At 40.2% G+C, this 144,179-nt stretch overlaps 4 protein-coding genes across 5 annotated transcripts; 1 reads left to right on the top strand and 3 right to left on the bottom strand.

The window, feature by feature from the left end:
- Window positions 1–12,289: 12,289 nt before the first annotated feature.
- On the bottom strand, window positions 12,290–51,192 carry LOC114556004 (coiled-coil domain-containing protein 60). Of its 2 annotated transcripts, XM_028578815.1 has the most exons (14): window positions 50,832–51,192; window positions 47,157–47,234; window positions 46,716–46,792; window positions 37,165–37,335; window positions 35,695–35,829; window positions 31,756–31,860; window positions 29,330–29,417; window positions 26,384–26,588; window positions 20,136–20,199; window positions 16,557–16,691; window positions 16,041–16,187; window positions 15,608–15,797; window positions 13,392–13,497; window positions 12,290–12,644 (listed from the first exon to the last, which is right to left on the bottom strand). In XM_028578815.1, the coding sequence occupies exons 1-14, from the start codon at window positions 51,063–51,065 to the stop codon at window positions 12,616–12,618; spliced, it is 1,764 nt and encodes a 587-aa protein (XP_028434616.1). In that variant the 5' UTR covers window positions 51,066–51,192; the 3' UTR covers window positions 12,290–12,615. The 2 variants fall into 2 exon arrangements, with proteins under 2 accessions (XP_028434616.1, XP_028434615.1); XM_028578814.1 differs by lacking the exon at window positions 12,290–12,644 and having other exon boundaries at window positions 13,133–13,497.
- Window positions 51,193–55,817: 4,625 nt separating this feature from the next.
- Window positions 55,818–58,292, top strand: LOC114556263 (heat shock protein 67B1). Its single transcript, XM_028579174.1, has 4 exons — window positions 55,818–56,184; window positions 56,566–56,629; window positions 56,880–57,000; window positions 57,762–58,292. The coding sequence occupies exons 1-4, from the start codon at window positions 55,818–55,820 to the stop codon at window positions 58,290–58,292; spliced, it is 1,083 nt and encodes a 360-aa protein (XP_028434975.1).
- An 850-nt stretch (window positions 58,293–59,142) lies between these two features.
- On the bottom strand, window positions 59,143–69,138 carry hspb8 (heat shock protein b8). The gene is made up of 3 exons (XM_028578494.1): window positions 68,417–69,138; window positions 65,183–65,246; window positions 59,143–60,442 (listed from the first exon to the last, which is right to left on the bottom strand). Exons 1-3 carry the CDS (start codon window positions 68,841–68,843, stop codon window positions 60,268–60,270), a joined length of 666 nt encoding a protein of 221 aa, XP_028434295.1. The 5' UTR covers window positions 68,844–69,138; the 3' UTR covers window positions 59,143–60,267.
- A 2,481-nt stretch (window positions 69,139–71,619) lies between these two features.
- Window positions 71,620–135,301, bottom strand: srrm4 (serine/arginine repetitive matrix 4). Its single transcript, XM_028579173.1, has 13 exons — window positions 135,099–135,301; window positions 94,348–94,482; window positions 85,550–85,633; window positions 85,335–85,415; window positions 85,212–85,238; window positions 84,872–84,913; window positions 83,062–83,145; window positions 81,505–81,670; window positions 76,430–76,746; window positions 76,049–76,243; window positions 73,916–74,017; window positions 73,638–73,793; window positions 71,620–72,308 (listed from the first exon to the last, which is right to left on the bottom strand). The coding sequence occupies exons 1-13, from the start codon at window positions 135,299–135,301 to the stop codon at window positions 72,050–72,052; spliced, it is 1,851 nt and encodes a 616-aa protein (XP_028434974.1). The 3' UTR covers window positions 71,620–72,049.
- Window positions 135,302–144,179: the final 8,878 nt, after the last annotated feature.

Below are 144,179 nucleotides of genomic sequence, written 5' to 3'. Positions count from 1 at the left end.
GGGCGTTATATGTCATACATACACACATACATGGGTTGGTCTGAATGAAATAAACCCAGAAATTTAAAAATGACCTTGCTTCGTAAATAATATAATAAATATAATAACTAATAAAAATATATAGAATTCAGACTATGGACTCCTGTGTTTACACTGTATTTAAAGCCATGTAAAAGGGTTTGTTCATAGACTGTATATTACCATTTGTACAGTCTATGGTTTTGTTGCATGTCCTTAGTCTTACCCCTACAAATAGGCACACACACACTTTCCTTTGTAGCCTATATGGAGAGTACATACATGAACATTGCTTATTTGTGACACTCACATAGCAACAGTACAGTAATCCTAATTAGCAAGGAACCATATTTCAATTACATCTCAAACATGCAAGAAATTTCCTCCTGCTCATACGCTGACTTCTGTTGTCACTCACTTTTGTTGTCCCTTATGTATTTGTGTTGCGGCTTTTGCATTTGTGTTGTGGCTTTTGCGTTTGTGTTGTGGCTTTTGCGTTTGTGTTGTGGCTTTTGCGTTTGTGTTGTGGCTTTTGCGTTTGTGTTGCAGCTTTTGCGTTTGTGTTGTAGCTTTTGCGTTTGTGTTGCGGCTTTTGCGTTTGTGTTGCGGCTTTTGCGTTTGTGTTTCGGCTTTTGCGTTTGTGTTGTGGCTTTTGCATTTGTGTTGTAGCTTTTGCGTTTGTGTTGTCGCTTTTGAGTTTGTGTTGAACCGTCTCGGCCACCGTACATACTAGTTTCAACATCTTTCCAATGTATCTAGGCTGTTTAAAAAATATTTTAAATCAAATTTGACTTTTTTTCTTGTGTGATATGTCTCAGGAGTAAATTTAATTCCTGCATAGCTTGGTACTTGACTGTTTGTTTGACTGCAATTGTTCTTGCTTAGATAGTTGATTGGAAATGATTGGACTAAGCAATACATTATAAAAGGTAAATGACAGACACATTGAAAATAACTGTTAGCTGCAGCCCTAATGGAAACATGTTCTAACCACTGGTATATCTCTGCTTACACAGACGCTTCATAAAAAGCATGTATTGTCTTACAATTTAAATCACATCACTAATGGAATCAGTTTTACCCCCATACGTGGTAGTGATATCAGGAGTTTTAACTATGCAAATGATTGTTAATTAGATTGTTGAATGTTTACCGTGCTCTTTAGTTTAGTATGAGGAATCAAAGGTTGAAGGTATTAGGAGTATTTTCACAAAACAGGTTCATTAATCTTATTTCAAACTCTCTAATATGAGCAATCAACATGCATAACTCAATTATACAAAGCACAATATTTTCACAGTTATCTGTACAACTCTCCTATCCTCATTTGTGAAATGATTTCACATGTGTGCAGACACAGTGTTTATATGCCCAATCTTTCTTGTGCCAGCGCAACCTTGCTTTTCTGAGGAGGCCTGCTTGTATTACCCTTCTAATGTAACCGGGAGTCTAACCTGAGACAGTTTGATTCTTTACTTCCCATCAGAAAGAGGTCAGTGTAAGTATCGTTGGTGTTTTGGCCTGGTGTAAAGAGAATAGGCTGAGTGGGGAACACACCTTTCCCCTCAGGTCGTTATTCTAATTACAATGAGGTTTCATTCTGTGTGTCAAAGGAGATAGTTGCCCTTTTTACGTTCCCAAGGCTGTGATTGGTATGACCCACCCATTGTACGAGCCCCTGTTGTTGTATGAGCTGATTAAATCAGCTTTCTTTAGATGCAACACTTGATGTAATTGATCTGAACTCTGCAGGGCCTGGCTGCCTGTCTCTGTTAGATGTAGCTCCTCTTCACTGCTTACAAAGCTTTTTATTACTGCTATCACCCATTATGTTTCACAGCAGCTATTCTCGTACATGACGGCAAATTATCTGGAAGGGATTTGTTGTGATATGCTTAAGACGTGTATAATGTGTAGTGTGCAGTGCAGAGTGATACACGAATAACACAGAAGTTGATATGTAATGCCTGTACTGCTGGGACATGAAAGTAAATGTTCAGTTCTACTCTACTCTAACAGTCTGCAGTGTTTGTGTGATTGAAGTAGAAACAAAAAAGGCAACTCAGCTATTTCATTCTAATTTGACTTCCATTTTGTTATTGTGGTAGGTTGAAGGAAACCACAACAGCCTTTGACGTAGATATGCCTCAGCTACTCTGAAGAAGTGTGGTGAGAAATGTACCGTTTCCTGTCTCGTAGGTGCAAACCACAGCAGAGACTAAATCAGCCTTACAGCTGTGGAGCTGAAACTGAAAAATATCTGCTGAAGCATTTCTTTTGATTTCAGGCTGTAGATTCTGGTATATTTAGGGACAATGGACTCATTTCTGTTTCAACTCGGTGCATATGTGAGCCAGTTACAGTTTTTTTTTCACCCACTGGTAAGATAAAATACATTTTGATTAAAAATGATCAGCTTGCTAAGTTAAGAGATACATATCTGTACCCTTTAGGAGTCTTCTGCATTAGATTAAAACAGCCTACAGTAAATCCTTATAATCCCATTTAGGGAAACTCCCTTCCTGCTAATCCAAGATTCCTGCCACAATTCTGATCAAATGCTAAAATAAAGCAATCTTTTTCTTTTTTTTATTATCACTGGAAATTTTGAAGAGGATTCCCCTTCAAAGCACCCATAAGATTTCCTTTCATCTGTTTTAAAACTCAAGACAGAACCAATATTCAAATCATTAAATAAACTGAAGCTCATTTTGGGATATGAATCTGGGTGGTTGCTGTACCAATATCGTGAACTTCAATATTTATATTCATTCTCCAAAATTGCTAAAGGAGTTATTTAAGCAAAAAAGTGACAAACTGTTTAATAGGGCTGGGCAATATATCAATATTATATCGACATCGATATATGAGACTAGATATCGTCTTAAGTTTTGGATATCGTAATATGGTGCTATGATACAAGTGTTGACTTTTTCTGGTTTTAGAGGCTGCATTACAGTAAAGTGATGTGGTTTTCTGAACTTACCAGACTGTTGTAGCTGTTGTGTTATTTGCCTTTACCCACTCAGTCATTATAGCCACATTATTGATGATATATTCATCTAAAATCTTGTGTAAATTGTTTGTGAAAGCACCAAAACTCAACCCTACAATATCGCCGCAATATCGACATCGATGTACGTGGTCAAAAATATTGTGATATTTGATTTTCTCCATATCGCCCGGCACTATTTCAACTTCATCTGTGGACAATAAATAGTGTAGTTTGGATCTTGCCAGTGGCCACAGTTGGCTTGTTTGACTGACAACATTTTTAAGCATGTGATTCAGGACATCCCAGATGAGGTCAAAAGCACAGGGGCGCAATTAAACTGGAGCTTGCCCATGCCCTGACAGCAGGGGTACAACGATGACATGAAGATCATGTGAGCTCCAAATGTTTTTCAATAAAATCAAACCGTTTCTATTGCAGAGAAGGGGCAAAAAAAAAATGCAAATTTAAATAGTACAATGACCTATCAAACTGCAACAATAAACCAATGAATAACAAGGGCACTGGGAAAACCAGATTGCACTGCAGCCTACAACAAACATGGCTCAGATTTGAAATCCTAAATCTTTCTGTCCTCCTGTTGGAGCAGCTTGACAATTATCAGATTTGAACAATCATTTAGCCCCTAAATGTATGATAATTTCAACTTGTCATAGTTTCAGGGGTTTTTTTCCGATCAAATGGTAAGCAGCCTGAATAATGATTGTATGTAAACTAAGTCGATGAATGTATTACAGAAAAGGGACCCTGGATGTCCCATAAATGATCTAATCACAAATTTGCTGACATCTCGAGAGAAAGAGCCCCAGTCACCACTTACAACCTCTGTGACTGTATTTCACAACTTCGCTTTCAAGGGTCAAACTGTTTCATTTGGAGTGTTGTATGGTACAAAAATGCTATATCCTGTTTACTTACATGGATATCTGCTGCTGACTTGTTGTGGGTGCGCCACAGTATGGATTTAAATATACGATAGTTTGCCCTGAAATTCGTCACTTCTTTGTGTGGCTATTTAATGACTAGCACCTGGAAATGCTGACTACCGTCTTCAGTGTGCCTTGTTTTTATCTGTATGAACAAGGCCTGAATGATCTCAACATTTATGGGCCCTTTTCCTGCTATTGTCCAAACGAACGTGAGACGTTTTGTGACCAAATGATTGCATTTTATGTTGATTTCTGTTGCCTAAGACTTCATAAAGACATGCTCCAGGTCAGTGTGTTCCTCTAAACCAGTATGAAACCAACCTGGTTCTGGATGTCAAAGTTCATGCTCGAATTAGAACCAGATTTGACGCGCTAATATGACACTGTCGTCACCTAAGAACGGATTTGGATAAACGTTACCGCAGGCCTCGAGTTACTACGCTCAGCAGTATTATAAAGAGGATTGCTAAACCTACACTGGCAGCTGCCACTTCAATGTAAATACGGGTTTTACAGTTGGAACATTCTAGCTCTTCTGTCTACACTGTAAACAGTGTGCTCTAAATGTACATTTAAACTGAGAGCAACATGGTAAATCTGCTCTGACACAATAACACAAACCCTTCACAACAAGGATTCTGAGAAATAAGCAAGCAAAAAGAAGTTCCACCTGATCAAACAGGATTCAAAGACAAAGTGAGTCAGGTGTAAAGCAAATAAGAGGGCAAGGCAGCCATGTGACAGTTTTCTCACGTGAGAGGTAATGTTAATGGTGTTGCTGGGTGGGGGTGAGCTGGGGGTCTCGCTCTCTGCAGTCGCCGAGCCTCGAGAACTGAGGGACTTCAGTCACTTCCCCCAAATGAGGAATGTAAATCATCGACCCCCTTTGGCCCTTTTTAATTAAAAGTCTAACAAATGGCTGATCACAAGCTGGGGATGGAGCATAACTTTGGTATTTAGGGCACGTTATCAAAGATTCAGTTCGGGAAATGTGAGTCATCGTCCCCCATCATTGGCAACAAACATTTGTCCATCTCTGTTTGTGGACATCGAGGAACACGATTCACCAGCATGTTTTTAAGGCAAACTGCTGCACTCAATCACCTGCTGAAGGGATAGTTCCGATATTTTGAATACGACCAAAGACCAGCAAATCCCAGAGCGAGGTAAAACTACTGTCAAATATTCTAAATAAAGCGTACACTAAACCAATGTTGGTTTTTTAAGTTGAGCCTTTTTAGGTGGCTAAAATATGTTTTGCTGCTGCCCCCATCAACAGCAGTACATTGCTTAGCTTCCGTGTGGATATTGCAGCCTGCTTTTCTAAAGTGGGGGCATGCCGACCACCATCTACTGTAGGTAACTGACTGACAATGGATAAGTACCTCATATGACGCCATTTAAAAATATCCAAACTATCCCTTTAGCATTCCAAGGAACAACACTTGGTTAATCCTGCCTTTTTGATTCAAAAAGGTGTGTTTCTATTTTATTTTTTTCCGTTTAAGTCTGGCTTGTTTTTCCGGATTTTATGCAGTCTATGCAGTAACTCATTATACAGAAATGAAGCTGTCAATCATCAGTCTTTTATCTGCATTATCCTGTACAAGCTGTTCTTTTCACTTGAAAGAACCAAAAGAATAACAATACAACCCCACCCCTCCTGTCTCGTCAGGAACAAGTCAACTGTTTCTTTTGTTGCATCACAACTTGAATGTGTGTGCCAACAAGAAGCTGCAGACGTATGTGATCAAGTGACGCACACATACCAACATGCACTCACATGCTGCTGCGCACTTCGCTCTTGTGCTCAGGCCAGAGGGTTTACTCTGTAGCTGTGAGAGAGATCGCTATCCTCAGTTACCACTGGCAACAAAGGACCATCAGTGGAGTGTGTTAATGCATGTCTGATCCACGGCACTAAGCCAAAGCCCACTGAGAGAGAACAGTAAGGCCTCTTATGGGAGTCAGACGTGTCCCTGAAAGTCAAGAAAATGCAGTTCTACAACTTGTTGAACAGTTGTAGAACTGTATTTAAAGACACCCCCGCAAGAGGTGTTTAAAGACATAAAAATACAAAGAATAATGGGGTTTTGTCACATCTTAAAAGTACATCTATTTTTTTCAATAAAAATCCAGACTATGAATATGCAAATATTTTTTATTTCAAAAGTTTAACTACTCGACACAAGATGTCTCCTACTTTACTGTAAAGTGCATTCTCACTGTGCGCTTGAGGCTTCAAGTTTCCTTTTTAAGAAGTTGCCTTTTGGCCCACAATTAGTTACAAACTAGTCTTCAACTCAGATTTAAGTTGAGCACAGAGAAACGTTCCTCCTTCAGCAGATGAATGTGAATACAGCCTTGTAGTGTCAAACTCCGCAAATTCATCACTCTACTTAGTTAAGGTCAAACATTAAAGTAAAGTAACAAAAAGCCAAACACATTTTTGGGTGGATAGGGACTTACTGTTTGTAAGGTAATAAATGGCCACAAAGTAAGCAACAAAATAAGTGACACGTTTTCAAAAGATTCAAGAAATAATCTTTTATCTATATAAGAGACCATATTATGCTTTTAAAATAAAAAAAATAACAACATATTCTTTGGAACAAAGGTCAGCAATGAGGAAACAACCAGACGACTAGACGTGTTGTAAAATGAATGACAGCAGGCTATCCAGGGCTAGCCGGAGGGATATTTAATAGGCACAAGCTAATGCAAGCTGCGGATGAACTCGCGTCACAGATTACGCAAGGCTCCATTGCCATGGTATCACTTCCTGTACATGTGGCAAGTCTGTAAGAGGCAGCCCATCTGCTGTAGGAAAACATTAATCACTTGGATTCCTCCTACACAGCTTGGCAGATTCTGCCTTTGAAGCTCTCTCAAAAGGTAGAAAACCCACATAACAAAGATTCAGAGCGGATCAAGGGGATTTAAATTGCACATTATGAATATCTTTTGATATTATCTGAATGCCTTCAGCTCTCATAACCTTGACACAGCTTTACATTTTACTTCTGCAATCTAATTCAAATTCCAAACTTTCAAAGATAGTTTTATCTTACACAACTTTTAAATGCCCTCTCACTGCTTGGTAAAACTAGTCCCCTGAGGTTAAAGGCTCATACCTCAGCCTGTGTATGCCAGCAATTACAGAGTATGCTTAGACATTATCACAGAGCACAGACAGACAGGCATGCACACACATACGCAAGCTAAGTACCGTAATTCTGATTTGGATTGTCATCTTTCATGTGTTTTCATCAGGACCACCTACGCTATCTGAGACAATAAACATCCCTTCGCTGTCACGGCTTGTACGGTGTCTGTTGCAATATTGTGTAAGAGTCATAGATCAATAGTGTTGCTTTTAAGTGAAAACGTTGTGCTGTATGTCAGCTTTTTGGAAACTTTAGGGAGAAACAATCTTTTGCGTTACCTAATGATGTCCAAACAAGCCATGTTAGCCGCTCTGTGAGGCTGTACTTAGGCTCAGTGGTGCTTTGAGCTAAATGCTAAATGATGCGCATTTTGAAGTATTGCATCACAAAAGCTGTATGGAAACAGGCAAAATAGACTACTTCAATTGCACTAAGAAAATGGTGGTTTTTGCCTTTGTGGAAAAAGACTATAGAAACGCATTTGCAGAATTAGTTTTAAAGGGGTGGTTCAGAATTTTGAACATAGGACCTAATTTCCAAATTAGCCAGTGTGTTATTCATCAGTGGAGACCGTTTTCAACACTTTTCATCCAGTCCTTCCAGTTGCAGAGTTCACTGGTGCTAGGCTAGCACAAGTCAACAGTATCTGCTAGCCTGCCACTAAAAACAGTCTTACCCACTCCACAGTACACCCGAGGCAAATAAATTATAACGCCAGACTATCGATGTAAATGTGTTGATAGAATAATGTTAGAAGCAAAACTACCCTTGCATCTCAATGATCGCATTACATTTTGAGGGACTAGTTTCTCAGCAGCGGCGGAATTTTACTTAGCTCCGGTTAGTAGTACTGCGCCGAAAAGTAAACAGAGAAGCGCACTCCAGTCGGGACACCTAATAGCCTACATTGGTATTGAAGCATTGGATTGAAAACTAATGACTAGGCAACATGGTGATTCAGTTTGCATTTAGAAATTGTAAAAAAAACAACAACAGATTACCATTGCTTTTTTACAGCAATGACTTATGTGACTAATCCTCTGCATTCTCATCTGACACCTTACACTCCTCTGTTATGGTGTGGTGGCCATTTCAGTAGATTTACTCACTAACATTGTTGTGGAAACACAATAAGCATGAAAACTAAATGCACACTTCCTGCATTACTGTATTACTTCAAATACTAAGTTACTCCTCTAGTAAACTAGTATTCACATGAAATAAAACAATAAAATATTGAGACCATTCAGCAAAGGACACTGGCAAATTCAACACTGGTTGCTATGGACTCTTCACTAAGCTTCCTCCACTTCGCCGTTTAAACAAAGTGGAATAAACGTAAGTCCAAATCTACACAAAACCCGCAATCAATTAGTAAGCTGACATCAAATGTGGCATTTAGGAAACCTTTATTGCAACCTTGGCACGGTAAGATGTCCAGACTAGCAACATTCATTTTCGTTTTTGGCGTCCTGCTGCTCACATCATCAGACAGGAAATATTTTTTTTACTAAAGCAGTATATGAAATCAGATGTATTACCTACCACCATTTAGTTGTTTTGTGTTATTCAGCTAAGATATTCATAAAATATCTGATCATGCCAGACGTTTTATTATTCAACTCATTTTTAAAACAATGAAATTACCCATTTCAGACACCAGGGGGGCGGTGCTCCCTGTGCCCATGGATGTATGCCTCTGTGCCCCACAGCCAAACTCATGGGTCAGACCCATCTAGTAACAAAGGAGTGCCGAGACTGAGGGCTACATGGAAAAATATGCACCAAATAAGTTTTTGAAATTTTGCTGTTTTCATGAATACAAAAGTTGGGTGACCCCCTCTTCTGGACTAAATAATGTTGGATGACCCTCCCCTCAGCAAAGAATAAAAAGACATGACCCTCCCCTATTTTCCTCCGGTGGTCCATTCCATAAATACCGAACGGTCCCTTAGCAGGCCTGTTTACAATGTTCACAATCTTAATTTAGCATGTTAGCATGTTAACATTTTCTAATTAGAACCAAAGTACAGCTGAAGCTGATGAAAATGTCATTAGGTATCTGGTTGTAAAGTATTCAACAAACAGAACATTTGACCCGATGTTGGGCTATACGAAAAGTCACGGGACCCCCAAAGTTATAGTGATTCACTGTCTATGAACAAGGTAGGGCTGCCACCTCTTAGTCGATTAGTCGACTAATCGGTCGTTTTGGTCTTAGTTGACTAAGATTTCTTTAGTCGATTAGTCATTTTTTATGCTTATTCATGCTTAATTACTTATTTCCAAGAAACTTCTGAGCACATTTATAGTAAACACAAGATTGAAAGTGGTGCTTTTGTAGGATTAATTGTGGAGAAACTCAGTTTTACAGATGGTTAATTAACTACATTTATATTGTGCTTTTCTAGTCTTAACCACCTCTCAAAGCGCACAGCTGTCAATTAAATCAACTAATCGATTAGTCGACAAAATCCTATAAGTGTTAGTCGACTAAGAATTTCTTTAGTTGAGGACAGCCCTAGAACCAGGAATGTCTGGACAAATTTAAGTGATCTATCCAACAATAGATGTTGACATATTACAGTTACAGATTAGAGATATACAGTCTGGACTAAAGTGGTGGACTGACTGCCTGACAGACATTGAGGTTTTCACACACAAAAGAAAGATAAAAGTATAATTTGCTTACATCATAAAATGGAAATGGATGTGAAGGCACTTTTATTTCTGCCACTGAAAGGAACTAAGCTTACTTACTTCATATTCCAAGAAGATAAAGAAGAGAAGAAGAGACAGATAATGTGATCAATACAAAGTCACAACGTGGCTGACATGACCTGGCTGATACTGTACAGTCATGGTCAGAAGTAAAGTATTTTCCAGCGACAGTAGAACAGCACATTTTCGCCACTGTGCCCACAACAGGTGGTTTCCCTCAGTGGCCTCAGCAGCAAAAGTGTCACATGTGTGTACTTTAAGCTTTAAACGCTACACAGCTATTTTAGTCAGCGCTGAAGACAGCCTTTAGCCTAGCTTGTGTGACAAGTTACTTTGAACTTGGACTAAATTACATTTGTCACTGTGACATTAAAATCCAATGAATCACTAGTTTATTTTAGCCTGATAGACATCTGGACACAATATTTGGGTAGAAAATTTTAGTGCGTGACTTTGAAAACAGTGAAAGCCCCCCTAGCTGTTTGAGCAGTGATAAGAGATTGTCTACATGTGCAAAGTGCCAGCTGGGGGGAATTTATCAGCAGGACAAAGGGCTAACCAATGGAACATGCAGAAAGATGAGTGTAACATACAGGAATAATGTCATATTTTCCATCATTGCCAGCAAGCGACTATAAGGACTACGAAGAACAAATGATCAAATACAGTTTTTTTAATGTGGAACCCGTACTACACAAGTACTATAAGACCTGCATTTCTCAACCCCGAATGTCTTAGTTCAAAGTCGATTTCACAACAACTCATCTTTTTTACGTAATAATTTCGAAATCCAGCTTTTAGTTGCACAATGTTTCACGGCTTAGCAAACACTTCTTCTCTGTTTGCCTACATGCAGCCAAATTCACTTTCATAACTACACAAGCACGGAGAGGCTGCTGCTGGTAAAATGCAGAGTAAATATTGAACTTTCCTGTAGCTCGGTCGTTGTGCTTTTGATATGATGCGGCGTAAAAGGACACAAGGTTTTAAGATCAGGACGTCTACACGACTTCATCCTCATCTGAATCCTGTTATTGTCATCGTTGTAAATGTTAACATATTAAATAAAAGAATAATCAAGCAATTCAGTATTGTACTTTTAGCTCAGAGTATGAGTTACCCCCAAAAAGCACGCCTATATTTCCCATAATGCAACTCGATAGCTTCTTTCATTTGACCCTCTGTGCTTAATAAATGCCTACAATTTTCAAACTGACATCACACAGACCTTCTTTTGAACATTGGAAGTCAGGCAAAACTGAGGTGCTCCTGAGATGCTCTCTGACATCATCAGGGTTATTTTCCTCAGACTTCACAAGGCTCCCTTTAGAGCCACAGCAAACAATTCACAACTGCTTCTACAGGCTGTTTCGGACTAACCATGACAAGTGAACTGATCTTTATGTCAAATTGGTGGAGCTCCTCAGAAACCAGCTGCATTTGCATCCATTTTGTGGCTAATATGAATATACCAGAAGACAAGAATATGCAACCTTAAACTAATGACTTATAATCATAACCTGTTTGTAATTTAGACATGACTCAGCTGCATTCATTAAACAGCTGTCTTTTGGAACAGAAACATTTTTGCCTCTATCTATTTACACCAGCTTGCTCATGCTCATTGCAACTAAGAGTCTTCTTCAGCTTCAAACTCTGTTCTATATTTTAGTTATGTGCATAATTCTACCAGTTTAAATCCACTGACTTGCAGCTATATTTATTATTTCTCCCACTTTACTTAATTTGGTCTAGACTTTGTGCCCTGAGGCATGAGCTCTAAAACCTGAGTGAGAAGTTCAAATGAAAGAATGCTTGTTCCCCCCCTCATGTTTTCTTCTGCCGCCGTGCACCCCACCACCCCCCTTCGCAGGGCTAAGTGAGCACTGTGGGGGTGGGTTGAGCTGAGCCTCCAGACTGTGTGGCATTCCTGAAATGAGTGTTGGCTCGCTGTTGCCCCTGTTCCCGATCCTGCCCCTCCTCTTCCAGGCAAGACACTTTTCCCTTTCACTCTATATGCTGTTCCAACACACACACACACACACACACACACACACACACACACACACACACACACACACACACACACACACACACACACACACACACACACACACACACACACACACACACACACACACACACACACACACACACACACACACACAGACGTGTAGATATGCCCTGCCACATTTCACGTGGATAAGAATACAGTACATGTTATCAAAAATGGATAAGGAGGACTAGAAGTTACTAGAAGTTGTTTTCAAAAGCATGCTATATTAGCATATGGTCTGCTTTTTGCAATAATGCATGATATGTATCGCGTTTGAAAGTCTCTATTCCACATTAAGTTAAGTCACAAGACACGATTTCAGTTACATTCACTTTCAATTCCTCCAAAATGCTGATCGAGGCAATGAAAAGGGAGTTCATTATTCTTATCTAACAGGCAGAGTTGAAGGTCAGCCTCTTTTATTCACAAACCCATCAGGAGACGAGGCGGGGTTTAAGGCCACTGTGAGTGTTTGACTGAGTTCAACAGCACAACTGAGTGTCGGTATATTAGATTGTTCATCCATTACCCAATTGGATTGTTTATGTCAACTGGGGTCAACAGAGGTATTTCAAATAGTGGCCTTTTATACTTTCATGTAAATGTCTGTTTAACTGCTCTCTACAGACAGAACATACTGTACTGTGTGTGATAGTGATTCACACTAGCCAGTTCTAAAAAGCTTTTAAAGCACATTTGGTGGTCACTGAGTCAAGTAGGTCTTTCCAGGACAAATGTTCCTGCAAACAGGAAGGGGTGGGTTTTAAAACGAATTTCACATTTGGCAACATCTACAGTGGTCTGTTTAGAATGAATAACAGAAGAACTGGGTAGTTGGCTATATGCAATTAAAGAGAGTACTGGCATATTTAATTAAAAAATTAAACAAACAAATAGTTTCCACACAGCACTCAAGAACCAGTGATTTTACCAACATGTGAAATGTGATCTTGTGAGTTATCATTGGAGCCTTACAGGGAAATATGTTAGAAAGGAAGGTATTTAGTTGCTCTTTTTGTAACTCTTGACTATAGATTGAAAGGTTTGCACCAGTGCTACTTCCTGCTTCCCCTTTCTTGTGTGTGCCTGTATTGTTTATCCTGTACACATGCATTTACCACGTGCTTATTAGGGTATAAAACCTGTACCTTTAGTCTAATCCTTCCTTTTCTTTGGCCAATTTTTATTTAACTATGAAAAAATAACAATTATGTCACATTTTTGTTATTTGTTACTTATTGTTGATGCAGTGATGTGTCTCAAGTTGACTCTGTTGACTCTTCGAGTGAACAGTGATAATGTGCAAATGCAAAATAACTACTCCTACTTATCACTTTTATCAGCCTTTGCCCTTACTTTAAAGGCTTATTTTAGGCTAATTCAGCCTTGAGCTCACATTTAATTTACAACTCTGGTGTGCCTTTGTTCCCGTCATCTATTTGTCCATGCCTGTAGCCTTCCTCCAGGTCTTAAAAGAGTGCGGTCACCTGGTGTTTGTGGGGCACGGTGGTACTGTGGGGGCAGGGTGACCCTTGAGCACAGCCAGGCACTGTACTCCTCCCTGGGCATCTGGACCACATGCTCCGTGGCAATCTGACAGAAGAGAAGAAGAGAGACGGAGGAGGCATAGTTCAGATATAGACTAGTCTCGCATTGCCAGACCTTCCTCCACAGCGCTGCAGAGGAGGGTCTGGTTAGTCCACACAGCATTCCGGGATGCAAGAGAAAACGTGCTTTGGTTTACTGGCATTTCTTTAAACCAATCACAATCGTCATGGGCAGCGCTATGCGCCACACGGAGGTCCGGTGCTGCTGAAAAATAGCCTTGTGAAGGAACTTGTTTTGGTGGAACATAGGTTTGTTAAAAGGTTGTTTTAGTCGTGCAACAGAAAACTCAGATTGGACAGATAGTCTAGCTAGCTGTCTGGATTTACCCTGCAGAGACTTGAGGAGCAGTTAACCATAGTCCTCATGCATCGGCCGGAGTTTAAAATTCCAACACAATGAAAGCGGAAGGTAACAGACGTACGGCAAAATCTCCGGCAGAACGGTGCAAACCTGGAAGAGGACGGTCATGGATACAGACTAAATATAGACAGACACGGGCAGAAAGAAACAGAAATGTATGTTGATACCTCATTCACTGAATCTCCTACAGCTTATACTAAGAAAATGAAATAAAAAAACGAGGCCTTTATTATAGACAGATTAAAGTCACATTGACCTCAGGGCATTTCCAGGAAATTTTTTCCTGCAAACAGGAAGGGGTGGGTTTTACAACAAATTCGACATTTGGCAACATCTACAGTGGTCTGTTTAGAATGAATAACAGAATGAAAGAATGAAAGAAACAGAAATGTATGTTGATACCTCATTCACTAAGAAATAAGACACAAATATACAACTGAAATCTGACAACTGATCCACTGACGTAAGGGACACTGGAGATAAAAACACTGCTGGCAATCAAACCAAATTATACTTTGGTGCCCCAAACCTTGGTACAACTTTCCAGCCCACACTGGAGTCCTATTGCTGAGCCAGAAATGGAACCTAAAACAAGTCATCTGTGGTCTGTTTGATTCTGTTTTGAGCTTCAGAGAGGGACATTGTCACATACTGCCCTGAAAAAGCAACACAGTGAGAAAACAGCCAGTGCCAACCCTCCCCACTGACGCTCTATGTCAGTGAACCACCTTTGCTGTCCTCCGGGGACATTTATCAGTCAGCTTCCTGTCATTACACCTTGAGCTATCTGCTCTGGAGTCTGGGAAGGATCTATTACCCCTCATTTCTGACCGGTAGGGGCGTGTTCAGAGGGTCTGGAGTCTGTTAGTTTTGGGAGTGGGGCTTGTCTCTAATTGATGGTTTGGTGGGAGTGACTGAGAGTTTACTGTTGGGCTTAAAGTTTGGGGGGAAATCTGAGGAGTTTAATAAAATCCAACTCTTAAATCTCTTTTTTGTATGACGTGGACCCTGTGGAAATACATCATTAGAGAATATTTTTAATGGGAACAAACAAGAGAATTTTTAATCTGCTATCCGACTGCAATAAGAATTTGGCATCACCATTTTGTCCAATGCCTCCATTCGGATTTACACCGTTACCCAGCTCAGAACACAGGCTCACGTTTGCCCAGATTTCAGTTGTAAAGATCAATAATATTACATTTAATTGTGACAATTTTAGCTGGTTTGGAAATTTGAATTTTGAACTTGTGGAAACTACAAAAACCCTACTTTTGGCAAATTCTACACAATCTTGGAAATCAGCATTCATTACCAAATTGTTAAACTTAGTTTGCATTTAGATCATCCAGTGTAGCGTTCTAGTGTCTGTTCCCAGCATTTATTGGCAAACTAATTTGTACCAAATGACACGGTGCTACACAAGATCTGCAAACTGTTGGTTGATTTTGTGGATTTCAAACCAAAAGATTCGATTTACTGTGATATATTACTGTACTTCTTCCATATACGTTTATATGAGATTTTTGCTCAAGCGTTCAATGGTGAGTGGTCAATGTGACTTTAATCTGTCTATGATAAATACTTCATTTTTTATTTCATTTTCTTAGTATAAGCTGTAGGAGATAAATTATCATTTATCGCAGCAATTCCTTGACGATCGTTAAAATAATTCCCCGTTTCCTGTAACTTTATTTTCTTTGTGAAACATGGTGTGAGAAGGTGTTTGGTGTACCTGGATGGCCACACACAGCTCAGGCAGACAGAGCTCCCATGGCTCCAGACCCCCCAGCACCTTCAGGAGGATCTGAGGCCGAACCCTGAGGGTCTGCTGCTCTGCAAAGCCACTAAGCTTCTCCAGCACCCGGCTCACCGCTCGTACCCTGCACACCTCCTCAGGCAGGCTGCCCAGAAGAGTGGACAGCCTGGAAGTAAATGACAAAACAAACCAGCATGAGTGTCAGATCCACTGAGAACATCACATTACAACACGTTAAAAATATGGTGTTTATTAGCTGTAATGTGCAAGTTACGCAACACATATGCATACAACTTGTGCATGCAGTTCCACTGATGCAAACATAAATCTGACCTCACCCAAGCCCCAATAACCCCCCCCCCCCGACTCAACATTCCACACTAGATAATGTCTTCAACAGGTTGCATACCACATATTGTTGCTGTGCTTGTTTTTATTGTTCTTGTTTGGAGCCTCTGTCTCTTGAGACACACAGGTCACATGATGAGGAAGGCCATGGGATTTGGTCACGTGACACAGGGCTCGATACCTCTGGAGACCGCTATTTAACCTCTCCCTGGGTTGGAGAAGAAAACTGAATTGGAGAGCTCACATTATCTTACACACTAACCCTAACTGTATTTGAGTTATATTTAAATAGGGTATAAGCAGGCAGACTATTATAATAGGATACACATGGTTGTTACATGAGTAATAGCAATAGAAGGGTTTGTTAAGGATGGTTATCCCTTAGAGCCAAAGTAAAGCAATTGTATCAGGGAGTAGGGGGGATTGTGTGGGGGGAAGAAGGATTTAGTAAAGATGAAGCATCTTAGACATGCCGCATTCAATGGCAGGTAATCATCATGCTGCAACTTGAGTGATAGTTATGGAAAACAAACAGGACGGAATACATGCATTTGTTGGGAATGGATGTTTGCCACACCTGGCTTTGAGCTCCAGGATGTCGACGTAGCTCTGAGACATCTCGTTAACCCTTTGGTTAAAGGCACTTTTCAGCTCCCGTAGCATGCTGGCCTTGTTGTTGATGCTGACGGCTAACGGGGGCTTGGCAGGACAGCTGGATGTAGGAAACACAAAGACAAACAATATTTTGTGTCTGTCCATTGATTTATAATCGTGATTATGTTAAACGGTGTCTTTGTGCCAGCTTTTAAAAAAAATCTGTCACGGGCACATACCGAGGTTCATTGTATACAAAATGCAAACAATGCATAAAATGACACCTTTGTTTGCTTTTGTTTATGTATTCTACTGTAGCACATTTGGATTTAAAATGAAACAATGAGTTTGAGGGGAAACATGCTTACTCTAAGCTTCAATTTGAAGTGCATGAATTCTAATTCTTCTTATACAAAACATAGCCCCCCAATTTTCATGGGCCAATTTTTTTTTCGGAAAAATCAAAAAATCATAAACTTAAATAAAGTCATTATATTGAGTATTTGGTGACAAATACTTCGTTGTCACTGACTTTTCTAAGTCTAACCTCCAGATCTCAGCAGACACTTGATGCTCTGCAAGGTCTGTACTGCAGCAAACTTTGCTTATTTTGGGGGATTTTTGCTTTCAGTCTGGTCTGCAGCATGTTCAGTTGACTGAGCCGGTACACATTTTACTATGTGTACCCAAAACTTGCTGGTAGTGTTTTATGTATATTTAGGATTGCGGTTATGCTTCAATGCCCTAAAACTGGGAGATTACATATAAAAATGGGCTGTGACTCTTCAAAAAATGTGGATGTGAACATACTCAAACATATTCAAGAAAGAAATCTACACTTTACCCTAATAGTTATTGCTTTATGTATGTATGCTATGAACTGTATATATATATATATACATACCAACAAAATAATAGTACGTCTTGTCATCATTATACAGTGTGCTGATGTGCTGCAAGCAGCACTGACACAAGTACTCGTCATACTTAATGCTGTTACTCTTCGTCTTCCGCCACATTTTGTGTCACACTACTTGTTTCGCAGCGTTGCCAACACATGCGCACATGTAGAATGATCGGAAATGGTTTATAAGTCTTTTCTCAGAGATTCGCCAAGAATCTTTTACGAAAATTGCAAACAAATGTGCTAAGTGAATAGAAAATGTAAAAAGTAATAAAAAAAAAAGGTTGTTGCATGGTAAAAGAAAAATGGGCTATACAATCTATTTCTTAATTGCTAGTTATGGCAATCCTTACGGATTGATCCTGACGTAGTCCATATCCACGACCTTCCACTTCCGGGAATGCTCTCGTTCTGCCGGAAATTCCGCTGGATTTCTCTTTTCGGCCGGATGTCCGTTACCTTCTACTTTCTTTGTGTTGTAATTTTAAACTCTGGTCGATTTATGAGGGTAAATCGAGACAGCTAGCTAGACTATCTGTCCAATCTGAATTTTAGGTTGCACGACTAAAACAACTTTTGAATGTTCACATGTTCTTCCCGAGGCTATTTTGCAGCGGCACCTTGGCTCCGCTCTGCACTTAGCATCACCCAAGACGATTGTGATTGGTTTAAAGAAATGCCAATAAACGAGAACACGTTTTTCTCCGATCCCGGAATGCTGTGTGGACTAGCCAGACCCTCCTCCGCAGCGCTGTGGAGGAAGGTTTGGCAATTTGAGAATAATCCTGGCATGACTTAGCCTGGAAATCCAGACCCAAATCCGAAAGATTAAGGGTCTGGCAATGAGTAATGAAAATGGCCCAACTCGAGGGGCGGCACCAAGCATGCATTTGCAAGTATCACTGTACGTAATTGGATAACACTACGACCAATGAGGATGGGCCCCCCTAAAGGTTTGATCCTAGAATCGCCCCTGCTGCCGACTCATAAGTAACATTAAACTGACTTTTTAGCTAGCTAGCAAACAATGTAATTTTTTGTTTAGTTAAGGAATAGCTACAGGCTGGCTAACTGACTTTTTAGCTAGCAAACAATGCAATGTTTTGTTAAGGAATAGCTACAGGCTAAAGCTGTAATCTCAAAGATTTTCATTCAAATAGCCTAAATGTCTTTTAAGTCACTATCACCGAAGTAGGTAACATAATTGTGATTAAGCCTAGGGCCCACTGATGAAAGAATTGCAGTATTTATATATTTGCAGTATGAACACAGTCTCTGGCGTGAAACTCCAGTTTTTATTACAGTTCTTCAAAGTAGCCACCCTTTTGCTTTTTTATTAATAAGGGACAAAATTCCACTAATTAACCCTGACAAAGCACACCTGTGAAGTGAAAACCATTTCAGGTGACTACCTCATGAAGCTCATTGAGAGAACACCAAGGGTTTGCAGAGTTATCAAAAAAAGCAAAGGGTGGCTACTTTGAGGAATCTAAAATATAAGACATGTTTTCAGTTATTTCACACTTTTTTGTTAAGTACATAATTTCACTTGTGTTCATTCATAGTTTAGATGCCTTCAGTGAGAATCTACAATGTAAATAGTCATAAATAAACAAAAAAACGCATTGAATGAGAAGGTGTGTCCAAACTTTTGTTCTGTCTACACATATACACATACACATATATATACATATACATACACACATATATATATATACACATACATATATATATATACATACACATACATATATATATACACATATATACACACACACACACACATATATATATATATATATATATATATATATATATATATATATATATATATATATATATATATATATATATATATATACATATATATATATATATATACACACACGCACACACACACACAACAAATATGGTTTTGAATTATTAACATTTTGCACATTAGCCATTGAAAGTATAAATATTGATGCAGACCTTGTTGGCACAAACCCACAATTACTGAAAGCTGACTGAGAGAAAATAGTCATCTGGAACATGTAATCAGTCATTGAATGATGGTAATCCCAGGATCACATCTTTAACAGCCAAGGTAAATATTAGGTACCAATGAAATGGCACTGATAGCATTTTACAACATGCCCTTTTGTCCCCTCATTCACAACACTATTCCACTGACGTTTGACAGCAAATTCCTGACATAGCCTTTCAGATCACTGTCTTTAAAACTCTGAATAGGCTAGAGGAGGAATGTAGATGAAGAGGGCTGAATTAGAAACACAAATTAAAGGGCTGTCACTTCAGAGTAAGTGAGAAGAGTATAGGCTGAGCTGCCGCTATAGCTTTCTTTTCCCTGCTCTTGTTCTCTTTACACAGTCATTCCAGGAATATTGTCCCGGTCATGATGGCTTAGACTTTTGTACTCTTTATGATTAGCTGTTGTTTATCTAGGAAATAAAGCCTTGGCTACTGTTACAAGTGCCTAAATCAATATGGGAGCCCAGGCCTGAGGAACAACAACAGTTAGAGGTAGAATTTAAGATTTTATGGCAGTAGGCTAGTAAACAAACATACTGTTTTTTTCTTTTATCTTTCCAGCTGCTGAAATACAAGTCATAAGATGGAGGTTCTGCTAAAATGTAGATCCTTGCAAGTTGAGCTTACCTGCTGGTTTGTGAGCTTTGGCTCGTTTTCTTGACTTTCTGGTCATCGGACAGTGTGCGAAGACCTGGAGATAAAAAAACAAACAAACTTGAATTAGACTTTTTTTTCTGCTGCATCTCTCCTCATTTCTTTCATCACTGCATTTTATCATGGATCTGTAACTCCGTCTACATCTAATTTTTTAAATGTTCATGATTAGAGGGGTTTGCGCATCTAAAAACATTACTTTCCATGTCATGTGGAGTTGAAGGAAAGCAGGGTTTTTTGGGGCAGGAGTGAAGCAAAGTCAGGTTTATACACTATCAGGAATAATGTCTTTGCCCAACGAGGCTCACCTCTTATTCCATGCACTTCCTCAATCCAGAGCATTTCTCTGTTGTTCAAATCCATGCAGCTGCAATCTACTTTGTGTCACCCCTCCTCAATATATAAATCAATAAGGCATTTGTCAATGTGTAACAGTTATTGATGACCTCTCAGGTCACCCAGTACAGTGGTTCTAAACCTGGGGTTCGGGGGATGGTTGTGGAGAAATAAAATAAAAAATACAACATAGACTGGGGAATGTTGGGGGTTGGAGGTTGCAAACACCAACCTGATTATTCTTGGGGGGGGTTGCGACTTGAAAAGTTTGAGAACCACTGACCTAGTAAACCTGCTGTACTAAGGGTCAATTCATGAACATTCATAATCCTTCGCTGATGACTTCAGATGTGCTTACTTCTCACTTCCTCTGTGCTTGTTGTGAATGGCTATTATTGCATTATTATTTTCTCTTTGTCTGTCTTTCCTTTCAAATTTCCATATAAAGCACATTGAGGATTCCCCTTGTGAATGAAATGTGCTATATAAATAAAGCTTGCCGTCAGTTGTGTCTGATAGGTTTCGTGTCCTATGCTGTCTGGACCCCACTATGGGATCCAAAAGGCAAATCTGGGAGGTAACAAGATGATAAGGTTGTAATACAAAAAGATTTTCTATACTTTCTATAACTTTGACATATTTTCCTGTGAAATATTAAATACTTTCACTACTTTAGGCATTTCAAAATCCTTCAACTGAAAAACCTCTCAAGTCATGTTCAGGAATAGACATAGTTAGTTTTAATGGATCACAAGATATAACGGTTGGGAACTATGGCTCCTTGCTATGTGCTATGTAAGAGGTTGTACAAATATAGGACTAATTGTGCAAACACATTACTTACTTGTGCAAGTATAACTGCAATGCACGCATTTCCCTGCTATGCCCTGTTACACCCGCTACACTCTGCAGTACCCTGCTACGTCCTGCTACGTCCTGCTGCGTCCTGCTGCGCCCCTGCTATGCTCTGCTGTGCCCCGTTACGTCCTGTAATGCCCTGCAGTGCTCTGCTATGCCATGAACTACTATACACTACAAGTACTATTTCTGGTCATTGTTCCATTATCTTTATTGTGACTATTATTGCCACTGTTCATCACACCCCCAACCGGCAAAGCTGTCAGACACCGCCTACCAAGAGCCTGGGTCTGTCTGAGGTTTCTCCCTAAAAGGGAGTTTTTCTCACCACCCGAGGTTTCTTCCCGAGAAGGAGTTTTTCCTCGTCACTGTCGCACTGAATACATGCTCTTGGGGGAATTACTGCAATTGTTGGGTCTTTGTAAATTATAGTGTGGTCTAGACCTACTCTATCTGTAAAATGTCTTGTGATAACTCTTCTTATGATTTGATACTATAAATAAAATTGAATTGAATTAAAACAAAGTTACAAAATGAAGAGAAAAAAATGTCTCATTGTCCATGTTGTTTTGATATTTAATCTCATAGCTCCCTCTGGTGTTAACATGCTGTTACTACACCATGAAACTGAGAAAAGTTTTGTAATCTCACTGAAGCATCAGCTAGCAGTTTACACATAGATGTCACACAGTGATGACACAATAAATCTTCATGAAGCTTCCCAAGAGCATAAAGCATTCATTAAAATGTTAAATACCAGCCTAAATGATTCAACTTCTCTAAGAGCTGTGACAAAATTAATCACAGTGTGGCAAATCAAGCAGATGAGGAGCTTATTAAAATGTATAGCATGATTTCTCACGAGGAATAGCTATAAAAAACCTGCAGCTAAAACTGTAATAGCCAATAACGTTTGCAAATTGCCTGGCTTTAGATTGAATAAATAGAGTTCTTATTTTAATTATCCCAAATGAATGAGGGGGATTAACTATCTGAGCTGCTCAAAAACTACAGGGGGGGGGGGGGGGGCGGCATTGAAATGCAAAGACAAACCTCCTCATTATTCAAAGTTTCACAATTCCTTTTTTCATCAAAGAGTTTGAAAAACTACTTATTTTTTCCCAAAGAATATAACTCATCTTTCAAATTCATACCAGGCAACACATTGTAGTGTGGGCAGAGTTGCACATCTCCAGTGGCCAATTTCTGGATTTGAGACATAACTCTGGGGATTAGTCTGAACAGCAGTTAATTGCTTTAAACCAATGGCGGTGAATTATTCCTTTGATTTTTGGACTCCTTTTATGATAAGAGCCAAAACGCAGGAGGGAGGGAAAGAGGGAGGAGAGAAAAAAAGTGTGAAAAAGAGAGAGTAATAGATACGAAAAAGAAAAACAACAACAACACGACAATGACTGAGGCGGTGACAGCTAGCTGAACAGTCTTTCATCAGGAGGTAATGATATGAAACCTGTAATCTAGAGGAGGCGGGGGTGTTGGGGGAGATCAGATGACTAATTATACTCTGCTGTGAAGCCTGAAGCAGTGCACTATGGGAATCAACACAGGGCATAGGAGGGCTGAACCCCGTCACAAAGGCTCTGATCGGTGAACAGACCCAGCTCTTATTTTGGTTTTCATTTCAGACTCAGCAGGTGGTGGGTAAGTGTAAGTGTGTTCTGTGTGTGTGTGTGGTGTGGGTGTGTGTGTGTAGGTGTGTGTGTGTGTGTGTGTGTGTAGGTGTGTGTGTGTGTAGGTGTATATTCGTGAGGTTGGACAGGGAATTTTTGTGCCATCATTTTAGATTTCCCGTAAACGCTAATTTTACAGGTGAAAATTCGCTCTTGAGCTAAAACCTGGTACTATGCATCTCTCCCCTTGGGGTTAATGTTTATTTTACGCTGTCCGTGTTTCTTTAAAGCTCTCTCCATATCTATCCGCAGGAGTAAAGTGACTTTTTAAGGCTTTGTGATTATACGTTTGTGTCAAACAACAGTTTCTATGACAACAGAGTGGAGTTTTCCATTAGTATGTGTGTTCATGAAACTTCTTTCTTTCTGTGAACACATTTTGAGTCACCTATCTTCACAGTGAGGGTGTTTTTGTGAAGAGAGATTGTCTTGGCTGGTTCTTCTAGGTCCAGTTTAGGATTTATATTGGGTGTAGGGTTGACTTAAGGTTAAAGATTAACATTTTTATAAATGTTTTGTAAGTCACATTCTTTCGCCGAATAGCATTGTGAGTAAACGGTTACTATGGCCGAACAAAAAGAGCGACTAATTGACTACAGTGAAAAGTCCAAAACAAGTGAAAGTGAGTGATCCAAAAACACCCCTGCAATGACCACTGAAGGCTCTTATATACTAGACGCATTCCAAGGTGGCGCAATCCATCGTGACGTCAAAATTACGTAATATCCTGCCCGATTTATAGCGCGTGAGCAGAGGTCGCGCACAGCTTTTTTTTTTCCAGCGGGGACAAAGCGGAAACAGGAGGCCTGAACGAGTCTGCCGACAACCGGATGTCAGGACTCTCGCAGTGACTGCAAGTCTCTCATATAAACTCACTGGGTTAAGATGAGTTCTTTTATGGTGAATGAAAGGCTTGATCCGACGAAGTAGGTCATCGAATCAAATCGAAGCATTGACGGCAATGCTGCTGCCAGTTCTGCCGTTGTTTACCTTCTTCTTCTAGTCCGTAGAAAGAGCAATGTCGGTAGCATTTGCTCATTAGCGCCACCACTGTTCAGGAGAAGACTGCAACTAGTGTCGCGAGCACCAGCGCGGGTATAAATAGTCACGGCAATTCCATGACGTCACATTTGCACGCGCCAGCTGGGCTGCGTCTAGTATATAAGAGCAGTTATCGCCATAGGTGCCGCCAAAGAGATTGAAAGGAGATCTTCAAGACGGTAACTTGTAGTCTTGACATTGTATTTTTGACATGCGAAGTCCAGAAGCTTAGGATATGTTTATGTTTTGAAAATAAAAAAAAATTATTTAATGTTTGTTGCATTTCAAAGCCATGCTAGGAACAAGAAAAGGTTTCAAATTTATAGATAAAAAAAAAAACATAATCATAACATTAAATTGGAGCTTGGAGTGTTCAGAAACTTTCCACTTACAGAGTGACTAACACCACAACAGGGGTTGATCAAGCACAGAAAGACAAACATTGGTACGATCGGGTGCCTTCCGCTCAAGTCTCAGCAAAGTGACGCTGTTGGTGGGAAATGGACAGGGTCTATTCTGTGCTGTGCATTCCTACAACAATAAGGTGAGGAGTGAATGCGACACCACTCAGGGTGGTGATGGTGCAGTGGATATGACACGTGCCTTTGGTGCGGGAGATCCGGGCTCGATTCCCACTGTGATACATCAACCAATGTGTCCCTGAGCAAGACACTTAACCCCTAGTTGCACCAGAGGCGTGCGACCTCTGACATATATATAGCAATTGTAAGTCACTTTGGATAAAAGCGTCAGCTAAACGACATGTAATAAAGACCTCACCCCTGCACAAAGTGACACCTCCATTTCGTTTGGTATGGAAATGTGTCTCATATTCAGACTGTGGACATTAACATTTGTTGCCAGCATGCAAACTAAATTGTGATTCCTCTTGCCCTTGTCTTACATATCCTCCGACCATACATGTGCTTAGAGACTCATTTTTATAATGACGTTACTTTTTAAGATGGCGGTTTGATTTCATGAGTTTGCCTGTACTGTCTGTATAGATAGAACTTATGAATGAATGAATAAATGAAGAAATGTATTTCAAATATCAACATGAAATAAACTAAACAAATACACAAAAAATGTATAAATTAGTTCTCAAAATGAAATAAAAAGAATATTACATAACATATAATACAGTATCCAGCCTAGACATGCCTGAAAAGGAGTAGAAGTATAAACTTATTTAACCCTAGCCCTTCTCCAGAGATGGAAAGAGTACAGAAATATTCTGCCTGAATAAAAACTATTACTTTGATGAACTTATACTTAAGTACATGGGGGGGGATTGTTGGGTCTTTGTAAATTATAGATTGTGGTCCAGAGTTAGGTCTAGACCTACTCTATCTGTAAAGTGTCTTGAGATAACTCTAGTTATGATTTGATACTATAAATAAAATTGAAGTAAAATTACTGGTATAACCACAGAGTGCCACAGGAGGTCGTTCCTGCCTGTGGCCATCAAACGATATAACTCCTCCCTCTGAGTGTAACACGCTTAGTGTCAAAACTGGTATCACATCTCCACATTACATCTCAGTATTCTTGGACAATTATGTACAATAATTACTTGGAGCAATAATTTATCAGCTACATGTACAGAGGTGTTATTTATTCACTGCTGCTACTTATATCCACACTGTAGTGATTTATGTTCGAACTGTATTTATGTTGACACTGCACTACAATAGAATCTGTACAATCAATTTGAAACAATCTTTTTTAACCTAATCTTACTTGTAACATAATCTAACTTATTTCTACTTAATGTTTTTATTTATTTATTATTGTAGCTATGCTACTTTATTTACTTTATACACTTTTTCTTACTCTTATTTTACCTTGAATTTGAACTGCAACTAAATAATTTTTTGATAAAAGCAAAAAGTAGCTCATTTAAAAGTTACTAAGAGTAAAAGTTACTTAGTTACTTTTTAACAGTGCGGGGGAAGATATACTTTTTATATTTATACTTATTTCAAATCTTATTTATACTTATTTTATTAAATCACAGTCTTTGTGATTTGATAAGGGCACAAAGCTGCTTTCCATTTGAGTTTGTTCACAGATACAAAACACCGTTAGACATTTTTTATTTACTTTTTTCTTACTCAGTAACAGATGTGATTTAAAATGTAGCAAAGCACAATGCTTCAAACTAAACATACTTAAGTAAAAGTCAAATTATAGATTTAAAAAAGTAGATTAAAAAAAACTACTCAATTACACTAACATGAGTAATTGTAATTTGTTACTTTCCACCTCCGCCCTTCTCCACAGCTTACTTACACTCTGAGGGAGGCCGGTCTGTCTCCCTAGGTGCTCCTGGAGACTCGGTGTCCTCCTCAGCACCGGGTACCAGAGAGGACACACTGCTGCCCACAGGGATGGGGGTGAGGGTAGAGAGGGAGGCCACACTCAGGAAGGAAGACTCCCTGTGAGTGTGGAGGCGAGCAGAGGAGCTGCGATGGCGCCTGGGATGAGCTCTCCGAGGCTTTCGGAGGGGAAAAGAGAAGGAGACAAAAGGCAGTGCACATTCATAAAGGAGAGCAGGTGTTTAGTTTGTTACCTAAAAAAACAGAATGCAAGGACACAGGGACGACAAACCAATGTTTCTTGCGATCACAACAGACTTCAGACTTTCAACCCATAGAGGTCAGTACAACAAAGCTTTTCTGCCGTACACAATTACACGATTGTGCAGTAGCACTTCTTTAATTACATCTTCAACCCTAAAATAACCATCTAATTATATTCTCTTGTCATCTATTGTGGCTGCTGTAATATGTTTTCTTTATTCTTTATTTTGCGCAAAGTAGAGTATGTTGTGTGTGGACATAGGACCGGAAGCTGTGGATGAAATTACTTTGTATTGGTGTCATGTAATGCTGTGTGGGAAGGGCCATTTAGTGGCATGACACTTAAATAAAATATATCATAATCTTTAAAATGGGTTCTAATTGTAACTTAAAAGAGAAATCCACCCTTGAATAATATCGTGATGTTTTTGTATGTTGTCATATATAATTTGTTGTGCACAAGCAGGGGCGTAGCACAAAATTCTGGGCCCTGTAGAAAGGCATTTTCTATGGGCTCCTCCCCGCATCCACAGCTATTCATTCTAGCATCTTTTTGGGCCCTCCTCCCATGAAGGCCCTGGGTACTCAGTCCCATTTTTCCCCTTTTTTTTGTCGACAAAACACATTATAGCTAGCTGCACAGACAAGTGCCACTAATGACTACCATACCCCTTACTCAAAACATAACACCTCTAATGGCTGTCTGTCATTGTCATCTATTGAAGCTACTGTCAACAGAGAGTCTATAATTTCCTCTTTTCTCCATGTATAACTGTTGAATGTCAGCACAAAATGGAGTTTCTTGGTATTAGTTGTGAGGGACTCACCTAAACCTGGCGCTAACTACTGATGGTTTAGATATTTTACTGTTTTTGCACCAAGCTCCATTTTCCCCATGCTAGAAATATCTTGGTGTGATGTCTAGCCAGCTGTTAAGGAGAAAAAGTAAAACGGCCAACAAACAAACCACAGAAGCCCATAAATGGTGTAACATTCCTCTAATAATAGCAGCTTTTAAATCCATTTTCCTTAAAGCCTGAAGCAAAGTCGTCAATTTATGTTAGCTCCATGTGGAAACGCGATCCTCATAAGGGCAGAAAACACACACACACACACACACACACACACACACACACACACACACACACACACACACACACACACACACACACACACACACACACACACACACACACACACACACACACACACACACGAGGCAGCTTGGCACACACACACACGAGGCAGCTTGGCACACACCCATAGGTAGAACATCTCTCAACTGAGGACGACATATGAGCAACAGAAAGGAGCCAACACACGTCTCTCTCCACTCTCCCCCGTCTCCCCCCTCTCTCCCCTATGCCCTTCCCTCTCTCCCGCCTGTCTGTCAGAGTGTGTGTGTGTGTGACGCTCCCATCAGCCTAATTATCAGGGTGGAAGGAAGCACAACACTTCAGCAACAGCTCTCCAAATGTCCTCTACTGCCACACTGCCATCCTACAGAGTAAATATGTGTGTGTGTGTGTGTGTGTGTGTGTGTGTGTGTGTGTGTGTGTGTGTGTGTGAAGATGCTTTGTGATTATTATTGAGCCAGTCTGTGGGTTTAAGCATGCATGTTTGACTGTTTAACTCTGCCTGTGCATCAATATTTAAGATTCAGAGCGATTCAGTCTTTTCGGGTGTAATGCTCCAGCATGAGTGAGTAAATGCACCTGACTTTCCCTTTTTTCTGTGTGTGTGTGTGTGTGTGTGTGTGTGTGTGTGTGTGTGTGTGTGTGTGTGTGTGTGTGTGTGTGTGTGTGTGTGTGTGTGTGTGTGTGTGTGTGTGTCTGTGTGCACCTGTTAATGCAGTTGTCACAGTACAGGATTTCTCTCTTTCTGCAGAGCGTTGCAGGAAGAGGACTTTGAAAGATAAGTTCTGGTCAAACTCCTACCTTCTGATATCAGAGTTTGTTCAGTACTCTTTTTTTTCCATAGTTCAACAAATAATCATAAATCTAAAATAGTTAATATCTAATAAATTGGATATTATTTAAAATAAACAGAATCTGCGTTTTTAACCCGCTGGCTACGGTGCCCTGCATGGTGGTCCGTCAGGTCAGCCAACCAGAGTTGGTGGTCAGTTACCCCAGAATAAGTGACTGTGCGCTGGGTACAGAGCATCGTGAGCTGCCCGTCATTTCGGCCAAGATTACGGTTAAGTTTAGGCAAGAAGAAGTGAGCGTTAAGCGGCAACGATAGTTACGTTTAGGCACCAAAACGACTAGTTAAGTTTAGGAAAAGATCATGGTTTGTCATTAAACACTCCCAAGGAAAACGCATTTCCTGGGTGAAAATCCTGTATGTTAATGCCCACCCATCCTCCCCGACCAGCAGCAGTCAATGTGGTGCACACAGCAAAAAAAACAAAAAAAACGTGTAAATCATAGGAATTACAGTGCTACAATGCTTTTCATAGCTTTTCGAGACTATGGCTCATGAGAACAGGCTGAATAACCAGACTCGTCCTTTAATTGGAAGGGTAAGTATGCCGACGGGCGTGTCCACATACTTTCGGCTATATGATTTAAAAAAAGAAAGAAAAGAAAATTACTATAATAATATTAAAATGTAATAATCAAAATAGAAAGAGTAAATAAGAGTGGGGGGGTACCTTGGTTGAAATAAACTGCTCCCATTTGTTCTCAATGGCTCTTTCTTTTTTCAGCGTCTTTATCGTGGTCCTGCCTCGGCCAGGGTCTCTGCGAATGGAAAAGAATTGTCGCTGTTGTGATAAATGCAACACTCCAGTGACCTTCTGCAACTCCCCACTAGTTGAAACCGGCCTTTGAGGCAGAGACAGCTTCAGAGTCACTCTGGCCATTATCAAAATCATAATTCATCTTATCCTAAAAACAGTGCAGTGTTTTAGATTGATGTCCGACATCAGAGCTGCCCGCCTGGTGGAAAGCCCAGCAGTGTCGTAACCTTGTGATAATGTTTCATTTCATCCTCTCCTTGTCTTCCTGTACAGTAATACCTCGGCTGTATCATTTGGCCCATAAAGCTTAAGACTTTCTGGGAAATTGGATTTGAAGCTGAGTGAAGGCCCTGGAGGCTGGAACATGATGACGTTTGGGTACAAAAGAAATTCTCTTTGTAGCTCTTTTCCTCCCCTTCCTTCCGTTCTTTCCTTTTATTTTTCATTTTTCTATCAATTATTCAAGGCGTGGAGTGGTGTGCAATAATATTCCTTTACTACATTCTACAAGGAGCCATTGTAACTGAGCGCCGTACAGTCTTTTTTAACCTTTATGAAATAATCTATTCTCATAGGTCTCCTCTGATACTTTGACAAGAAAGATGATCATAGATCAATATCAAGGCAAGAAAAAAAAAATGTAAAGAGGGAACCTTGGAAACAACTGCTTTTGAGGAAATAAAGCACACTACAGGTTCAATGCAACAGCAATCCTGTGGGTTAAACGTACGAGTTTAAGCACCACACCGCTGCTGCACTTTCTCTCCACTTCCTCACTCTCGACGCCCTGTGGTGGGTCAATATCACGGTAGCTGAAACCTGGAGGGGGGACAAAGATGGAAGAATGCAATCTTCTCGCTAAGCCTGGGCCCCCTCCAGAGCTTTGGACTTTATATTTCATCCAGCACTGTCAGCTTCGCGCCTGCAGCTCCTGAGCACCACCACCCTTCATCACTGGCTCGCTACAGTACAGATACAACGTCTCTTCAGGTGGCTCGCTTAAAAACAGTGTGGGTTTGACAGGAGTTACTCATCGGTCAGCGTGCAGAGGTCAGCGCCATAATGAGCTGTGTTTTAGCCTCTGGACGGGGGTCTCCAGGCAATGGAATCACTCTTTAATGGTAAATGACAGTTAACGTATTGAACTTTTTCATAGTATGAAGACAAGTCCCTGACTAACGCTATGTGCTTTTGTTTCTCATTGCTCACATTAAATGCACCATTATCTTTTCAAATGTGAACACTTTCGAGAAGAATTGAGGGATTATTAATTCATGAGCAAGTCAATTATGCAAGTGACGTTTTAAAAAAAATACTTAAAGCACATTCAAACACATATTCAGGAGATTCAGATGCACCATTGTGACCTTAAGCTTCAGTACTAACAAATCATGAAACATTATGTCGATGAGCCGTTTCACAGCAGGTGCTTTGAGAAAACTTTCCACCAGAGTTGATGCAAAAAAAGTTACATTTTATTTGGGCAATTAGAACAAATCAGTCTATGAGTTTTAAACTGGAGGGCGAGTTAACTAGCTGTATTTCTAGATAGAAATCTTGTCGTAGGCAGCTTTAGAATGAAACTTCTTATTCATGTATGTGCTTTAAAGCGCCCATATTATGCTCATTTTCAGGTTCATAATTGTATTTTAAGGTTGTACCAGAATACAAGGTTTACATGGTTTCATTTTCAAAAAACACCATATTTTTGTTGTACTGCACAGCTCTCTCTCACTGCTGCAGATCCTCTTTTCACCTGGTCTCTGTTTTAGCTACAGAGTGAGACCTCTTTTCTTCTTCTGTACTATCTTTGATTGCACTTGCACATGCGCAGTAGCTCAGATGTAGATCATGTCAGCTAGCTAGCTCCATAGACCGTAAAAGAAAGGTTGTTTCTCCAACTTCGGTCAGTTACAAGGCAGGGTTAGCTGGGAGACTTCTTCTAAACGAGGGCGCACATGTAAGTAGTTCTTTTGTAGATTATGGTGAACTTGTGTGTGTTGTAGCAGTGCTTTGCTATTGAGAACGCGTTAGCATGCTAATGCTAGCATGCCAATGGTTGCGGTTAGCCAGCTCGTTTCGGCTTGTGACGTAGAAAGCCGTGCAGATTTTGAACAGCTCACCAGGAGACTGAAGGCAGGACACATTCAGAAACCGTATCTCACTCAAAACAGCATGGATGGATTTATTTCAAAGTTTGTATGCGTGTGGAAGCACCAGAGACACAAAATAACACCCCAAATCCCAGAAAAAGTGATTTTTTCATAATATGGCACTTTAACTGACCACTGGTAGGTTGTGTGTGGGTGGTAAAACCCTTTGACCCCAGAATAACTTACTTGGGGTCCCAGCAGGCGGTGAGCGGGCCGACTCTGCCGGAGCGATCCAGAGTCAAGGCCTCCAGCAGCCAATTCAGACAGCAGAGCTGGCGGTAGATGACCTTCCTGCAACAGCACACAAAGACATGAAATCCACATCTAACGGAGTACATCAATATTATTAAGCAAGTCAAATTGTATTTATATAGCAACTTTCAAAAGCTAGATTACAAAGTGCTCTATTATGAAAATTCCATAAGACACAGCAAGCAAAACAATGACAAATTATCCAACTCATATTTCCATGATAAAAAAGCTATTTTTTAGCTTCAAATATGTATCTATTAAACCCGTTTTAAGAATAAACACAGCTATTTCAAAATAAAGAAACATTTGACTTGAACAGTTGCATTCCTAGACTTGTAATGGATTATAAACATGAAGAATTTAAGTTCAGCTGGAAAATTTTTTTTGTTTTTGGCATTTTGCCATTATTTGACAGTGTAGAAAAACAGGAAACATGGAGAAAGAGAGAGAGAGAGGTCAAAGGTCAGCCGGCAGAGCGCCCTCAGAGTAACTTTTACCACATTTTAACTCCACTCACGGAACTGTCTGACTTCAAGAGGTCAAAAGTCAACATGTACATTTAGTGAATGTGTTACGGCATATTCCCCCACTTGACACATGATGCAAACATATTGCTTGGATCGCAATAACACACAGGGAAGAGTTACAACCAAGCATGATGGCTAAATTACTTGTAAGGAACTTCTTGTTGTAGCAGCTGAAGCAACAGAAGAGAGAGGTGATAGTCGCTTATCTTTTTTTGTGGTCAGAGCAACTCACAAGCAAAACTATGCAAATGGTTTAAAAACTGTGACACTCTACTGAATGAGGATTTGTCCCCACACAGTAAAATGATTGACAGAGTTGTATAGAAACCGAAAAGAGCCTACCTGGTTGTATAATGTAATTTTTTTTAACTCAGGCTCCACACTCACAGCAATGCACATTTACTCTTGGTTGTAGTGGGTGTCTGGGTAGTGTGCTGTGCAACCACAATCTCTTGGCCTACGTGCCTCGCTCAAGAGCACCTTAGAAAAAATGCTGTAGGGAAGAGTATTTGATAGCATATTCATTTCATTACTTCTGTACACCCCTCTACCACAGTACTATATTTTATTTTATTTTATATACATTATACTGTATTTATTTATTTTAACTTCTGTACTATTTTACAGTAAGTATGCCTTTTTACTTGCATGGTTTTCTTTCTGTACATATTGTATGAGCACTGTTGGAGGGAACCTGACAATAAAGAATATCTTGCCATTGCCAGCTTCAATGAAATTGACCGTAAATGTTTTTTTCTCCGTTTTCTTTGACTCTTGAGAAATAGATAGAACCAAACTACCTAATTAACTAATGTTACACAGACATTTTACAGTGTATGATCAGTCATTTTAAGTGCTCTGTATCAATGCTACCGAGACAAAGTTATTGTGTTTGACTTGTATCCCACATGAAAAGGTTAATAGCATTACATTAAGCAATGGTGTTAATGGCAAAACACTGCCACTGCGAAACCAATCGTATCTGAAAACCCTTCATTTCCAGTCAAGTCTTGTAGGTAAAATAAGTGGATGTAAACATTTACACAAGAGGCCCAACTCTTCAATACAAGAGCTGCTGTAGTGGGAACAAATGCAAAGCATGCCATCTCTCTAAAAGCGTGGTTACAGTGTCACCTGCAGTCAAGCGGTGCCGTCCGTCTCCCCGACACTTGCGCTTCGAGGCTTTATGACCACATCCATTCCCATGATCTCTCCAAACACATCAAACACAATGTGAATGCTGCCGCCTTTTCTGCCTCGCTCCCCCCTGCGCACAAATGCTGCTGTCCCGGGTCGCTCTAAGCTCTTTTCATTATCGACCAGGCCATTTGTCTGCCAGACAGATAGCCTGCTAGATTAGGATCTGTCAGATGTCAGGTAAAAGCCTTCGTACAGGGTTGTTATTTTTCCAGATGTCTCGCCAGAAAACAAGGCTGTATTCTGGCAGTGGCAATGATGCAGTGTCAGAGGAAATGCATGTTGACTTGGATGTGATGTATCATAAACACAGGCTGTAGATTTATCCCCGTGGAACAAAAAACAAAGGACACAGGATTCCTGTGTTCGTGAAGATGGGTAAAATGAGTGTTTGGGTTACAGAAGTGCAAACATATCTTGGCTTTTTAGGAAACTGCTCGTATCTGCTAGTTTGAAAGCTAAAATGTCCCTGTTTTGCCATTTAATCCTTTTCAAACACATTACACTTGTTACGACATAATGTGTTCAAAAGCCAGCCCTAGTGGATTAAGGGCAGCATTGCCATCACATCCTCCATACAAGATCTAAGCAGTGCATTAAATGTTGCTTTTGTGAACTGGAGTTCTGTGTCAGCCAGCACCTGAGTTTCTAACAAGGCAGATTTGTCAGAGAAAACCTTTTCTGACGCCTATTTCAGAAAGGTTAGCTCCGGATCACGCAGCATCAAAGGAGTCTGCAGTATGAAAGAAATACAAAATGAAAGCCTCACGAATATCTGTCAACGTCAGATGTTTTGCATTAAATATTCAGCAATGTATCCGTTTGTTTTTCTCTGTTTGATGTTTGCTGAGGTGTAGTAACACATCTGTTTGACATGAATCAAACATGAACACTGGCAGACAAAAGAGGGGGAAATGAGTGCAGCGATTCCTTAAAATTAAATTATTTTTTAAAATCTCAGCGTTTTCTTTACTGCTGCACAGGGTGTGGTGATTCATAGAATATGCGTCAAAACACATGCCGCTGATTTAAACAAGGAGTTTGATCATGATGATAGGTGCAAATATTCAGATGTTACACCTAACTACTCTAAATCTAAATAAAATGGAGGGAGTCTCTGTCTGTCTGTATGTCTCACCGAATCGACTTCACACTTGGCAGGTGTGTTGCTGAGGACCCAAGGAAGTGCAGTGTTGAGTGCGAGCTCTATAGGTTATGGCTCGGTATCGGTCAAACATTTTCAATAGCGGTACCGATACCAACACCAACACCGTGACATTGCTGCCGGTTCCTAAACGCTACTTTTTTCGACACCAATTTTATTTAAAAAAGGAAATTACAACATTACATGTTACGGCACAAATCTCTTGATTTATTTTTAGCTCCTACTAGGTGAGCCCCGTCTCTGTGTGTTAACGTAGATCTTTTCCTGCCTGCCTCTGCAACATGTAACGCTAAACAGCCAATCACAAGCATTATTAGATCTTGGTGGAAGCATGCTGCATGATTATTGGCTCACTGACGCTGATGAGATTTACTCCTCAGGTACTGAAATTGGGTATTCAGAGTTTTTGCGGGTTTCACAAAGTCAAATTTAAGACTTTTTAAGAGAATTATGAATGAAATTTAAGACCTTTATTACAACATCAACCAGGCCCTAAATTCAGTTTTTTTCCAAGTATCGCTAAACTTGCACTTCCCCATAGCTTAAGAATACAATCTGTTTTATGTCTGTGGTACAATCCCAGAGAGACTCACTGGTCTCATTTGTAGTCATAATACAGCTAAATTATACTAGTGAAAGAATGAACTACAACACCACGGAATTAAATAAGAGAGCATTAGAGGTAGCATTGCATGGACGTAGGAAAATGAAGACCCGTTTAATTTCCTGGTACTTAAGAGGCAATTCGGTCAGTGCCTAAAAAGTTAAATTCGGTACCCAGCCCTATCAATAACAGATAAACGAAGAGAAACCGGGGATGTTACATTGTGGCAAACCTAAACATTTCAAGCATCAGCAATGTAACTTGCGGAATGAAAGCTTGGTCCCAAAGAGCTAGCTGTAAGCAAATCTAAGCTCTTGTTTGAAGGCAACCATCTTGAATATTGTTAAAGGGAAAGGCTGTACAGTATATAGTAACCTTACCTCGGTGCTTGGCTCAGCAGAGGGGAGGTCAGGGAGTGATGGACAGGGGTGAAAGGTCGTGCTGACTGGCTCTTCTTCCTGCGTAGCCGGGCTTCATTCACACCTGACCAGCTGCTTCCTGCAGGCAGAGGCCACCTGAACGCAGCAGAGATACAGTGCGGTTAGCTTTTAATAACATAGGAGCATAAGGATGATGCGATTGATGTGATACAGTTATTTTTAGGTTTTAACAGTTATTTTTAGGTTTTAACAATGACAAGAGAATTACCTCAATATGACAACTGCTCAATATATGGAAGTTTGGATGGAAGAATGAATGGGTGCCGTCAATCCAGGAGTGGGCTTGTGAGTGGGGATTTGATCATTTTGCAAGTTGTATGTTTTGTATGTTGTTAAAAAAAAAAAATTGTTGTTGAAGTTTGGAAAGCTGTTAATACTAATTGTTTAAATGTGAACTACAACAATGCATACCATGTTTGCAAAACAAATATTTGGGCCATCATGTGACTTTACAAATCTCCAGTCAAAATTCATACATAGGCCACAATATACAGTACTTTGACTAAAAGTTCTGCAGCATATAAAAATAATAATAAACAAAAACACTATTGAACCAATAAATGAATTAATATAATGTTTGTCGATGTTCTGCTAGGTGTTGATTAATATTCAACATTCTAATAAATATTTCTTAACACCCTTGGTTTGGACTAAAAACTAGTGTCTGTGCCAAAATGTGGGAATCCTCAGTAAGAGGAAATGGAATCACGGGGATCATTCTTCCGGGACAGCAACAGGTGCCATACGGAGCATGAAGTAGCAACACACAGAACTACAATACGTACAATTAGGTTAAAATACTAATTAATTGATTTTTTTGGGCCACTTCAGGGCAGCAAAACCAGCTGTAAACATAACCCTGACATATTATCACCTTTTAAATGTCGATATGTCAAACGTGTTTGCAAGCAGTTGCTTATTTACACGTCCAGCAGATACAGAGCAACATTAGCATTCATTTGGAGTCATGTTGCTGCTCCTTTGATCTTGGTTTTAGTATCCACCAATTCCTGAGGGAAATACCTGGCTCTGTAGCAGCTAAATGCTCCACTACGTTCACCGGCTAGTTGCTTACTTTGTCTGTCTGCCGTTGGGCAGGTAGCATACATTGGGCTTATGAGAGCCTTTTTTCTGCTGGAAACGCGGTTGATGGGAGCTGTGAGGGTTAACCAAGACAGTAAAACTTTGGGTTGTAAAACCAAAATGCTCTGTAGAGCTGAGTGGAACAGCCCTGTAGGGTGATGATTTTGTCATTAGGAGCAACCCTTTTTAGTCATCTGATACATTGTTAATATAAAAATATTGATTAATGCCGCTTTAAGAAGTCTAAAAAGTAATAAACTGATAAACTATGCCAGAGGGAGACACTGCAAGAAGAAATGAAACTGAGCTGATGAGTTGTTACGTCACCCTTCTGAATCGCTGTCGGAGTCAGAGGAGAAACTGGGAGGTCGTGGCTCTGTTTTCCGCTGCTCCTCCCTGCTCAGCCGCTGCCTTTCCACTTTCGCCCGCTCCTCCTGTTCCTCTTTCTGCAAGAGGTGGAAGTAGCTTTGGCCCCGCTTAATTGCTGATGACAAAAGCCTGCAAAGCAGAGAGAAAAAAGCAAGAGTCTTGAATACAGGGAATCACTAGCGTGCTTTAAAAGGTGCAGTAGGTAAGACTTATTAAACTAACTTTCTGTCATATTTGCTGAAACTGATCCTATGATCGAGTAGAACTACAGTACAGGCCAAAAGTTTGGTAACACCTTCTCATTCAATTAGTTTCCTTTATTTTCATGAATATTTACATTGTAGATTCTCACTGAAGGCATCAAAACTATGAATAAACACATGTGGAATTATGTAATTAACAAAAAAGTGTAAAATAACATGAAAACATGTCTTATATTCTAGTTTCTTTAAAGTAGCCACCCTTTGCTCTGATTACTTTGTACTCTCTTGGCATTCTCTTGATGAGCTTCAAGAGGTAGTCACCTGGAATGGTTTTCCAACAGTCTTGAAGGAGTTCCCAGAGATGCTTAGCACTTGTTGGCCCTTTTGCCTTCACTCTGCGGTCCAGCTCACCCCAAACCATCTTGATTGGGTTCAGGTCCGGTGACTGTGGAGGCCAGGTCATCTGGCGCAGCACTCCATCACGCTCCTTCTTGGTCAAATAGCCCTTACGCCTGGAGGTGTGTTTGAGGTCATTGTCCTGTTGAAAAATAAATGATGGTCCAACTAAACGCAAACCGGATGGGATGGCATGTCGCTGCAGGATGCTGTGGTAGCCATGCTGGTTCAGTAGGACTTCAATTTTGAATAAATCCCCAACAGTGTCACCAGCAAAGCACCCCCCACACCATCACACCTCCTCCTCCATGCTTCACGCTGGGAACCAGGCATGTAGAATCCATCCGTTCACCTTTTCTGCGTCGCACAAAGACACGGCGGTTGGAACCAAAGATCTCAAATTTGGACTCATCAGACCAAAGCACAGATTTCCACTGGTCTAATGTCCATTCCTTGTGTTTCTTGGCCCAAACAAATCTCTTCTGCTTGTTGCCTCTCCTTAGCAGTGGTTTCCTAGCAGCTACTTTACCATGAAGGCCTGATTCGCGCAGTCTCCTCTTCAGGCATGAAAACGGGTCAGGTGTGAAAAAGGTGAGAAGGATATTACCCCTCTGGGGGGCTCCGGGAGCATGCTCCCCCAGAAGAAAATTTTAAATATTCCATATTTTCAAGCATCAATCTGATGCATTTTGAGATACATTTTTTGCCAACCAACAGTGTAATATTTCAATATGCAGGCATTAAAGTTAATTTGACTGGCAAAACAGTTAAAGTCCTACTGACTTTACACAATAATAAAAGTCATAATTTTTAAAAACTAAAAAGTTTTGGATAAATTTTTACTTCTTCCAACCATATGTTAAATTAAGGGTCAATGTGGATTTACATATTACAATAATATCATAATCCTACAATGAATCATTGTGAAAACTAAACTTTACTACCTTGGCCAGGTCATCATCAAAAAAGTGAATTGGTACATTCATGATTTTGTCCATGTTGATATTAGCTGCTTTATTTACATTTATTAAAAACGTTGCATTGTTTAGCTTTTCATATAGCTAGAAATCTAAACTTTGGGACAAGGCCGTTATGTTTTAAATACCTGCCATGCTAATTCTGCTATGAACGTGCACACACGTATTGTTTGGATCATGGTCAGTAAAGGAACAGTCGCAGTGGCAGTCGCAACGGTAGCGGTTGTTGCCGGTAACGTACTCGTAGGACCGAAGCTTTGTGACTAGCAAGCACTTTCTTACCGCTGCTGCCGTACAGTGTCTTCCTTGAACATGCGCTGCAGAAGCAAGCACCCGGATTCCCGTCTCCACCCTTTTACTCTTGTCCTCTATTCATGCCCAGCGCCATTTATTTTAACTAATTTCACAACTAAAGCTGCCTGTATCTACATGCTCCAAGTTTGATAAACTTTGCCTCCATTTTTAGCCGTGTTACCACCATGGATGTATTAAGAGGTTACCACGGAGAGACCACACCGGCACTTGTTCTATATCTATAGGCACCGCACTCTCACATTTCGGCTAAGACCCGCCCTACTTTGCATCTGATTGGCTAGAACTCGTTTCATTGGTAGGTGGAAGTTCGATGATTGGTTAAATCCAGCGGATCAAAATAAATCCCATACGGACCCCCCCCCCCTTAACATTTTCTCATCGAATCTACACGATTCACGTAGGTCACCTATTTTGGTTTCAAAATGGCGAATTTCGCCGAAAGGTGAGTGATCTTCATGTCTCTTAACAGTTGTTCTAGAGATGTGTCTGCTGCTAGAACTCTGTGTGGCATTCATCTGGTCTCTAATCTGAGCTGCTGTTAGCTGGTGACTCGGATGAACTTATCCTCAGCAGCAGAGGTGACTCTTGGTCTTCCTTTCCTGGGGCGGTCCTCATGTGAGCCAGTTTCGTTGTAGCGCTTGATGGTTTTTGCGACTGCACTTGGGGACACATTCAAAGTTTTCGCAATTTTCTGGACTGACTGACCTTCATTTGTTAAAGTAATGATGGCCACTCGTTTCTCTTTACTTAGCTGATTGGTTCTTGCCATAATATGAATTGTAACAGCTGTCCATTAGGGCTGTCGGCTGTGTATCAATCTGATTCCTGCACAACACAACTGATGGTCCCAACCCCATTAATAAGGGAAACAATTCCACTAACTAAACCTGACAAAGCACACCTGTGAAGTGAAAACCATTTCAGGTGACTACCTCATGAAGCTCATTGAGAGAACACCAAGGGTTTGCAGAGTTATCAAAAAAAGCAAAGGGTGGCTACTTTGAGGAATCTAAAATATAAGACATGTTTTCAGTTATTTCACACTTTTTTGTTAAGTACATAATTCCATATGTGTTCATTCATAGTTTTGATGCCTTCAGTGAGAATCTACAATGTAAATAGTCATGAAAATAAAGAAAACGCATTGAATGAGAAGGTGTGACCAAACTTTTGGCCTGTACTGTACATGAAGCAGGTAATTTAAAAAAAAAAAAAAAAAATCTGGCTCCTCTGGCACCACTTACAGCCTGTAGTGCGATTTGCAAAAATCCACCGTCCCTGTTCAGATGCACCGATCAGGGCCAGGGGTGGTGTCTAACTGCGCGTCAATCACTGCTCATGCACACACATTCATTCTCCCGTGTGTGTGTGTGTGTGTGTGTGTGTGTGTGTGTGTGTGTGTGTGGGGCTCCTAAGAAGCTTTGTGCTGGGGAGAGACGTGGATGATGGGCTTGTCATTTATACATTATGTACTTATTTTGGTATTATTTTTCTTGTATGGTCTTGAAAATTGTAGTTACTGTGTCATCGTTTCTTGATTTTTGTCTGGGTGAGTGGTGTTGACAATGTTCATGTTGCAAATTGTATGTTTTGTGTGTTGTGTTAAAAACAAAAAAAATTGTTGATCACAAAAATAATGACACATGTTCACTTTTCAACAACCCAAATGACAGAAAAAGAAAAGAAAACCACAAATGCCCAGCCTCTCCTGTCTTTGTCAGTCATACAAAAACCATCAAAGCCAATGAGTTACAATCAAAAGTGCTTGCGTGTCCTCACAATTATCCCTCACAGCCACACAAACACACACACACGCACACACACACACACACACACACACACACACACAGTAAATCATCCAAATCAGAGCAACCCGAAGCAGCAGGCAAGCACAAATGACAATGAAACTAGAGCATTATGGGAAAAACGTGTTACGTCTGGCCAGATTAATGACTTAATTATTGCGGTTTAGCTTTCAACCATAACCTTTTCTCAAATACGGTTTGCTTGTTTTTCTCATACTGCACGCGTAATTACCTTTGCAATAAAGCTGTAGTGGAAAATTAAAAGACGCAGCTTAGAAGCAAGGGTCGAGGTGACTTTGCCAGTAGAGGTAACACACCTCAGTGTTTCTTAATAACATGAGCAGTTTTGCCTTCTTTTGAGTGAAGGAGGCAGAGAAAAGCTGGTCAAAGTGCATGCTGCTACGAAGCTCTTTATGGTAAGCTGTAATGACGAGTCAAAATTGTGTATGATCCTTTGATTTTGGAATATTACAGGGATGTGCTTTAAAATATAAAATAAAATAAGGCTTTGGCTTAGCTTATATTGGTGTTGCTGATGTTGGAAGAGGCTAGCAGTCAGGAATTCCAATATGACTGTGAATCTAGAGAATAATTGATTTAGGGTTGGTCACTAATTCTATTTTATTGTTTATATACTTTAAGTGAAATTGTATCGAGACGATATGAACATAGTGTTTTCTTTTACAATATTCTGAGGTCCAACAGAATGTGCACTAGCACACGCATGAGGATGTGCACAGGTGATACAATGCAAATTACAAGTTTAATTCTATTCCACTGATTGACAGTTGGTGGCATTAATGACCCTTACCTTACTTATTATCCAAAAAGAAGAAGGCAGAGAAGGAAAAGACAGCTAGCTAGCTAGCAAAAATGGATGTATGCCACGGATGTACTAAGAGAGCTGGATAGGGTGCCGCGGTGCCACCACTCAGCTTTGCTGCCAATTTGTTCCAGTGGCCACTTGCTGTACTGCAACAAAAAGGCTCATGGACTACCATTATAAAAGCGACGTCTGTAAAACTTTTCACAGGACACCTTGACCTACAAACAGGTCAATTATTACTCTTTGTATTATACATTTTTAACTCATGAAGGCTTTATATTTGTAAAACTTTCCCAAAGCCTAGAAAGATCTGCATGTGCATGACATCATCTCAATGTAAAGTCTATGGACGTAGCAGGAAATATGGCCAGCGGGAGATACACTAATGTGCATGTGCAGTGGGCCTTCCAACTGGCTCGGCCGGAGAAGACTCTGGTGCTCATACTCTAATGCGGAAAGAAAAATGCGGAAGCCAAAGTAAACCTGAAAAACCTTTTCAGAGCATGTGGCCGGTGAGCAAATTTTTCAAACATGCTATCCAGTTCTCCAAAGACAACCATGATATAAATTATGCAATTTTGCAAATGTTTAATGGAGGAGGGAAATGCATCCATTAGGTTTGTTTGACATGTAGCTAACCCAGTTGCCCAGAGCGACTCACGATGAATATAGAGAAGAAGCGAGACGAGAAGCAGCTTTAATTTCCAGATTATAAACATGGCAAGAATCCAACAACAAGAAGAGTGAGGGACAGAGCCACAGTGACCTTACAATATTCTCATGACTTTTCCTTTACAGGCATTTTTTGCAATGGTAAAACCGGACAAAGGCACAAACGCCTGCATATGTTCCAAACCTCTGCTGCTCCAGTTCCTATTTGTTATCTAGCGAGCAGCTGGCTGGTAATATTTCGCCCACAAGTAGAGCCAAGCACTTAAGCCTAGGAGGGGGCCACAGAGCACTTGTGTTCCAGCATGCTAATTTGGCTCTGTACGGTGATACACTGAGTGCACTAGTTTAACTCGGAGGCATGTCTGCTCTATTTGCATACCACCACACCCCTGATATAACTTATTAATCTTCAGATGTGACATCTAAGTCCAAAATCCAGCAGTCTTAATTAAAGTGTGTTTCTATCAGCATCGCTAATGACTCGTAGCTTCGAATGTGCAAAAAGTTTTTCCCTGCCAAGAGTGTGGGAGGTGGCTCAGTGACCTTGCCTTTAGACGTGACTAATTTTGTTAGCGCTTTGTGCTAAAGTGGCTCCTTCAATTTAGTTCAGCTAGTGTGTGTGTGCTTTTTAATTGATTAATATCTTCTAACTGGCAGGCAAGTGGGTGTTTTATTTTGCTTGTGTTTGATGCACCATATGCACAAGTATTTGTGACAACAGCAGCAATGTAACATGAAAGCTGAACAATAATATGGTGAAGGGAAAGGAGGGGAAGAGAGAGAAAGAGGCAGACAGGAGAACGACGCTGAGTCAATGACAGGCTGCAGAATTTGGTGTGACAAGAAAATAAAAGGCATTGAGAAGAAGCAATGTATCATCAATACATAAAGAGACAATGGAACTTTTGTGTTTGAAAGCCAAGAATCTCTGAAGTGAAACCCCATTGTGCCTTTTCTCATCACCACCACCGTCTGTCTTTCCAGTCAATAACAAGTTATTCTTCTTTGTGAGAGTGAATCATAACCACAAATCAGAGCCTGGCTTGAAAAGCTCATTAAAGATGACAATGCTTGGACGGGAGGCTTGATCGGTGGTTAAAAATTGATTGCGATGTAAAAAATGTAGACATTTGTTCACTGGGGGAGGGTGCTGGTGAAGGGTGATAGTTTTTTTTACCAGATCAGATCATGGGAGCCCTTTGGTGGCAGCTTGTTGCCAGGCAACAAAAGAGATAGGGTTTGTGGTAGGTGAGGAATCTTTACAGTGATTACACCAACTCAGATGGTGTGGCTCCATTCTGGATCTACTCTCACATCATTATCAATTTCAATACGTGAATTTTTCATGCGCAAGCTACGATTAAAGCCTTTAGCATGGTGAATTGTGTAGGGTATGCTACACAAGCGACTGCAACATTGACATTTACAAGTTAAAATACGTTTCGTGATTAAATCCTAATTATAAATCTAGCAAAAACAACGCTACTTGAGAAGTATTATCTGTCAGCTGCAACGTGATGAGAAACAGGACTCGCAGTCGTGTTGACAAGACAGCGTGGGATGTTTCATGTCAACATCGCCAGAGACAAATGGCAGACCACGACAACACAGGCTGGCGCACTCATGAATGACCGAGTGCCACGGGCAAGGGTAAGAGCCAAAACGCTGATTAGGCTTTGCAGTGACTACTCAGACAAAACACAGAAAAAGCTAAAATACAAAACCAAAGTTGACGCACATGGTATCTGCACACCAGATCATTTCATGGAGCATCCCACTTTACCTCCATATTGTGACAGTAATTAGTGACTGCATGTATGCTATATAAGGATTAGTAAAACCCATTAAGCAGTGCCAAGATGCAAAAAAAACATCTTATGTAGATATGATGTAAATAACATGACTGTTGTGATTCAGGAATCCATCAAATTCAAGTGAATATCTTTAAATGTGTGTCCTAATTTACACCTCATTTTTAAATGGAGACAATTCATTACATCTGTGTCTGTGTTTTTTTGGGATTACCTAAATTATGCAACAAATCCCCATCCTACGGAGGACGATCAAGGCCATTTGAAAAATATTTTGACTTGGTTTTCCTTACCAATATAAGGCTTAGGCGCAGCACCCAAGCCGTTTTGGGCGCCACCTAGGCCAAATGACTGTAACTAACTTTTCTCAGATTTAATGATTGTAGTTGGCCCCCAGGGGACTTCTTTAGCAAGTTTTGTCTTTAGGCTTTTGAGTGTTATTTATTTATTATCTGCTCTAGCTTTTCCAATGTTTTAGACACACATATGGTAATAACCATGGTCCAAAATGATGTGAAATTACATTTCTTTGTATTGAAAAAATGTAATATTTTCTTAGGGGAGGACCAATAAACCCCTAAGTCACCTAAGTCTTCCACAAACCGATTTTTTTTTTTTTTTTTTTTTTTTTGGGCATTTTTAGGCCTTTATTGACAGGACAGCTGAATAAGTGAAAAGGTAGAGAGAGTTGGAATGACATGCAGCAAAGGGCTGCAGGTCGGAGTCGCACCCGGGCCCCCTGCGTCCAGGAGTAAACCTCTGTACTGATATACAGGCGCCCGTTCTACCAACTGAGCTATCCGGGCGCCCAGTTTTCCACAAACCTGGGGAAAACACAGTTTGACACTATGCAATATTGTCGTTCCATTTCTCTGATATTTTTGTGCTTTAGAATTGTGATATTTTTTCTGAAGGTATATTTAACTCCTGGAAACTATGATGTTAAACTAATTGCAAACAAAGCTTTGAAAACAGAATAATTTAAACTAAACTTATCCCTTGATCTTGTTTCTCAGCGGTAGTGAACATACAGTAAGTGCAACAACACATTGGGACATCCAGATAAAGAAAATAATGTATCCTGACAAGTGAAAAGAATTTCACTTCAGGATCTTCATTAATTTAATTCATGTCAAGAGGATTATGGAATAGTAGCTAAACTGTCGACCTTAACATATTTGAGCTGTCCTGGAATCTAACTTTAACAGACACCTGCCAGCCAATAAATATAATAATAAAATAAATATTTTCTGTCAAACACCTATGTCAAAAACAAAACGGATATTAGACCTGACAGCATGCCTTTGATTATTTTAATCAAACAAAGTGATGCATTTCAGATAATTATTTAGATTCTTTGCATATAGTTTATGAACTGTATAGCTGCAAGAGGCCGTTCATCCAAATGGAAGTGAATAGAATTTGATAAATAATTCAGTAGTATGTATATGATGATGCCATTAAGTGTGACTGTGCTTCTCAAAATATGTAAAAAAAAAATAAAAACTCATACAAATACCAATGACAAAGATAATTTCTTCATTAGAAAGCACTTTGAGGGAATACTTTTATTTGAGCAATTATCGTAGCTTAGCATAAAAATTGGAAGGGGGAAACAGCTTGTCTTGCTCTCTCTAAAGCAAAAAAACACATCTACCAGCACCTCTAAAGCTCACTAAGTAACATGTTGTATCCTCCACTAGAGGGAAGTGACATAATGTGTTTTTTGTGATTTGGGTTCAACAGACCCTTCAGTGTCTAGTGGTGATTATTCAGATTGTTATTATTATTCTATTTCCATTAAGACAGCCGTTATGAAATGCGGAATAGCTGAAAAACTGATCAATAAGTGTCAAATGAATCCACCTAACTTCCCGAGCTGAAAAACAAAACCAGGCTGATTAAGTTTAAGAGGTTTGCTCTGGCCAGAGAAGCAGCGAGATGTAGGAGCTTTTAGCATGTGAGCTGACAGAGAATGGGCTGCCATTTGGCCTAAAAGGCATCACAGCCCCAAATCATTACTACTGTGTTCACTTACAGCTACAATTCTTCTGGGGGTTAGTATCTCCTGTGAAAATGGCAACCTTTCCCCATAACACCTGTATGAATAATTCAACACTCCGGGCTCTATCAGAGGCTGTCAGAAATGTCAGCCGGTTGGAAGTACCCTTGGCTGCCCCCAGAGGATGTTGTCTCCACACCCTGTGGTGGGGTTAGGGGGTTGGACACACACTCACAACACACACGCCAGTCCAAATGCCACAGCTTTGTCAGTGCCAGGACTCCACTGGCTGCAGGACACAGGAGCGCTGAAAGCTGAGCATACCTGCAGTGAGCAAACTCTTGCAGATTTCCCTTTTTTCCTGTTATTGTTAAATGTGACGTTTTTTTCTCTACAAATAGCTGCAGTCTTCATCTGTTTCAGGGGGAAAAGCAGCTAGACGCCACATATTTATATCAACAGAAGGGATTCATTGTTCCACACCCACAGATGTAACCCTCACCTGGCGTGGCCCAGATGCTTCCTCAGGGAAACGATATCTGCTCGTTTTCCAGCCTGCGTACGACAAACTGGCCAACTCTGAAAAGAAAGTGCATAAAAACAAAGGCATAAAAAACTAAAAAGGACAAGCAGCTATTATCGTTTTGTCTTCTGAGTAGCTCTGGAGCTCTGAGCACTTTTTCACCGATGAAAGGCTCTGACGCATCCCCATGTGACCTCTGCTGAGGAAAATTGGGCACTAGGCCAAGAGTAAGGATTGTATCTCTAATATGACATCGTTTATGGAAACGACAGATAATCAGGCAATTAATCTCCAATTATTAACTGCAATGAGTAGAAAGAAATCTCTGTGTGCAAGATAAACTGATGTTTTCTACTAAATAAATTAGATAGCAGGGTGAGAGAGGAGAAGAAATGCGGGTTCAATGATTAACAGTCACACCTTACAACCTCCTGTGGAATCTGGAGGGTTGCGGTTAATGGATTGGTCGACTTTCTTTGGTGGGTCATCTGTAGTCGCCTATGAATAGATCATCAGAGAGGAGGCAAAGTGTCATTAGCTTGGACTTGATATTAATGGATTTTTCTTTTCTTCAGATTTTTCATTTTACTTGTTTAGCCATCTACAAAACACATTAGATCCAAGGGATAAGGAACGTTAAAGTGAGAACACTTATTTCCAACATGGCCCCAAGCTGTTAAAAACATAGTTCCCAAAGTTTCCAAAGATACCACGTAGGGGAAATGTGTCTAAAATGATGCACAAGCAATTAAGAATATTTCCATATAATGATCAGACCAAAAAAACATGAAGTCTTAGATTTAAATATTTTACACTGTAAATTGGGGTGTAAGAAAAAATCTATACACTTGAGTATCGCGATATTTTATTTTGCAATACTGTATTGATTTTCAAAAACACAATATCGAATTTAATTTTTTTAGTTTTTTACGTGCAAAAATATTCATGTAAGACAGTGGTTCACGTTTACTACTAGATGGCTATGCTGAGACGCATTACTAGTGTCCTTGCCTAACAGTGCCTAGCAGTGCCTGACTTTTTGCTAGAAGCTAACAATGTAGCGATGGCTGAACTTTGGCCTACTTTAGCATATAAAAATTTGCTCACTAAGAACCTGTGAACCACAATCCCAAACTGGCTGTTTGATTTTCTGTGTACTGAATTGTTTACCTAAAGTAATATTCTTTGACTTTTATGCACATCATGTCTTTTTTAAATATTAGTTTTTCTAAAATCCCAATATATCGCCTTACGCACAGTATCGAAATACAGTACAGGCTAACAGTTTGGACACACTTTCTCATTCGATGTGTTTCCTTTTTATTTTCATGACTATTTACATTGTAGATTCTCACTGAAGGCATCAAAACTATGAATGAACACATATGGAATTATGTACTTAACAAAAAAGTGTGAAATAACTGAAAAAATGTCTTATATTTTAGATTCCTCAAAGTAGCCACCCTTTGCTTTTTTATTAATAAGGGACAAAATTCCACAAATTAACCCTGACAAAGCACACCTGTGAAGTGAAAACCATTTCAGGTGACTACCTCATGAAGCTCATTGAGAGAACACCAAGGGTTTGCAGCGTTATCAAAAAAAGCAAAGGGTGGCTACTTTGAAGAATCTAAAATATAAGACATGTTTTCAGTTATTTCACACTTTTTTGTTAAGTACATAATTCCATATGTGTTCATTCATAGTTCTGATGCCTTCAGTGAGAATCTACAATGTAAATAGTCATGAAAATAAAGAAACACATCGAATGAGAAGGTGTGTCCAAACTTTTGGCCTGTACTGTATATTGCAATATATTGAATCGTGACCCATGTATCGTGATACGTATCGTATCGCCAGATTCTTGCCAATACACAGCCCTACTTTAAATATGATACATCTTCAATTAGGACTTGAAACAAACTGATACCAAATATACTGTAAATGATACTGTCAGAAAGGATGATTTCCAACCTTACAACTGGCAAAAAAGGGGGAAAACTGCAGAGAGTAAATGCTGAATCCTTGGTGGTTAATACACTTAAAAATGCTACCCCTGTAAATGTCATGATATTTTTTTTATTTATGCTAAGCTACCGATGAATTGGACAAGACCAAGCTGAGCTCAGGTCTTCAAGCTGCAACATCCAAAGGACAAAAGAAGGTGCTGGAGACCACAGAAATGCCACAGCCGTCATATTTTAATGTGAGGCTGCTTTCTGAGCGGTCCTGCCTCTGCCGGGCCCCTGCTCCGCCCCCACCGCCTCTCTTCATCTTCCTCCTCCTACCCTCTTTCTCCTCATCATCCCCTTGTCTCCACACACTTCTGCTGATGGATGAGCTCATTTGCTGCAAATCTCTTTCGAGTCAAACCAGGACACTGTTGTTGCCTCTCTGCTACTTCAGTGGACGCAAAGAATAGAGACGTCAGCATATGAATACTGTATGTGCGCACATGAACGCACACAGGAAATGCATGTTCTAATACTATACATGTAACAGAAAAAAATACTTCTTTTAAAGGTGGTCTGTGAAGTGGCCTTGTCCTGTGTATATCCATCTCCACCCAGGAGTAACACACATAAACCAAACAATTTTGTTAGTATTGCATTTGTCTTAACAGCACCACAGAGCGCTAAATCAAAAGCATTGTGAATGTAATAACAGAGCAGGAAACTGCAGAAGATGAGATTGCCTTGTTTTCCCTACTTGGTGATTTAAAGTGTATACGGGGCGATTCCTGTTCACTGTAGTCATAGAGACAATGGATTGGCAACAGGCATGGCTAAACCAATTCTGCGAAAACATTTCTATTCCACCAATACCATCGTTTTATGTTAGATCGAGGTTCAAGCATCACTCCGAATTATTTCGGACTCATTGCTGGCTGCAATAACTCGTAAAACGGCTTTTCCAAAAATATATTTCCATATATAAGCCACTCCATTCGGATGTGTCAGTTTTGATATGGACCACGTCTCTCTATTTTCCAGCCATCCTCAGTGACTGAGCCAGCCTCACAATAACTATGATGAATGCATTGTCCACAGGAACAAACCAGCCATTTGACACTTTATCCCCCTTGATGCATTAGCCGCTAATAGCCCCTGGTTCCGCGGCGGGCTGTTTGAAGCCTCATGAGTCGCTGTGATTGGCCTCTGCTGAGCCCTCCCCTGAGCATAGGTGACTGTTATCATCGTACAATTGGCAATATCTTACTTCAAATGCATTTGTTAGTGGTAACAGGCTTTGGGGGATTAGACACAACATCTGTGTTACTGCTTATGAAAGCTGACTCTGCAGAGCCCACCGGGCCTTCAAAACTACCTCTGAGATCCTCTTCACCTCAAATCGCACACTGAGGACGATTCAAGTAAACTGGGCCATAGGTGTATTTCCCATACTTTGACTGCATATTCGAAATTTGTTTTCATCTGGGCTAGAGCATTTGATTTGCGACATACTTGATGTGCTCGAGGGCACGTATGTGTCCATTAAAGAGCAACTGGTCTTGGATGGGACTGCTCTGTGTAGCCCGGGGAGGGGAGGGGAGGGGAGGGGGAGCAGCCTGGGTTACTGATGAATGAGAGATATAAGCACTGCCATGAAATGAAAGGGATCACAAACATACACAGAATGATATGAAAATATAACTTGAGAGGGGCATTAGCAGTTCAAGGAAGGAAAAGCAGAAGGGACCATGTGAAGACTTTCTGATCTTTAGCAGCTGCCAGATAGGATGGGATCAATCAGAAATTGTAAAAAAGCAGAGATAGCAGAGAGAGAAAGAGCTATAGAGAGAGAGAGAGAGAGAGAGAGAGAGAGAGAGAGAGAGAGAGAGAGAGAGAGAGAGTTTGGGTTCCTTCAAAAGATTTTGGGTGAAATGAATAAACTGCAAGCCATCTTTGAAGTTAATCCTGATTCAAGGCATCAGAATGATTTGGTAATGATGTGTTTACAGGGGGTGGGGATGGAAAGTCATCTGAGAGAAAGTTTGATAAAGCCTCGTTCCAATATAGGCTACACACAGAGACAAACAAAACAAAGCTGTATTTGACTGATATTGTGCCGTTTTTAGGATAATAACTGAAATACCTTTTCCACATGTTGTCCCACATTGTCCTGGATCACTGGTTTAGTTTCCAGATGTGAGGGTGACTCACTCGAGCTCCAGGGCGCGTGCCGCCGGCGGTCATGATTCTCCCGGGAGTCCGACTCCTTCCGAACCGGACGCCCAGCAGTATTAGCCCGCGCACGACGTTTCTGGTCACAAACCAGGACAGGCGTTACTGTACCCAAACGTAACGGATCCAGCGTGGAATCAATCATGGTAAGTTTGTAAATGAAGAAGTAAACTCAAACTGTACATAAACAGTGACATATCACTGGAGTAAATGAACAGAGTTAAAGTGTACAAACTTTGGTTCCTCGCGTTTTTTTTGCCCTGCGACCTCTGTTTCCCATGGTAACGGCAAATGAAGCTCAGCCCACAAGGAAGTGGAAGTTATAAACTATGTGGCCAAAAGTATGTGGACACTCCTATTACCACAGTAAAATGCCCTGTATACATTATGGCCGGGATTTTGCAGCCCTATGAATTTATTAACACTTGAGGCCTTCGTTTGGTTGGTTTATAATAAATTAGTTCGTGGTTGGCAGCTAATTATACTCAGAATGTGATTCTAACCACTTTATTATGAAGGATTCTAACAGGTGGATGAAAGTCTGACTAGTTGGTGTGATACAGAGGCGTAGTGGAATCACGACCTAGTAACTTCATATAAAAAGGTTGTAGGCCTAATGCTTTATTTTAGGCTGGTCCAGAGAGATAGAGAAAAAGATTTTTCAAAGAAAAACAAATGTTTCTCTCTCTATGGCTCTGGGCTGGTCATTTCACAATGAATTAAACAAATAGCCACACAAAAGCAAAAAAAATGACTGATAGAGAAAAACACAGTAGCAAAATGTGTTTCATTTTAGAATCAAAAGCACAGCGAAAGCAAAAGTTAAACCTAGCGGCTACGGAGATATCACAAGATAGCTAACTTTAGCAGGAGTTTAGCTAGATTTTATTTTGCATCATCATCATTGTTTAATCTGCTGCTTCATTGGTTAGGTTTATGTGGAATAACTAAGTGAATAACCAAGACTTTTCAATTACAGATAACAACTAGGGAAAAAAATCAATAAGTCAATTTTGTTTTAGCTCTAGCTAAGGCTAGCCGCAGCTATCTCACTCGCTACCTTGCACTTATAGTGTTTAGCCATCTTGCTTAGTCTAGTTGGTTGTTAAAAGTGCATTTACTGCAGTTTGGCTTGATTTTTAACATTTTAATGTGTTTTAAATTACACATTTTTATGGAATAATATTGTTTTTATAGTAAAAGAGGTCAAATTTTTGACAGTAGCACTGTAGTGGTGTAAGGCAACGGCACTCCCTATGGACTCTAATCCAGAGGTGTTTGATATAGCAGTGTGGCTCCAGCATAGCATTCTTACTGCCTACTGTAAAACATTAATGCCAGATTTAAGCCTTAACTCAGTTCTGACCAAATGTACTTGTATGTTACTGCATATAAGGCAGCCCCAGCTTGTATCAACCATGTCATTATGTTTGAGGCTTTTGCATTGAGAATTGGTAATTGTCAATACTAAAAAACTGAAAATAACATCATGCTAAGCCATGGCCACTCGAAACACAGTTTAAGAGCTAGGTTAATAGTAAAATAAATAACATGGCTCTGCTCCATTAAATGTCCCAGTAAGCCTCACCAATGAGACAGCAGGCAACACCCTGAATGTGACACACCTAAATGGATTACTATTAATATTATTAACTGCACCTGCGTAATTTCTTACCATCACAAGTCAAAATAGGGCCATAATAGGAAAAGCTGTTACCATGGCTCCGTTGTATTCAAGCTATGATAGTTGCCCCCTGGCCTTAAAATCCTATCTGAGTGATCTGATCACAAGGTTTCAGTACAGATGTAAATGCACCCAGGATGCATTGAGGACGCATTTACTCAGACCACATTCAGAGGTGGTTTAGGCCACATGTGGCCATATATGGCTACATTCTTGTACAGTGCCACTTTGTATGTGTAGCATATGTGCTCAATAGTGACAGTGAACCAGCGTGCACAATACCAGGCCCTGAAAGTGCGACAGCTAAATGGAATTCAGCCATCATTACTTTGATTATTAACGTCTGTACTTTCCCAATTCAAAATGTCTGTCATGAAAAAAAGGAAGAAAAAAGACTTTCATTACCGTAAGAGTTACAACCTGCAAGCATACTTTATTCTTAAGGGACATGAACAGTGAATGCTTCTCCTTTGCATTAACTTGTTTTCTGCAGACAATTTTATCTCTTATGAAACAGTCAATCACATTCAAAATATTGTGACTTTATTGATATTGGCTGAAGTGAGCCGAAGCTTTTGTGACAGTTGGCTTTGTCAAAATCACAGCTGTGTGAGACTGCAGGCAATTAATCCAAATTAATAAATCAAGATAATGTTGCAGAATCAATAATAATTTCCTTACAGTCCATTCATCTACATTCTAATCACCTTGTGACAAATTATCTGTTTTAATACACAGACAAAGAAAAAACGTGTTAGAAACATGATAGACGGACACAATGGCTGTATTAGAAACCGCCTACTACATATCATTGACAAACGCAGTGTGCATTTGTCGGTAGTATGCAGTATGAAACTGTTAAATTGATTTATTTTGCTAGTATGCTAGGTCAGGCTTAGCCGGTTTCTTGTGTTGGACACAGTAGGCGAGGTAGACTGGTCCAGTGCATACTGGAGATTTTTTCCGAATCAGAAGGCTTTCGGCATACTGCAGATTTAGCTTTTGTTTACATACTGCATACTACATATGCTACATTTTGGCCAAATCAGTACGTACTGCTAGTATTGTAGGCGCCAAATCAAGCCAGGGGCATTAAATGGGGGGCCCCTTCCCTACTTCCTACCCACCCACATTATTACATACATAATTATCACAGTCAAAGCCATAACAATATGTTTAGATGTGTTGCATAAAAGGTTTCTAGCCAATTTGCAACCCCAGTCCCTGGTCAGGCCTTTCTAAAAAGATAATCCAAATATAATTTTTCTTTTTTTTTTTAAAGAACTACATAGTGTGAGTTACACAAACATGCAGCAGATACATTGTCTACTAATATATTACATCAACATTTCACAGATTCATGACCACATTACACAAAACAGCACATCGCATAATTACACAAACCCCAAGCACCCAGCCGCACACACCCGCTCACCTATACCCACCCCGATAGTGAGGGGCCTGGGCCGCTACATGTTTAGCTCCCATACCCAGACCCCGCTCCGCGGGCTGAACCTTGGCAGCCATGCGCAAACAGCCAGGCATCTAGCACAGACAATACATTACAACAGGGACAACAGAGTGTGTGCATGTGTGTGTGTACGTGCACCTGCTCCTTCATTTATGGACCTGACTCAGTGGCTACATGTTTGGTTTTCTTTCAGCCAGTGTTTAACCTTTCTATTAAATGTTTTCAGTTTGGTTTGTGTTTTTATTTCACTTGTTAAATCATTCAAAAAATGGGTCCCTAACACTGAAAAACATGACCGGCTGAAAGTTTTGGTAGTTTAATGTTATCGTATTCACTTTAAGGCATAATCAGCAGCTCAATTGCCTTTAATTACCTTTGTTTACATTTAATGGAAGCATTTTGTGCTTTTCTTGTATCAAGATGTCCTTGTCTACTGTAAACTGATGAATGGTGGAGCATCTTTTAGCAGCAGGAAAAACTTTAACCTTTAAAAACATTAGTATAACATTTGGGGAGTTTCTGTTTTCTTTCTTTTTCCTAAATCTTGCTATTATTTAGTGGAAATTGGTTAAAAAAGTATAAACAATAGCCTTTAAGTGTGGAAATGGGTCAAACTCATATATTTGAGAAAAAAACTGACATATTTTAGAATAATTTGTCAATGATCTCACCAATAAAGTTGAATCTTTTGTACTCAGTTTTTCCAAATTGTATTTCCCCACTATAGTTTTGAAAAGTAGCATGGACATCTTGGTGCACCGTGGGCATATGTGCCTTTAATGTGAACAGGATGGAAGTCGCTATTGATGGTTGAAACAGAGGAACCAATTTTTCAGGCGACTCCAGCAGCAGCAGCAGCAGCAGCAGCAGAGAAACCCAATTCAACCTCTCACAGCATATCCTACAGACAGAATCTGTGGGTGAGGCATCACACAAAGTGTCAGAAACATCTGTTCAATCTGCTTTGTGCTCCATTGGACAGAATGCCAAGATATCAGGGCACACAGCTCTTAAAATGAAACACTGACAAGTCTGTCACACTTGATAAAAGAGGGAACAATAATCCTGTTGAACCTGCCGAGCGAAAGAAAAATGGAGTGGAAGGGAGCTTTGTACACTCTATACACACACATGCCTCAGAAACGTTTCAGATAACACAAAACAGATAATTTTGTGTCCTTTTCAGCCACTAGCAGAGGTATTTCATGCTCCAGACAAACCACTGCCACTGTGTCCTTTGAGGGGTGAAACACAAGTGGAAGAGACACTTTCACTGGCTCATGACAACACTGAGCAGCCCAGTCACCACTGACAGAATAGAGTTCACTGGGATGTGAGAAGAACTGTCTTCAGGCAACAGATGCAACAGTTCAAACATAAACCAGCCCCAGCCAACTGCTAGCTATTTGCCATCGCGCCCTTAAAAGTTAAAAATACAACTAATTAGTCTGCTGCCTTCTTCAGGCCAGCAAGAGGTAACAGCCTCCACACCCATCACCCCATGCCCACACACTCTTCTCATGGGATCGGCATGAGTGCTTAATAAGTGCTAAAACAAGAGACAAGAGCCGTATATAAGGCTCCTCAGAGATTTCTCAGTCTCACCAACCTTAACTTTCTTTTATCATTCCCTCACTCATTAAGGAGATTTTAATTGCCGAAATCAAAAAAAGGACTGCCAATTTTATTTATTTTTTATCTTCTCCATAGGTTTTTCTGTGTGTAATTTTATTTCTTGAATCATGAGCGAAGAGGCCAAAACAGAGCTGTCATGCGGGGAGTACGGCGGAGCTGTCCCCTGGTACCCCCTGAGAAAATGGTGGCAGTCCAGCAGGCTTTTCATTCAAGATGTTGGCCTGCCGCCTTTCCTGGAGCCAGGAGACCCTCGGTGGATGGATGTGGACCGGCTTCAGAGGAGTCTGGCAGCCTGCTCCTGGCCAGGGTACATACCCACTCCACTGTTTGTGCCCTACATCTCTGGGTCGATGCATCAGCCCAGCCAGAAGATTAGCAAGGAGCTGTACAAGTGGAGGGTCAGCCTGGACGTGGCTCACTTCTTTCCCTCAGAGATTTCTGTCAGCGTCAGAGACGGATTCCTGGAGGTTGGAGGTACAGAGTGTTGGCTTACAGTTCTCTTAATTAAAAAGCTCTAAAAGATCACTTTTCTTTAGCATTGTTAATAACTTTTACACACAGGATAGTTTCTCTTAATAGAGTATTAATAACCTATTTTTTATTTCTATTTTTATATCTATTATCTCACAGAGTCACAGTAAATGGACTTCTCTTACAGTTCACTGAATAGACCACGCAAAGCTAAACACTGAAAAAAAGGAAGCTATATGTAACAAAATTAGAAAGCTGCTTAATGTGCTCAGGGAAATCACAGCTTTGTAGCAGAAATTAATTTCTGCGTTGAGCGGTTTCTCTGTGTTGCTTGAGTCCTCGGTGTCCTTACATTCTTCCCCATAAATGGTAATCCATCCCCAGGGAAACATGAGGAGAGGCCAGATGAGCATGGATTTATTGCTAGATGTTTTTCAAGGAAATACAGGTATGTACTATGTACAGGTAAGTAAACACTGATATTAACGGGAGACAATGACACACCCACAGTTTAAGCCACTCTAAACACAGTCAGCAGCCAAGAATGTAACGTTGAGGGTCTTTTTTCTTTTTTACAGTATCCAATCTCTAAAATTATCACTTATCTGAAAAATTTTAAAAATTAATTTCACTATTTGAAAAAATAAACAGGCACTTTGTATGTTGATACATTGTAAACAGGATCCTGTTGTTTTCAGGCTCCCAGCTGAGATTGATGCTACCGAAATCGTATCCACACTTTCTGTTGATGGTATCCTGTCTGTGGAAGCTCCAGTTTCCGAAACCTCTGTTCCTGCTGCCATTATAATTCCCATAAAGGTGATCACAACTGGGAAGATTATTTACATTTAAAGTAACAGTTTGATATTTTAGTTGATATGCTTATTTGCTTTCTTGGCAAGAGTAAGGTGAGAAGACCAATACCACTTACGATATGTGTCTGGAAAGCCAGTTAGCATAGCATAACGACTGGACACAGGGGAAACAGCTGGTCTGGCTCTGTCCGAAGGCCTCCCAGTACCTGTAAAGCTCACATATGAACATGTTATATATACTTTGTTTAATCCATACAAAAACAAGTTGCAGGGTTTATGTGCTGGACTATATCTTGATCGAGAGCAGCTTTCACAACTAAAGCTGCAACTATAGTTTTTACTCACTCACTTTTTTATTTATTTTGGTAACAATACAATATATAACTTTGGAGGTGCTGGTAGATGAATTAAGGAAAAAGCCAGGCGAGTTCTTTCCCCATTTCCAGTCTTTGTGCTAAACTAAGCTAACCATCTGCTGGCAGTTTACAAGACAGACATGACAGTGGTTTGGATCGTTTTATAACTCTCAGCAAAAAACAAATGTCCCAAAATGTCAAGCTATTTCTTTATACTGGAGATTTTCAAAACAAGTTCTGAACAATATCTGCTGATTGCATCCAATTCAATATCCCTCTTGAGTTTCAACTTATGAAAGGACTGGCATGCAAGTTCAGTGTTGAGGTGGGGCATGAAAGCTGAGCTAGTTAACTTTTAATCATTTCATTTGACTTATGACATTTTCTACATATATATGCACAAAAACAGGTGGAGCTGGATGTGACTGGAGAAAAACAGGAGAAAGAAGAAGCCCCTGATACAGAACCAGATAGCTGCACAGCACCAGAGGCCCCATGTTTTCCGTCTGCAGAGGATGATGGGGAAGAGTCTGCACTAAAGGTCCATGTTGATCAGGCCCTCCCTGGCAGCACCACAGCTGGGCTTCAGCAGCATGAAGAGAGGAGGGAACAGGAGGAAGAGACCCATGAAAAGCCAGCTGGAGATTACCGCCCTTCAGCACCTGAAGATGGCGATGGCACAGAGAGTCTTCAAGATTCTTCCAAGCACCATGAAGCCCAGGAAATCCAAGAAAACCCAGACACAGATACGTCCAAACAGCCAGAGCACGAACCACAAGAACCAGCCGTGGGTGGCGAGATCCAGTTAATGGCAGGCTCAGGGGAGGGTGCTGAGGAGATCACCCACCCCGAGGATACGGCGCTGGGCAAGACTCCACCAAGTGAGGTCCCAAGCCAGGAGCTGGAGGCCCCCGACATAAAACAAGAACACACTGAGTAGAAACACAAATATCATTGCACACACCACATTTTGACAAAATACTGAAACCGCCTGCACAGCTTGCCTTGCACCATTTCTACAGATGCATTTTAGTTAATAAAGATAATAGCCATATAATCATGCTGTCTTTGGAGCTTCAATAAAGCAATGCCATATGAAAATGTTAAATACTGTGTTGGTGTTACTCGTTACTTCTACATGTTTTTACCTCCTCTAAAATGAATGTGGGATTTTGCGACTGTTCATGAATAATGAACACATTCATCTACCTCTGAAAGTATGTGAGTGCAACATTTAAAAAGTAAGAGGTTTTGACATTAAGCAGATACTATACATTTGCACAGCTGTGCATTAGTCACTTCTACATGAGTAACTTGCCCAATTATGCCGTTTCTAGTGCAGGACAAGTCCACACATTATCAAATATCCATAAATACAGTTAACGTGAGCTGGCACATCACACAAAGCGACACATATGAACAGCCAAAACTGTAGCGGCCTTTTTGTTGTTTCGTGGGACTCCAGTTTGGAAACTTTTTCAAACTGATCATCCCTTTTGATTGATTCCACTACACAGGGAACATTACATTATTTTGCATCACACAACATGCAAAGGAACTGCCCCAATTGGCGCATTTGCATACAAAAGCTCTGGCAGTGCTGCCTCCATGTGTTCGGCCCATTCTGCAGCACACAGCAGTGCCAATCTGAACCAGCACTAAACCCTCCGCTAATCTGCTGCCCAATTCCTTCTGTTATCCAACAATAACACCACAGGCTCCCTGGATCCCTGGTACCAGGCCAGTGAGTGGCACTGTTCTCACTAAAAGACACAGATGTTAAGACACACTGGGAGATTGGCTGGACATTTTTATTGCATCAGCCAATACAAAGACATAGACAGAAAAAGGCAGGAAACAAAACGTCTTTGGCAAACAAGTCAGTCTGTCCGCTCCAAAAATCATGCAGCCATCTTCCTGAATGCTCCGATAGAAAAGAAACAAATGCAAACCATATTGCAAAACCTGGAACACTTCAGATTAATATTTATAATGAATTGGCACATATTGAAGTATATTTACAATACACTTTGGTAGAATACAGTATTAATGCACACAATTCAGCATCTAATGAAATCACAAAAGGTAACTCACTTTCGTTTCTTGTCAGTTTATGTGACATTCATTAACTCAAAAGATAAACAACTGTTGCACTGAAGGAAGTCAAGGCACTAAAGTAAATAAAGGCACATTTGTCTTTTTTTAAACCAAGAAAAACACATACAATACAATTGATGCAATGTTCAACAAAATTAATTGCATGTTCATTTTAAATTTGATTCACATACTGCGTCATATTAACTTACTGATAATTGAAAATGCTATGACATGTAATGTATCAGTGGCCCAACAGCTGTTGCTTAACCACAGGATATACCCATATAGAATATTAAAGCTGCACAAACAAGTTAACACACCGAAGGCTCCGCAAGCTGTAGCGGTTTGAACATTTGTGATCTTTAAAAAAATCCAGGTGGTCATTTAAAAAACACTAAGTGCTGTTCTGAAGATATACATGAAATTGTATGTTTATCAAACCTGCTGGTCTGTAATCATTTTGTAAGAAAAGACACAATGGAGTTAAAAATAGACTTCTTAAGTTTCTTCTGGACATTTGGATTTTGGGTTTACATCTAACATGAAAGAGAAATGGTACCCAAATTTCATTTGGGCAATGGGGCAAATCTATAGCATCTGTGTCAGTAGGGAGAGGAGGCTTTTCACCATTCTGCTTGTTATACATAACTTTTCTTTCTGCAGCTTTAATAAATCCATTAAACAGGACTTCCCTATTTGCCTTTTACACATTTGAATCCCAGGTGTCTAACAACATGAAGCTGAAGGCCACACATTTTGTATCAAACTTGTAATTAATTGTGCAGGACGATTTGTTAGGTTTGTGAGGAGGTGGAGGTTTAGACCATAGGGGCCTCTTCGAGCTTAAGGGCCTCCACCTCCTGTGTGTCTCCACCCTGGGAGCCCTCGTTGCTGAAGAGGTAATACGGAGGCGTCTGCCGGGCTTCGATGATGAGGACGCCCTCGGGGGACAAAGAGGCGAAAACGGTCTGAGGGTCCACATCTATCGGGATCCTGATGAAACAGAGGAGAAGAGGGGTGAGAAAGGGAGAGAGTTTTATTCAAGCATAGAAGTTTAGATGTTTAGAGTAGCAGAAGTTTACTTGGTGGAAAATCTGTAAGCCACTGTGTGCGTTCAGCATGTTTAAAAGCACGAGTAGGAGGAACAAAATAAGGAGAGTGGCGAGGTGAAACAGCCTAGAGAAACAGTTCACTTCCTGCTTGGAGGTCATGCAAAACTGTGACAAGAGCCGCTGTGCAAACATGGTTAAATGCGAGGATTTTTTTATGGACACTTTCTCAATACCAATAAACAGCCTGCAGTCGAGTGATCACAGCGCCAAAACTTGCAGGTATTTAAAAGGTGATGAAAAATCAGCCAAAGCTGAAGTTTTACTTCCATAAACTTTACATTTCCTTTAGGTACAATGATATTTAATGATGTTGCATGATCAAACTGATTGGTATATAGTAGTCAACTTCATTTCGAGTTTAAAAATAAATAAATAATACACATCACTTTGGAATGAAAGTCCTCCAAAACATGCTGTAAAGGCAAACACAGAGATCCAGGCAAACTCGGTTCTTTGTCCAGACAGTGTGGCCAAATATGGGTATTGGAGGTTTTCTGTGTGAGCAGCCAAGTGTCTCTGAGAGATAATATAAACACCAGGCTGCCCTGTTCAGACGAGGAGACTGTGGGTTTACCCTCCATTTGATTAGAGAGGACCTTCCACTGGCTTCCCACTCCACTGAGAAATACAAGCCAGAAGGGACTGAAAACCTTCACCACACTGAAGCAGACAGACAAGAGAGTTCAGGCCAGGTCTATTTGTGTTGCTAAATATCACACACAGCGTCTCCTTGACCTCTACAGGTCCACTGCAACAACAACAACAACCTCCAGAACCAGACCCAAGTACACAAAGATAAGGAAATAAACTGGATTAAACTTGGGATGGGAAGAAAAACAACAACAAAAAAGACACACCCCACCCCCTTTTCAAATGGCTAGGGATGCAATAAGAGCCTCAGATGCAAAACAGGTATTTAGAAAAAAAAAATAGACAGTACATACAGTAGGATTATAGTAAATCCAATTTAGATAGTAAGATAATAAGAACAATACAATACACGTCCAAAGAGATAAGTAGCAGGAAGTCGGTATATGAAAATGTCTTAACATGTTTCCGAGGCCAAGGGCGGTGAGGTAAGTGTGGGGTTGGGATGAGGGTAAGTGAACGGGGACCAGAGGTTTGACAACAGTCATGTAGATCTCATTTAGATTACTGCATATGTTCAAGACACCAGCATCAAACTCACTTGTTTTTAATGGGAGGGTTTTCTAAAAAACAGTGCAAGTTTTGTCATCAACTTTTAAAACAAAAATGTATCAATTATTCTCAGAATGAGATCTCAGGGCATAGCAGTTACTCTGTGCTGCTTCTGGGGTATTTTTTTTGAGAGGGAATTAAATCGCCTCATTCTACTAAATTGCAAATGTGCTATGAAAAGTTATTGACGCTCCTGTGCAATCTAATATACAGTATTTTCAATCAAAATACTTAAACAAGTAAGAATCGACAGCCGTGCTTGCGACTCGGTGAGGCTTTAGTTCTTCGTGCTTTGAGTTAAATGCTTAACATGCATGCTAACATGTTGGTGTCTAGCAGGTGTAATCATGGTGTTGGACTCTGTGTCTCGTCTCTTTGCCTTTTCCCCAACTACAGCACCTATTTTATCCCACTGCAATCATATTTACAATGTTTACCATCATAGCTAGGAGTGTTGCTAACATACATGCTTACTTTTGTAAATTAGCACTAAACACAGAGTACAGTGGGGCTGTATTGCATTGCATTTTGCAGATATTTGGTTGTAAACTAAACTCCTCCCTTCAAGGAGCCAATTGCTGCGAAGCATAGTTGCCCCTTCTGGCAAAGTCAAATCACTCAGCCAACTTATTGCGTTGGACTCCGGCAGAAACCTTATCTGTCCAGCTCGGGGAGTTATTTACCTCTGGCAAGCACACATTTTATCCCACACATTGATTTTGTCCAGCTGCCAAACACTGTCCAATATGCTTTTCCCCTGCAGAGATGCTGAGGCAGAGAGACACAAGACAGTGAGACCAAACAGGCTGAGTGTGTGTTCATGGAGTGTGTAAAACATGTACCTCATAAGTTCCTGACCTGGCGTTTTCTAGCTACCTATATACTCAGAACGGATTTAACAACAACAACACATTTGGTTAATAACTTACATATTTTAACAGAAAAATCTACCCTTGGACCCTGTTGCACTTGTTGTTTCCTGTACATCAGCAGTGTATTCTATCAATAATTTCTGTAATGAACTGTTGGTATTTTACTTTTTAAAAGCATCTACTTTGCTTTTATTTTGCTGTTACCCCAGCGTTTAATGACTGCAGAGTTGGGAATTAACATTTATAAAGTAGCCTGTAACAACCCTGTTAGAAAAATTATTACGGTTTTGCTTCAGTTTCTTTGTAAAACCATTTGCATCCAAAGTGCTGTTACAGTATTTCGGTCTTTATTTTGTTAATCATGAAAGCTGAGTGACCTTGCAAAGAGCACAGGATGTATCCCTGAGGGCAGAGTGCATAATGTGGAGAAGGAGATGCCAGGCCTGACCAGAGATAAGCAGAAAAGCTACTGATTGCATGAACCGAATAACTAACTTGACACCCAACTCCATTAAAAAGACACCGTTGTGAACAATGTTCAGTCATTTTTCTGTACTTGTAAAACTGACTCTACGTGCAAGTAAAAACGAACTTTGAGAGAACGCCAGTGATTTTGTCCATTCTTTGATAAATAATTACCCTAACAAGCGCATTAAGTTACAACAACGCATTATGTAATAAAACGAATGAAGAAATCCATTTTGGGTGGTTATTACATAATGCACCATATTACATCTCGTTAAAAAAAGTGCAACCCCGCATTTTGTAAGAACCGCTGCATTATGTAATCATTTATTACAAAATGCAGAGACATTTATTACATATTGGGTTGAAGTTTTTATTACAAAATGTGGGTGTTATTACATAATGCGGGTGTTATTACATAATTTGTTGTAACATAGCCTATATTTACTGTCTAATTGGGAGGTACTTGTACGCATAGTTGCAAAGAAACTCCCAGACACAGTATAACTCGCAAAGGTAAATTTAAATCAGGTCTAGTACTGAAACGCCAGCTATTAAATTTACTGTGACTTCTCTGTGCTATCTCACTGTTTCATATAAGCAGAGGATTTGGGTATCGAGGTCAGTTATTTATATCTGACCTCCTCCCCCTCTCCCTCCACCACCAGAATCCCCCCTCTCTATTCAGTCTGTCAGTGTTTTCAGGTTTTGTTTAGCCGATGTGAGGGCTTTCCAATTAAAAGGACTGTGATATGAACAGTGTGGGGCTTGCACAACTGCTTGCTAATTAGACAACAGGAAATGAGCAGAACTGGAGCGGCGAGCCAGCAAGACGGCGATTCCCACCAGTGACTAGCACTGCAGTTTGACATCTTCTCGCTGCCCAATTAAAGGCAGAGAGCCTGGAAGGTTGTGGAAACTTCTGTAGCCCGTTTGGCTTGGTTAAAAAGAAACGCACCCACTTATTGGGACTTCAGCTTATTCACCGTAACCCCCAGAGTTAGACAAGTCCATACGTACCCTTCTCATCTCCGTGCGTGTTGTAACTCTGTCTGACGCCCCCAGCGCTAGCTAAGCCTAGAACAGATCCTGGAGGTTCCAACTAGCCTACTGCTCCGAATAAGTGACAAAATTGCACCAACATGTTCCTATTTACATGTTGTGAGTTGTATAATCACAGGGTGTACAAATAACAAAGTTATGCTATATAAAAGCATCCAAAAAGCAGCATGTCATGGGACCTTTAAGAGATAAACAAACAGCAATCATAGATGCAGGATGTTGTCATGTTGTTCGATAAGGAAATTATTATCTGTCTGTAAATTTTTTTCTATTTAGAAGTTTGGCATAAAAAGTAAAATTTTTCTGATTAATTAGCATTTGTATCTTGTACAGGTTAGTATTCAGCAAGCAAGCAAAAGTTAATATGTACAAAGAACAATTGTTTCATAAATTACTTTTAAAAAGCTACAATATTCCTTAGTGAAGGAAGCAAAGAAAAAGAGAAAATAAGAGTGACAGTGAAGACAATATATGTATATACAAAATTGCGAACATACATTTTTAAAATCAAGGAAAAAAAAAAGTACTTTGGCTCTCTGTTGCAGTGGTTCCTAGTCTTTATTTGGCTTTTGACCCCTTAATACGAAGACATACAAAGTCTACTTGTTGCCCTTGACACTGGTTGCATGTGTATATATTTGTGAGTAGCTGAATTTTAAAGTGATTTCCCTCTCACCTTTTTTAAAATACTTTTGAAACTTGAAACTGTTCAGTATTTCTGTTATTTTTAGGGAAAATGAACATAATTTTGTGCATCAGAGCGCTGTCTTTTTTTACATTTCCTACTCCAGTATTCATGTCATATCGTGACACTGTTGGGGTCCCCAACCCCGAGGTTGGAGTTACAAACACTTCAACATTCAGCATATATTACATCTTGAATATGTGGTCATTAATATGGTAGCAAATTGAAGCTCTCTGTGTCCACGATGTACAGAAAGACAGTGAGGGGGGGGGGGAACAATAAGCGAGTGTTCAGCTATCATTCATTGTGATACAGAGTTTACGGAGATTATACTCACTGAATCTTCTTTGTGAAATTCTTTGTCACTATGCCTCCTTCTTCCTGCTTCTCTTCATGTTTTCCTGTTTGAAAAGAAACACCAACAAATAAGTGGGTGCGTGGAGACTAACCTTACATAACCTCAGATATGATGAAGTTCAACATTGTGCAACAGTTTAGCGACGTCATGGATCGTACATGAGTGTCCTCATCACCAGATCAACAGGACCTTGATCAGATATGCCGCGCATTTCATGACTTTTTAAACTTTCACGTGTATCAATGAGCTTCATAATGGATGTTAATTAAAAAGCTGGTGACACTGAGATCATAACATTTCATTTGGCACACACAGTTTTCCATTGCTCAACCCCAGCTGTGTTTTCCCATCGAGGCCTCTGGGTGGGTTGCAATGATCATGTTGAAATCATGAAAACACCCTTTTCAGTCTCTTCAGTTTCTTCCAAGAATGATTCTCCTGCAGAAAGACACTCAGGACATGTTGGCCTGAAGTTGGGGAGAAAAGCTAAGTTTGCAAAGCCCTCCCCTCCCCCTAAATCCACCTCCACCTTCTCCTCCTAGCTCTGTTTATGGCCGTTGTATCTCTCGGGCTTGCTAACAGCTGCTCTGGGGCTGCTGAATATCCGTGCCGCCAGCCAGCAGTGTGGCCTGCTCCACCCCTAGACCGTCTGCACTCCGGGCTTGACTATGCGCTACCCTATACCCCCACAGTGACGTGGCTGCCTGCTGAAAGTGCCAGACTGCACCAGGGATCGAGAGGGTGGAATAAAACTCCACAGAGAACTGTGCTAAGATCACCGGTGAAGCCAGAACATTATTGTTTAAACCTCGCCAAGACTTGGGTCCCATGTCATGAATAATGGAGGTTTTGGTCAGAGAGCAGTCCAAGGCACTGCCTCTCCTTGATTTTAAGTATCTTATGACAGAGACGCCAAATTCCAGATGCTCTATGCAATGCTCAGAATACTGAATGTCGCGGGAGGACAGATGGCGGATGGGATCTTATCGTCATGCATAACATACTAAAAGGTGTTTCTGAGGAAGAAGGACAGGGTTAGGTTTTTTTTTTATCATTTTGTTACTGTGTCATGGTGAAAGGCATACGCTGTTTTCCTTCTGTGTATGCAGCGAGCCATAGTTTGTTAGTTTCTTTAAAGCTGCACTAATTAATATGTTTTACATAACAATAGATCAATTGACTACAGGTATGTTGCTGGTTCGATTAGCTCAGTCCAGCACAGAACAGGGCCCATAAAAGCCCTATTATATATAACGTTAACTACACATTTTGACTGTTTTACTGAATTTAGCTTCTTAAAATCTAACTTTCAGGAATTCTGTTAGAATCCTTTAGTGAGATTTTAATCAACTTGTTTTCATTTGTTGTTGTTTTTTGACCAACTTTCAGTAAGCTCCAGTAACAATTGAATCATACTTTCAGTGAATGTTACCAGGCAGAAACATGCTCGTGGTGACACTCATGATGAACTCAAAGTCACTGACTCGGTCTGTGACAGCGATGAGGAGTACGCTCGGTTCATCTGGACGATTCTGTGTTAAACATTTGTTTGTTCGTGTACTGAACACCTCAAACATGCTCGTATCACACGCTCCCTGTCACACTTTTAGAATGGGGGTTGAGTCACTTGCGGCAGGCAGGCCCAACATGGCGCTGATTGAATGACCCAACTGGCATACCAACAATGTGTTTATAAAAAACTCAGAGTTAGGGGGGCCTGCCGTCCTCTGTGCCCTCCTCAGCCACGGGTATCCCTGGAATTCATCTGTCTCTTGAAGCACGGACATGAGGCTGCAATTTCTACAACTTACACCCATAATCAGTGACTGAGCTTGAATGTACACCAGGAGAAGACAGAACCTGCACGAGGACGGCTGGGTACAAGTGGGATCCTATTTCCAGAACATTCTCTCCCTTGTTTAATGGCAGCGAGCGGCTTGTCTTATTGTAAACAGAGACTGTTGTCACGGGCCTTGCCTTGCCTTAAATCTAAATCGAGCTCATGGGTGACTGAGGGAGTGATTCTACAGGAATCTGAAACAGGTGTCCAAGCTTGAGGATCTGTCTGCCAACGTGCAGGTCCCAGTCCCCAAAATCTGTTTAGCTTCCATATCAAGACTCATTAACGCTGAGACCATGTTATACCGCTGAGGCTTTCATTGTGCTGCTTCAAATCTGCTGCCAAAGTTAAAGAGTTGATATTTCTTAGCCAGGTTGGACTAAGGATCCTGAGATCCTTAGCCTGTTTAAGATATATTGTCTAAATGTGACTACCTGGTGAACAGTTCAATAAAAACTAAAAAATATATATTAAGGGGATAAGCAGTGCTGAAGTGAGAGGTTTAAGAAAGATTGAGGTAAGGAGTCCAAATTCCCATCCTGCTAAGAAAAAGGTTTGACTAGCCACTGAAAAAGCTTATAAAAAAGTTTCCAAATGATTTCATTATATTGTTAAAATATACCCTAACTGTTCCATTGTATTTTCTTTTAACTTTTATCTTCCTAAATGTAGGTCTAAATGCTTAAATTGTGAATTCAAACTCAACAAAGCTGGAGATATAAAATAATATAACTTCAATGCATTTTGGTTTTTGTTGATCTAAAAAGTCATATTGATAGATAGCCTATTGAGAAAATTTGCAGAATACACCTTTAAAAAACAAACATATGATGTAAGATTTCCCATAAGCAGCTACACCCCTGTGTGTTTTTCACAAGCAAATGATACGATTTGCCCACTTTATTTTGTTTATATTCTATTTAATGTTCAATGTGCAATATGCCTATGTATTATTTTCATTCTGATTAGGTATTTGACCGTTTAAATCCCCATTTCAAAGGCACTTTGGACAGCATTGGTTGTCTTTAAAGGTGTTCTATAAATAAAACGGAGCTGATGGTTGACCCAGTGGGACATTAGGCCTACCAGGTGGGTTCACTTTGTCCTCCAGTCACTGATACCAAAAGTAATAAGTTTTCCCTTATACCCAATGAACTTGATTATTGTAATTTATGTAACTTATTTATGAATTGTTAGAAAATTTCAATTATGAAATGATTGTGTTTTATGAAAATAAGATGTTAAAATGTGAAAGTATATATAGGTTTGTTTTGGGAGTCTAGAATAGAGGATTGTATACCCTGTACCAGAATTTATTTTCCATAAAGTAACGTAAAAGTGCATTGGGCCTCTGCAACAGCATCCCAACTCACCTGACACTTCTACAAATCCGTCTCTCGTTTTGACGTTTAATTCCTCTGGTTTGAAGCTGTGGACGTTCACGCAAACTTTCCACGGTTCCCCCCCGGTGGTGGTGGGGGAGCTCCGGGAGGAAGGCTCGCCGTACCTGCTGGTGTACAGCGTTGGGCCTCCCGTGGACTGGCGCGACGGGAAACCTGTGCGTAAACTACTGCTGAAGGGCGAAGAACTGAGGCGCGAGCTGAGCCGACCCGGCCGAGCCCAACCCGGCCAGTCCATTGACAAATCCTCGGGGAAAGGTGGCATCCCAAATTCATCATCCATAAACCGAGACGCGAGCTGATCCCTGAACGGAGACTGATCCCTGAACGGTGATTCTCCAAACGGATCTCTGGGAAACCTCTGCCGGCTTCCCATCGTGTAGAAGTCTCCCTCTGCCATGTCCAGCCGAGTTCTAAACCAGTTTAAGTTCTGCTCTCTGTTTCAAGCAATCCCGAACCAAAACTTTTCTTTTGAAAAAACAAACAAAACCCAGAACTACTTCGATCTATGTGTCGTAAAACTTGATCTATGTTGGATTTTGCGCATCACCGTTACGCAACCGGTCACCACTTGATCCAACAACAAACGTGAAAAGTGTACACTGCTTTTCCTGAAAAAGTCAATGCCTTCTGGCTGTGGGTTTTATACTGGACGGTGGTTTCCCAGACGATGAGTCGGCACAGAGCAGTAGTGTCGAAAGTGCTGGGAGGATCTGGAAAGCAGCCGCACTGCAAGAAATATCCATCCAAGAAGTCAAACAGAGTCTTCAAATCTTTCAAATAAAGAGAACAGGATGAAATAACGGCACGGTCTGCTGCGAATCAACTGTTCCAGGTGTCGATTAGGGTCAAAAAACAAGTTAAGACTTTAATTCACATTAAATGACTTGCTGATGTGGATATTTTTTGCAGTGAAGGCGCAACAGCTGACCAAAGAGCCTCCCTTTTACCAAATGAAGCAACTGTCCACATGTCACTCATACAGAGTTGGAGCTCTTGGTGACTCACTGGCTTTTTAATAGAAAATAACGCAGAGCTTCAGGTCTAACACACTGATGTCACAGTACGGATAAAACAAAACAGCTAAGAAGTCAACTTTGTGAAGGTGGAGTGTGTTTACCTTGGAAAATAAGTGTGTCATCAGAAACGTTTTTTATTCAGAACATGATTTTATAGAGCTTATTTTAAACACGCAGTGAAAGGGGAAAGTTGATTTCCTGGGGACAATTCAATATTCAGATGACACGTCATTACAAAGTGGAGTTCCAACTGACACAAGATAAAATGTGACAGTATGAAAAGCATATGCTTTTGCAATATGCTCCTTCATATGGAAAACAGGGGGAGTATGCGTAATTTATCACTGAAAACAATTTATCACTATTGCTATATGACTTTGTTAATGGGATTTTTTTTTAAATAACAAAAGACATGATCGGAGGGATCTTTAGCACGAAGACATCTAGAGTCCATTTATTGATGCCTGACGGGCATGTTGTCGTTGTTTTTTACTTTTCCACTGGTCAATACATAATTATTCAAACATTTTAACATCCAACAAGGCCCAAATCACATTCTGTAAATCAAATTATCACATTTTGTATAATCATTACAATGCAGATGCATATGTACACCACAGTAATTACATATTCAAAATTATCTTGCACAAGAACTGATGTAAACTTTACATTGTGAGATGGGGAGAGGGCCATTGTGGCCTGGGCACCCATCTAAAAAGTTTATTAACATTGACTGCACACATTTTCTACTGGCACAGAGTCATCGTCACTTTATAGTTTATGGGTGACTTTTGTGCCAAGTCCCTTCCTCTTCCAGCGTCATATTTCCCTCATTCGTCCAATTTAGTTGACATTCAGGGAAATAAGCTGAGAGTATTGAGTGCATAGAGAGCAGTCTGTCAGGCCTGGAGCAGTTGCACAGACAGCATGATAGAGTTGAAATGATTGAGAACTATAAGTCTTAATTATGTGGAAATGCAGTTTCAAACTTCCTTTCGCAGATTCAAACTCTCAAGTCAAAGCAGCTTTGAAAATGAACTTTAAAGAAAAAGTTTGACATTTTGTTTCTTCGCTTTCTTGCCATTTCAGCTTCTGCTCCTCCGTCTTTAGAACATCTGCTTCTACTTTGAGGTTTATGTGTGAGTGAGGTGGCAAAACCCAAGAATAATTAAAAACATCAAATAAATTACAACAGTGACATAATAACTATAAATTGACAGTGTTGCATAGAAATATTGACTACTACTGAGAGGGACAACAAACCAATAAATATTAAATTAGTAATAAATATGGATGGCGCTGCACAATTAAAGAAATTGGCCTTTCCTGTTGTGATATAACTCAACAAAAAACACTGTTGATTCATGTGTTTGGTTCCAGTGTTGTAGCAAGAAAACATTATTCAAGTAAATTCAGTATCAATGCTATTCACAAGTTCAGACTTTTTGTCAACATGTTGCCACCAAATGAGGTACAACTTGTTCTTTCTGTGCCATCTTTTGAAATCATAAGTAGCAAATAAAAACTCAGTCTCTCAGTCTAGTGTGTATATATAGGACAGCCCAAGATGAAAATGTAAGCATTATATTAACCTTTAAAGTATCCTTTCGCCCACCCCATAACAAATTCATTACGTTTCATTCGTCATAAGCTGTCAAAGACAATACCTCTTCTGACATGTGAAGACCCCCCACCCTGTCCCTGCGCAACGTTTCGATCACTCTCTGTTGTATTACATGCACTGACATTTCAATTGTTTTCCACTTGATCAGAGGATCAATTAATTTGACCTTTGAGCTGACAGGCAGCTGCTCGCCGTCAGGCCACCCTCGCCGTTTCATTTTTCAGAGGAAACGCGTTTGTTCTCCACCTTGTGAAGTGCAGAGATCAGAGCAATAAACATTTTCCCTTTTTCCTGACAACGATCCCTCTGAAGCCATTTGTTAACACTCGGATCAAACGGCTCAAATGTTACCACAATACTTAACTACTTCATTGGACATTGAATAGTAAATGCCCGATGTCTTATGAAACATTAAAATTGTTCAGCTGGTGCATCTGCTCTTGCATTAGCCAACACATTACTGTATATCCCCCCCCCTCCCCCCCTCCTTAATTACTTATGGGAATTAAGTAATTTCTTCTTAGTATCTTCAGGCCTCATTATGCACCATTTTAAAGAACAATCCATTTTTAAATAACTATTGAGCATTTATTTAGGATAGTAATTCAATGGGAAGTGCATGGACATAAAATAAGGAACAGCGATGTTTGTTGACCAAATACAGGAACACTGTTTATGTCCCATGTGCATTTTCTATAGTAAATATCTAAGAGATAAATAGCCTCAGGCCATTGTGAGTGCTGATGCAAGAGAATGCAGTACAAGAACAAAACAAACAAAAAGACATTCGGTCTCCAGTGGTCTCTGTAAGCAGACAGCGAACAAGACTGCCTCAATGAAAGACGTGGTCGGACCCCTTGCGGGGACATTTCCACTCAAGTGTCAAAGTGGAGCACAGAGACACAGACGATTGCTCCAACATCCACCGTACCCGCTCTCGTCCCTTAATGTGCTCTAAGAAACCTAATGCCTCGTTTTGTTGCGTTTGTTCAATGAACCGCGGCTCCGGCTGCGACTGCGGGTCCCAAAGATTGAGTTCCAGGATGAACTGCGGCTGAAGCTCCTGTAGGAGGAGTAACTATGGCTCCGGCTCCGGCTAATACTGTGGATGGGGCTGCGACTGCGGCTGCGGGTGAAGAGGCTGCTCCAGGACGACACACTGGTGGACCGACTGCTGCTCGAAGGACTGGGTCGGAAGTAAGGGATGGGTCGCTTCCTGGCACTGGGAAGAGCCAAAAAAGGGTAAGTGGTGTAAAACTGACATACATTAAGAGAATTAAAGCTACAAGGTGTAAATTTTACTAAACCTTAAAATTGCACTCATCATTGTTTTCATATGAACAATGTGTCAAATGATACATCAGCTTGACAGTTTATTGTTTTCGTTTTACAGCAGCAATTTTGCCGTTTTGGTTCACTTTCACCACTCTCGTCAGCAAAACAGCTTTAATAAATTCACTGCTCAGCACCAAACAGACAGACAGACAATGTTAGCGACTATTGCTAACCAGCTATTTCCTTAAAAACAGAACTTAAAGGAGACCTACATGGACTTACATTAGCCAGGTGGCCAGAAACACAACTCCGAATTGATGCTAACATTGCTTTGTGTCTGCTGGATGTGTAAATAGGCAAATGTTTGCCAACAAGTTTCAGTCACAATATCATAGGGTGGTAATTTGTAAATGTTGTGTATACAGCTTTGTTGTGTTGCCCCTTAGTGGTCAATTGGGGGGCAATATCACAAAAAAGAAATCCCATTACAATTTTGTTCCAGCTAAAGTGTTACCAAACACATCCAGCTGACACAGAGCAACATTAGCATCTCTGGACACCTATTCCCCTTTTAGCTCTGGTTTGATCTCCACCAACTCCTAAGAAAAATAGTTGAAATTTTTTAGCTGCTAAATGCTGCACTATGTTATTTGTCTGCTGTATATATGTAACTTCATTAACCAGGAAAAGGCCTCATTGAAATAAAGGCATGTCCTGTAGGCAAAACCAAAACAGTGAGCTGATAGACACTAAAACGGCTGACAATTCTTCGTGGGTTCACTACTATGAACCTTTCACATAGTCATTTGGCCTATAATTCATATACTGAACAGTGCCGCTAAAGCAATTTAGATTAGTGGAGGGATAACTACATAAAATCTGTTATCTGTAGTCTGTCTGTGGCTGTCGTGTTCTTTTGTGCATATTTCTGGGTCGTATATCATTTTGCTGCTGTCAAAGAGCAGTATGAAATGAAAGAAAAGTAAAGCTAACTCTTTTTTACATTTCAGATTGCCTGTGTTCCACCATCTGCTTCGTCAGCACCTGTGGTGGCTTTGGAGCTGACGGTTATCTCATCGTCTGGCTTAATGCCATTTCAAGGTACACAGCTCATCGACACAATGAGAAAGATTTCAGGGTGGGGACTTGACCAACTGAGGGAGCGGAGGGTGTGACCAGCAGTACATATTTTTCTCATTATTTGCTGCATTTAGGCATTATAACATTATAACAATGTATACTGTAGCTGTAAATAACCCGGCTGGGAAAGCTGTACCTTGTGATTCGGCGTGCTTCCAGATGGCTTGGCGAGTCTCTCCTCCTTTTCTTCATAGGAGAGTAGGATTTGCGTCTTTGTCTCTTCCCACTAACCTTATGTGCATGCTTCACATCTTTCTCTCGGGAGCTATGCGTTCTCTTTCTGTCTCGTAGTCTGAGAAGCAGACATGACAATGTGAAAATGTTGTCACCAACAGAGTCAATGCAATGTGTATTGGTTTTCCTACACCAATAATTGAGGAGTCATTAGCAGCTGAAACATTTCGCAAAGTTCACCTGTCAGCACTGTGTCTGGAGTAGCTTCCTCTGGAGCTCAGGCTGGCCACGCTGCCTCGTCGCCTCAGGTCAGCTGAATAACTCGGTGAACGCGAGTACGAGCTGGCAACAAGAAAAACAACAATTATGCCCTGGAATTGAGCAAAGCAGCAGTAGTTACGATTGTACAGTATAAAATGTTGCACAACTATTTCTGCAAAATAAAATATGAATCAGTGCATATTTCCATCAACTTCCTTTTGCAAATTTATCATGACAGTAGGGCTGGATATTGTTCAAACATTTTCAACAACGGTACCGATACCAACACCTTGACATTGATACCGGTTCCTAAATGATACTTTTTCGGATACCAATTTTATTAAAACAAAAAGAAATTACAACTCTACGGCACAAATCTTTTCGGATATTTTTCAGCTCCTACTACTTGAGCCCCGTGTCTGTGCGTAACGCTGAGTTTTTCCTGCCTGGCTCTATGACGTGTAACTTGAGACTTGCCAGACTATAGCTGTCTGGAGAGTCCACACAGCATTCCGGGATGGGAGAAAAACGGGCTCTGGTTTATTGGCATTTCTTTAAACCAATCACAACCGTCTTGGCTGTGCTAAGCGCAGGACAGAGCCACAGTGCCGCTGCAAAATCGTCGGGTAGGAACTTGTTTTGATGGAACATGTGTATGTTCAGAAGTATTTTTAGTCGTGTGACAGAAAACTCAGATTGGACAGATAGTCTAACTAGCTGTCTGGATTTACCCTGCAGAGATCTGAGGAGCAGTTAACCATAGTCCTCATAAATCCACCGGAGTTTGAAATTACAACACAAAGAAAGCGGAAGGTACTGGACATCCGGCCGAAAAGAGTGACATCCGGCGGAATTTCCGGCGGCGCAATCCCAGAAGCGGAACGTCGTGGATATAGACTAATCCAGAGGGGAACACAAAACCACAAATGTAAACCTCATGGTGGCGCTAGAGGAAGTCAGGGGATCACCAAAGTCATGAGGATACATCGTCTGGAAAACCGTCAATGGCTGTGATAAAGTTTGTGCCAACACATCTTGTAGATGTTGAGATATAAGCAAAAACCTTGACCTGCTGGTGGGGCTAGGAAAAGTCAAGGGATCACCAAAATCATTAGGATTCATTATTTGGGCACCATGGATATCTGTAGCCTACCACATTTCATAGCAATCCATTTAACAGTCTGGACCAAAGTGGTTTTCCACATTATGTGCAAATTGAATTGCATGCGAGTGGAAATGTACTTGGGTATTAGTGGATGTTAGCAGTGGTGGAAGAAGTATTCAGATCCTTTACTAGTACTAAGTACTAATACAAAACTGTAATAATACTCTTTTACAAGTAAAAGGCCAGCATTGAAAATGTTACTTAGGTAAAAGTATTTAAAGTATCATCAAGTAAATGTACTTAAAGTATTAAAAGTAAAAATCCTCACATTTAAAAACTGGAAACGATCAAAACAGTTTTGTGTTGAATCGGGTAATCATTTCAGCTGTACTTGTAGGCCGTTATATTGTAACGTATTTTATAACCTACATGTGTTTTGTGTGCAAAAATCTGAATTTGTAAAGTAACTAGTAACTAAAGCTGTCAGATTAACTTAGTGGAGTAAAAAGTACAATAGTTCTCTCTGAAATGTAGTGGAGTAGAAGTAGAAAGTGGCAATAGGGCTGCCACCTCTTAGTCGATTAGTCAACTAATCGGTTGTTTTGGTCTTAGTCGACTAAGATTTCTTTTGTCGATTAGACATTTTTTTATGTTTATTCATGCTTAATTACTTATTTCCAAGAAACTTCTGAGCACATTTATGGTAAACACAAGATTTAAAGTGGTGCTTTTGCAGGATTAATTGTGGAGAAACTCAGTTTTACAGATGGTTAATTAACTACATTTATATTGTGCTTTTCTAGTTTTAACCACCTCTCAAAGCGCACAGCTCTGTCAATTAAATCAACTAATCGATTAGTCGACAAAATCGTATAAGTGTTAGTCGACTAAGAATTTCTTTAGTCGAGGACAGCCCTAAGTGGCAAGTACAGCACTTGAGTGAATGTACTTAGTTACATTCCACCACTGGATGTTGGTGATGTACAACATAATAGTAGTTAACCCACGTGCAAGATGACAGCGACAGGCTACGAGAGTAGCGCCCAGAGTATCTGGAGCTCCCCGAGGATCGGCTCCTGCTCCTGCTGCTGGATGACCGGGTTTTCAGACGCCTTCGAGACGACTCTCTCATCCTCTGTGAACAGCTGGAAGGCTTTGGAGATCTCACAACCTCTACCCGACACCCTAAGGTTATCTGCTCTCTGCAAAGAAAACACGTTTCACTGCTTTGAGTGATAAAGCCCAAACTGGGTTGTTTTTAAAAAATGCGTTCCCTTTTTTCATATTTCAAAAGAGGAAACAGAGCGTGGAAACAGAAGATAAACAGCTTGCAATTTTCCTGGGAAGCATTCATTCAGATGGATTATTTATTATGAACACAACATTACCTCTTGCCGTTTCCACTGAAAAGGGTTGCAGACAAGCCGTCCTCCATGTAAGGTTTGCACAGGGAAGCGTAGCTGGTCACAGAGTTTCCTGAATCAGAGGCATTGTCTTTGAACTTCAGCTTCTCTGGCGAGGCCAGGCGTTTACAGTGGGTCTTCTTGTTGTCAGTGACATTTGCCTGAGAAACGCCAGTTTTGCTTGACGGCGGCGAAGAGGTGTCATTCCCAGAATCGTAATCATGCGGACCTTCGGTCTGGCTCGATAAATGCTGAGACCCTTTTCCATGTAAAAGCTCGCTTCCAGGTTTTGACGACAACATCTGCAAACAGACAAAGAGGCTGCAGCTTAAAACCAAACGTGTGTTGATAAATGGAACCTGCTATCTGCTTTTGATGCACTGTGAATACTCTAGTACAACGGCACATATTCCCTTGAAAACACAGAGAAGTATTTATTTTTTTTCTTTTCTTTTCTCGGGACAGAAAACTTTGAAAGATAAAAGACATCATGCAAATTTGAAGCATGCGATTAACCCCAAAACAAAGTCTGAACTCAACTAAAGTCAAAGAAATCAACAAGAAACAAATTGAGATAAAGGAAGTCTAAACTAAAACAACTATATGAAAGGAACAACAAAAGAGCAGATAAGAAAGAAAAACTATGCGTGGAAAGATCTACCCGCTCTAACTCGAAGAGAAAAAGAGTAAAGAATAGCCCCATTGAAAAGCCTCATATAAAGAACATTGAACAAACATCACAAAATGGGTATTATGTAGAAATGAAAAGGATTGCAGACAAAGAGAGATCCCATCAGTCTAACTAAGAAAAGTCCTCAGAATGGGACAGATGACTCTGCTCTTTCTCCTGTAAGAAGTAAATAATTAGCCTGCACCGACCTACAAGTAAATCCCTAAATCTGCGGATAGCATCGACTTACCAATCAAGATTTCCTCCTTAAGTAGGTAAGGTGTAAGAAAAAGGGAAGAGCGGGCAACATAAGTTCATCATTAGTCGTAAATTGCAAGAAAAAGACAATAACCCTCTCTTCAAACCCAGAGCCAGTTAGACTTATATTGGCATGTTCCTTTTTCTTTCCTTAATGGTGCATTGTTTGGGAATTTTTCGGGAGCAAAACGTCCCAGAATACTTTAATAGTGTGCTTGTACGTGAGTACAACTACTGCACACTGAACTAGAACGTGTTTTTTTGTTGTTGTTTCTTTTACTGCAGATGGAAAGAGATACTGACTCTCCGAGGATCATACCTGACTAATCGTATTCAATTATGATCTCTCTTCATTTGTTTATTGATTACGAGATACTCAGAGGTAAATCTGGCGAAGGTTTCCCATCATCTAGTGGAAAGTCGGCACAACAGACCAACCCAGAGGGAAATTTAAACAAATCTTTGTCCTTCTACCATCCTCTTTACCGCTCGCATCGTACTCAGAGTAAAAGATTTCACTTACAGAAGGACAAATTCTAATCAGAGACATTCTTCACTGTCGCCTGGAGATAGTTTCACATTTCAAAAGGTTCTTTTGAGCTTTCTTTTCCTTTTGTTGCCACAACTTTTCTTATGCTTACACCACAAAAGAAATGTATCAATTCACCACTTATATTTACAGGAAAGGTTGACATATTTTATAATCAACCACATTCATGTCGATTATTCATATTTTTGAGGGGTTTTCTGTCCGGTCATACCTACCTTTCCCTTTATGGATTGCTTTTTTTTTTTTTTTTTTTTTTTTTGGGAAAGAAATATTAAGCAAAGATCATTCTGCATTACTTTTGAAATGATATGTTTTTATTTACCAAATCAAAACCCATAAATAAATGCAAACACCACTGAATAATTCTGAGGCTACCCCTCAGCAACCAACTCTGAAGTCCTCCTGAAAGACTTTGGGTTATTGAATACCAGGCATCATTCAATATATGGATTAATTCATTGAATTTCAATTAAAACCCTGTGGTGTATAATTAAAAACATTTGTCTGTGCAATTACCATAATTTAATGATTGCTGGAGAGAAATTAAATGTATTTCATGCTCCAATAAGCATGAGACAATGAGTTTAAGGACATGTATGCTGTATTTATGAGGCTCGTTGGGAGAACATCACTTAAAAACAATAAATAATGAACCTGCCATAAACCGCACAGTTTTAAAATTCAAAGTCTGTCGTGTAAAAGCTGTCAATTACAGTTTAAGGATGTTTTCTCCTGGTTTCATTTCAGCTGCAGGTCAGATCTGCAATCTGAACAATTGAAACTGTCTGCTGGAAGACAAGTCATAACAGATGGCCAGATGCGACTGTGAAGGGCTAAAGTGAAACGGACATATTTTTATCCCCCTTCATGACAGCAGGACAAGAGTCTCTAAGTCTTTCTTTTTTATTCTTTTAACAAGGGTTTCATTAGATCAGCACAAGAAAGTCAATTGCATTACCAAAAAAATTCTGATGTGCGTTTCAGTTGTTTTTATTGGTCCAAAGAGGCAAGAAAATGCTAACAATTCCAAAATGTATAATCATTCTTTATCTTGGGCTGCGGTCGAAGAGTCAAAAATATCTTATGTCTTTTCCTAAAAACATTTCCTTGACCTCGCTGGCAAAGTCATGAGGTTAAGGAAAGATGTGAAGGGTCACAAGGACAGTGTTTCCTCTAGGATTTTTTCCAGCGGGGGTGGTGACTCTGAAACAATGATTTATGAGGGTGTCCAAACACTGTGTGACCACTAGCACAATTATGGTTTAGTGCACATCATTTTTGAAAATAACTACAAACATTGATTTACACATCACACAACTATTTGGCAACAGTTAGTAACAGTTGAAAATAGGTGCAAGGTTGTGCGACTTTGTAACATACGCGGACCGTTAGTGGAGCGTATGTGCCGCAGAATGTATGTTTTACAGGTGTAGTAGGTAAGCCTTATAAAACTAACTTTCTGTCATATTTGCTGAAACTAACCCTATGTTCCAGTAGAACTACATAAAGCAGGTATTTAAAAAACAAATCTGGATCCTCTGGCACCACCTACAGCCTGTAGTGCGATTTGCAAAAATCCACAGCTCCCTGTTCAGATGCACCAATCAGGGCCGGGGAGGAGGGGGGTGTCTAACTGCGTATCAATCACTGCTCATGCACACGCATTCATTCTCCCTTGTGGGGGGAGGGGCTTAGGAGACTGTTTTGGGCTTTAGCGGAAAGGGGGGAGGGACTGAGAAGTTGTCGACGTTCAAATTTTTTGGCTAAGTCCTACCTACGGCACCTTTAACAGGCTACACCGGCTGCGCACACTCTGCGTAGGATTGTGTGAGTCACAGGAGAGACGGAGAGCTTTTGCTTTGGGATTGTTGTTATTTCTTCTGTTTTTTGGAGCTGGCACAGCAGTCAATTTACTGTCAGCTGTTATCACAGGACGCAGGTGAGGGAAACAAGAAATAAAAACCGAAACTCTCAAAATGAAGGTGGAGGGCCACCCCCAAAACAATTGTAGGGGAAACACTGCTCAGGAAAAGACAACCTTGGTACTCAGAGAAATACCGAATGCATTTAAACTCGGCTACGTTATTATGCAATGGGCAGATGCTACTGACGTGATTTTATCGGCCGTGGTGAACCTACAAAGTTCCGAAGATGCAATCTTAGATACTTCGCCCTGTGTGTTCTTACCATGTTGTTTCATGCAGACTATATAAACGTGGACGACCTGGTGAAAAATATTATTTCATTGCCAAGATTCGAATTGAAATAAATAAAAGAAATATAGGCTATCAGTTACAAAAATGAAACGCAATGTATTGTAGAATTGCGCATTGTAGAATGGTATCTCACGCTCACCCTCCTGTCCACTCAACAACATAAATCCCAATAAGTAGGATTGTATGAAAACAATTGTTAAATTTATGCAAGATATTCATATTGTTTGTTTTTCGTTTAACGGCCAAATGGTGAGTCACTTTAAATGTTACTGCTGCAGGGAATTGTGGGACGGCATTATCTGTTTTCCTTTGGTAAGGGATAGTCCAGTGTATCCTATGCTAAAGAAGGTAAGAGATTGAAGCACCTTTCCTAAGCATTTAGAGAAAACGACCAGCTCTTATCATGACTGCCACAAAAAAAGACTATTCGACCGCAGCTTTTGTCTTAATGATTATGCTGACATTGAATGAGCACATGATTTGCCTCCAACGTCCCTAACCTTAAGCTTTATGTACTGACCAAGCACAGTGTGTTGCACTTTTGATGACCTAAGACAACAAACAAAACCCTGCTGCTTGCAGCAACAGTGCACTAGGCAGTATGTGACAGACAGGTCTTAAACTACACCACAGGTTTTTTATACATCCTGTAGGAGTCGACTACAAGTCTACATGATCAGTTTTAAGGTCAACACATAAAGCTGTAACCAAGTGTTGTATTGTCTGAATCTTGATAATTGTGACCGTGGTTGCGATGCACAGAGTTTGTTAAAGTAATTCATTAAAAATATTGGCACGGAATATTCATCATCACCGGACAAACTTTGCAATAACACCTTTAATAAAGCAATAAAAATGTGTAATGAGAAATAGCTCTTGAAAATAAAATGTGTTGTTGGTGTTTCATGTAAATTTGAAATTTCCCAACAGGAAGGGAAATAAGCTTTCAAAACGCTATATGCATATTGCCATAATATAGAGAACGTGTTTTTCCAGTGGTATCATTATAGTTATGGGGGGCTTCTACACCAAGTACCTGATGGCGTTAGTTTTAAAAACAGAAAATCAAGAACTGACAAAATGACTGCAAATAAAGAATTCATAAAATGAGCTCGGTCAGGCCATGTATAGTTTTTGGATTTTGTAAATATTGATCCTTTAGAGGACAGCTGAATGGACATATAATCTTCAACAAATTCAAATTAAATCCAATCCAAATCCTAATAGAGAGCTAAAGTCTTTCCAAACCCAACCGCCTCACTGTAGGCATTTTATTTTGACTAACAATAAGCTGTTTAACATGGCCATCACTGAGAAATCAAACTGAACCAGCCGCAGCATCGTTAGAGTCCTAAAGTGTACTTACGGTGGCAGTGGAGAGGATGGAGCGATATTTTGGAGCCGTTTTACACACTGATTTGGTTGCAGATCTCCACTTCATGTCCGTGTGGTCAAGCACTCCATTGGTTTCCTCTACTACGACTGCCAGGTCTCCTAATGCCTGATGTACCACAGATTTCTGCAGATGGTGTCTGTGGGAAAATGCTGGATTTAGTTTTTATGACACAGCATCGAGACATAAATGCTTCTTTTCCCTTACAGCCAATTCTGCACCCATGAGAACATGACAATAAGTATCACTCATGCACATGTGATGTTAGTGAAATATCTGGATTTACTTCAGAAACATTTTGGTTGTTGGCCATCTTGAAAAAGGAATTGTAAACTATGTAATCATAGAAAAACCAAAGAAGAAATGGCTTCTTGAGCGTTATTCTGCCTGTGTAGATTAGCTGATAAGGGATTGATTTTCAGTTGTGTAAAAAAAGGAGTTTAAAGTTCAATAAATCTTGATTTTTAATTGTGATTTCCTCTGCTTAAAATCCCATGAACTCATAGTAGGGCTGGGCGATAAATCGATTAACTCGCATGTGTAGTTAACGTTGATTTGTTTAAGTGAAAATCGCTTTTCTCCTTAACATCCGCCGACGCTCCCCTCTGGGCTCCCGTAGTTCCGAACGGGATCAGCCCTCCCCCCGCGCATTTTCCATAGATACACCAAACAACATGGCAGCGACAGGGACTAACATTAGTTCTTTTCTTAACTAGTCGTTTCGTTACTTACTTAACCGTAATCCCCGGTTCTTTCCCTCAAAACAATGGTAGGGGAAAACACTCAAACCAATTTATACTTCCACAAAATTGGCATGAATAATCATAATGGTATACATGCCCCGTGTGTGTGCGTGTGTGTATGAGTCAAAACAAAATAAAGTTAAAACTTGTTTTGAACAATTTCTTTTTCATCTGCAGATAGATTTTAAGTAGGGGGAAAAAATATATAGGCCATATCGCCCAGCCCTAACTCATAGTAATGAGTAAGTAATAAAGAGCTCCAGACAGATTTAAAAACGTTTATTTTAGAATATTAAATTTTTTAAATTGGAAAATTTGAGTTCAACTGAAGGGAATCTTACCGATTCATGTGTCAAAGTTCACTAATTGAGCTGTTCCTAAGGATGCCATTCTGACTTTAAATGCAATATTCTGCATTCAACAGCGAGCAATGATTATTTAAAGATTAACTATCACCAGGGGAAGAGTCCAGTTATTCTACTGGCTACTAGAGATCATCATGCTGTCAACTCTGTTCAGTATAATCCCTAAAACCTGTGAAAAACATCCTTCATCTTTCAAGATTTTGCAATATGTCATTATAATTGAGTGCATCGATCTGTGGAGTGAATATGGGGCCACTTCCTGTGAAGCTGTGATAAGGGCTGGTCGTGCCTGAGACCAGGAAGTCACCTCTGCCTTATCAGTCATCGCTGTGGTGTGACCAGGAATTCGGCAGACACCTCGAGCTGATAAGAGAAACTGAGGGAGTAAGGGGAGGTAAGAAGGGGGAGGGATGGGTTCCTACCTGTCGTCTGTGGAAGATTGGTAAGAAGAACTGTCCGACTCTGACCTCCGATAGCGTCGCTTCCGCCGCGAGTGAGTCCGTGAACTGAAGGAGGTGATGAGGAGAGAAGACACCAGTGGATAAGGGGCTAAGCATACTATGATTAATCAATCAACAGGAAGTACTTGACAGCAATTTTCAGTTAATCGAGAATGTTATTTAAGTACCAATTCCAGCTTCTCATACGTTAGAATTGTTCTATCTGTTCTATACCATTGCATATATTACTCATTACGTTTGTAGTTCGTACATACTGTTTGTCCCATAAACTCTTTTTGTTTTGTGTAAAGGGTAGGTGTATTAAGCTCCACCTTCAGCCTACATCTCTTTGGTCATTGCTTTAATCGGTTTCTGACATTTATTCAATATTTTGTCTTTGTTTAAAGTGGCTATATGTAACTCCCCGTTTGTGTTGGTTTCAGCGGCCTTTTTGGATAAAAGCGGTAGTGTTTTTACCACACCTGCTGTTGTAAAGGTCTAGGAGAAGCGTTACAGGGAGGTCAAATAATCGTGATGAATGCTTTGCTCAGACAGAAAGTCATTCATTTACAACAAGACAGATGCATCGTTGCATTTCTAGCGTTGCATGCAGTAACTTAGCCAACTATAAAACGTCTGTCCTAAATGGAAGGGAGACGTAATTTAATGTCGGCTACTGACGTACAACCACATCGCGCAATCTAAAGTTATTTTATGAATGAAATCAAAAATCATTTACAATGCCGTAATTGTAGTGTGACTCGGATTTCGCCCGTTGTCTTTCACTTTCCCTTTTAGCTTTTAATTGTTCTTCAGGCATGAATAAAAACTATATAAAAATAGCTTTGTTTTCACTGTTAGTCTCGTTTGCTGTTACAGGTCATTTATGTTCATCAAATGGAACAGTTTCAGAAACATTTAAAAGTAACATAAGATGTCACTTTAAGATGTTTAGATTTAGAAAATGTTTAACCAATATAAAACTATCCATAATTCACTAAATTATTTCCTGAGATTAGGAAACATAGCAAAATCGCTACCACAAAGTTCAACAGTGCAAGAAACACGAGCAGTCAGAGTAACGGAGAGGTTGTAAACAGGCTAACAGTTTAGCTAGATTATCTAAACCCTTTATTTTATTTAAAACTCAATGAGTGTACCCAAATGTCTGTTATAATCCCTCAGTGCATGGGATAATTGTGTTTGTGTGCAACTGCACGAAGTAAGGCAGGTCAAAGTTGAACCTGGAAGTCAGTCTGTAAAGTGCAGATATTTACAACTGATGTATGTATATGAACCGTGTTTGAAAAATAGGACAGCGTAGGCATGAAGAGCACAAAAGAGAGAGTTGAAGTAAGCTGGAAAGCAGTGGTTTCTGTTGAAGTAAGCAGCAACTGAACTTGGCTCTGTGCTTACAAACAACAGCCTGCTCATCCAAAGTCAAATTATAAAGTGTTGCAAGATCACAGCATGAAATTGGTTTCTCTTACCCTCTTTCACCCGTTTTTGCCTCTCTTTTGGCTCTAGCTTTCAAACAGTTTTCCTTTTTCACGATGGTTTATTCACGCTTTGCTCAGAAAAATAAAAGCCAACATGTTTCTGTATTCACCCATCGTGCCCCCCCTACATGAGAGCACTTTGAAGGATGCTCTGTCTTCCTCAGCAATTGGTGTTATGAAACGGGTGGATGGGCTTACCATGGGAAAGGAAGAGGAGGTGGGAGTGGGGGGGGGTCAAAAAAGTTGTGTAGGATTTGGAGAGTACATGATTCCGATGCAGCAATCAGACTGACCTTTTCTTGTGCTTGCGCTCATCCTTCCTCTTATGTTTTAAACTGGTGGGATGAAAGAGAATAGAATCATGAGCGAGGCACATAAAGACAGACAAAGCCTGCACATAAGGCCTGCTTTCTTACTGATACGTAGAGAGAAATGGCTTTTAAGTCGGAAATCATACGGAAAGCAGACGCTAAATGGTTACCACATCTATGACAGAAATATATCCAGGTGAGAACTGTTTAACCTTAAAGTTAGCTCTTTTAATGAAATGTTTTAACCTTTAGAAATGACACACCCACAGCCACGAGACACGCTAAAATTATGCACAAAATCTTGCAATAATCCAACACATACCTGTGTTTTGACTTTTTGGAGGTATACCTGTTACAGGAAAAAAAGAAAAAAAAGATGATTTCAGTCACCTAAAAATAAATGTCATGCCATTTTGTAAATATTGTCGTAGTAAGCAAGAACTACCTATGCCGCTTGCTTTTCTTGGAGCTCTTCTTCTTCTTCTTTTTCTTCTTCCTCAGTGGCGACAGGCTGTAGGAAGGAGACCTAAAGCCGGAAGGCAAATAAACATGAGATCTAAAGTGCCAAGCATTCTCCTGTACACCTCCCTCAGTTTATTTACTTCAGGAAACGCCTAACAATACATCTCACTGCAGAGTCATCTCATTTTGGTAACTGACCTTTTCCTTTTCCTCTTCCGTTCAGACTTTCTCTTCTTCTTCTTCCTCTTGGGCCGGGGGGATAGTTCCTCATCAAAGGAGGGGCTGCAAGCAGAGACAGAGCAGAGGGGACACATCTGTGTTCATTCAGTGACGGGATATGAAATGTGAAATCTCAGCAGCAAGAGTTACCGTAGAGCTTCTGAAACCCAATATCTGGACTTTAGGAATTTGATTTACAGCATATAGTTAATCTGCTGAGTGTTAAAAGGTTAGTTCACCCAAATTACAAAAAACTAACCCTGAGTTTCATTGGTGGTGCATCGGAAAATGAGAGTTGAAAGATGTCTTAAGCCGCCTACACATGATAGGCAGAAAAACTGCTTCGTGCCGCCCAACTAAACGCTGCGCTACCCCTGGCGTCGCACACCGCTTGGATTTGCCACTTTGCGCTGCGCTCAAAGGTCAAATTATTTGAACTTTGACCTAGTTGCCGCTGACCTTTCTAAAGTGCAACCAAATGGATAACAGCTGTCATTACCTAGCAACGGGAAATAGCCTCCTTGCCACCCTCAATGACGAAGACCTGCGCTCTGCGCTCTGCTCTCTGCTCTCTGCGTCCTACCTAGCAGTGCGCAGAGAGCAAATCGCTTATCATGTGTAGGAAGCTTTAATTGGAACTACTGAAGACATAGTCCCTATGACAACAGATGGCAGCGTTTTTTGTTCAATCCTGTGATCACCACAAACTTTAATTCTATTCACTTCCACACGTTTTGAGACAACAAATGTGCTATGACATAAAGTATGACATGAATATGCTAAGAAAATGTATGTATGTGTCAGAAGTGGGATTCAAACTAGGGGTGCAAGATATATCGACTCAATATGGTTATCGCAGTATATCGAAAGTGTCGCAATAAGTTTGCAATATTTTGTTTATTTTGTGGAGCGCTGCGTCCCGTCCGTTGGCTACGTGGCTTAGTTGTGTTTGATTTAGAGCCCGCTTGAAACGCTGTAATAATCATGTTTCAATGGCCAGTTACCGTGCCACTTGCACATGTTAGTGCACGTTAGCGCATGGGTCCACTACGTGACAGACCCTATGGAGCGCACCACGTGTCTGCATATTTCGACAGAGTGACAGTGTAAGTGAAGAAATTGATAGAGACAACAAAACCGAACGAATCAGAGACACGAAAGAAAAGTTGTGTCCTGTTCTCATTATTTATATATTTTATACTGTACAACGATGTTCTGTAGACACGGTCCTTATTTATTTATTTATTTATTCATGTTGTACTAGTCCAATACGACCGTCAGTTGAAATAAGCCTTGTGTTGTAAGAAAACTTGTTTAATTTTTTATGAATCTATTTTGATGTGTTTTCCTGTAACGTTTGTTTAAAAATATTGAAATTAATATCCATATCGCAATATTCATAATCAACATCGCAATATCACATTTTGTCAATATCGTGCAACCCTAATTCCATCCTGCTTTGTATAAATTATGTTCACAGTTTCAAATGACTGGTGAGTGACCACGTAAAGCAAACAGAACCTACAGGCTGCATTCACAGCAACATTAAAACATGATTCTACTGTGTGAGAACTGTGTGTGAAGTCCTTCACCTACTTGTATTATTGGATATGTCAGTGTTAATGTTGCTTACATTTTTCTATGTGTGGGTTTAATGCTAAGAGTGAAACTCAGTCTTTTTTCCCCTAAATTATTTGAAGACAAATAACCTTAACAGGTAGGGTGGGGTAAAATAATCACATGACTTGTCATTGGCATAACTACTCACAAGATTATCTGTGAGCCAAATGTCCCACACAAGATGATCCCATCACAACAGGATGATAAAATCCTATCGAGACTGGTACAAATACAAAGTACAAAACAGATCGCGTGCCACAGAGCTTCACTGAAGTCGAGGCTGCTGACAACATGGCCTCACTCAATGGTGGAGATAGATCTGTGGTACATCCCATCCACTGCAAGCGCCCATAGCTAACTTCAGTAGCTATGTCAGGCATTCCTAAGGCTGAACGATTTGTGGGGAAAAAATCTGTTGTTTTTTTAGCTACATATTGCACCTTCTACGATCATGTTATATAAAGTAATAAAAAAATAAATGACAAATCCAGTGAAAATAGGACATTTCTTTAAACAATCTGTGATACGTAACATTATTACAGCATGTATCTTATGGAGAAAAAAAAACAGTAAATATAATAATGAAAAGAGGAATAAAACATGTTAAACCAAATGATACACCAAACAGTCAACTAAATAGTTCACATTTGATTAATTGCGGTCTTCACGATTAGCTAATCGCATTCTTTCAAATCACCATTCATCGTTCAGCCCTAGGTATTCCTATTGGCTGTTGACTCTGAGACATGTACGACTGTCTCATCCTTTTTTCCTTTCTTTCTGTTTTTCCGAACAAACACACCTTACGGTACAGCACATACACTTCAAGCATTCACTACCAATGAACCTCAGGGTCAGTGTAACGCTTATCAGTTCAATTTTCTAAGCACAAACGGACATTTGGAAAAACAGAAAAATGGGTTCAAATATCCAATAATAATAATAAAAACAGAAAATTGGAAAAACATTTGTCAAGGCGGAAAAAAATAAATTAGATATTGGAACCCATTTTTCTGTTTTTCCAAATGTCCGTTTGTGCTTAGAAAATTGAACTGATAAGCGTTACACTGACCCCTTAGAACCTCACTTCAGCAGCAATGCATGTGAACAACTAACTGCCTTCATGAATGTTATATTTGATTGTTTCAACAAAACTAAATACACATTTTTAATTCATACTGAACCTTCTTGTGATTTTTGTTAGACTAACTAGGTATGTGTTGGACATTCTTAATCTTAAAAAGAGTCCTCCGACAGTTTAGTGTCAAGATTTAATCCAGGACCATTTCAGTTTCATCTAGTTCTTAAATGGACCTCTATGATGGTGCCACTTTTGGACACTGCACACACCAGCACCCATTTCGATGTGCACAGACACACACGCTCCTGCTAGCCTGAGATATTCTTCTTCTTGTGTCCATTCTCCTCTTGACGTGTAAATTCATCATTACAAAGAAAAGAAACGTTTCCGATTCCATCTGTTGAACAGCTTGTTTGCTGTCCAGAGGTCCACTTCATTTGCTCTCTGAAAAATGACTGATGTATAAAAAAGGAGACAAGGGCCTTTGAAGAACCACAGGCTCATTGAATGACACTTTGAAGTGCAGACCGACTGAATCTCATCAGAAAGAGAAAGACAGGCGGGCGGTGTGAGTGAGCATGTAAAGGAGAGATGTGCAAGAATATGCTTTTGACTGCAACTTTGACAATGAGATTAAAAATAAGCTTCATCTGGAAAACTGGAAAGGCTGTCTGGTGTAGGTTAAACCAGAATTTATGTGAATTTCATGTAGGAGTGAAAGAGTGTTTACATCACTAATTGTAGGGTAGTAAATAAGGCAGAGGAGGGACCTGGCATGGAGACATGAGGTACTACAGTTATTGCACCGACATGCCCATTTACTCAGACAGAGAAATAAATGGGTACATGCACACTGAACTGTTTTATGAATTAATAATTAAAGCTGATGGCGAGAATGATGTATCCATCCACTCAGTCATTTCCAGTCTACACAGAAGCCTTTATGGCGATTAAAGGCAGCTATCTTAGCATTTATCACACCAATCAAAGCAACATGCCATTTGTAAAACGTCAAGTTCCCTTAACTTAATTATTTCTATTTCAATGTTGCTGTGCACTCCAACCTGCGGTCAGGCCAGTCCTAAAAACAACTAACCTTTGAGTCTTTCCAACCCATTTCATCAAGTACCAGACATATTAAATCTTTCCAAACTCCCATAGGGAAGAAGGGCAAAAACATGGGTTTTTCTGTGGCAGCTTTCTTTTGAAGAAGTGACTTCAATGCGTAGATTTCTGAGCTGTTTTTGCATTCAGGCTAGAACTGAAGTAGTAAGTCGCTTAATCAAACGACAGCAAGTTAATCTGCAATTGTTTTGGTCTTTTTTCTCAAGCAAAACACCAAATATTCATGGGCTTCAGGTTCTCCAATGTAAAAAATAAAACCGCGGATTAACCGATACTGAAAATAATTGGTATGTGCAACTGTAGTGATTTCATCCACATATTATGGCTCTGGTACAGTTAGATGATCTTCCCAACTTACGAAGGCTCTCATTGGCTCAGTTGTTCCTCCAACAGGGAAAATATCCAATTACAAGAGTCGTTTACGAGGAGACTTGTGAATCAACAAAATAGATATTAATATATTATTATAATTGAGAAAGAGGTCTGACGCCTTCAACACTTATAAATTCCTCCTAAAAGAAAAACATCTGGCACCACCCACCGCGACTCAAAGCCGTGGGGAAGGTGAGGAAGCTTCATCTTTATTAAATGACACGCAGGAATGACAACCAATCATGTTCGTTTGGATTCAACTCATTAAACAGAAGCGCATAGCTGCTTCTCCTCTGAACAACATAAAAGAACTTTAAACTAAATAAAGGAAAACCTGACTGTTGAGATCAGTGGCTTCCCAATAACTTAAATTAGCTACAGGGACTTGAATAAGGAAAACCATGCATGGAAACTAAATTTTGCCTCAAAGCAATCAAACCCACAAGGCACACGATCACCTGCTGCTTTGAATGAAGAGTGAGACTACAGAAATGCAATTTCTTCAGGTAAAAATTCATTTTCACCTCATTAATGATACAAATTGGTAAATCCTTTTTGAGGTTTGTATTTTCATAGCACACAATTAGACTCTGGACAGAATACATTAAAATATTTGCAAACAGTAGCTGAATCAGGCAAATTTTTAAGCACTTTCATGCTTACTGGAGGTTAATCGTTCGCTATTTATGTCAAAATTGAAAGAAATGTGCCTTTATGTTGCACAAATATCAGGTCACGCTAACAGGTGAGTGTGATCAGAACTGACCCAGACAGGGAAAAACTGCACTCCTGCTTGATATATGCGACCACAGAGCTCTGGAGACTTTGTGCCAGTTTCATTGGATGCAGAAGACTGTCTCGCTATAATAAATGGCCCTGCTTGGTGTAGTCGGCAGTTTGGGAGCATTAAGAACTGAAATGCATTAGGGCTGATTAGACCGGCCAAACCCAAGTACCCTCTTCTGGTAATGAGAACGCTTTGTCACTCATTAACACCTCTACCATTCGGGCCTTGTAGAAAGAGAGCACAAGGCAAGCATTTGCATTTTTCCTTGCCAGCAGAAACTGTTTCTTTTGATGAGGTCGAGAGAATGAAAGGAAGAATAAAAAAAGCAGTCGATACACTGGGAATGGTGATTGTGCGAAACAATGGTGTATGAAAAAGGGATCTGTGGCCATCTGATGATATGCTTGATGCTGAATGCAGCCTATTTTTCTGAAGAGCATGTTGCTTTCTTCCCCGGCCGCAATCATGCACGGATACATGGAATGTGTATAAATGTAGACGTGTAACTACATCCTAGACCTAGATATGCATCACTTGGTTGACATCAAGCCCTGGGTTGCATGGTGGCTCAGTGGTTAGCACTTCTGCCTCACAGTAAGTTGGCACCGCAGAGGTCGTAGGGCTGGGTACCGAACATCGATACTTTTATGGCACCAAAAAAAATATTCCAATCCTATGAGTATCGAAAAATTATGTGTGCCAAATTTCGGTTCCAAAAGCGTCTGAGTGCGTAAGCACAAGTTTATCTGTCACACACACACACACACACGGAGAGGTGCGAACGGAGTAAACTGTCTGCAGTTTTGTTGAAGTCACAGAGAGTCACGGTTGGTTTCAAGTGTGGTTACAGTTTTTCAAAACTTCACGCAGACAGCGTTTGTTGCGATATGATATTAATGGCGAGCCGAAAGCGGTCGCGGTGCTGTTGACGTTACACTTCCTCTTAGACAAGCGGGCACAACGGTGGTTTCTCTGCCCTGATGACTGACTGACAGGCTGAGCTTGCAAGGCAAGGCACTTTTAATAATGTTACTCTGAGTGAGCAGTTTTACCAGAATTTTTTTATTTTGATAACTGTTTAAATTAACAGTTAAGGTGGAAAATAAAAGTTTTGTGTTTAATGTATTTTTGTTGATGTTGAAATCGATTTTAAAACGTATGGTATCGAAAAAAGTATCGTTAGGAACCGGCATCGAAACTGAGGTATCAAAATTGGCACTGGATCGAAAGATTTTGAATTATACCCAGCCCTAAGAGTTGGATCCCTGGTCCGGGCAGGGCCTTTCTGTGTAGGGTTGGGTATCGTTTGGATTTTTATGATTCCGATGCTGAATCGGTACTTTTAAAACCATTCCGATTCCTGAACCGATTCTTGAAAAACTGAAAAATTAATGGTTTTACGTCCGTTTCGGTGAGCCCAGAGGGGAAATATGGCATTTTAAAAGTAGCCTACATTTACGGTAGCTAGCTAACGGTAAACTACAGAGGAAGCGGGATATTTTTACGTCCGCTTCGGAGCGACAAAGGGAAAATATTTCAGTTGACACATTCAGTGGAACCGAAACGAGGAACCGAAATTTATGTTCTAATCCGGTCCGATTCCTACCGGTTGCGTAGGAATTGGTTCCATAGTGGAACCGGGTTTCGGTACCCAACCCTATTTCTGTGTGGAGTTGCATGTTCTCCCTGTGTTTTTGTGGGTTTCCTCCGGGTGCTCCGATTTCCACCCACCATAAAGACATGCATGCTAGGTAATTAGGACTACAGCTGAAAATAAGCCATCTGGTTAAAATTGGCACATTTACAGAAATGTTGATTAATGTGCATTGTCCTAATTTTATTTTATTCTTATTTCACATTTATTTTTACAGGCAAGTCATTAAGAATAGGTTCTTATTTACAATGGCGGCCTGACAAGTGGCATAGCCACATAGGGAAAGGGAAGGAGGGCTAGAAAATAAATACATTAGAAATACATACAACATTAGAAATACATACAAATTAAATAAATACAGCTTATTATTATTATTGTGTTTATTGCAGTCGTGATCAGGTGGATTTCTGATGTTTCTAGTGTTTATTTTAGGTAATTACATGTTTTTACTAATTCAACAGAATTAAATGAAAATGGTTCCTTTCAGGGGCTCCTTTTCTAATGAACCAGGTTTGGTAACAAACACTTTCTAAAACACTGTAGCTAACAAACCGCTACTAGAAGCAAGTCACTGTCAGTAGCTTGTGGTTTCATGTTATAATTAACATTGGTTTCTCTGCTAAATTGGGTTCCATCCAGCCAATTAACAAGATAAGAATCGAAAGAACAAATGTCTTTCTCAACAGAGGAGAGTTTTCTCAGGCAGCAACTCACAGTGCTTTTTAACTTAGACAAAGACTTTGGAAATGAATCCACCTCATTAGCCACTTTTTATGAAGTGGAAATGGATAGACTCAAACAATATTTTTCATGCATTTCTTCAATTCTTGGCAACTTTTGTTCCATTAAATATTTGCTTGAAATATTTGTTGCTGTAGCTGCTGTTCCATCTATTACTCTTGACTATCAGCTCCTCAGATACATGACCACAATCTTGCATCCAAAAAGCATCGTGTCAAGGACACATTTCCTGGTAGATTACTTTGTAGCATGAAGGACGAGATATGACTGTGGTGTGCGCTTAAAATATCCCTTCCTTTCCCGCGCTGTGTCCACTTTACTGAAGACCTCTCTTGTGATTCCTCAGTAAGTTTCAACCGACTTTGTACATCTCGCTGCCATTTGGAGTTACTGAAGTCCTCTAGTGTAACTTCAACTCAGAAAAAGCTCTTAGTTTCAAGGATAACGCCACCGCCTTTTCTATCAGATTTCTTGCACGCACAAACCAGAAAAATTATTATCAGAACAGAAGCCTTCATGCCTGCGTGTTCTCTGCGCTTGCTGTTAAATTCAAAAACAAAGAGAAGCAGCCGCCGGGTAAAGTTCATCCACAGAGAAGTGATTCATGTTTATGATCCTCTCCATCACCTTCCGATGCGGCTTCAGTCGTGTTTTACATATCACTGGCTGCTTCCCTGCTGTGTAACTGCAAAAGGCTTTCAAAATGAGATTGAGAGGTTTCTTAAAAAAAAAAATCTGCCTGAATCGATTTCTCCAACCTTAGAATAAGAAGCCTGAAAACTATTCTCACTGTGTGTAGGAGACTTTTGGTTCAAAGTGCTGGTGAAAAGAGAGGATCTGAAAGACACAGTGTGGAATTCCTCACAACATGTTTGTATTTCTCCACTGGGCCCAACCTGATAAGACTATTTACATTCCGCCCACAATAGAATATAGAGATTAGCTCTTGTTTTCTCACTGAGAGTCAAGCCCTGAAGGTGTTTTTGGTGTACTGTTAAAATGTTTCATCATCAGCACCGGGAAACAAATAACGTAAACCATTCATGATCTGAAATGTTTCAAGAGGATCAACAATCCGACAACTTTCTCTCCCAAGCACTCGCTCTCTGAGATCAGAAAACTCTCCTTGGGGGCGCCTGGGTGGCTCATCTGGTAGAGCGTGCGCCTCATGTACGGAGGCTCAGTCCTCGCCGCAGCGGCTGCAGGTTCGGTTTCAACCTGCGGCCCTTTGCTGCATTTCATTGCCCCTCTCTCTCCCCTTTTTAATGTCTAAGCTGTCCTATCACTTAAAGGCCCTTAAATGCCAAAAAAAAAAAAATCTTTAAAAAGAAAAATTCTCCTTCATGGTTTCCAAGTGCTCCTGCTCGGCATTTGTGAAAACGCAAAGACTAACTCACCTCCTGGCCCTGCGATGACTGTGGTGTTTGCGTCTTTTTCCTTTGATGCAGCCATGTCTGTCCGCCGTGTCCACCCTGGTGGCCGCCGATTTCCTCTCATCAGTCTTGAGCGGCTGGCAGGCGGTTGTCTCTAAGCTGTGAGGAGAGCAAAAAAGTTTTTAGTCTTGCATCGTCTCATGACAACTTTTTAAAGTGATCTCTCTAGTTGTCCACACAGTTAACGCTTCAGTCATACAATAGTGAGGAGGATGTAGCATGCTTGGTTAACCTGATTCCCTCTGGTCTACTGGATTTGTGTTTTATTCTCCTCCATTTCTCCCTGCCAGCCATTCTCTGGGAAAATTGGAGGTCAGCCATTTACCATTCAAATCGCGGCGTCAATTGAAATGTAGCTATTTACATGCTTCAGTCGCCCTGACATTTTGGGAAATGGTGTATTCTATCTCGTGCTGGGCAGATGCAGCCATGTGTGATGCATGGTTATAAGAACAGTTGAAGTTTTCTTTGAACTTTTTCTGATAAACCAAAGCTTATACATTTTTAGTTATCAACATATATTAACCCAAGAATAAAAGCAAAATCAAGAAAAACCAAAAGTCACATACTCAGCTCATACTCATGTTTAAAACACATTTTCTGTTTTAAAATGAAGGCAAATTATTTCTGGCTTCCAAACAATGCTGCTATAAGTCAGGTGTTTACTTATTTAACAGCTACCACGTGAATCTCCCAAAAAATCTTCACAGTCAAATACGGCTGCAGAACAAATGACTAAATAAACTGAATGATTAGATGTAAGCACACAGTTCTAGCCCTGCTTATTATCTTCTGTTTTAGTCATGGGAGATTTGAGCGTAATTACACATTCTCCTCTTCTTCGAGTGGCTCCCGTCTGATTGTAATGAGAAGATAATCAGAGCCAGGGATGAGGCCGTCAACGCCGCTGCCTCCTCCTCCTCCTCCTCCTCCCCCCCCCCCCAGCGACGAGCAGGCAGGAGCCGTCGGTTTCTATCTTCCTCACCTTCGCTTTCCTATGCTTTTCTGCATTAGAGGGAGCACCCCCGGCAGGGAACTAATAATGTCAAACAGCAGACTGAGTGCTCCAACATGACCGAGTGTTTGAAAGGGTTGATAGGGGGGATAAAGACAGCCACCGGAAGGATGATTAGTCTGATCAAGGAGGCTGATGGGAAAGGACCCTTTGAATACCCCGGTGATTTGGCTAATGTTCTTCAATTGTTCTTGGAGACTCAAATAAAGGTCAGCTTACTGTATATTGCTGTGTGTATAGTTGTATGCAATTTATTCTGTTTGAGGTGAAAAATTGAGAAATGATTCACAATCATTTTTTAACAGTGGTTAATTATTTAATTATTTAAGTCTGAAACTCACAGAGCATCTTGATAGATGATGAATCTTACTTTGTCATTGTTGGTTTTTAGATTTGTGTAACAGAGTGACATCTCAGTGGCATTTCAGCCGTGTTATGTAATAATCCGACTGCCAGTGTTTGTATTAGGGCTGCAAGATATGAGGAAAATATTAGGGGTGTGGAAAAAAATCGATTCACATTCGTATCGCGATTCAAGCTCTACTGATTCAAAATCGATTCATAGAATTTCAAAAATTGATTCATATATATATATATATATATATATATATATATATAGAGAGAGAGAGAGAGAGAGAGAGAGAGATTTTAAATTATTATTATTTATTTTTTTAAATTGTATGTCTACTGCAATCACATGGGAAAAGTAACTACAATTACATACTGTGGATCATTTGTTTAATTGAGAATCGTTTCGGAATCGAAAATCGATTTTGAATCAAATCTTGAGCCTAAAAATTTATATTGAATTGTGACATTTTCTGAATTGTGCACCCCTAGAAAATATCTATCTATTTTGACTAATATTGTGATTGCGATAGGATTCATCATATCGGAGGGAGTGATCATTTTTGTATCACTATCCTCATTTTCACTAAAAATGTTAGGATAGGGAAAAGGATAGGATTTGTAGGCCGGGACGTCTCTGCAGCACCACAAATACTTAATTCAGAATGGTTTGACACTAGGGCTGGGTGATATGGAGAAAATCAAATATCATGATATTTTTGACCAAATATATATATACCTCGATATCGATACCGCAACGATATTGTAGTGTTGACTATTGGTGCTTTCACAAAATATTTACACAATGAAATGTTTGATAAATAATCATCAGTAATGTGGATATAATGACTAAGTGGGTAAAGGCAAATAATAGAACAGTTACAACAGTCTGGTAAGTTCAGAAAAGTACATCACTTTACTGTGTTTAAAACCAGGAAAAGACAAAACTTATGCCATATTACGATATCCAAAATCTAAGACGATATCTAGTCACATATCACGATATCGATATAATATCGATATATTGCCGAGCTGTATTTGACACATATTTTGCCTATAACAAATATTGCGCCCCCCAGCGATTCCTGCCTTTATTTGATAGGAAAGCTGAGATATGAAAGGGGAAGAGAGGGGGAAGATCTGCAGGAAAACCATCACAGGTCAGACTCGAACCCTGGACCTTCTGTGTCGAGGATCAAACCTCTGCATATGTGCTCCTGCTCTACCAACTGAGCTAACCAGCCACCAAAAAAAGATTTTTGACTAATCCGATTCATTGTAAAAAAAAAAAAAAATCCAATTCAAAACAAGGATCAAGCGAGATCACATTCAATTAACAGCATAAACAGACCTTATATGTAGACATAAAGGTGTTTGACTGCTGAACACGTTTAGTGTGATAAAAGATATTGATAATCCAGTCAGAGGTAATACTTCCTGTGAAAAACTGACAATATAAGCAATTTGCTTGACACAGGAGAACAAAAAAAGGTAAAAACTTTGCTGTTGAATGCTCCACGTCCCTGAACAAAGAGTGGAAAGCGGCCCAAAACTCCCTCAACTGGTCACCCTCTCTGCTTTTTGCTATTTGCTGTCACTCTAAGAGCTGTGGTTAATAATTTCTAAATGAAATTGATTTTGCCATCAAGGATGCACATTCCCTTGATCCGGCAATTTAGGGCAGAGATTTGTTAAGCTGTAAGCACCTGGATTTCTCATGGGCTGTTTCTATCTGACAAACAACACCCCTCGCTCTCTCTCTCTCTCTCTCTCTCTCTCTCTCTCTCTCTCTCTCTCTCTTTCTCTCTCTCACACACACACACACACACACAATGCTTTTTTTGTAGTCATAATTCAAATCTGGGCAGCAGTTGATGGTATTTAAAGGGCCAATTCAAAGCACCAAACAAAATTTCACTTTATGAGGTTTTTTAACATTAATATGCGTTCTCCCAGTGGCTAGAAATGGCGATAGGTGTAAACCGAGCCCTGGGTATCCTGCTCTGCCTTTGAGAAAATGAAAGCTCAGATGGGCCGATCTGGAATCTTGCTCCTTATGAGGTCATAAGGAGCAAGTTTACCTCCCCTTTCTCTGCTTTGCCCGCTCAGAGAATTTGGCCCACCCATGAGAAAAATACATGGCTTTCAAAACGAGCAAAGTGGCAGTTTGTCCCCCCCCCCCCACCTCAATAAGTACAGATACAGAAATGGCACATACTAAGGAAAGCTCGTTGTGGGACTGGGTCTAATGGCTGTAATTCTGCACTAAAGCTGAATTTCGGGAAAGAGACTTCAGATACAGTATTAGGGGACCACTAAGGCCTATATAAAGTCATCCAAAGAGCACCATGTCATGGGACTTTTAAATGAATGCAAATACTGAGTGGATTAAGTGAGAGTACTTGATGACGAAGAATTACGTGGACACTAATCCTCCAAAATCCTGACTGGATTTGTTTACCACAAAACAGGTAAAATGGAGTCATAGGCTGGGATCAGCTGCATTACACTCTCTGTTGAAATATGGGATGATGGGAATGCCACTCACTGAAGCTATTGTCTGTGTACTGCAACGCTGCAGATTATGGTAGCATCCCACTTCTTGACTTTTTGACCTCTTCCTCTCATCATATTTGTCATAGTGCACATGTATGCTTCAGCACAGCTCCCTCTGCGATGAGTAATTCTGGAGGCTGAGAGGAGTGACCATGCTGTGACTACCTCTTGTTTCGGTCTTTGTCACAGAGGGAGCGCCTCGCTCCTCTCAACGTGGGGCTCCTCAGCGCTGTCAAACGCTGTCACGTGGACAGGTAACAAACACTGACAGATGGTGCCCAAAAACACACTGCATACAGAGAGACAGTGCTTTTTTAAAGAGGGTGAGGATGAGATTTTCACCTCTGTTTCCAAATTTAGATGGATAAATGGGTGCAGTGCAGGTGTTTGTGGGTGCCAATGCTGTCTCCTACAAAATATGTTCATATACTTTTTTTTGTACTTTTATTTTACCTTTATTTTACCAGGAATATTCCCATTGAGAGTCAGAATCTCTTTTTACAATGGAGTCACAGCCAAGACAGCAGCCTAAAAAGTTTCAACATAAAAAACAGACTTAAAACTAACAACAAATTACATCAAACAATCAAAGTTTTAGTTTGAGTCCATCCCAAATATACCATCCAGGTGCCCAAATCCATCCAATTTTCCAAACTATCGGTATCGGCATTTACAATGACCGATAAATGAATATTTAAAAAATAAAATAAAAACGGACGGACCTTCAACCATGTTCTGAGTGTTGGCGTTGCACAGTTTGTCCACCAGAGGGCGCTCTACAACGCCCCTGTTGGCAACACTCGAGTTTAACCCTTTAAGTTTCATATCTAGTTTGTATTTTTATACATTTTATTTATCAGAACTTTAATATCTGTTGATGTTCCTCTATTCTGTTGTGACAATAAAACAAACAAGTTTATTTTTAAACTGCATTATTATATTATTTTAGTGAGGACTCATAAATAACGTTCTAATAATCTGTTTATGTTTTGTTACGCGTTTCTGGACTTTTTTTTTTTAATCGACCGATATATCGGATTTTTAAATCCCCAAATATTTGTATTGATATCGGCCTTAAAAATCCTTTATCGGTCGGGCTCTACAAATTACTTACTTCTTTTTGAATAATTAATATCTAAAAACGAAAATGTATTGGTGGCCTGTTTTTAATGATTTACATATTCAGTAGTGAAAGAAATGGGAACGTATCGAGAGATGGAGTATAAAACGTTGTCAGTTTAAGTTTCTTCATACATTTTGTTGACAAAAACTAAAATATAGAATATAGCAAGACTTACCCTTTAAGGTTAGGAAAAGATTTTGGTTAAGGATTAAATATTTAAACAGATGATATGTCCCAAGTTGTGCTTCAAGTCACTGTTGATTTTTTACCATAAAAATGTATTTAGATTTAGATTCCACAAGGAAATTACATTTCTTAGTGACACGCGTGTGATTGCAAATGAGTTTGATCAATTGATCGACTTATCGTTTCAGCTCTAGTCAATCTCCAGAAAATGTATAGTTAATAAATTCTTTTAGTTAAATGATTTTTGGATGTTGGTCTATTGGTCAGACAAAACAAGCAATTTGAAAATGTCACTTTTGACATGAAATGCTGGTGAATGCTAATGCTTTACAATTGTCTGACATTTTATTGACCAATTCATTAAATATTGCTTTTTAATAGATAACTTTTTAAATGAGTTGTGAGTAAATTAGTTTTATGAGTTATATACATAAGTGTCTGGAGACAGGGTTGGTTTATTTAGTGCAGGATTGCACGTGTCACATTATTAACGGGTCTATTTGGACCAAAAAAAATTAGATGAAAGAGAAGAAAAGACTAAGCCTTTCAAATCTTTTTTCTATCTAATCATCTGCTTGTCTGTTGAACTTCCAGCTTTGCACAGATGTATTCATAACACATCATCGACTGCCAGAGTCACAGGAGGATCATCATAGTTTGTGTACAGTTTCATTGCCCACACCACATTTACGATATTAAATTGAGATAAACTGCCTCAATATCTGCCAGGAGCTGCTCTGTAATCTGCCAGCTGCTTTACACAACACTGGCTCGCTGTCGGGGGGGATGCGGGTGCTCAAAATCACAACATCGTACAGGTGTGCAAGAAGCATGCAGGCAGCCATTAACTAACCAGTAAAACAGTGCTACACTAGCTGTGTTTGCATTAAAGACCTGTCAAAATCACTCCAGGGTTTAACACAGATTGCATTCTCAGCTGCATTAATTACATTCTGCAAGACATGTTTTCATCTGCATCATGCTTTTTCACATTAGTGTTTACTCCGAGCGTGTATGTAGAAAACTGCCTGATAATTTGCTTCAGGAAGCCTTTTGGGGCATTTGAGTGTGTGCAGGAGTCGAGAGGATCAATGGGGACACAACAAAACACATAGCACTCAAATGCAACCTTTTCCTTTCTAACCCTTGTGTCTATAGATACCCCTGACATGACAGAATGAGATCTTACAAGATAGAGTTAAGAGACACTCGAGGGCCATTCGAACATTTTCTGTGATTTCATCTGTTCCTGAAAGCACAAACGGACAAATGCACTCCATTGTGTTTTGCTGTCTCAGCATAAATCTGTGTAGCTTCACAAACTTTGCTTCCAGGGTCTACTTAGTTCAATGGATTTTGTTTAATTAGACACATCTGCACCACAAGTGCACACTGGATTATCCACAACCTCTTAATTCATACTCTTTATTTAAAGGTGGTATAATAATAATAATACATAAGTTTTATATAGCGCTTTGCATGGAACTCAAAGACGCTTTACAAAGGAAGAAAGAAAGAAAGAACGAAAGAACGAAAGAAACAAACAAGATAAGTAAATTATGGATAGGCCAATTGAAACAAGTGAGTTTTGAGCAGTTTTTTTATAGGTGTCCAGTGAGTCAGAGTTTCTGATGTGGATGGGGAGTGAGTTCCAGAGGGTGGGGGCAGCTATTGCAAAGGCTCGGTCCCCCAGAGTTCGGTGGGTTGATTTGGTGATGGGTTTGAGGAGGTTTAAGTCTGCTGAGCGAAGGCATCTGGAGGGGCGATGGTGCTGTAAGAGGTCTGTGAGGTTAACCTGACTCCGCCAGATGGATCGCTTCGCATTTGCTCGGCATATCCATCTGGGAACTTTCCGTTGGAGAACTTTTGGGAAGGGGTGGAAATACTGGTTAGCTGATTGGTTGAACCATCTGTCTATCACCTATGTTGGTGATAGACAGGCCAAATCAACCAATCAGATCCACAAAGCGTATGAAAATACAACCACAAGCCCGACCCTGCTGCTGCAGGCAAAGCATAGCTCGTTAGCTCAGCAAGCAAGCAACATGTCGGTAAAGGATATAATTTTTTATTTGTGTAACGAGAATTTAGGAATAAAAGGCACCATTTAAGGTTCCCGGTCCATATTCCAAAAGAAGGATCCAAGAGAAAAAAAGCATTAGTGAGCGGCTAACAGAATTAGGGCTACCGCTGTCTGAAAATACTGGTTAGCTGATTGGATAAACCATCTGTCTATCACCACCTAACCCACCTCAAAACCAACGCTGATTGGCCCGGTCGTTTGGCTAACGGCTCCAAATTTTCTCTACCTCAAGATGCCAGACTAATCTGCGAGTGGAAAACTGGAGCTCGCGAGATCAGGACGGTCTCACGAGGCTACTGTGAGGTATGGAGGGGCCAGATTACTGAGAGCTTTGTAGGTGATGAGTAGAACTTTGTAATGGATGCGTTGTTGTACAGGGAGCCAGTGAAGCTGTTGAAGGACAGGGGTGATGTGTTGTCTTGAACCGGTGTGGGTGAGGAGGCGAGCAGCAGAGTTTTGAACGTATTGGAGTTTTTGTAAAACAGATGAAGGGAGACCATATAGTCAAGTCTTGATGTAATGAATGCATGGATGAGAGTTTCAGCAGCAGATGTCGAGAGGGTGGGGCGAAGACGAGCAATGTTAGGTATTATATCCTCTTAACCAGAAATCTTCAACAGGGGGTCCTCAGAGTCACTGCAGGGGGGCGGCCAAATTATTGTCTTAATACTTCCCACTCCCAAAACCTAAAATAAGTATGATAATATATCCAACATATTATTGGCAAAGATCAGCTATTTGTAAAAAACAACAAACTCAACAACATTGATGATACGCTTACGTATGATACAGGTAAGCTTATGGATTTACTGTGCCTTCCACATGTATGTTTGACATTAAAGCATGATGATATATGAATATGTTAATACTAGCTTAGTATTGTAGGGCACCATAAAAAGAATGTGTATAGGCTTTAGGCCGCCCTACATGTTATTGCAGGCCCAGTTTATTGTGCAACTCAATTTTATACAATATGTGTACTAGGGGGGTCCCTTCTCGTCTCGCTTTCAGGTTAAGGCTCCTTGGCCTAAACAAACTGTTGAAGACCCCTACTCTTAACTATTGAATGGGCCAGTGGTTTTCACTCTTTGGCTTGTGGCGCCTGAAAGGAATAGTTTTGGGGAAATATGCTTTCTTGCAGGGAGTTCGATAAGAGATTGACACCACTCTAGCTATGTCCAGCAGCCTGAGCAACCAGCAGAGACTCCAGGAAGTTACTGCGCCTGGCCTGGAATGTAACCCCTTGTAACACGTATCCTTTATTTACACTTCAGTTTTTGCACAGGAATAAAGAAACAAGATATAACGTTTTAATTAGTGAGCTTTAGATGTGTTGTATTCAAATCGTTGTTACCTTTGGACGGAGCCAGGTTTGCTGATTCTCCCCAGTCTTTGTGCTAAGCTAACTAGCTGCTGGCAGTAGCTTCATATTTACCGGTCAGACGTGTGGTATTGATCTCTTCATCTAAAGCTCGTGTTTATTTCCATAAGTGTTCTTTAATATTAAGCAATATGTGCTTGTGACTCGACATCACAGTATATGGCCTGTAGTGTGGACATAAGTAATTAAAAGTTCAACCAAATAGGGATCTTTTCTTTTCAGATAGTTTCTTCCGAGGTAATGCCAGAGGTCTGAGAGGTAAAGGTCTTCAGAAAGAAATAGAATAAAGACATAAAAACATTATTTTTTACTTTTTTGTTTTTAATTCCTTTAATGATCTTGTGACCCAAAGATTTAAATAGGTGATCTGCTAGTTATAAGGACTTTCACTAGTACTGGTTTCAGTAAGTGGAAAGATTTTGAGTCTAATCACAAGCTTTATGGTGTTTCAGACGCTTTTCTGTGCTGTGCTAAGAATAAAAAAATTCTGATGTTTTGTATAAACCTTGAAGATAAGTGACTTTTAATTTTTGGTGACTTCATTTAAAAAAAATACAGATATAAGTTCCAGCTTCCAAAAATCCACATTGGTCAACCCTGCGTCATTTTGGTTGCCATGCCACCCTCACAGGTGCTCTGTCCTGCTGATTGCTGAGAAGACTAGCGCCTAATAGAGCAAGTGAATAACAAACTGTGGCAAACGAGTTAGGGGATATATATGGAAGGATCAATACAGTTATCCCTAAAGCAACAGGAAAACAACATCAGGGGATCGATGGATGATACGTCACTTTGAGAAGTCCTAACAAGATAAGTGGAGAATTTTGAAACAAAGACAATTCAATATTTTCTTTCTGGATTTGTAAAGCACATATTATGTAAAACTTAAAAATTAAAAATGATGTTGAAAATACAAATCAAATGTTGATGGTTCGTTTAATAATGCCTGACATTAACTGCAGAACTCTTGAAAGAAACTTCTACCTAAAGTATAGTGGAAAACAGATTTCTTCAGTGTCACTCGTATTTACAGTGGAGTGGCCCTCAGTATAAAAACCCAAACATCCTGATTATACAAAGTGGACGTTTGCCAAATTGTGCAAATTAGCGCTTAAGGAGCTCTGCTCTAAGTTACAAGCTTGTAAACACGTCAAGGCTATTGCAGCTGATAATGGAGATGGAAGAAGGACTTGCATGACCTTCATCCTCTCAGGAGAAATTTGTGTGACAGTGAAGTGTGCAAAAAAGGATGCTTTTATATTTTCTCCCAATTTCCACAGATGATTTAAGAGTTTCCCCGCCACTCGTGAGGTTCAGGGAGACTAATAAACTTTTCATTATCCCTGGCAGAGCCACCACGAGCAATTGATTATAGTTATTATAGGAGTGATGATAGTTGAGATAATTACCAGGGAAAGAGATGTTCTACTACCACAATTAAAACCCGAACAGGGTGGTCCCAAGGCACTTTAATTTACACCGAGAGTGTTTATCCAAGTTTCAGACTTGAGTCAAGAACAACTTTATCATAAACAAAGGACACAAACGAGCCATTAAATGCACACAAAGTGAATCAAACACATCCCTCACAAGGCTAACTCGTAAGGTACTTAAATCCCGTTCCAACTTTTTAAATGCAAGGTGGATACTTTTAAGTGTTATTGATTAGATGTTAAGAGATTGTCAGGCAATCATTCCCACACAAACATGGCAATGCAATCAAGCAGTCCCAATCAACTAGGCACATAAAGATTCAACCACTTTATCACTGAAGCTGCCATCAAAACTGTACTAAATTTGAATTCTGAATGAGCTGGTATGTTTCGGAAAGTATAATCTAAGATATCTGACTACTCAACAATTGCCATGAAATTAATCTAGTTTGCATAGCTGTATTGTGAAAAACGTTCTGGGTGTTGTCACGTCTCCTGGAACAAGTCTTTTTTTATATAAAAGTGCGGTTTCCTCTCTTATGGATAAGAAAATCACCCCATCAATGCCCCCAGTGGAGGCGATGTTTCTCCGAAATTTAAGCAGATGGGTAATAGTTTTTTTTTTTTTTTTTTTTTTTTTTTTTTAGATTCCTCCTGCTAGAATAAATTGCAAGGATGGATGCAAATCCTTTTGGGCGGCTGAACTCTGCCCCAAATTGGCTGCCTCTTCTTCCTTACAATGCATGATGGGAGGAAGGAATGATGGAAGTGAACATTAAAGATTTAATGGCTGTTCAGCCGCAGTTAGGAGGTGTCAGTGGCTCCAGGCAATTTCCTGTCTTTGCTATTTTGCTACAAATGTAACATCCAACTTCAGCATTAAGCTTTGACAGTACATTAGGCTGTAATTATGTAACGATGGGAATGAGTTTTCTGTTCTCTATTTTAATTTCAAGGTTCATGATTTATCTATAAATTAATTCTCTGTAAGCAAATTTTCTCAACAATTTGTACTGAAGAGCATCAAAGAGCAATGGTGGGAAGTAACTAACCACATTTACTACAGTACAATTTTAAGATGCTGGTACTCTACTTGAGTATTTCCATTTCATACTACTTTATACTTCTACTCTTGGTTGTCCATCCTATGTATAGTTGATAATGTGGCTTTGTAATTGATAGGTTGGATATTTCTGCCTATATATGTTTCAAATGTATTTTATATCTTGTATGAAGGGTACTACACAAGAAGGTTAGTCTGGGGACAACCTTCACCCACAGGAATGTGTGAATCTATTATGAGTTTGGGTACAACTTTCACACAGAGGAATTGGAGCCAGGAATGTGAGAATCTATTAGGAGCACGTGCCATAAAAGGTGTAGTTTAAGAGTAAACTGTTCCAACTGAAATAGATGTCTCATGCTGTGTAAGCACAAAAAGTGTTTAAAAGGTATTCACTATGATGTACATGGGGTTCATCCTTGGGCAGACGTGTCTGTATGCTCATGGTTGTTCCAGTGTCATGAAAGTTTGTTCACTGTTTGAATAAAGCTGCACTTGATTTGTAATCATCGGACTGGTCGTCATCTTTGAGGTCTCCCAACATCATTTCTGAATCATCACCCGATATCAGTAATTCAATTTGGAGAACTGGCACTGATTATTTCAATCAGAATGACTACCTAAGTATTTGATAGTGAAATAAGCTGAACATCCTCGCCTCACTATCAGCCAATCAGCAATAGTGAGCCCTTTACCCTTCCAGCGAGTAAGTACGCTGCGAGCCAGAGTGACATTGACGACAAGTGAGGTTGGTTTATTCAATTATTGTGTCCTGATGATAAAATGGGAACAACATAATGGCTTGATTAATTTCCTTATCACGGTGAGCACAAAGAGTAATTACAACCAAATCCACCGCTTGGTGAACCACACATCCATCAAATTAAAGCAGCCTCCATTCGGCAGCAATCACTTCCACACACAGAACAAATGAGTTGATTGGCTCAGACCTCCGCCTCCGGCCAAGGAAGTGTTTCCCTAAGAACTGTAACTCCAAGCAAAGGTCACTTAGAAAGCTATGAACAATGTCAGAAATATTGAAAGAAATTGTGTATGCATACTTATAATGCCAGTGTGAGCGAGGCTGTACAGGACCTCAGTGAATTTATTCGCCTGAAGCAGTCATTAAAACTCGCGACAATCTTGACGACTGGCAGGCAGGAAAATTGTGTAAATGTGAGGCTGTCAAATGTCAAGGCATGATAATGCATGAGCAACTCCAATACATCCATGACCACTTACCACACACGGAGATGTATTCCCAATGCTAATTTCCTAACAACTATATGAAGCTGAATCGATGGTGTAGTCAAAGGACTGTCCAGTTGAAAATGTTGCTATATAGTCTCGCATTGCCAGACCTTCCTCCACAGCGCTGTGGAGGAGGGTCTGGCGAGTCCACACAGCTTTCCAGGATGGGAGAAAAACGTGCTCTGGTTTATTGTTATTTCTTTAAACCAATCACAATCGTCTTGGGCAGCGTCAAGTGCCAGACGGAGCAACGGTGCCTCTGCAAAATAGCCTCGGGAAAGAACTTGTTTTAGTGGAACATGTGTACGTTCAAAACTTGTTTTAATCCTGCAACAGAAAACTCAAGTGATAATCTGGCTAACTGTCTGGATTTACCCTGCAGAGACTTGACGAGCAGTTAATCATAGTCCTCACGAATCAACCAGAGTGTAAAATGCCAACACAAAGAAACCGGAAGGTTACGGACATCCGGCTGAAATGAGGGACATCCAGCGGAATTTCCGGCAGCACCGGAGCAATCCCGGAAGTTGAACGTTGTGGATATGGACTAGTTGCTAATGGGTAAAGGGGCTTACTGCACTTTGTTCTCTTCACTGGTACTGTGAGGTACAATTGGTCAACAGAGACTGAGAGACGCTCTCTGGCCGGTTAGGTCGGCTAGGGATCGATACAGGAAGAAAACTGTGACCTCTGACCTTAGCACTCAGTCCTAACATGGCTGTTCATTAGGGCACTGGCAAGACTTTGAAGTTTCATGACTTGAAATATATGTTCTGTATTAAATTCTAATGAAATTCATAAGTAGGATATAAGAAATCACTGCTTGATTGTTTTACAGATGTTATGAAGCTATAGTACATTCAGTTCACAGATCTCAGGTGGACATTTTAAAGCCAGATTCGCCCCAGTTTGTGCAGGTCATGTATTACCATAACATCCGAGTCACAGAGCTAAGCACCTGTTTTCCTGGAAAAAAAACACCCAGAAAATCACTCAACAACATCTGCCACTGTTCTGAACGTATTTCCAGATCTGATGAGAAAGCTTTCTGTCTGCTGCACGATGAAAACTAATTTTAGCCTGTTTCCCAATGATTCTTTTTACATTTACTGTAACTTAAGACAGAATAGTAAAAATTTTTTAGTCATGGTCAGAAGAGTCTTTGAGGATTTTGGAAATACCTCCACAACAACAGGAAGTGTTATTTATTGACCATCTGGGTTTTTCCAGGTATTTTATTTTTTGGCAAATCAGATGCTTAGCTCAGTAGTTCAAACGTAATTTGAACTGACATGAGATGCACAAATTGGATGTTGAAGGTAGATATTACCTAAATTGATACTCAAAACAATTCTAAGACAGTACGCACAGTTAATCCTGGCAGTCCTTTTAAGATACCAACAGGACAAAAACATTTAGAAATCAGTATTTAATATCGTAAACATAAAAATATTGTTAATAATTCCATCAAGTTGTTTGGTAGGATGCTTCCAAAGTTAGGCATACAATTGTATTATTGAGGAAACAACTATACTTTGTTAACATTAATAGAAGCTCCTTACTGAACTTCTTTAGAATTTTGTTTTGCTTCTTTAAATTGATAGCCTGGAGGTCTCTTTCCAGCTAATCAAGTATTATGTCCTAAAATACTGTGTGTTAAAGAATGAGTCTATGATTTGAGAAAAAAAAAGGAAAAACATGCAGGTTTTTACAAAGTAATAACTCAAATATGTTGGAAAAATAAAAATGTCACCACAAAAATATCAGAGCATCAGTAAAATCAGACCCCATCCATCCCTAATGCCGTTTCAGAGCTTTATTGGACTCCTTAAAAACATAAGCCTCGTTCGAGACGAGCAGGCGGCAGCAGCCGAGGGCGGTGACAAAAAGCAGCGGTAAAGTTGGACAGTTTCCAGCTGTTTCCAGCAGCCTTCAGGTTGACCAGGAAGTCACAGAAACACTCACATCCTGTTAGGTCTGATTCCGATTTAATACAATGTTATCAGACCCAGATATCAGTTTGTACACAGTCTCCAATTGTTTTTATTATGACATAGTAGCTGTCAAAATGCTCTACATGCGATCTGTTGCTGAAGGTAATAAACAACATACTGTAGATGATCCGTAATCAGAACGGATCTAGTTCCGCTAATTTCTATTCTATCAGCCACACAACATGTGTTCTGTGCAGAATAAGACTTTAGACTGTTAGATCAGCTGAGAGCCAGGCATTTCCCAGCATGCCCTGGCTCCGCCTGGGTCTTGCAGTCGGTGAAAAGCAACTGCGCTGCCTGCGTCTCAAACCCGCAGCCGCCTTGATCTCGTAAGGTTATCGTTGCCCACGTGTGCATGACGTCGGCAGCAAGTCGAGATCAAGTCGGACACAAATCTAACCGGCATTCATTGGGCGCCGATCGCTGGTGATCGATTCTGCGCAGACCTGGCTCATCTCGAACGAGCCTAGTGTCAGAGAGGAGGAGGCTGTCCAAAATACAATCCATCCTGGACGACTCCTTCCACCCACTCCACAACACACTTGTTAGTGTGAGGAGCACCTTCAGTGACAGACTCAGACACCCACGATGCACCACAGGGCACCACAGGAGGTCATTCCTGCCTGTGGCCATCAAGCTATATAACTCCTCCCTCTGAGTGTTACACGCTCAGTGTCAAAACTGGTATCACATCACGTATCTCCACATTAAAGTGCAGATCAGGCCGCATTTTTCTGTCCCAGCCAAGCCCGCGTCAGACAGAGCAGTAACCGAACCCGACCCGAGCCCGACAGGCATTAAGATATTTATGTCCAAACCCGACCCGAGTCCGACACAGTTAAAATAAAAAATGTTCTCATACTAATGACACATGTACGTTTTTTTGTGTGGAAAGCCCGCTTTTATTAAGCAACTGTAGGAAGACCTTCGGGAATGTGAATAGATGAGCGCATCAGCGCACACGAGGCAACAAGCGCACAGTAATAAGCTGTTTTAAATAAAAAATGCTCAGTGTCTTATCGCGCTGATGTGACCGCGCCCGATCCGAACCCAAACATAATTTCTAAATATCTGTCCGAACTCAGCCCGGCCCGTCGGGCTCGGGTTGTGTATCCACCCTCTACTCCACATCACATCTCAATATTCTTGGACAATTATGTACAATAATTACTTGGTGCAATCATTTATCAGCTACATGTGCAAGGTGTTATTTATTCACTGCTGCTACTTATATCCATGCTGTACTGATTTATGTTTGAATTGTATTTATGTTGACACTGCACTACAATAGAATCTGTACAATCCATTTGAAACAATCTTTTTTAACCTAATCTTACTTGTAACCTGATCTAACTTACTTCTACTTAACGTTATTATTTCTTTCATATTGTAGCTATTTTATACACTTGTTGACTTGCTCTTTTCTCACTCTTATTTTACCTTGAACCCTGCAACTAAATAATTTCCCTGAGGGGATCAATAAAGTATTCTGATTCTGATTATTACTAAAGTCCGAACATCTAATTCAAATTAAAATAGAGGAAATAGATGCTCTTCTCCAGAGTTATTTGAATGACAACTGCAATATCAACTAAAGGATGAATCCCTTTTGGAAAATTTTTTTTAACCAGTAAATCATAGCCTAAAGGCTTCATTTGACTTGGGCAAACCTGCTGGATTCTATTGGCAGCTCTTTCTATTTGCCTACTCTCTGTAGAGCTAAAATCAAATCACAGTGCTAGTACTCAGATTCACAAGAGCTGTTAGCTCTGTGGTTACTCATAGGAGCCGCTACGGGCTGAGAGGAGGGGAGATCACGTAGGAGGGGATGTTGAGGAATGTCAACATTTCAATAACGTCTTCATATGACACGCTGCGACTGCACAGCGTGTGTGATTTGAGTAGAAATTGTCTTATTGGATGGTGACATGTCAGATATCGTTACATGTATGTGTCAGTGCTGTCTGCATGGTAATAATATTTGCTAGAGTGAGCTCATGTCAGAGTTAGGGCAGCAGCACTTCCCTGTGAATTGGAGGCTGAAGCTCCGAGGCTCTGACAAAGATGGCACCATTCCCTGTGGCTGCTGCTTTACATTTCATTCCTGTTACAAGCCGCTTTGGCTTGAGAAGCAAAATGTTAGGCAAAGTTTATTCCAGTGTTGAGTACGGAGCAAAAGAAAAGGGATTTTCACATGGGAATAAAGACTGCACCCCCAGCAGATAGCAACATTCACAACAAAGCTCGTCTAACTCTTGATTAGCCGGAAACCTCATACGAATGCCAACACTGTGGGGCTGCCGCCATCATCATCATCATCATCATCATAATCATCATCATCACTGTTATTATCATCGCCGCTATGCCCTTTGTGGTCATAATCAATTATGCCATTTCAGGCACATTTAGAAGTGAAATAACTCTGGCGTCACATGATCCTGCTTACCCAGATTGTTAACATCTAAACTGTGTTTCTCCTCTTTCACGCATCATAAACCTTACGTGTGCATCAATTACTAGCTTCCACATCGAGTTAGAAGTGATTAGAGGGTTCTTTGTGTGAAGGCAGAGGGAGGGAGGCAGGCATAGTTGGGTTTAATTAGCAGCTTGTGAGGCGCACTTCCTCATTGCACTTCTTCCTGTGTGAAGGAGATTACTGAAGGGCCTTCTGCATATGCTAATGTAGCTAATGTATGTGGAGTGCAGCGAGCAATAATCATCGCACACGCCCCGCGTTTAATTATCGCTATCACACCAGTGATGAACACGCGAGGAGAAAGATGCTGAGGAAAAAGCCTGTGCATGATTGGCAGAAGGTGTTTCTGCAGAGTTTGACCAAAGAAGAAGACAAAGAGTCAAGCCTTTCAAAAAAAAAAAAAAAAAAAAAAAAAAGTTGGATCAGGGAAATGGGCTTGCAAGTCTATGCTGTGAAAGGGGTCTTATTTTTCCCAATGAAGAATAATTTGCTCACTCAAACAGCAGCTGACAGATGGTTTCAGGATTTGGCATTGCAGTTGCTCCATATTGAATGCGAGTTTTGGGCCTGTTTTTTTGTTGTTGAGAGAACCTAAACAAACATCATCAACTTTTGCAGCATACCTATCCCAATTAATAGTGAAAACTGACATTTAAACACTAAAAAACTTTTTCCATGACACTGAAGCTAATTTAGAATCTGCTTTGACAGACCAGCAGCCATAGCTCTGTGCATCAAGGACCTTCTGAGCTGCCTTTTCCCATTTCTGCCTCCAATTATCCACCATCACGTTTCCCTGAAGTTGCTCTATGGGAATAATTCATAGCATTAACTGATTGTGACCCAACAGTATACTTTGCTATTTCGATCTCTCCCTCCTGCCTTAATGAGCTGCTGGAGTTCCACACTAATTTGTGTCAGTAAACATAACAGGTTTGCAGCCGGCTAAGACAGGCGGAATGAAACTCAATGGGCCAATCGACACCCCGGTGCGAGAGAGATAGTGAGGGAACTCATGACAAGATCTAGATATATACGCTGGTAATTAGAGAACCAGTTCAGAATGGACCATCATATTTCCTTACTTTCTTTTTCTTCAACCACATCCTCAGCTGTGACGCCCTCTCCAACGCATAATAACCAAGTGAATTATCACAGAGGCTCGCTTATGAGCATCTTTCACAGTATTGGTTCCCTCATTAGATTATCACCGTCAGTAGAAGAGAATGTGGTTCACAATTTAGAAAACAGAAGATTGCTTTCTCTTTTTCCTGTTGATTGAGATGCCCTCTTAGAGCAGTGTGCAATTTGTCAGGGAGGGGGTGAGGCTTAAAGTCATGTCACAAGTATTCTTGGATAACAATGTGTTTTCTCACTTTTCTTTCATGTCGTGTCTACACTATCCCATATAAATTACAAATAAGCATGTTTATATTAAATTATGTCTTGGCCAGAAAATGGCTAACGGTGAGGCTCATGATTGGATTCATGGAATTCAATTTGTTCTAAATTATACCCAAAATTGAGCTGCCTGCCTACAGTAGAGAAATAGATGTAAAGTCTGTTTTTTTAAATGCAGAAACTTGCTCAGGACACTTTTTTTTTTTAAATGTAGAAAAGCACCAAAAATAAAAGTTAAATATACAGCACCATCATTAAAATGAACACTGAAGTTGCACAACATAAGACATAAATGTCTATTTTTTCAGGTTCTACAACTGCTTGAATTACCTGACACCTGTCCTTTTTCTCTTCACCTATGCTAATTACAGTTTTCACACTATGCACTATGTCTTATCATGCTGCTTTTGGCTTGGAGACGTGAACAGGTAAACTATCCCCATGATCCTCCCTCATGTTTTCATCACAGCTCCATCTTTGCCACCTACCAGGTGTGCCACACGGGCAGATGGAGGCGCAGCATCCAAACGATCCAGCAGATCGACCACCATTTTGATGCTATAAATGTACCTTAGTGGATGGCATCATATCCAATCTCGAGCCAACTCACTCCCCAGTGCCTTCGTATGCTTGTGTCAGACCTCCAGGCTTGTTTCGTCTTTGTTTCTGTGCTGCTTTCACCTCCTGTCTCTGTCTATTTGAGTCTCGTCCAAGAAGCAGAGTCTTGGTTTTGCGAGTAGAGCTTCACATTCCTGTGACACCCGCTGTCTGTAGTGTATCAAAGTCATGACCTCCTCCCACGTCTGCTGCTACACCCTGTGGGCTGTTACATGGGCCACGGGTGTCATATCCTCAATCTAATCTCTCTCTCTCTCTCCATCTCTGTTTTCCCTCTGTTTACTTCACTGCATTCTTTGTCCCTCACATTGTCTCTATCTCTAGCTCTATATCTATGTCATACATATATATATACTCTTAACTCACTCCAGTGTCCTTAGAGAAATCATTGTAAATGTTGTCTGTTGCAGAAATCTCACAGCACCTTTTGCATCATCTCTCTATTACCTTCTAACGCTCAACCATGTCCACCATTCGACGGGAGCGATCCACTGCTGACAGGCATTTATAGAATAAGTATCACCACACTGCCCACTACACATGACTGTGCATGTATGTACGTACGTATATGTAGGAGTGTGTGCAGGCGTCGGTTACAAGTGTGACATATCACTGCTGGCTCTTGAGGAGACTTTACATTAGCTATGCAACCTGACATTCACATATAAATCAATCATCTTAAAAATGGAGCAGGACATTCAGAATGTAAAGACTACAGAGAGCAATCAAGACACCCGCTGACTTCCTCCACCCACTTCTCCCCCTCGATGCTAATCAGTGTGGGTGTTGTTGGCTGTCTGCTAGACTTGATCTGCTTTTGAGACAGAAACGCCATTAGCTTGTGAAAGATGAGCAAAGCAGTCAACACAATATACTATAACTAGAGGTAGCATGGTGGTCCAGTGATCTTTTTATGCAACATACTGTAGACCCTATGTTGCATAAAAAGTATCTTCAAGAAAAATCCATCCATAACAGCTACAAGCCTTTGACTTCTCTTTGAGAGAGGTACTCCTTGTACTCTTTTGAGCACTCTCTAGAAAGTAAAAGTTTCATTTTGTCATTGCCTGTGTCTATTTTGGATCATTTAACTACATGCCTAAAAGACTAAAGGCTGTGATAAAGTTTAGCTGGATCTTAACTCTGACAAGAGATCAGGCATGCACGTTTTATTTATGGAAGTAAACAGAAATCCTTGCTTGAAATGTTTAAATTGGTGCTAAAATTATTAAATTAATTAAAATAAACAAACGTGTTTTTCTTCAGTTTCTATAATAGTAAGCTTAGGTTTGGACTATTGGTCGGACAAAACAAGACATTTGTTGATATTACTTGAGCTTTAGGAGAATGCGATGGACGCTTTTGACTATTCTGTGACAACTTATAGGCCAAATGATTCATTGATCAATCAAGAAATGAATTACAGATTAATTGATGAAGATAATAATCATTATTTGCAGCTCTTTGGCTCATTTACCAGTCTCCTGCATTTTCAATCGCCAGTTTAGGTGTTTTCTTTCTCCTTAAAGCTGTACCACCAGATGCAGATGGCGGATGGAAATTTTAACTACCTATCTGGCCTCTCAATTAATTCAGATTTATGTTGCAGCCCAACATCATGATTTAGATTGGTGAAACTGGGTTTGCATAACAAGCATGTTTACTGCAGGTCTTCCATGACATATTGTAAGACAGTATGCATTTTGTTGGCTCTTAGAACTATAGGCCACAATGCACAAAAAGAAACTTGCTTATTTCATTGTAAACTGGTCAAACGTATAGCCATTTTCACTTAAAAACGAAGATTTCTTTATTTAAAATTAAGCTTCTAGTTTAAATGATCTAATGTCCTGTCCTTTTTGCACAACATGGAAAAGATATGGCACAATTATCAGTGTAAAAGAGCATAATTAAAAGGTGCTGTAGGTAGGATTGTGAAGATCAAGGACTTAGCCAAAACTTTTTAACATCGACAACTTCTCAGTCCCTCCCCCTTTCCGCTAAAGCCCAAAACGGTCTCATAAGCCCCTTCCCCGACAAGGGAGAATGAATGCGTGTGCATGAGCAGTGATTGACACGCAGTTAGACACCCACCCTGGCCCTGATTGGTGCATCTGAACAGGGAGCGGTGGATTTTTGCAAATCACACTACAGGCTGTAGGTGGTACCAGAGGAGCCGGATTTGTTTTTTAAATGACCTGCTTCATGTAGTTCTACTGGAACATAGGGTCAGTTTAAGCAAATATGACAGAAACGTAGTTCTATAAGTCTTACCTACTGCACCTTTAACATGGCATACGTATGTGGTGTATTTTCTTATTTTGTTAATTACATTTCTTTTAAGTGTCAGTTTTCAGTGTTTATCAATGTATCTGTTGGAGTAGAATATGTTGGCACATACAGTACTCCAACCATGCTATCACATAATTTTAAATTGTTTAAATGTGCCATAAATCCTGTAAGCTAAAACAATAATGTTCCACAACAGAGCCCTACTGTACTTCCTCCCTGGAGGATTTCTAACCCTTCCTGGTGATGGCTGGAGGTGACCCCGGTCCATGTTGGTACATATAATTATCATCTCCCTACAGGGGAACCGGTAATCAATGAGAGCGTGACCTTGCCCTCCGTTTGCACCTTCTTCTAAGTTAGATGATAAATTGGTTCATCTTACCTCCCCTACCGTCCATGTTATTTAGAGGGCTATCTGAGGGAGTCCATTACCTTTTTATGGAAAGGAGGTTCATTCAATTTGCTGTCGACCCAATAAGGAGTTCTGTATGGATGCATGGCGGGCGGCTCAAGGGCAAGTGAATTATTCCATTATCTTTAATATGTGGGAAGGCAAATGCCATCAAGGTCCTGAGGGGATTAATTTAGCTATGTAACCTCTGTTCCTCAAGAGGAAACAATGAGAGTAAATAGAAAGTCACAAATAGGCTCCATCGTGCTTACTCATGGCTGTTTTTATTGATTTTAAGAATGCATTCCTCTTTAAACAAACTGTACTTGTATTTTTGTAATGCAGTTTCTGTGGATCTGTGCTCCAGATTAGATTTCAGAGACATCATTCAGATTGAGAAACATCATTATTATCAAGCTGTTATAGATGCAACTTTGGTTTTATAATTTACTTTTACTTTACCAAAAAAACAAAAACATTTCTTTCTTACCGTCTTTGTTGTACTGAAGACAAAAAATATTTAAATGTCAAATTTTATTTTTGTCCAGTCATGTACAGTAATCTGCACCAGAACACTGTCCTCAATTTTCTCTTTATTTCAGGTTGGAGGCTGATGTGACAAACATAAAACAATTACATTTATTTGATAAGCATCACAGCCACATGGCTTAAAATGATTTGCTTAATTAAAGAGTCTTCTTATATTTGGCTTAAACCTTATTAAAGGATAATCCCCCTCAAAGTTGAAGGTGGTGTTTAAAGGATTCACCATGCAGTGTAGTCAGGCTGCACATACTGTACTGTATTAATGTAGATATACAGTAATGAGTGGTATAAACTGTAAAGTGACATGCACATATGGTCTTGGACTGTCGCTTATTTCTTGTAGTTTGTATAGAACCAAATGAATGTAGTTTGTAGGGTTCACAGATGCCTGGTCATTACAACTGATGACTATAGAACTATATACTAAACTAAAGTACTATTACAGTAATTCTCAAGGTGAAAATATATTTCATCAATGCAACAGGACATGCAGTGTGTAGGCACACTGAGCATATTGAATCCTGGTCTATTTTGAGAGCTCTCTGAAAGCATCACTGATTCATAACATAGGTAAACAGGCGTAATATTATACATTACATATTTTCTACCGTTTTCCACTGTGCAGGACATATTGGGAAATAAAATATGTTCAAAAATAATCCCTTAAGGCATGTATGAGGCATCTGGCGCAAAGCCTGTCGTCAGCGTCTTGACAGCATGTTTTTTGTCATTTTCCTGGCAAACGCATCCATTCTCTGAGTGAACATGAAAAGCAGCGTTGCCTGAGAAGTGTGTAAATAGATGTAAACTTGAATCTCTCCCGTTTGTCACTGAAATCCTATAAGCACATTTTCCATAGAGGAAATAACAGCGAGGGAAGGGCGAAATAAAAGTGACTCAGGAGTGGGGAGTCCACTCTCTGTTCTCAGGGGAACTGGAGGAGACAGAGTTTAAAGGAAGGTGAGTCTGATCCTGCAGCGTTTTAAGCAGAAGCAGATTATGAAAAACAGAAGAGGCCTGATGAAAAGTGACTTAAGCCTTATTCACATGGGGCTACCACAGTTCAGTTTGTTGGGACAATGAATGAATAACCCTGTCAACCAAGCATCTAAATATGTAAGTTGTGACTACTGTAGTAAACAATGTTTGCATACAACTGTTTAAGAATGAGATTTATACCTAACCAGATTTTGAACCAAAGCTTGCTGATTTCTTTGTTTTTTTTGTTCCATTTTATTTTTTTGAAGGTCTATGGGCTGCACAGTGAGTGGACAGTCTATAATAATGATTCTTTGAAGGTGCGATTTTAACAAATAGTCCATTGTTTGGCTGTGGAAACTGACTTATTTAGACTTCTGTAAGACACAGATTTTCATTTTAGTGTCAGTTTCAATTTTAGATTGAATTATTCAGAAACAGGAATGTACTGATCTAATGAGGTTGCCCATAATCTTACCGTACTACTGCCACATCATTTCCCTTTCTGTGTCATGCTCATGTGCTCTTGTAAAAACCCCATTACAAACCCAGTTCCATGTATACATAGCTAAGAAATCGTGTTTTTTCAGCAGATATCGTGCTGTGTTATCAAGGATTCTCAAATCCTTAATTCAAATTCGAGAAACTGGCTTTCTCATTTACTTGACATTTAAGAAATCTGGTTGTTGCAGAACATTGACAGCAACCTTGTCATTCAAGTGCATGCACAGTTAATAACTTGTTCCACCTCTGTCTGCATTTTTAATAACAGTAAGAACAGATAACCCTGTCTCATAGGGATACATTTTGAGGGAAGGCTTATGTTAATTGGCAAAAAAAAATTTCAGCTAAGAAAGAAGTGTTATGTTCTTCAGATGTTGTAGGGAAGTGGTGGGTGTGGAAAGTGCTGGTTAGGTTTGGGCAACAACGGTTAGGGAAAGGTTGTAATTTCATTTAAATGTTAATTAAGTAAAGAAGTCCTATCTCATGCTTCATGCCACTGTTGACTTTTTAAATGTTTAACCAAGACCACAATCTTTCCCTAAACTTAAAGCTCCTAGTGTTCCTAAACTATCAGAAATTCTTAATCAGCTTCTCTGAGAGGAGGACATTTTTGTAGGAAAACAATTAAAACACGTTTGTTTTGCAGACACGATCAGTACGAATATTTTGCGACTTGGCAGAAATACATCTAAAAACATTTCCTCATTATGTTGATAAAAAATGTTATTTGATCTCCCAACACATATTTGCTGATGCAAATTAGGAGTATAATGAATGTAATTTCTAGGAGACAGGGTTGGAACAGAGCAATCGTTCGTTTCAAAAAGAGAAAAAATACTGCAGAATTTGATTTGCAATGGATTAATACTATTCTGAGACCTCTGTCCTTCTAAACACAGACAGGAATTGGCCCTCAAACGTTTACTTTACATATTACAGACGTGGTAGATTTGCAAAGAATTAAAATCACCATACGTCTAAGAAATGCTTGCAAAACTATATCACGTCCCAGAGTAGTATTGGTCCTGTGGGAATGGGGAACGAGGCTTTAGGCCAGGATTAGAGTTGATAGCACAGGCGGTCATCCACAATGATGACCTGAGGCTAAGACGGTACGCTGCTAACTGGCTTTTAAACTTGACTTCAATCTGACGTACCCTAACCTTGGCGGCTGTCAGTCAGGCTGGAGGACTGTCCTCTCGCCTCTGAGTTTATGAGAAAAGATAGGGTGAGATTATTCCTCCTTTCCAATACCATATTAGCCCCTAATCTCCTGCCTCTGTCGGCCCATTCTCAACCGGATGAGGTGTGGTTAAGGGCAGCGACAGATGGAGAAAGGGATGGTGGAGGACTTTAGGGGTAAATATGTCAATCACTCGAAGTGTCAAGAGGTTTCCTTGAAGAGGAGGAGAGGAGAGTCAACAAGCCAACTCTCTTCCTTATTCTGTATTGTTACTACACCAGAATACTTGTCTGTTGCTGGACACTTATTATTCAGAATTAGTTTAAATAAAATATTTTTTTATCACCACACATGCACCCAGTGGTTTTGATTCATGTGCACCACCTTATTTCAAAAGCACTACATTTCAAAAGCATTTTTCATCAGGTTGAATAAGAAATCAAATGTGCAGAAAATCAAGGACTCAGATAAGTGGATTAAAAATAGACTATTCTGCTCTTTGACGTGGATATCTCAGTGCATTAAATTTGCCCTTTGGCCATCATGGGAAGGATTATACCACCAGTCAGGATCTATTTGTTTACGCAAATCATCACTTGATAGGCCAACCCTCCCCCTCACCTCGGCTGAATATATAAAACAAGATGAGGGTGTACTACAGTCAAATTGTAGCCGGCAGCTCAATGTCCATCACAATACACTGTAGTGTGCTGTATTCTGCAGCAGAAAGTTCAGAAATACTATCCAAATATAGACAATGTAGGTTAATGAGGAAGTTGATTAGATTAGGCAGACATTCTGCAACTTCAGTCTATGAGGCATCGTGATTATTGCAAACCTAGATCAGATACTTTCTATTTTAAATCTTTGGATTCTTTGCCAAAGGTTCCCTTGGTGCAATGCAAGAAAAGAAAAATCAAACTTCTAGCACAGCCTTAATAATTTAGCAGTCTTCCACAGAACTAGGAACTCATTTAGATGAGGCCAAAAGGCCCTTTTGCATTGCCCTGGTCGGATCAAAGGCAAATCATTAATTCTGAGCCTAGTGTTGTAGTCAGATCTGGTGCTGTATTGCGACTAGATTTCCTTAAACTGTCTTCAGAGTCAAAGAGAGTGCTGAGACAAAGCGATTCTATTCCTCCTACAAGGGCACTGCTGAGCCCAAGTTTAAATTGAATGCTCCAAAATAACCGTTTAATTATGTGGCTATCGGAGAGGCTTTCATGTTTTCCAAATGAATCAGGGCGAGTGCGATAACTAATTCTTTCATCGATGCAAAACTGGAGTAAAAAAAATAAGCCTTCTTCGCTTTTATCAAAAGTGATAGGAAGTAGTGGAAATTAGCTCATATGAGAGAGACATTAATTATATTTCTTATAATTAGGTAGAATATCCCCAGATCACCCCGATCCCTGCTGGATAAATTTAATTAGTGGACAAATTAAACTTCACATGCGGTGTCCATATCTTTTATAAAGCAATCCTTCTCAGGCTGGTACATGTCTCGGGTTGTACTGTTTTACTATCAAGGTATGGTCAAAGACAAATTTTTATCATAGCAGGCGATGGAACCTGTATTGTATAGTAGATTTAATCTCAATGTTGTAATGACAAATTATTTTTGAAGGGCCATTTTTTAAACTGAGGGGTTTCCGCTGAATCAAAACATGGAGCAATAGTAGCATTTCACAGGCATGCATATGACTTCATCTGATCATGAAGGCTGCTTTTAGCTAAAACATTACTGGCACTGAATATAATAATAACAGACCCACCTATCCATGATGAGCAAAAAGCTGTCTTTAAAGTTAATTAAACCTGGATTGTGAAGGACTAGCCTCGGCACTCAACTTAATTAATTCCTTTATTTATGGATTTACAAGACAAACATGATAACATGTTACGGAATAAAATGAGGCAACTCCTTTACCAACGTGGTCCCAAGACGTTGAAATCCAAGAACAGTAACACAAAGACAAAGGTCATTACCAAACTTCATGGCAATCCTATAAATAAGACCTTTCACTCAAAACCACAAATGTAAACCTCATGGAAACGCTAGAGGAAAGGTCAGGCGATCACCAAAGTCATTAGGATTCATAGTCTGGGAACCACTAATTTCTGTATAAAACTTAAAACTAAAAGAAAAGATCCTCTTCATTCAAAATTATGATTTTGCTGTGTTTATGTCACCTTAAATGTGCGCTAGATGGCGTTTTAAGCCCCCAACGTCGACTTCAAGGCAGTGCTGCGACCGTCAACTTCAAGACACCTAACCCTAACCTTAACCCTAACCATTGCCTAATCCAAGCGTCCTTCCAGGCAACGCTGCCTGGAAGACGATGCTGGGGGTGTTTTAATGTGCCCTTGACTATACTGTCTTGTATCTGTGCAAAGTTTGTCACTAGAGAGGTGTTTTCACATTGCTCTGTTGAAGGGGGAGATGTGCACCTCCCTAAAATCTGAGATTCAAACATACTGCATCCGTAGCTACCGCATCGCTTGCACTGACCACATTTAACACATCTTATAACTAAGCAAACCACAAGACTGTTGCTAAACCTAATTAAGGAAAGAAATGAGCCATTTCCAGAAACCAAAGCAACAGAAACTCCAATCTTGTGGTGTTTGGGCAGTGTGCTGATGTCATGTAAAAATGATAACTTTTTTAAATGATTTTCTGTAGTCTGCAAATATTAAATTGCATGGTAGACCTATACTTTGCTGAAGTAATTATAATTTGAGAAATCATCCACTTATGAATGACAAAGAGAAGCAAATAGGTTTTGTTGTTTGTCATCTGGGGCTGTTATAAGGTGGTGATGGCTAAGAAATTCTCAGTTTGTATGACAAAATAATAAAAGCTTGTACAATCAAATAGTCTAAAAGAGGTGATCCAAGTTTGCCAAAAGGATCATATCTCCTATCTCGTCTCTGTGTGATCTGGCCTGACAGAACAGGGAGACTTCTACTCTACTTCCTTGCATGTCTCTCTAACTCCGGGAATAGCGACAAACCTGTCAGCTCCATTTGTCCTAATCAGTTCTCAGTGGGTTGTGCCGGCTACTGGAATGTCATTGGGAATAACACTTACACTTGCAAGTAGCAAACTGGGAAGATGAGCCTTTGAACAGTCTGTGCCCTCTGTGCACAACTCTCGACCTGCTACACTGTCACTTGAGGACCAGGATGTTGACCTTCACATGGCAGCGTCTTCAGCTGCTCAGAATCAGCTTGTTGCTTGGCGTACCTGATCTATGTTCATCTGATGTGGCATTAGGGAGTGTGTGCCTCTGAAATTTGACTGTAAGCTCTGTAAGGCAGCTGTACACGTGGGTGAAAAATGGCAACAAGGGCTAAAATTGAAATTGAAAGTTAACTACAAGGGCACTTGGAGAGCGCAGACCTCTGGCAGGGCATGCCCCGTCTCACAATTGTAATGCAAACGTAAATCCACGTTTGCATTACCAACGTCTTTGTCTTTTCTCTGTACTGTGGCATTTAGTTCCTTCTGACATTTTGTTCTCAGAAATGTAAATCATTTCATTTCAGAAAGTTATTGAAGCAGAGGGAGGGGAGGGGGCTCTCCAAGCTAGCTAGCTTGCTAACATCCAGCTAGCTTGCTGTGAGTTAGCAAGTTCATTAGCTCAACTCCTGTCTTGCTAACTGTCTGGAGCAGTTTCTCACTGCGAGAGAGGAGGTTAAATAAGAGTGAATCCTGTGAGCTCATCACAGCCTTGTTATTTTTTCTCTTTGCCAATCCTGTCCCATGTTGATGCTGTTTACCTTTTTTTCCTATTCCATTTCAATACCAAGTCATTATTTTTCATGTTGAGTATTACAGAGTTTCTATCCAAAGAATAATAGCCAACATTGTAAATGTTTAACTTAAAGGCTCCTGCATTTATCTTAACTAATTCAGCTCCACTTTGTAAAAACAAGCCAATGTATAACTGAACAGATTGAACCAGGATCATTTATGTGGGATACCACTTCTCTTTGATAATGGTAAACTGTGAAGGGTGCTTAGCTGTCTGTGACACTGTGTGTCCTTATTACATTAAAATATTCCCTGGAGTGGCTATAATTGCACTAATGACTAGTTGTTATATGCTGAGAGTGTCTTAAAATCAGGAGACACTGGTATTGATCAACAACCCCCCATATTTAATATAGTCATTTTACTGGTAAAAGGCAGTAAAAGTTAAATTATAGCTTTAAAACAGCATGAATCCTGGCCGCTGGATACATTTTTATGCTAATATAAGAATGGAAAAAGCGCAAGGCAAAATGGATTCATTATTTATACTGAATATTGAAAACAGGAATAATAACATAATGAGGCTAAAGCGTTAGGACTACTTAACTGGAATCATAAGAGGTTTAGTGGCATCAACTCCTAATGCAGTTATTTGTGGCTGTTTGTGACTGAAAAGGGCTAAAGCAGCTAAAAACAAACATTTCAGACTCTCTATAAAGGAGATGTTCTTTGACACATCTTCACCGCAAAGTTTCTGCAGCGTACCAAATACAAAGCAAACCTGACTTTCACCTGGTGAGAATCTTGAAGGTGTCTTTTGGAATTGCTTGTCATTGCATGACATTTCGTGTCAGGAAGCAACGTCAGAGGTGAAAGCGATAGCGGAGGGAAGGGAGTAATGCTGCGGGCCAATTATTTCCTCCGCTCCCATCTCCAATTGCATTTGTGACATCAACACTGCCAGAGTTCGTACCCTTACCCTTGCATCAGTTATGCAAATGGTGGCAATTTCACATGAATGGCAGATTGTCTTCCTGAAATGAGGATGGGCAAGAAGCGAAAATGAAAAATGGAGGAGGAGGCTGAGACGTGGGAGTAAGTCAGCCTTGAAATTATTTAATTTAAGCAATGAGGAGTTGACTTTGATAAGTTTGCATTTTAATAATGAATACTATGACCGCTTCAGGGGTCCAGTTACAAAGAAGTAGCATACTTGGCAAAAAAGGAAAAACAAATGTAGACCAAGGTTGACAGTCAGTCACTGTAAGACAAAACTGAGGCTCATTGTCTGAATGTCCTTTGTGTGTTAGTATGTGTGTTGATCTATCGCAGGGGTGTCAAACTCACTAAGGGCCACACTGGAAAAAAAGAATTACATCAAGGGCCAGACATGTACATTTTATTGACATGCTTTATTTAATTGAACAAGGTCAAACATCTGTATTATTGCATGTCTCATATAGTCTTCTCACTTACAGCTTGGTCCACATAAAGCCTAAATTTTTTTTAACTTAGACATCAAAGAAAATAGCAACACAAAAATATTGGGAAAAAAACGTCAAACAATGCGACAAAAACGTTTGAAAAAGTGGCAAAAATGCTAAAAAAGTGTTGGCAAAAACTTCAGATAAAGCAACAAAAACTAGTTGGGCCAAAATGTATTATGAACCTAAATTAATATGCGGGCTGGATCAAAATCAGCATGTGGCCGGATTTGGCCCGCAGGCCTTGAGTTTGACACATGTGATCTATCGTAAATAAGAAGCTCCTGGGAGTTTTTTTATTTACTCTGGAGTTAAAATTTGTTGCTAGGGGAAAATGGCTTCACCCTATTATGTAGGATTTTTCAGATTTTCCAATATGCCAAATCTGGGCTGTGTATGCATATTTAATCAGGATTTTTGCCTCTGTGCGATTTTTAGACAGAGTGGATTTCAGCCTCCTGTCATTATGAGTGATTGTGCTTCCTCATGGCATATTCCAGTTGGATGTGGCAATAACTATCTATCTCTCCCCCAAAGCACCACTAATCTTATTATGATTATGACTTTTTCAGCAGTATAATCAAAACCTGTCGCATTATATCATTCATGCTGGGGCTCTTACAAAACTACGAAGGCCATCAAACAGGAGCGTATGTTGATTGTATGTTGTATGTAAGAAGGTGTAAATAACTTACACCACATACTGTATGTTAGACCCGCTTGTCTGGTCCACTTTTAATGAGCACAAGTGCTAAATCTAGTGAGATTCAGCCAAACTAAATGAGGCAGGTGTGGGAGCTTCTACAGAGGGTAAATGCAGGACAAGTTGTGAACCCCTGAAGGGGAAAAAGGACTGAGACATGTCTTGGAGGGGGACAGCAGAGGTGCAATTCTTGTTTGTGTTTTTATTAGTGCGTATCATGGCTTTGCTGGAGGTGCCATTATTTTCTGCTTCATTCTGTACATGTGATACGGCAGCCTGTTCTCATGAACCATTTGTTCAAAAAGCTCAGAAAAGTTAAGCACTGTAATTCGCAAGCATTTCACGTTGTTTTTACTATATTAACTACATTGACGGCTGCTGTATAAGAATGCGCCTGGCCGCGTAGGGAGGTGGTCAGGGTTGATGGGTGGGCGCTAACATACAGGACCTTCCAGGAGACCTTGGGGGCTTAAGACACCGATAAACATCTTTTCCCTAAACTTAACTGGTCGTTTTGGTGCCTAATTTTAACTTTCGTTGCGGCAAAATGGTCATATTTTATGGACTAAATTTAACCGTAATGTCCGCCGACTAGACCGGCAGCTCGCGGTGCTTTGTACCCGGCTCAAAGTCACCTACTTTTGGGTAACCACCAACTACCGCTAATACAACGGAGGTATGTGGCCGGTGTCACCAAGCTCTGTAGTGGCTTAAAGAACTAGCAACTGCAGCTCGGCGCCATGGAGCTCGTAGCCAACCGCCAGTCTCCTAATTAGGAGCGGTCTCCTAATTAGGATATCGTAGGATATCATACCTTTTAGTGTGCATATATTATATCATACGGGCCCCATTCATGAGAGTGCGTTAGATACTGTCATATAATTTAGTTTTTTTGCTGTTATAATACAACAGAGATTAAAGGTGCTCTAAGCAATGTCAAAGTTGTAATTGTAATTGCAATAAAAAATCAATAAAAACATTGTTAAAAAAAAATGAGGCAGGTGTTAAAGACCCTAAGAAGCAAAATACACCTTCTTTGGCTTGTTTACAATACACATTATTGTTTCTACTTCAGTGGTCTCTTTGCTGCAGGCCAGATGACTAGCAGTTAAAGTTGCTAGTTGGCGCATATATTTTTCATGTCCAGGGACATCCCTGGTTTGTGAAGATCTAATAGGTTGTAATGAGCGAGCCGTCCCTCTCTCAGCCACCACGCTCGCTGCTAATGAATCGCTCAAAGGAATAGGTCATCTCCTACCGTCAGTAAGATTAATACTGTCCATTTCATGTAAAGCCAGTAAGAGGACAAAGGAGTGTTTCACCTTCTCTCTCATCGTCTATTATCAGTTTATTCAATGTTGTACATTATGTGCCTCCATATTATTCAATTCTCTTTAGCCAAGACTCAAGAAATGATTTCTATTCATGGGCTGGTCTATGATATTCAGTAAAATGCAATAACCTTGGCTGCTCCAGTGTCTTGAAATGGACAATCTCAAAATGTCACTCATAGATTCAGCCCTCTCCTTTCTTTATTTCCTTTCTTCTTTCTTACCTTTCATCATTCTTTCTTTCAGACAGTTATTACAGTCATGCTTTGCACTGCTGTTATACTGATTTCCATCCCACCTAGGTATTGGAAATGATAACTATTTCTCTGTCTTTCCTTCACCCTGTTTATTTCACAAAATACAGAAGACAATTACATGAAGATGCTTGTTGCAGGACACTTTCTTAACAATCCACAGTGGAGTTTTTACCCAACTGTGTACACATTTCTGTATGAGACAAAATGTAAGAAACTAAAGCAAAGTTTTTGTTCTGTGGTTTTTTTTAGCCTATAGTTGAGTCAGCTTTAACCTCATTGTGTACTTGTTCTTCAATGTCAAACAGTACAGTCAAACAGTTTTTGAACAAGGTTAAGCTATGCAGCAGCCACAGAAAACAAAGCTGAAAGTCCAGTGAGGTATCTGAGGCATCATCTGTCCGTATGTGTTACTATCATCCCCAAATAAAGTAGAATAGCCAGAACATCACAGAGCCAACGCTCACAGAGATAAGGAACCCCTAATAAAGTTTGAAAGAATAAAGCTAGTGATCCTGAACAGTTTCTGCAAACTACACAGACCCTCAGAGTCTGTGTACACCAAACTACTGAGAAAATATTTCACTTTTTTACATTTCAGAGTTGTTTTATGCATTGAAAAGGATTCCCCGCCATTTATTCTTGCAGAGTCTGCACTTGGCAAACACATACACACACACACACACACACACACACACACACACACAACAAACAATTTACTATGTTAATGGACTTAAATGTCATGAGTCTTTAAATGTCAGTGCACTCAATTTTGACATAACGTAAGTGCAACCAGGTACAGAACAGATCCATACTGCTGTAATTTAGTCTAGATCTGTATACATGAACAGTTCAAATTTCAATGAGCACAAGACAGTAACTTTCATACAAGGTTAAGGTTTCTTTCCCCCTTGTTATGATTATGGAATTAAACTAATTCAGGCGTAAAGAAACGCAAGCTCAAACTACATCTTTTTCATCCTTCTCTGCCACTGGAGCAGAACATTTCTTTTTTTTTTTACATGACATATTACATGCTTGTCCTATGTTTTAAGGCCTTTACACACTGGGAGCGCAACAAATAAACAACATGAAAATGTAAAATGTGAATATTTCATGTCAAAACTATGCATAGCATATGTTTGACTGATGTGACTGTAGCACATGTCTAGGGCTTTGTTGTGAAAGGTAAGAACAGAAAGAGTGCCTCTGAAAAGAAACTGTCTTTGTCAGGGTTGAAAGGAGTAATCAAGTTTGCCGTCTATAAAGTTTGGACGACAGACTCTGTGTTAATGAATTATAATAAGTAAACAATACAAGGTGATTGGTTGATGCCTTAATTCACGGTGCTAAAGTTCAGAAAAATCAAAAACCGAGTAAAATAAATTCAATTACTTTATCGCCGGTTAATATTCGCGTTTTGTGTTTGAGTACAAAAATATATTGACGTGCAAATTAACGCACAAAATAATTGTGTGCCAGTTGATGTCCAAAATGGCCAGAAACGGGCCTGCTCCTGTCAGATTGCCATTGCACTTGACCTTCAGATTTGTAATCAAAGTTTGTTTTCCCCTAACTAGAAAAGGAATTCTGAACAGCATGAAAATGTTGCACATTTGCTACTCAGAATATGAGAGCTCACAGTAGCCAGCAGCTGCAGGAGGAAGGCAGTGTGTGGCATTTTCCTCACAGAGGTGGACCACAGGCTGAGTGTTGATCCCTGAGGGAACATTTCACAGCAGCTTTGAGCTGATGTTTGAAGGAAAGGGTTAACTCTCGGCTCTTTGCTTTCATCTTCAAAAAATGCTGCTGCTGCTGCTGCTGTTCAGCTCTGGAGGAATTATCATGTTGAACACCCTTATGGCGCAATGTGTGTCAGTCTCCATATGTACTGTACGTGCATGTCCATATACTGTATGTTCATACAGAAAGGTACCTGCACATGCATTCTGTTGTATTTGATCCTATACGGACCAAATATCCTAACAAAAAGAGACAAAAGAGGAAAATCCTCCAAAGTGACTGGCTTATTGCAACATGCATGTTTGAAGATCTAATGCTCTTAATTGTGACAAAGTGTCTCTATTCATTTTTTACCCAATTACTTTTTTTTTTTCAGAGGCAAGGTTTAATAATCAATTCTAAAATAAAATGTCTTCCTGAACAAATCAAAGGTTGTCTACGTCTTTATAAAAGACTCAAACTGCTTCTAAAGTCTCACATTTTCCCAAGCCGTCTTTGTCGCTCTTTCACCGCTGCTATTGTTGTTATTCTGAATTTATGTCATTTCTATTTATGTTTTTTTGATGTTACAGCCACCTATTTATATTGTCTTAATGTTGCCTGCCTGTCGTGAAGAGTAAAACAATAAACATCATGAAAAAAAGAAAAAATGAATGCACACAGATTTGAGTTAATGTGTTGATTCTATTAAGGCATGTTCCTCTTCATTGCTAGCATGTTGATGCCTTTAGGGGATTTGATGCACTCAACCACAGGATACAGTAATAATATTGCATATACAGTATATGTGTGTTTACACAGAGCACATCCATGCTCTGATGCATAACCCCCAAAACATAACCTTACATCTGTTCATGAAGTGTGTGTATGGATTAAAATACCAGAGTCTTTTGAGCTCCCCATTCACATAGACTTGCTACTTTTTGTTACCCATCATGCTTAGGCTATATCAAGCACCGATCAGTCAGCACTCAAGTGCAGCATATCGTTTCCCAGAATCAATGGGAGTGTCATTAAAGCTCAAGTAATTTTTCACAGTGCCAGGTTGAGCCATTGTGACACAGAGATGAGTGAAATTTGGAAATGTCAATGTGAACTTTAAAAGATAGAAATATCACCTTTTAAGACAAACAATATAGGGAACTTTACATTTTTTGCTCTCCAGTCTATTTTGCAGCAGTACGTGAGTGAGATTAGACTTGGTACAAGAGTACCCTGCAGGTAAAGAGAAATATGGATGGTCGCAGTGTTGCTAATTGGAAAGGTAGAAGCAATCAGACTGGCTGGCCTCTGCAGGTTGATTTCGCCGGAGACTACTATGACAGCATCACTTCATTTCCACTAAAAACCAGCAAAGTATTTATGATAGCCTGTCGGGTGTGTTAAAGTGATAGATAGAAAAGGATTTTCTTCTTTGACTCATTAAGTCTATGTGATAAATAAAACACATTACTGCTCCATTAAAGCAAGAATATGTACGTTTTGAAAGAAAAAATAACACATACTTCTTACAAATAAAAAGGTAAATTCTTTAGCAATAAAACCCATCCTTGCTCAATACTCAGTTTTTGCTACTATAGCTTTACTTGGCCTGGTATGACCAGTAGCTTAAGGCGGCTAACTTTATTTGACGACAAAATATTAGGTAACCATTGCTGTAAAATGGACATTACTGAATCAGTTCACTGATGTTATGAGTCTTCCCTATGGCAATTAAGAGAAACAAATTGGTTTTCTTCAACTACATTTTGCTAAACTTCCCTAAATACTGCATCATTAGCCATGTTTTCATTTAACTATCAAATTTTAACTTTTGAATGTTGCCAAAAAAACATCAACTGGTTTGGAGTGAATAAACTATGCTACGGTGTAGTTTCGTAAGAAATTGGCACTATATGCTATGCATGGCTGAAATCGGACAGTAAACAGAATAAAAGAAGTAGAGGTTGCAAAACAAGTCGCCTTGGCCATTTAACCCATCTACAAGATAAAAATGGAGAGAGCTGCCACAAAGCTGCCCGGGAGACAAAGCGATATATGACTTTGTATGTGTATTTAATTTTCTTTTTTCCTTGTACAGCACTTTGTAAACTCTGGCTTTAAAATGTGCTTCATAAATAAACTTAAATATTATTAAATTTTTATTATTTTTATTATTAACTTATCTTGGTTTCCTTAAATACCTCCTAATTTGCACGCCGTTACAGTGTTTCAGGTGTTAATCATGAGACACTGGCTTGATTCCTGTTGATTAACTGTGTAGAAATCAATGCCAAATATAAATCATCTCCACCAATTTGCATCTCTGTTAAAGCTCGTATTCCTGTTACAGACAAAATGCATCATGCTGTAAAACACACTGGAACACTGTATAAAGTGTTCAGCCGCAGACACTGGTTTGATTCAAATGGATTGGCTATGCGGGAATCAATATTGAATGTGAATCCATTGTGGTGATAAGTCTGATTCCTGCCAGGGGAGTCGGCATCATCTCCTACTCTCTTGTCAGCATGCCTCAGCAGCCGCATCCTGTGTGCTCTGAGTTATATGACACAGACACAGTGAGGGTGAGTTAACGCACAATGAAAAGATACTGAGAGAAGGAAGGAGAGAGATACTGGTGTAAGGGAGAGGGAGAGAAGTCGAGTAAAGATAGTCAGCGATGAAGAGAGCAGAAGCGCAGACAGAGATATATAACGGCAGGCAAGCCCCTCGTCCGTCACTTAATCATGTTTGCCATTCTCGCAGAGAGAAAGAGAACGAGAGAGAGAATGCTTTGTCCGCGGGGGAGATCTGGCGGAATGCTCCTTGATGCTTTTGAGACTCTGTATTCTCTATTAATTTATTCCCACTCTCAGGACATTTTATGTCCGTATTTGTGTTTATGTGTGGACAATTTCCAGTGTTCTTTAAAAGAGGTGGCCACCGTAAAAAGAAATCCAAACCCAAGATAAATCGTATCCACTACAACCACACAGGGGTTGGACACAAAAACATTCTCGTTTATCGCGACATGGCAACATCTGGCGACACGGCAAAAAAAGTAATGGTGATGAGACAAATAATTTGAGGGTCAGCTCATCCAAAAATGGCTTTAAAAAAACTCTAGGAAATTAGATCACATCACTCCCAGTGCAGTGGCTTCTTTTTTTTATTATTTTTTGGCCATTTTTAAGCCTTTATTTGGATAGGACAGCTCAGACACGAAAGAGGAGAGAGAGGGGGGAATGACACGCAGCAAAGGGCCGCAGGTCGGAACCGAACCCGCGACCGCTGCGCAGAGGAATAAACCCCTACACATGGGCGCCCACTCCACCAGGCGAGCCAACCAGGGGCCCCCGTTGCAGGGGCTTCTTGTGGGTTTTAGAATAGATTTTAAGATTTTGCTTGTATATTTTAAGGCTTTGCATGGTCAGGCCCCTAGGTATTGTTGATATGTTAATCCCCACTGAGATCCTCGGGCAGGGGTCTCCTAGTTGTTCCAACCACTTGCTTTGTTACCCGAGGTGACAGGGCCTTTTCAGTCTGTGCCCCTCAGCTTTGTCACTCCCAGGCCAAGTACTCGGGCTAGTCAACACTGTAGCATCTTTTAAATCACTTATTAAAATTCACACAGCCTTTTCTTAAAAAAGTCTATATCTATTTTTCTGTGCTCTTCATTGTTTTACTTTCATATTCTGTGTTGTACTTGTAAATCCTTCATGTAATCTAATTAATTCAGCATTTTTACAGTACTGTTTACTCTGTTGGTTTTACGGTAAAAGCATCTTGAAACTGTAAAGCTCTGCAGTAAGTATTCCTGTGTTTGAGAAGACCATTTCAGATGGATTGCACTGCATTCTGTTCTAAGGTGTTCCTGTTATTTTGTCCACCCCACTGTATATTCCCACTGGTGCTGTCAGTGTACAAGCCCCTTCAAACCCTTTTCCTCTCTTCCTCGTTAAACCAGCATCTGCTGAGGTAAGAGGCCTGAAACCCCTAAAACACACACACACACACACACACACACACACACACACACACACACACACACACACACACACACACACACCCCCCCCCATCCCCTCCCTTGCATTTTCTCAAGCCTGCCATCTGCTACAGTTGGACAAGACCCCACTAACATTGCAGCCACAAGCGTGCACGTGCGCGCACACACACACACACACACACACACACACACACACACACACACACACACACACACACACACACACACACACACACACACACCCCAAAGTTAGCCATGCTGCATATTTAATGAGGACCCCCCCCATGAACAAAACAGCTTGCAGGGTCATAATGGTTTGGAGCAAAGCCGCTGCACAGAGCCAGTGAACTCCTCCCCTCCACTGTGTGACTGGCCTGAAGAGGAGGAGACAGAGAGGACAGAGGGAGAACAACAAACTCTAATTACTCCTCTGTGGCTCACAGGCCCCTTAAACATTTTTATTTCAGGAGTAAAGAGAGAGAGAAGGAGGATAACTGAAAGCAAGGCTGAGGACAGTACAGACAGAAAAAAGCCCTATGCTGATTGAACACGAAACATCTCGCGGTGGCTCCCCCTCTGTCTCCGCTCTTCTCTCCCTCTCCGCTTATTGTACATGATGCCCCCTCACTTTCACTGCAATCGTTCATCACCCTTCAGTTAGCCACAGTGAATAATGATGTTTCCTCTTGGAGAGAAAGATGTAGAGGAGCAAGCCTAAGGCCACGCATTCTGATGGTCTAAGCAGTCCCCAGTCGCATTTTGCTCGGGCAAAATCAACAGTGCAGCAAGGAGGGAGGGAGGAAGGATGCCTGGGCCTCCTCATGCATTCCTATTCTCTGGGTGTTGTGTTTTACTCATTATTTACAATCTGTATCACCCAAAAGTCCCTCTGCATTTCATCCTCCTGCAAATATACACAGAGACGGTGGACGACTGAGATCCTGCTGTCTTCCTTGACTAACAGACCCGGGCGAATTAGCAACATTATGTCTGCTCTCTGTGGACGTTCGTTCTCGACTGCCCCTGCCATGCTGCCATCATCGTCACTGTCACCCGGAGCCCGTGGAGGGGCAAAGCCACTTGAGGAGAGCTTCCTTCCTAGAAAAGCTAAAGCTGAACAGACAGCTGGGCCCCGCTCCAGAGTCTACGGCTATTTCAAAAAAGGTTGCTCAATTCATGGCAGCGAACCACATTAAAGTTAGTTTTTTTTGTGGGTTAATTTGCTCCGTTTCTTAAAAGATTTCCCCAAATAGTTTGGAATCTATTGTCTGTTACAGGTTGTGGTTGATTGACGGAAAAATTAGGCCTGCAGTTATTTGGTTAGATCACTGAGCTGGGGCACAACAAAAAAAGGCATATTTGGTCCTATTCTTGCAATAAAGTGTTATTTTTGTCATATCCTACAAGCTAATAAAATCTTTTATAACCAGGCCATGTGCAGCATTACGGTCCTGCTCTAATAGAACCCATTAAAGACACATTATCTGGTTCAGTGTGTTGCGCTGCTTGTGCCGATGTAGGATGAAATGGGCCATTCTAATCCTCATTAACATAGCTAATTTCACATAAGAGAAAGTTGATAGTGGGTGTCAAAACCATTCAAAGGTCATCCAAGCATGCAACATCATTTTATAGGCAAGTATGCATGCGCAAATGTGTATTTCTGCAAGTGTGGCTGTGTAAATGTTCTACATTTTTGAACATTCATTACATGTTCTGTTTCATATACGGTAAGCGTTTCTCAAAGGCAAAGCAGTGTCATTGGCTCTGTTGTGCAGTGTTCGGCGAATAGACACAGCAGGCAGAGCAGTGCATGATACAATAGATAAAGTTCAAGATCGCACACATGGGAGCAAAGATGGGATAAAAAGAATGGAAAAGGAGGAGAAAGGGCAACAGATATTCATCCTTGCCTCTCCTCCCCTCTTAGGCTGTTAAGTGCTGCAGCTAACCTTTGGTCGGAAGGATGAGAGTGGAGTAACAAACACGTGACATGTTGCTCCTTCAACGGATTCTGGCCCAAAGCCATGTCACAAGCGAAAAGAGAGGACACGACAGTGACATTAGAGGCATGAAAATGCCGCCATGTGACCTTTAAAGGGGACAATTAACTGAACGCCACACTCTTCGTGCCAGCTGTGTTTTGCCGTAAAAAGCGAAGAGAGAATATATACAAATGATGACAAATGTTTGGTGATGAATCAACACCAAAGACATATTTTGAGTTATTTGAGTCAGAAAGCACAGATGTGCGGATCAAAATATGTCAAGGAGTCTATATCAAAGCGAACATGTTAAAGAATAGTCACAGAAAAGCTGCTGAAACATAGTTGTATGCCACCTAAGACAACTGGAGAACTAGCTTTTCTGTAAATTACCAAAATGGCTAAACGGAGTTTGCGAGATAGGTGCTAGAACCTTTGGGAATGTGCACACAACAAGGACACATACTGTATTTGACACAAAAAGTTGTAGTGGTTCTGGCATCAGTAAAACATATTGTCCCTCTTGGCAATCACTACATAACCACTTGCTGATGTTCTGTACAGTATGAACACTCACTGAAGCAGCTGGACAGCAAACACAAGTGTTTTTGTTTTTTGCCTGCAATAAGGAAGTAGAGAACTCACTTGGTCACCCTCCTGTGGGCGGTGATGCTGGCCACGATGACGCTCTCCGGTCTCGGGGTGGCCACGGCCTTGAAAGTCCCCTTCCAAAACTTCTCAAAGAGCTGCTTCTCTTCCAGCTGATGGAAGCCCACGGTGGCACTCTGCGATCCCAGGGACGGAGAGGGGCCGCGGGGGCCGAGCTGGAGCGCACACGGGGGCTGCATCTGTGGTTCTTGGTCTCCGAACCAAAACAGGAGAGTAGAGTCTACTCGCTCATGGAAACGCACACTTGCGCTGGTCGTCTCTCAGGAGCTGTCCAAGTACTGAATTCAAACTGTGCCGAGCGTAGCAGCTGTTCCGCGCCGTGTTCTCCTCTCACAGCAGCAGGTCAACGTGTCAGCGTGTCTGCTCGCTCTCTCCAACGGGATCGTGGGGAGAGGGACAAAAGCTGACCCTCTCCAACTGGAGGCTGGGTATTGTTCTTCAGATGAGGGAAGGAGGGGTTGGGGGGGGAGGGGGGGGAGATTGTGTTTCTCTTTCTCCGCCTCTCCTCTTTTGTCACATCTGCTGCTTTTTAGGACGTGGGTCTGAGTTCGGGGTTGGGAGTCGGAGCGCTCCTTTTTCTTCCGTTTGCTCCCGTCGGAAGCCTCACACGGAGTTAGGCATCACTCACAAGAGAGACGGAGCCTGTTTCAGGTCCAGAGGAGTGAGCGACCAAGTGGTTTTCTTGTTGCTGGAGTGCAATGTTTTGGTGTAGAGATGATTGCACGCCTACGCACACCGGCTCAGGGCTGAGCGGGTGTGAAGGCAAGTGTCACGACGCGTCTGAGGACAGGCGTGATGTTGCGTTGGAGAGTGAGCAAGTGGAAATCAAGTGAGGAGCTCAGCTGAGAGCCGCTTGTTTTGTGTGTCCTCAGCCTGTGACGTCAAAGTTGGGGGATGGACAATGGGGAGAGGGACACCTTCTGTCATCCCCTCTCTCTCTCTCTCTCTCTCTCTCTCTGTTACACTCTCACTCTACTATAATCTTGATTCGGTTCACATCTCATCTTGACAGCATCCTGTGGCAGCATCAGTTTCTCTCTTTCTTTCTTTATGTTTCTTTCATTCTTTGTCTTTGTTTCTTGCTTCCACCCTTCCTTCCTTACTCTTCTTTCCTTCTTTCCCTTTGTCCCTTCTGTAATTCTTTCCTTTCATCATTTCTATATTTTGAGTAAATACTAGAGCTACAACAGTTAATTTATTAGTTGGTCAACAGAAAATGAATTAGCAACTACTTTGCTAATTAATTGTCTTGAGTCATTTTTTGAGCTCCAAACAATCTCTGGTTCCAGCTTCTCCAATGTGAGGATTTGCAGCTTTCCTCAGTTTTTCAATCATTTGTAAATTTGGGTTTTAGACATTTATAGATGTTATCGTCCATTCTGGGACACTGCGATGTGTATTGTTGTGCTATTTTCTGACATTTAAAAGCCAAACAATTAAACAATTAGTCAATAATAAAATTATTTTCATTTTATCGTTAGTTGCAGCCCAATATATAATGAATAATGCTTACCTGAATGAAATTGAAAGGTTTTTTAGGTGTTCTCAATACATTTTATTATACAAAATTGAAACCTGTTGCTTTATTTTATTTGTTTAGCATTTTCTTTACATGTGCAGTATTATGTATACAGAAAAAAAAAATCTCAAAATTAGCATGTTTTAAGCTTCCTTATTTTCTTTGCGAGTCAGACCTTTCAGCTACATCCAGCATTTCCCAAACATTGCATCTTCCAGTGAACCTTTCTGTAATGTGTTATGTTGCAGCCTTTTTTGTCTATTATACTGAACCTACTGTCAGTGACCACCACCGCCGGGACTGATTTGAACAAGTCTTTCAGCTTGAACAATAAATGTCATCATCATGATGACACATCTCTTAAAACCTGCATCTGCAAAGTTAACGTATATTGAATAACTGTAGAAAGGGGGGGCCTCTAGCTCACCAGCGCGTTCAACCCCATGTAGGCTGAGTCCTGCAGCGGCGCAGGGTTCAATCTATCCACTTTCAAATAAAGGGAAAAGCCCCCCCCACCCCACCAAAAAAAATATATCTTTAAAAAAAGAATAACCGTAGAAAGAGTTGACAAAATAATAGAACCATCTTACAATATATCGTATAATCCAACGTAACAAAACATCCTAAAAAATGTTGGATCAACAACATCCTCACCCTGTCTCATCAATAATTTCAGTTTTGTGAATGGGTTGTATTTATTGAGTAAGTATTGTATAGGATTGTAAGATATTGTAAGGTGCTGCTATCCCCTGAATTTGAATTTTGGTTTGTCTACACATATGTTGTAAACTCTGTGAGTCTCTCTTTCTTGTCCTGTTCTCTCTCTCTCTCTCACACACACACAAACACACACACACACACACTCTCCATCAGTGTCTTGGACAAAAGGCTGAGTAAATCAGCATAACAAAAGGCCTTGCTCAGTGAGGACCGGCCGGAGCATGTGGCTGACACAAACCTGCCCCCGGGGGTTTTCAGCTTTTCTCTGCTGTCGGATACCTCCTCCTCTTCCCTCCAGTCTGCTTCTACACGACACATAACACGGAGCAACAGATCAACAATCTCCACCCCAACCCTCGCTCCCTCCCCTTTTCTCTTCTTCACTCTGTCTCTAATGCAGCGAATCAGCTGCTGCTTGCCATTGCTGTAATATGGGGGACTCTGCCTTGAAATCTTGGGAGGGATTATTGACTACTACAGGGATGCCACCCTGTTTAAAGGCTACAACAGACAGCCTGTGTAATACTTTAAAGGATAAATACTATCTATAGACTTTTGGAATTGCTTGCAGCCTTTCACACAATGCAACGTTGTACTCCTTTTACATTTACGTGACAACATTAGTTACTGGTTACTTTTTAGATTCATATTAATGATATGAAATGTAATCACCAAATAAATCATGGTCTGTTCATTTGGATAAAGATAAGACCAGTGATGCCGTAACGCATTACTCTAATCCGACCACTTTTTTCAGTAACGAGTAATCTAACGCGTTACTATTTTCAAACCAGTAATCAGATTAAAGTTACTTATCCAAGTCACTGTGCGTTACTATTTGTCATTTTCCTTAGTAAAAATATATATTTTTGCTTTCTTCTTGCGTCTCAGGGAGTGCAGTCACGTATGCGACAAGTCACGTTTTCAGCATGTGGACAGTTCACGTGTACCTCGCAGCGACACAAACGTAAACAACAATGGAGGGAGGAGAGAGATGCGCGTTTTCTAGCTGGAAATACAGTCACTATTTAGAGTTTGTGCCAGCTAAAGACGGCAGTATTAAGGTTCGTTGTACACTCTGTGCTGTTGGCGAAAAAGTGCTATCTAGCTACAAAAACACTACGTCAAATCTGAAGAAACATTTGGAGTCGCAGCGCTGCAGTCAAACTTACAGAGCAAGTCCCAGCAGGTGGAGCGAAGCAGAGAGCAGGAGGCCCCCCACCACCCAAACAACAAAAGCTGGACTCCGGTGCAAAACCAGTAAGTGGGGGAGAGTTGAAGAAGTTGGTCGGGCAGTAGGCCTATGTTGTAGCGGAAATGCTGCCCTTAAACACGGTTGACTCGCTCTCTTTCGTGCCATAATAAACCAGATCCTACTACTGGTCATTTTTATGTTGAGGCTGTGGCGGTGTTGTCGGCAGTTGCTGAATGTAACTAATAAAGTAACTTGTAATCTAACTTCGTTACTTTTAAAATCAAGTAATCTGTAAAGTAACTACCGTAAGTTACTTTTAAAATCAAGTAATCTTTAAAGTAACTAAGTTACTTTTTCAAAGTAAATAATAAATCGATAATTATAATGCATTAACATAATTCTGATATGGCCCATTCTGCATAATAAGTACTTTTATTTTGGTACTTTGAGTTTATTTTTATGATAATACTTTTGTGCTTAAACTTAAGTAACTTTTTGAATTAAGCAATTTTACTTGTAACAGAGTATTTCTACACTGAGGTATTGCTACTTCTACGTACTTAAAGGTCCCATGACATGCTGCTCTTTGGATGCTTTTATATAGACCTTAGTGGTCCCCTAATACTGTATTTGAAGTCTCTTTCCCGAAATTTAGCCTTCGTGCAGAATTACAGCCACTATAGCCAGTCCCACAATGAGCTTTCCTTAGCAGGGCTCGACATTAAGGCTTGTCTGCTTGTCCGGGACAAGTGGATTTTTTGTAGGACAAGTGGAAGAGAAATTTACTTGCCCCACTGGACAAGTTAAAACTCAAACAAATCAAAATGCCACTCATTTCATCAATGTTACAGAATTGAAACAAATACATATTTTACCCCACAATCCCGGGCAACATTAGACCCAGCCCGCTGTTCAGCGCATTCTCTGAAAGCGAAGCAGCATGAAAGCACGGCGAGCTAGCCGGTGTTAGCTTGCTAACTCCACCTTAACGTTACCTCCTCGCCACATCGTTCACATAAAATAAGCTGAAAACAGAAGTCACTCGTGGCGATAGCAATGTGCTTTGTGTGGATGAAGCATTATATACGTTATTATGTGCAACTCATTCCGTTTATGTTACCGATTTTACTTTACCTATTTGAAACAAATACATTTACTAACGTTACACCCAGCAGCAGCAGGAGAGCGGACCGCTGACGTTAGACCCAGCCCACTGTTCAGCTCCTTCTCTGTAAGCGATACAGCATGAAAGCATCGCGGAACCAGCAAGCCAGGCAGCCGGTGTTAGTTAGCTAACGTTAGCATGCTAACTACGCTTTAACGTTACCCCGTCCCCACATCGTTTACAGAAAACGAGCCGAATAAAGCTGTCACTCGTGGCGATAGAAGTGTGCTTTGTGCGGATGAAGCATGAAGTTAATTTGACTCTTGACGGCTGGCTCTCTGCCTCGTAACGTTACTAGCTGCTCCGCTATTCGTTTGTAGCGGATTAAATATCAGGTAATAATCAACTGTAAAGTAGCTACACCTTTTTAAAGGATTCCTTGGTAAGTGAAATTGTAGAAAGAAAAAAAAAAAAAACGTTGACACCAACATTTAGTGGCAAAATCCATTGTTATGTCTACAAAATTATTTTAGATATAGTATAAGTCACCACTACCTCTGGTCAAAATATTGAATTAGTATCTCAATATATTGACTCAGTATCGCAGAATATAAACAAAGAATATCAAAGTAATGAGAAACTATAAAATATTGACTTAATCTCAATATATTGGCTTAGTATCGTAATATATTGACTTAGTAACTCAACATATTGGTTCAGTATCTCAATATATTGACTTAGTAACTCAGAATATTGACTACAAATCTTAAAGCAATGAGAACATTCAAAATATTGACTTACAATCTCAATATATTGACTCAATATCTCAAAATATCTCAATATATTGACATAGTAACTTAGAATATTGACTAGGAATCTGAAAGTAATGAGAAACTTTAAAATATTCACTTAGAATCTCAATATATTAACTTCTGCACACCGGCGTGCAAAGTATAACTTTGTATTATGAGTCTGGAGATCCTTTTTTCTTGTTGAAGGGGAAATCTATTCTTGGGACACATTTGTTTCTACTGTTTAAACTGAATTGTATTAATGTTGATAGTGTTTGGATGCTTTCAATGGTTTCTTCAAATTCTGCATTAGCAAAACACAAAAAAAATTATAAAATGATTAATCTTTACCCGGACAAGTGACTTTTGTTCATGGACAAGTGAAACGTAAATGTACTTGTCCAAAGGACAAGTGCCTCAAAAAGTTAATGTCAAGCCCTGCTTAGTATGTGCCATTTCTGTGTATGTAGCTATTGAGGAGGAGAGAGGGAGGGCAAGGTGGAGGGTGGTGGTATGGCCTTGATCAACTGCCACTTTGCTCGTTTGAAAGCCATGATGTCTCTCTCTCATGGGTGGGCCAAATTCTCTGGGCGGGCAAAGCAGAGAAAGGGGAGGTAACCTCGCTCCTTATGACCTCATAAGGAGCAGATTCCAGATCTGAGCTTTCATTTTCTCAAAGGCAGAGCAGGATACCCAGGGCTTGGTTTACACCTATCGCCATTTCTAGCCACTGGGAGACCATAGGCAGGCTGGGGGAACTCATATTAATGTTAAATAACCTCATAAAGTGAATTTTTCATGCCATGGGACCTTTAAGTAAAAGATCTGAATATTTCTTCTACCACTGTGGGAATATAATTACTGTATAGAGCACCCATTTGTCAAGTGATGTGATGGTACTACAGCAATCAATGGCTGAAATCTGGCAAAGAACTATGAATACATTTCTACATCAGAGTCATATGACGTGATGCCAAAGCTTTCATCTAAAACGTTATGATATTCTGTAGACAGCGTAATACAAACAACATACAAAGCCTGTGTTAACCGTTCCATTAACCGAGTTTGGGCGGTTCATGCTCACTTTGAGGCTACACAGTGTTTTTACTACTACTAGACAACTTAATGCTGATTTATTCTCTTCTCTGATTATCAACACTTCTCTGCTCTGAGCTGACCCATGCTACTCTTATAACACCATGCTTCCATTTGAACATTTTATGTGAAAAAAAATATGGATGGTTAGCATTAATTCCAGCACAACTTTTTCCAGAGCTGTCAAACACACTGCTGCACCTGTAGGAGAGACTCTCTGATGAATCAAGTGCCCTGTATTGGCAACTCTCTGTCATCATATTCCTTAGTTGGAAAGCAACAAATATGGTCTCATATGTGCTGAAACAGAAGAACCTGTCCAACAGCAGTTAGATCTAGACTGCCCCTCTTTATCCATGTTTTCTTTTGTAAAGATTATTTTTTGGGGCTTTTCCCCCTAATATACAGTGACAGTGGATAGACTGGAATAGGGGAGAGAGAGATGAGGGACAACACGCAGCAAAGGGCAGCAGGCCGGACTCAAACCCGCGCCGCTGCAGGACTCAGCCAACATGGCGCGAACGCTCCCACTGGGTGAGCTAGAGGCCGCCCTTCCATGTTTTTTTGTTTTATTGACATTGGAACCTTGTGCTCAGGTAGACATTTACCCAACGAATGAATACGAACCTAATTCACTTTGTATTTTTAAACCACATTTTGTAACGTTGCCTTTAAATTCCGTTGATCGTGGAATCAAACGATTTTGCAAAATGATCACTGTCAGCTCAAATAATCGTGATCAGGCGATTATGTAATAATTGCTACAGGCCCAGGCGTGGGAAGGAATTAATATCTCCCCACCTCTAATCGGTATGCATAAAGACATAGCGCAGTACCTCGTCTGGATTAATAATGCATATATTAGCTGATAACATGAAACCTTGATGTATAACAATGGCAGCAACCTAATGATAAGTGGCTGCTTCATCAGTGTGCCTTGCATAAAGATGGAGCAGAGGCTCTCGAATCAAACCAGAGGGCAGAGACGAGCCGGTTTTGCAAAAACACAGAGTAGGTTTCATTTATGGTGGGGAATATCAAACAGCTGTTTTATGCGTGGAGATGAAGTCCAGGTTATATTGGAGGGCTGTGCTGAGGGCAATGGGGTGGGCTTCCACCTGCTGAGTGTTTTTATGAAGTGCTTTTGCTAGCAGTGGTTTCATATGGGAAGTTGAGCTGAAGGAGACAGAAGCTGTTGTGGGAAAAATCTCCAAACTGTGGAGGGACAATCATTTCATGTTTTAGCCTTGGTGTTTTCACGGAGATAATTGCAACTAGTGACAGTAACTGGTTTTGAAGTGTTACATAGCATCACATACAGTATAAGAGACTTACTACTATTCATCGTAATTGGTGGTATAAATGTTTCTAAGGTAAAGACATCACATCAATATGACATCAAAATGCTAAAATAATTTGTAATTGAGAAATCTAGCTCTAGACTTCATCAGCAACTTCAAGCCTATTAACAAGGCAACTGAACCAATTGTTTGGGTTAGCTGATACACAGCCACAGCAAGTGCATCCATTCAAAGAGCCTCCCTAATCTGTTGAATGTTTTAAAAAGAAGAAAAGGAAATATATAATGCTATTGGAAAGGCTCAAATGGCTTTGCACTGTCGGATCTCAAGCCCACAGTAATTGCAGTTGTTAGCGCAGATGGATTTATCCAAATAGATTTTCTTTTTAAAGTCTGAATGTATTCAACAAGAAAGGGAAGAGGCAAAATGTTCAGCAGTGCAATGTTCCTATCTCTTCACCAATCAGAGTTCAAGTCAATACGTTTCTTTCTGCGCAACTTCTGCCACTGATTATTCTTTTATTTATTATGCCACAGTTATTTTTGTTCTGGTTACACATGAATAAAAAAACAAACAGTAAAGCTACTCGCTGGGCAGTATTTTCTTTTCATAGCATTGTTTATTTCTTTTTTTTTCATTTTCACTTTCAGTGTGCACACCTCCACATAACTTTAAGAGAAATCAACCGCTGGTATTATCTGGGGATAAGCTGTCACCACAGCTTTCAGGAGAGCCAAGCTTACTTTTTTATTTTTATTTTTTTAAGTTTTGAAGAGGTATGACAGTAATAACAGTTCTTGGCTCTACCTTTTTGTCTGTAGACTACCATTGCAGAGAGAATTGTCACTAATCACTGCGTCATCATTGCTAGCGACAGACGGGGGTGTCCTGAGGTGGCCGAGCCAAGCCGAGCCGAGCGGAGCAGAGCTGGTACTAGCAGTGGTTAAGCGCCATAAAATATGTGCAGTTTTCCATTTCTGACAATTTCTGGTTTCTAAACAAAAATGTGTGTTTTTCATGTTGTTGTCAGAATGATTAATCAAATGCTTCGGACCATTTTTAACTTATTTTTTACTGGTTTGATCACAGCAGCCGTACATCTATCCAAATTGGGGTGCCGCCTTAGGGAGTTCAATACAAAAACATCTCAAGTTCAGCTGTACTTTGCATACATTTTTGTCTTATCATTCTCTGAAGGGAGAAGGTATAACAGATGTCATAATGGAGAATTTTAGATGACGTTGAAGTACGTTGCACTAATTTGAAAAGGCCTTTGCTTGCACAAAATAAATAGATGATCTTCAGATCAGGAGGTGAGAAGTAGAAATGGT

The sequence above is a fragment of the Perca flavescens genome, chromosome 5, assembly GCF_004354835.1.
Source record: "Perca flavescens isolate YP-PL-M2 chromosome 5, PFLA_1.0, whole genome shotgun sequence".
Classification (NCBI taxonomy): domain Eukaryota; kingdom Metazoa; phylum Chordata; class Actinopteri; order Perciformes; family Percidae; genus Perca; species Perca flavescens.
The sequence above is the reverse complement of the archived record's forward strand: the minus strand, read 5'-3'. Positions and strand labels throughout refer to the sequence as shown.

Coding starts and splice junctions, on each gene's coding strand:
- LOC114556004 (XM_028578814.1), bottom strand. CDS start 51,065: ATGATTGATTCCACGCTGGATCCGTTACGTTTGGGTACAGTAACGCCT. Junction 35,830..37,164: donor TCCGACAGCGATTCAGAAGG/GTGACGTAACAA, acceptor TGCTGCGTTCAG/GTGGCCTCTGCCTGCAGGAA. Junction 29,418..31,755: donor ACCGCCTGCTGGGACCCCAA/GTAAGTTATTCT, acceptor TTCCATTCGCAG/AGACCCTGGCCGAGGCAGGA.
- LOC114556263 (XM_028579174.1), top strand. CDS start 55,818: ATGAGCGAAGAGGCCAAAACAGAGCTGTCATGCGGGGAGTACGGCGGA. Junction 56,185..56,565: donor CGGATTCCTGGAGGTTGGAG/GTACAGAGTGTT, acceptor ATCCATCCCCAG/GGAAACATGAGGAGAGGCCA. Junction 56,630..56,879: donor TGTTTTTCAAGGAAATACAG/GTATGTACTATG, acceptor TGTTGTTTTCAG/GCTCCCAGCTGAGATTGATG.
- hspb8 (XM_028578494.1), bottom strand. CDS start 68,843: ATGGCAGAGGGAGACTTCTACACGATGGGAAGCCGGCAGAGGTTTCCC. Junction 65,247..68,416: donor CGGATTTGTAGAAGTGTCAG/GTGAGTTGGGAT, acceptor CTTTTCAAACAG/GAAAACATGAAGAGAAGCAG. Junction 60,443..65,182: donor AATTTCACAAAGAAGATTCA/GTGAGTATAATC, acceptor CTGTTTCATCAG/GATCCCGATAGATGTGGACC.
- srrm4 (XM_028579173.1), bottom strand. CDS start 135,301: ATGCAGCCCCCGTGTGCGCTCCAGCTCGGCCCCCGCGGCCCCTCTCCG. Junction 81,671..83,061: donor CAATCTTCCACAGACGACAG/GTAGGAACCCAT, acceptor ATTTTCCCACAG/ACACCATCTGCAGAAATCTG. Junction 73,794..73,915: donor TCCAGACACAGTGCTGACAG/GTGAACTTTGCG, acceptor TCTGCTTCTCAG/ACTACGAGACAGAAAGAGAA.